Source organism: Coffea arabica, chromosome 5e, assembly GCF_036785885.1.
Source record: "Coffea arabica cultivar ET-39 chromosome 5e, Coffea Arabica ET-39 HiFi, whole genome shotgun sequence".
NCBI classification, from domain to species: domain Eukaryota; kingdom Viridiplantae; phylum Streptophyta; class Magnoliopsida; order Gentianales; family Rubiaceae; genus Coffea; species Coffea arabica.
Window position 1 is genome coordinate 2,920,955 of NC_092318.1, and position 132,057 is coordinate 3,053,011.

General features: G+C 33.4%; 6 protein-coding genes and 1 long non-coding RNA gene across 9 annotated transcripts; 3 read left to right on the forward strand and 4 right to left on the reverse strand.

The window, feature by feature from the left end:
- Positions 1-4,432: 4,432 nt before the first annotated feature.
- On the reverse strand, positions 4,433-5,566 carry LOC113690103 (hevamine-A-like). Its single transcript, XM_027207922.2, has one exon. It carries the CDS (start codon positions 5,513-5,515, stop codon positions 4,553-4,555), a length of 963 nt encoding a protein of 320 aa, XP_027063723.1. The 5' UTR covers positions 5,516-5,566; the 3' UTR covers positions 4,433-4,552.
- A 12,517-nt stretch (positions 5,567-18,083) lies between these two features.
- LOC140006822 (uncharacterized) lies at positions 18,084-18,671 on the reverse strand. Its single transcript, XM_072049477.1, has one exon. It carries the CDS (start codon positions 18,669-18,671, stop codon positions 18,084-18,086), a length of 588 nt encoding a protein of 195 aa, XP_071905578.1.
- An 11,764-nt stretch (positions 18,672-30,435) lies between these two features.
- Positions 30,436-34,548, forward strand: LOC113720663 (NADPH-dependent aldo-keto reductase, chloroplastic-like). The gene is made up of 7 exons (XM_027245374.2): positions 30,436-30,666; positions 31,163-31,213; positions 31,415-31,491; positions 32,010-32,097; positions 32,566-32,841; positions 33,736-33,984; positions 34,084-34,548. Exons 1-7 carry the CDS (start codon positions 30,547-30,549, stop codon positions 34,168-34,170), a joined length of 948 nt encoding a protein of 315 aa, XP_027101175.1. The 5' UTR covers positions 30,436-30,546; the 3' UTR covers positions 34,171-34,548.
- Positions 34,549-42,567: 8,019 nt separating this feature from the next.
- LOC113689946 (auxin transporter-like protein 2) lies at positions 42,568-48,622 on the reverse strand. Of its 2 annotated transcripts, none has more exons than XM_027207768.2 (9): positions 47,775-48,622; positions 47,349-47,539; positions 47,039-47,224; positions 46,755-46,867; positions 45,829-46,012; positions 45,643-45,740; positions 44,772-44,979; positions 44,433-44,690; positions 42,568-43,057 (listed from the first exon to the last, which is right to left on the reverse strand). In XM_027207768.2, the coding sequence occupies exons 2-9, from the start codon at positions 47,523-47,525 to the stop codon at positions 42,851-42,853; spliced, it is 1,431 nt and encodes a 476-aa protein (XP_027063569.1). In that variant the 5' UTR covers positions 47,526-47,539; positions 47,775-48,622; the 3' UTR covers positions 42,568-42,850. The 2 variants fall into 2 exon arrangements, with proteins under 2 accessions (XP_027063569.1, XP_027063568.1); XM_027207767.2 differs by having other exon boundaries at positions 47,349-47,547.
- A 15,670-nt stretch (positions 48,623-64,292) lies between these two features.
- On the forward strand, positions 64,293-66,593 carry LOC140006430 (oxygen-evolving enhancer protein 2, chloroplastic-like). Its single transcript, XM_072048281.1, has 4 exons — positions 64,293-64,698; positions 65,201-65,433; positions 65,531-65,581; positions 66,157-66,593. The coding sequence occupies exons 1-4, from the start codon at positions 64,452-64,454 to the stop codon at positions 66,415-66,417; spliced, it is 792 nt and encodes a 263-aa protein (XP_071904382.1). The 5' UTR covers positions 64,293-64,451; the 3' UTR covers positions 66,418-66,593.
- Positions 66,594-68,519: 1,926 nt separating this feature from the next.
- On the reverse strand, positions 68,520-81,203 carry LOC113689092 (WD repeat-containing protein 26 homolog). Of its 2 annotated transcripts, none has more exons than XM_027206923.2 (5): positions 80,656-81,203; positions 77,050-77,951; positions 75,683-75,784; positions 70,885-71,514; positions 68,520-68,900 (listed from the first exon to the last, which is right to left on the reverse strand). In XM_027206923.2, exons 2-5 carry the CDS (start codon positions 77,845-77,847, stop codon positions 68,685-68,687), a joined length of 1,746 nt encoding a protein of 581 aa, XP_027062724.2. In that variant the 5' UTR covers positions 77,848-77,951; positions 80,656-81,203; the 3' UTR covers positions 68,520-68,684. The 2 variants fall into 2 exon arrangements, with proteins under 2 accessions (XP_027062724.2, XP_027062725.2); XM_027206924.2 differs by lacking the exon at positions 80,656-81,203 and adding an exon at positions 78,756-79,300.
- Positions 81,204-90,008: 8,805 nt separating this feature from the next.
- Positions 90,009-91,181, forward strand: LOC140006181 (uncharacterized). Its single transcript, XR_011813816.1, has 2 exons — positions 90,009-90,186; positions 90,970-91,181. It is a non-coding gene; the product is annotated as an uncharacterized lncRNA (long non-coding RNA).
- The last annotated feature ends 40,876 nt before the right edge of the window (positions 91,182-132,057 follow it).

Here is a 132,057-nt window from a genome sequence, read left to right on the forward strand (position 1 = left end):
AAATGGGCAAAACTCGATTTTTGGAAAGGATTTCCGTTGCTTCGATTTTGCCTTGCTTAAGAATTGAAGAGTTGCATCTTTCAATCTCTTTTTACGCTACTTAGTTGCTGGTCCCGAGGGTGCAAACATGAACGGACAAAAATGCCCTTTACTTCCGGTTAGATTTGTGGTTAAAGTGATCAGAAGTCCTCAAAGTATGCATTTTTAATTGTTTAAAGATCAATCGGAAACAAATTTTAGATGGGGGGCCAAAAGATGACAACGGCAATAGTTTAAGGGCTCCCCAGGTTTTTTCCTCTAAATATTTTAATCCATACGTACATCAAATACTACAACTCAACAAACAAAAAATTCATAATTCATCACCAAAGAACCAGACGTTTCTGTGCTAAGATACATAACAAAAGACTACTGTCTAGAAAAAGATCTGCTGATTAAGTTTTTAATTCATACTTGAATCCCAATACTTTTCTACACTATCCGACTAGTTGTTGCATGCGACATAAAGCTACCGCAGCTTACTTAGACCACCAATTTTGACCACTTGATTCCAATTCTTAAATTTCTATGAACCAACATCAAGTTCTACTTGTGACTTTTGACCAAAAAGATAGAAACATCAAGCTCTAGTTGCAGGCGGTCGGCCTTTGGTTTAACTATGACCTAAACAAATACGAACAAAGTGCAACATCATTGGATTAATAATTGATACATTGTTTATGTGTTTGTCTATGTCGAGAATCTTTAACACTAGTATTCCTTGAAATATGACACACAATCTTTACTCCAATTCAATTTCCACACATAAAGCATGCAGTAATCAAGCCAAAAAAAAATTGTTTATTCTATTAAAAAAATTAGAAAAATGATATAGTCCTTTTTAGATATCGGTCCCTCATGTAAATTTTAATATAATATTCAATATGGATAAAACCCAAATGACCCATAACCTATTAATTCTCTTCAATTAAGCATGCCACATAGCAGTGAAAAACACTCTAATTAAAATAGTTACTTTCAGATATATATATATATATATATATATATATATATATATATATATATATATATATATACACATAGATTCCCATAAAAAAATCTCAAATTGGGTATGATTTGTTTTAATTTAGTTTTTAAGTAATTTTGGAGAATGGACATATTTTAGACATGAATTCATATTTTTATATATAATTTTTAGGTGTGTATTTGATTGCAACCTAATATTTTTGTGACATTTTGTATGGTTGGCCGAATATAACCAAGAAATAAATTTCAATATTTCTGAAACTTATAAAAATATAAAATAATTATGACATCATGCTAACCTTAGCGAATTTTTGAGAATGGTGTAACTAATCCGACTAGTTGACCCTTGACCCAATAGTTTAGTTGCAATACGTTATAATGGTTAAAGAATTGTTATAATTGGATATGTCATCTGAATGTTTGACAAATCTATGTATATACCTGGAAGGAAAATACTAAAAATGTTACTATGAAAATGATTAAAAAAATGGGACTAATCACATTATTTCTCAATTTGCCAATTCAATCTTTATTAATCAAGGAGTAAAATGGACTAAAGTGATGAAGTTGTAATGAGGTGAATAATTTTAATAGGGACTAATCAAATTATCCAAATTTATTTTCTTTAATTATGGAAGGAAAAATGGGTTAAAGTCTATAAACAAACTATAAACAATTTATTAAACACTTATTTGAAGTGGGAAAGTTTTAAATTTTAAATTTGAATTGACATACGATTAGTTGTAAATCACTATTTAAAACTATTTAATTGAGTGTATGTATTAAAATAAATGAAAAATCTAGGAAAAAAGTATGGGAGATTTGGAAGCCATCCAAAGGGCCTCCACTAAAACTTCCCCTGCAATACATATAGATATAGATAGATTTTATTTAAAAAAAGTAAAGGTTATATTTAAATTGCTATGATTACAATTCTTGATAGAAACATCAAGTTCTAGTTGCAGGCGGCCGGCCTTGGGCTTAACTATGGCCTAAACAAATACGAAAAAGTGCAACATCATTGGATTAATAATTGATACATTGTTTATGTCTATGTCTACGTGGAGAATCTTTTACACTTAGTATTCCTTGAAATATGACACACAATCTTTACTCCAATTCAATTTCCACACATAACGCATGCAGTAATCAGGCCAAAAAAATTGTTTATTCTATTAAAAAATTAGAAAAATGATATAGTCCTTTTTAGATATCAGTCCCTCAGGTAAAATTTATTGCTAAATGGTGAAATAAGTTATTTTAATTTTGGAAGAAGAGATGGGTTGAATGATTCGAGCGGAGGGAATGTAAGTTGTTGGATTTGGATTTTAACCCACCAACCGTTTATTTTGTCGAGATTGGGTATTGGGATAAAACCAAACCCAACATAAGTGAATGTAAGTGTGATGTTTCAAGGTTGAATTTTTTCACTTATATTAAAAGAAAAGTTATTTTAATCTTTAAATTGTAACAATTTCGATCATTTAAAATATAGACAATTATCATCATGATTGAGAACGCATATTGAAGAGATAAGTTGTTAAGACCAGAGAATTTTTGTGAAGATTACTTCCAAATAAAAAAAGTTTAACCAAGAAAAGAACATTTGAAACATAACCCCCCTTTCGGCTGTTTGGTGAAAGTAAAGAAAAAGGGAAAGTCATGCACTTAATTGGTACTAAAATAAATATTTTTTTTTCTGCCGTCCGTTTTAAAATGGTCAACAGGAAACACGTCACTCCAATTTTCACTAAACGATAGATTTAAAATTAAAACAACATTTTGGATTCCAAATTAACTACGCAAGACAAAAACGTCCGATTCCCCTAGGCATTAAAATAAGGAAACAAGATTATTTAAACACTACTGCTGATGGACCACATAACATTTGTGTTGTTTACTCTCAATATAACCAAAATTTTAACAGCAAAAGACAAGGTAGTTGCCTCGGCCCTCTTAAAGCATCATTCCTTATATAAACCCAAGGACCCAATTATGATAAACATAATTTAAAATACCAGTAGTTTATTGGGCATTGGAAGATAAAGTTTGACAGATTTGTGAACGTAATGCACGCTGTTTTGAAATAATTGTACTCGGCTCCCAATGAACGTTGTTATTCTTTAGTATCTTCTTTGTGAGCCCAATTTCACAAATTTTAGAGACAAGGTAAGAGGTCATCATAAGTGTTCTAAGTTAACTAGTTAAGTGAAAGACTTTTGTAGCTAAAATTAAGACACAATTGCTTATAATGAGTTATAAAATCCGAATTATTCAATATACTTATTTGGTGGCTAAATAATAAACAGATTTCATGATGCAAGGCCTATTTTTTTCCCTCAAATTGGAGCATCATCCGTTTCATTCAGCCCAAAAAACAGAGTCTTATTCATCATCTGCCCAAGAATGGCTTTACTAGAACGCAAATTTCAAGAAATGGATCATCTTTGTTAAGGCCAATATTTTAAGAAATGACCCAATTATGATAAACATAATTTTAATCAAGCCAACCCTATTACTTTAACCAGTTTTGGTTAAATAATATAAACCCAAGGACCCCTCTCTTTAAGATACCAAGCTTGTAATAATTTATGGATGGACATGAGTTTCCATTTTAAATGTTCATCAGTTGAGGCCTTTTTTTCCCCCCTTCTCTCTGTTATTTTTTCGTAGAAAGAAATTGTTGCGAACAAGAATGTCATATGCTTCATAACATGCTAAGGAGAAATTAATTTGTACTCCAAAAAAAATTAATAAAAACGAAAGCCCTTCGATTGTTATCCCTTTGTTGTGGGTCATGAGAAGGCAACGTATACCAAATACCCTGAAATCATTAGACCAAATCTAAGAAGAGGGGAGCTAATCGTTGTTTTTCAGATTTGATGGAAGGTTAGTGAAATTGTCACAAGTCTCAAAGTGACTTGCACTGACCGGAAGAGATAGTGAGGCAGACAATTTGTTCACCTTTTAATACCATCCGGGGAAAAAAAAGAAGCAAAAATTCTAGTTGTATGTGATTTTAGAGGTTATGTGTGAGATTGAAATCTTGTTCCATGCTTCAATATTACACAAAGTTTGCTCTTCGCACAAGCTTATGTGACACTTAGACATCCATGTGTAAACTTCTCTGTAGGCTACAAAATTGTGATGAGCATGCAAGTGCAAGATTTTATTTGCATATAATCTGAGGTTGTTAGCCATGTAATGCACTGAAATATGAGGGGAAATACTGAAATATTGTTCCTCAAACTTCAATTGCAAATTTAAATTTTCTTTTTCAATTTCAATGTGGTTTGAATATTTTCAAAAAATTATTATCTAGAAGAAGTTGTAAGAAAAAGAAGGTGCAAATGGTTCTCCAAACTAGATCTTGTACCCCTTCATTCGAGAGAGAGCACAATTAAAATGGGAAGAAATTTACTTAACATTTTATTCGATTTGGGAACTCATAGCCACATTAGTAGATTGATCTCTGGCGTAAGCAGCCAGGACTACATTTCATCTCTCAGTAGATAATGAGAGGAACTCATGCGACAGCATGGGATTTTTTCACGGACTTGGTTGTATAAGTCAGAGGATCGCCGTTAACATAAGGCCTGATTGCTCGACTGTAGTTTTGGTCATAGAATGTGCTCCAAAGCATGACCCCTCCATAGTTGGGATAGCTCTGCACAACGGGAAGAATCTGACTAATTAGCACTTCAGGTGGGATGTAACCGCCACTATATGCTGCTTGAGGGTCTGCAGGTAATCCCAGGAATAATTTATTAACGCCTGGATAGGGAGCCCATTGATCCCAACTGGCAAAGAGTTTACTGGGATCGCCTGATGTATACTGACAAGGAGGATTGTTGTAAAACTGCACCCACACGTAGTCAAAGAGGCCAGTTTTGATAGCAGTGTCAAGATAATGGTCAGGAATGGGACATTGTGGTGCTGCAGATAGGTACACCTTTCTCTCTGGAGTGCTGTATCCCGAGAGTGCCCGGGCGAGATCATCCCAATACAGGTTCGATCCAAGTTCGATATCAAAGTCTATACCATCCAAAATAGCATCACCAAGTGGACGAGAGGATGATTGACCCCCCAAATAATTGTTCCAGAGATAGGCTGCAACATTGCGAGCATCTTCGGGAGAAGCCAGGATTGGTCCTCTTCCTGTCCCAGGAGAACCTCCACCAAGAGAGAGGAGCACTTTGATGCCCAGGCTCTGGCAAACTTCTATCTCAGAACTCAGGAAGGTGCATGGGCTTGGGATACAGTGGCCAGCTAGGTTCAGTTCCGGTGTTTGGCCACTGCCAAAGGATACCAGAAAGGCAATATTTACATAGTCATAGTAGCCACTACGGCAGGCCCCTTCCAGGCTTACTTCATTGCCATTTTGGCCCCAGTAGACTGCGATTCCAGCGCCTTCTGAGGACCTGGTCAATGAAGATATCATCAGCAGGGATATTATTGCTAAGAACAGAGGTCGTAAACAGGCAGCCATTTTTTTTCTTTTTCTCAGCTATTTTTGCAGATTTATTTGGAGGTCAAATTGGTTGCCCAAAGATGGACCCTTTTATAGATGATTCAGACTTACGGCAATAGTTCTAAGAATATTTACCATACCGCGTTTTACCAGAAAACGTGAAATGTGTGCCTTTTGCCAGCGTCGAACCAACCATGGCTCAGGTCTTATTCTATATTTAATCTAGAAAATCAAATGAATCGGTCAAATTCCATTAAAAATTGATAGCATCATTCAAAATCGGTAAAAAAAAAAAAAAAAAAAGGCCTTTGCACTGATTTTTCACCAAAAATTTCTTTCTTGTTTATATATTCATTTTATTCAAATAATTTAATATTAAAATAAATAAAAATATATAAAGTTATTAAACAAAGGTTGAACCGCAAAATTAATTGAATCGTGAATCGAAAATTCATCCAGTTCACTTGTAGGTCCGGATTTCAAAATATTGCCTTTTGCTGTATTTTCATGCTTGGGAGCACTGATTGGATTGGCCTGACCATAATTATTAGAGTCATTTTCTAAAATAGTTGCTTGAATTATCCAGGACGATACACAATGGACAACAGTAGTAAACCTTTTTGATTATTGTATCCGTTTGGCAAGTGAATTTTTTTAGGTATTTATTTAAAATTTTATTGTAACTTACTGTAAAAGTTTTTTAAAAATTTTTTGAAGTGTGTTTTTTTTTTAATATTTTGAAGTGTATAGTTTAAAATTTTTGAAAATTTTTTTTGAGATTACTGTAGTTAAAATTTTTAAAAAATTTATAGCAAATAAACTTGATAAAAAAACTTGAGCGCCAAAGAAAGCGAGGAAATCTACATTCTACAAGTGCCATTATTGATATTGATTTTTTTTCTTTTGCAGAGAAATGGGAAATAGTGAAGGATGACTTCTAGGTTTGCGACACGTTTTATCGAAATCGAGGTGGACCACGTGCTCTTTATTCAATCGTCACATGTCCACCAACACATATTCCAACCCACACGAAAAAATTTATTGTTGCGACTCTTGAATTGATCATAAAGTCTCGATGCAGCGGCCTAGACGATACCGCTAAAGATTGTGTTTTTTTTTTTTTCTTGACGGAGTGGGTGTCCGAATCAATCTTTACGAATCCGACTAATTTCACTACGGTCCGGATGGAGAAGCCCCATCCCCCGAACGCGTTAACAGCGGGACTCGAACCCTGATTGTCAGGAAGGTCGCCATACCCTAAAGAGGGAGCGGACCGCTCGACTTACCCCGTGGAGGCGCTAAAGATTGTGTTGGTCAGTGATTATTATGAATTTTTGTCAGCCAAGTAATTTTGGGTACACCTTAATCTGTAATAATAATCGAGTCCAATTCACCCAAAATTCTGCAAAACCAAAAACTTGTAAAGGCATGCTATGCGTTAATTAGGTTGGGTTGATTGATTGAGTAATTGGCCAAGAAAGCCACCCAACGGCAGAACATGTAAATCAAAATTGATGACTAGGTCTAAACAGACTGTTGATTATTAGAGAATAGAGATGCATCTAGAAAAGAAAGTGAATCCCTTAGAAAGAGTTGCAGTTTACTTCTCCATTTTATGACTTATGTGTATAGGTAGTCCCCAAACTTTTGACTTTGGCAAATATGGTCCTCGATGGTTCGAATTTTGTACAAATTTAGGATAATTGACAGAAAATCAAGATGGCAAAGTTCAAAATCAAATTCTTGTAAGTCAAAAGTTTTGACTTGGCATTGTTGATCATAATGTTGAAGTTTCAATTAAGATGGTTTCTTAAAATTTAAATAGTGGTATTAAATGAGATACAAATTATATCGAAATTACAATATATGTATACTAGAGAATTGAATAATAAATAACTTAGAAAAGCTAATTAAATCTATTTTTAATTTCTATTGCTTGCCCTAACATAATGTTGAAGTTTCAATTAAGATGGTTTCTTAAAATTTAAATAGTGGTATTAAATGAGATACAAATTATATCGAAATTACAATATATGTATACTAGAGAATTGAATAATAAATAACTTAGAAAAGCTAATTAAATCTATTTTTAATTTCTATTGCTTGCCCTAACAAAATTTATTGATTTCTTTTTTCTCAAACTTGGAAAATACGTTGAGGTTATTTCATTGAGTGTTAAATATAATCGTTGATGTTGCACTTAAGACTCTGCTCTACCATCAAAACCCCAGCTTAGATAGCCCCTGAGGTTCTTTCCCGTCAAGAATATGATGCCAATGTAATTTGTCCTATAATTATTAGCTTTAGACTAATTGGATGACTGACGTGTCATCAATTTTTCCTTAAACAGGGACACTTTTGATAAAAGTTGAAATGGTAATTACCCTTTGAATAATTAATTTTTGCACAAATTATAGACTTGTTGAAAATTTATCTGTCCCAACTCTCTTGAAGTAACAACTAGTCTTGGTATAAGTTTGTTCGCAAATGTTTTATCCATATAATGACAATGTTGTTAGACCCAAACCCGGACTAACCGGTCTGAATATGAACTGACCTTCTCCCAAAGATGATTAGTAGCGTAAAATCACTTTGATTAAAAATTAGTCAAAATCGTCAAAAATCAGCCAAACTAGTGACCCGATTCAACTACTTGACTCAATTTTCAAATTTTTTTTCTTGTTTTCTCGAAACATAATTTGAGTTACCTATATTGTAAAACTTTCATTTATTAACAGAAATAAGAAAATGGCGCTCACTTTGTGTAAACATCAAAATCACTAACTTCCCTCAATGATTTCTAAATCAAAGGTTTTCATCCATATCATCTTATTAATTTATCATTAGTGATTCTAGCTTGCATTATAAAGTCATACTAGAAATTTGCCCATGCCTTAGCACGGTCTTTTTTTAAAAAAAAATTATTGTGAATTTATACAAATATGGATAATTTCAGGGAAAAATTGTAGAAACGTCCCCTGAGGTTTCTGACACTAGCACTCACCTCTCCTGCAGTTTAAGAAATAGTATTGATCTCCCTTGAACTTACTGATTTTTTGCATATTCAGTCCAAGCTGGAAAAAATGCCATTAAATATTGTTTTAAGGAGCGAGATGAGAAATTTGTGCCAAATTTGCCTTTGTGCTACATGCCAAGTAGTATTAGCAAAGCAAAGGAATGACAAAACATTATAAAGCAATTAACAATTAATAAACTTCAAGGGGTGTAGTTTATGGACAAATGGGCATTACCTATTCAAAATACTAGCTATCTTTGGGCATTTTACTCTTAAGCATTTAATTTATGATAAATAAATACATCAATGTTTGTAAGTAAAATTCAAAAAGTGTTACAGTAATATTCTTACAAAAAGAAAACTGGTAGGTTATCTATTTAATATAAATTAAATATTTTTAAAAAAAGAAATGGCCCATAAAGTATTTACTCTTTATGGCTTTTCTTCATTACATGAAAAAGGTATTGGCGCTCTTTATGGGCATTTTACTGTAATTTATGTTAAATACATAAATGTTTGTAACTAAAATTGAAAAAGTGTTACATTAATATTTTTATGAAAGGGAAACTGGTAGGTTTTGTATTTAACATAAATTAAATATGTGAAAGTAAAAAAAAAAAAAAAAAATTGCCCATAACATACCAACTCTTTATGGATTTCGTCCATTACATGAACAAAATACTAGCTATTTATGGGCATTTTACTCTGAATCATTTAATTTATATTAAATATATAAATGTTTGTAAGTAAAATTCAAAAAGTTTTACACTAATATTTCTACAAAAGAGAAACTGGTAGGTTTTGTATTTAACATAAATTGAATATGTGAAAGTTAAAAAAAAAAAAAAGAAATTGCCCATAACATACCATCTCTTTACGGGTTTCCTCCATTACATGAACAAAGAATCATTTAATTTATGTTAAATACATAAATATTTGTAAGTAAAATTTAAAAAGTGTAATACTAATATTTTTACGAAAGGGAAATAGGTAGGTTTTGTATTTAACATAAATTAAATATGTGAAAGTAACACTTACAGGTGGTTTAATTAGTTACTTAATTTGTTGACAGTAAGCAAGGTTTCTTTTGCAAAATTTGTTCATTAGATTTCTCCAAATAATTAGGATATAAAGGTAAATTTCCACAATCTTTTGTTAGCAATAGGCCCCAATTTAAATTTTTATAATGACCACAAACCTAGAACTATATATTCACATTTAATTAAGTAGAAAAGATCTAGCAATTCATTTTTTCATCAATAAATATTTAGTTTCCAACAACATCGATAATTCTGTCAGTATAACAATTAATTCTCTTTTTTACACTAAGTTAATTCAAAATGAAGGGAAGAGATGATGAACAATTTAAATACTAATAAGCAATATGGGGATGAAAGGAAGTAATTTATGGAATATGTAAGATTTTAATAATTGTAATTTGAAAAGGTTTTACTATAATTCTATGTAATAATTTGATAGAAAGCAGATATGATTAACATAAGATTAGTTATTTTTTAAAAGTTATTTTAGGTATCATTAAGATAAGATTAGTTCATTTTTAAATTTATTTTAAAATTAGGGATAATTTTTAAATATATAATATAATATTCAATATAGGTAAAACCCGAATGACCATTACCTATTACTTCTCTTCAATTAAGCATGCCACATAGGAGTGACAAACACTCTAATTAAAATAGCTACTTTCATATATATATATATATATATATAGATTCCCAACAAAAAGATCTCAAATTGGGTATGATTGTTTTAATTTAGTTTTTAAGTACTTTTGGAAAATGGACATATTTTAGACATGAATTCATATTTTTATATATAATTTTTAGGTGTGTATTTGATTGCAACCTAATATTGTTGTAACATTTTGATGGTTGGCCGAATATAACCAAGAAATAAATTTCAATATTTCTGAAACTTATAAAAATATAAAATAATAATGATATCATGCTAACCTTAGAGAATTTTTGAGAATGGTGTAACTGATCCGACTAGTTGACCCTTGACCCAGTAGTTTAGTTGCAGTAGGTTATAATGGTTATAATTGGATATGTCATCTGAATGTTTGACAAATCTATGTATATACCTGGAAGGAAAATACTGAAAATGTCACTATGAAAATGATTAAAAAAATGGTACTAATCACATTATTTCTCAATTTGACAATTCAATCTTTATTAATCAATAAGTAAAATGGGCTAAAGTGATAAAGTTGTAATGAGGTGAATAATTTTAATACAGGACTAATCAAATTATCCAAATTTATTTTCTTTAATTATGGAAGGAAAGAGGGGTTAAAGTCTATAAACAAACTATAAACAATTTATTAAACACTCATTTGAAGTGGAAAGTTTTAAATTTTAAATTTGAATTGACATAGGATTAGTTGTAAATCACTATTTAAAACTTTTTAATTGAGTGTATGTATTAAAATAAATGAAAAATCCAGGAAAAAAGTATGGGAGATTTGGAAGCCATCCAAAGGGCCTCTACTAAAACTTATGGATAGATTTTATTTTAAAAAATAAAGGTTATATTTGGTATAAACAAGTGTGAACTCTATATATATAGATCTATCAATAAAATTTTGTGCCAAACTGAAATTAATAATTGTACGCGATAAAAATTTCAAGTCTGCAAAACGACAAGAAAAAGGAATACACGACAAATATATACTATATAAACTTAGAAAAATATGTAGGTACAATCTCTGGAAGTTTCTCGAACTTATGCAGAGTTTCCTTCGATTCTTCTCCTCGAACACCAATCCAAGGGCTTCGTAGCTTGTTCTTGGATCAACCACCGACTCCTTCAAATCTTGATATGGAAGATTTGAAGGATTTGAAAATACTTAAAGGCTCAAGCCTTGATATGCGGAAGACTTGAGGAGCTTTGAGACCCAGACCTTCGTAGCTTGAAGCTTCAATACTTGAGTATATGAGATGCTTCTTGATATCTCTGTGTATTTTTTTTGTGTGTCCTTGATTTGGTTGAGAGACCTCTATTTATAGCTGTAGCAAGGGGTAGAGGTTGAAGACCTGCATACCACTTACTTGTCTTGCAAGACGTGCAGTCATATTAGGACTGTGCTAGCCAAATATTATCTCTTCATTTTATATTTATTAATAAAGAGATAAGTAATCCCTCGATTGGCCAAACCCGTGGGGACACGTGACGTGGCGCCGTTTGACTGGCCAGGCCATTGCAGTATATAAGAGATATATTTGGATTAAACAACTCTAAATATTATCCCTTTAATAAGAAATAAATATTTAGATATTTATCCGATAAACATGTGATATGATGTGATTTGGTTGGTGGAGATACCCCTGCAATTTGAATTGATTTGGAACACCTCACCTTGACACGTGGCAAAATATAATTGGTCATTTAATAACCAATTTTTCCAAGTGTACATGCCATATGGCAATATCCGATTGGACAAAAATATTTTATAGACCAATGGTAGTTTTTGGAATTTAATTAAAATTCCATTGTCTACAAATGCCCCCTCGAAACTTGAGCGTGAATGCTGGATATCGGAGCAAATTTTGAACGGACAAGTTTTGACACATATTTTTTTGCTTCAATTTGAACACCACTGACATATTAGTTTTCAAGTGAAACCCATAAATGGGCTAAACTTCAAGCTTTGCAAACTTTATATCAATTACTTGGATCACATATGATAGTTACGTGAAATACCAACAATGCATCCCCTATTGAGCTCAATTTCCAAGATTGCTAGCTTTCAATTTCCCGAGGCCGGACCACCTTATATCAATTTCCCAATGCAATCCCGTAGTCCAGTGTCATGCATGGCTAGCTTTCAATTGCTAGCTTTCAATTTCCCAATGCAATCCCGTAGCTTTACTCAAAATTTTGCACTTGGTATATCAATTCGTGAGCTTTGCTCATAAGATGGCCATGTGGGATCCACCAATTCATGCAACATTAGTTATATCAATTTCAGGATCATGCCAAGGCTTTGTCGGACCATCAACTCCAGGAGCAATGCCGTGACCTCTGAATTGGTGATAAAGTAGCCACCAATTTTAATTATAACCATTTGTCCTCAAGAAAGCCCAATGTATTGATTTGTGGGACATTGCATATTACATGCCTGATCATTCATTCACGTGCAAGCCATTTCAAAGATGAAATCCTAGGAATCCAAGTGAACTTCCATGCATCTTGCTTACCAATCTCACACGGAAGTCATGGAAACCCAATTGATCATAGAAGTCATAGGAACCACGGAACTCCACCGCTTCCAAACTTCACGCTTTGCAAATTTTATAGAAGTGTCTTGTATCATATAGGATAGCTACGTGGAGCATCACCAATTCATGCATCCAAGCCGAATCATCATATGGAACAGCTTTATGTCTCCTACTTCAGACTGACTCCGTTCTTTGTAGTATTCAATCCTTTGAAGTCAGGATTTGCACCACTAATAAACTAGATAATTAATTTCTTCGCTGATCACATTCGAAACTCAAGGAGTACTCTAACACAAATGCTGAGAATCCAACTCGCAGAGGAAGCCAATCGTGAGAACAAGAGCTTCGCATTTCATCCTTTCTCTTCGTCCCATTATACAAAGCAGGAAGAACCAGATTCCTTTTGCGAGTAAACTTCCTCGGCTCGATAAATTAGCCTGCTAAACCGGAAGTACTTCGAACAATGAGTCCTTTGGTGTTTTAAATTGAAACACTTCTGACCAGAATCCTTCTTGAATATAGGATGCATACCTGTTATAAATACGCAATGGTTGAGGCATCAATTTACTCACAGTTCGAAGACAAACTCTCTCTCGTTTCCTTTTTTCTTTCTTTCCACTAGCGTTGCTGGATTGCTGCTACGTCTCTGCTTGCAGTTGCCGTCATTCATTGTTTACTAATTTGCTTGGCTCTGCTACCTTTTCAACTGATCAATTTCGGTCGACACTCTTGCTGAGCTACCCCTGAATTGTTTTAAGGTATGCACGATTTCTTCTCTGGTAGAGTTCAAAAATTTTTTTTTTTTTTTTATTATATAACTAACTCCCAGGCCTTCAATTTATCCATGGACACGCTTGCTCTTATATTATCCCAGCCAGAATAGCTTTCATGCATGAGTCTAATATGCCTCTTGAGTTCACGGTACCATTCATACGGATTAACCGATGAATAACTTGAAACCTGCATGTTAAGCTGCCATAACTCAAACTTACGAATCTGAACCATCGACTCATTATAGGATAACATGATTCCCAAATCCCGAAACTCGTGAGTAGTTAGCATATGAATCCTTGCATGGTTTTTTTTTTTTTTTTTTTTTTAAACATAAGTAGCTCTACCAAGTCGCGTTGGAACCTCGACACTTCATGATCATCTAACCAAGCAAAGTGGCCTTTGATCAATAGAGACAATTTGCAGTTGGTTATCACCGTTGCCGAGCCGCAAGCGTTAATCGTCATCCATTGGTTGCACTTGAGCCAATTGCCGTATCAACAAATTGCCGCCGCCGCCAGAGCTAGTCATTATCCGTTGGAAAATCCTTCGCTTGCCAGGTATTTGCAGCTTCATCATTTTTTTTTTTTTTACTTGCAATATTCAATTATTACAAGAAGCTTTAGTCAATTGAGATGCTTAGAGCCCCCACGATTTTGCTAAACAACTTCTCAAAACATTATTTGAGAATGAAGCTCGGGTCAAAATATTTTTTTCTCTTTTTTTTTTTTTTTTCTATGAGGGTAATACCGAATATGATATTTGCACCCCTTTTTTTCTTTCTTTTCATGTATGAGGGTAATACCAAATATGGTATTAGACCCCTTTCTCCCTCTCTTTTTTTTTTTTTTTTTGCTCGTCTATTAGGATATACCAAACATGATATTTGAGCAAAAACTTCCCTTCCTTTTGCTAGAACTCTGACCCTAAATTTTTTTTTTTTTTTGCCCCCAGATATTCCTACTATACATGGTTTTGATCTAAACTTTGTCAACTTGCCTCTTTGTAAACAACTCAAGCTGCGCTTGAAGAGGGGTTTGAAACAATTCCGGGGATTTGCGAAGAGGCAACCAATTAGGTAATTTAATTACCAAACTTCTTGCACGAAGCTCCTGCATCCTCTAATATTTTCTTTTACAAAATTCCAGCAATCATGCAAATAAAGGACTACGCCGTGCCAGTGCCGCATATTTCACTGACGGATGAACGAGGAGGAACTCAATCAAAGAGCTTGTCACTACATGTTTACAAACCAGCAATCGGCCCGCTTGCTGAATCCTTCATACCCCTTGAAGGATGCTTTCATCTCGAAGATTGGACTAGCCAGTGGACCAAGGAAGTGGTGGCACCGTCGACTTTCTCCACTACATCGAGGGAAGAAGAAGTGGTCGTATTAAACTCGTCACTTCACAATGGAGATCCAGAAATAGCCAAATTCACGCTTCCGTTCGTGGGCTTCAATGTTGACAAAGCTACATGGAAAACCCCTTCGTCCTTCTTTGGTGAGGCGTGCTTCACTTCTCATTATTGGGAGTGGGTTGAGAACATGCTTGGAAGGTATAAAGACATACTCACACGCGCTGGTATATTTGAAGCCGTCTATGCGTCGAGATACTCCTACGACCGCTGTGAAAATATCTTGCGAGCCTTCTTCAAATATTGGTGTCCCTCGACGAACACACTTCATACGCCCGTTGGGGAGTTGTCCATCACACTTTGGGACCTTTATCGACTCGGTGGCCTTTCGATCGACGGCACGTTTTTCGATGAAGTTGTTCCTACGGCGCGGGAGCTCCTCACTCGTGACAAAGAAGGGAAACCACTTCTCCCTGAGAGTTGCAGACATCTTTTTTCGGCTTACTACCACCTCTGGACGAATGACCAAGGGGTGTGGATGAAGGACTGGATTCGCTTCTGGTTCAAAGGAGAGGCTAGGTATAGGGCTCCTCCGAGTAGAGCAAATAGAAGAAAGACTACATCTAAACCAAAAATGACTTACAACCCTTCTGGAAGCGTGGAGCCTTACGACCTCGCCGATACGAATGACTTCAATGTCCCTTTTGACACCCTGGGTATCCCAGGGTCTCTAAGAAAGGAAACCTATATTGCGGCATTCATAGCGTGTTGGATTTGCAAGTTCCTTTTGCCAAGCAAAAAGGTCGACCGTATTCGCCCAAGTGTTTTCAAGGTTGCATGCTTAATGGCTACAGGGAAAAGATTTTGTCTTGCAATTCCCGTCCTTGCGAGCATATATCATGGGTTGAGGGAGATCGTCCACCCCCCTAACCTTGGAGAATGTGGGGTAACTTTTCCAATCCATTACGTCTATGCTTGGATTGGCCAATACTTCGATGTATACTACGAAAACCATCAAGTGAGTAGCCACCACGCGCGCATGACAAGATTTAGTGGTGAGAAAATGGCAATATTTTATGGCCAATTGGAAGCTGAGGAAATTTTCAAAGAAACGAATCCTTTTATGCTTCCTAAATCGTGCTGGACTGAGAATGAAGAAAAGGCGTTGATCGATGACGGATCCTTATCATCAAGACTCACGAGCTACTTCATTAGTCAACGCTCTTGCCATTTAACTCTACGTAAGGACAATACTTTCATTACTGAAAAATATAATCCTTGCAGGTTCAGCAGGCAATTCGGTTTTTGTCAGGACATCCCCAACAACTTGAAAGAGATCACTCACACTTATACCTTAGGTGAAGCTATTCAACTATGGGATTCCTCAGTTCGCACTCAGACGCGGTCTCGGATGACTATACCCATGCACAGGAAGCATCCATTGATCACAAAAGACTATGATGCCTGGTGGTCGACTCGGTCAAATAGTGTCTCTTCAACTCCCTTAAAATTCACCGTTAAGATCCCTCAGCAATCAGTGAAGAAGGGTAAGGTTACCTCCGCCAACAAGTCAGAGCATCCTAATGGAGTTATAGAGATTGTAACGGGTCTTACCTCATCCACCTTGCGGAAGAACAAAACCATTAGCAGCCCCTTGGAAAACGTTGTTACAAGAAATAAGTCTTCCAAGGACTCTCGACAGGCCATCAAAGAGGCGCAACCAGTGATTCCAGCGAAGACGATGCCGCCCAAGGTTTCAAAATCTTTATCAGTGACTCACACAGAAAAAGATGTCGAAATTGAAACGATGGACGATCGTGATTCTCTCGAGACTATAGAACAAGAAGGGACTCAAGCTCAGGGTATCGAATCTACCCAAAGAGGAGCCCATTCGTTGGCGAGTGGCAGTAGTAGCCAAGACCGTCATTGGAACCGATCGAAGAAGAGGACATCTTCTGATTTGGAGGAAATTTCCTTTTCACCACCGTCGGTTGGAGTGTCGCCGCTTAAGGTAATCATATCTTCCTCTTTTTTTTTTTTCTTTTTTAAACCTTCATAACACTTTTTTTTTCAGCCCCCACTTCTTGAATTCCACCAAGAAGATGTTGGTACCAACTCACCAATTGAACTTGAGACCGATGCTATAATTCCAAACAAGAAAGGTGACGGAGTCGTTATCAGCATCCCAAAGCAACTTGCCCCCAGTGGAGGCACTTTGTCAAAGAAAGAGCTGACTAAAAGAGTGTGCAGAGGAAATCATTGCGGAAATCTCAAGAACGGATCCTACCAATGGTCTCCCTTTAAAAGATCACTTGATGGAATTGTTTGCCAAGGCGGAGGCATATGATGTTCTGGCATCCTCATCGTGGGAAAGGATGAGCAAAGAAACACATGCAGAACTCCTTTCCAACGCGACCGTCCGACTCGAGAAAGTTAAGGCAAAGGAAGAAGGACTAACTTGTCACTTGCAAAGTCTTGAAGAAAAGTTGCAGTCCATTGAAGACAGGAAGAAGGTTCTGCAACAGGAACTCATCAGTGTGGAGAAACAAGGCCTGGAAATCAGTTCGACTATCGATCAAAAGCATGAGACCTTCAAGGAGATCCAGGCTGAAATAACCCAAGCGCATGATGAGTTATCTTCCATTGAAAATACTAGCATCATGACTGATGACGCAATGAAGGAATTTGAAGACATGAAATCTGCACTTGAATCATATAAAGTAGCTGTAGTGGAATACAAATTTGATATTTAGACTTTCCACCATGTTCTTCTTTTCCTTGAATTATTTTATCACTCATTTCTTCCATGTAATGAGTTTTTCTTTTGAATAATAAAATGCTTTTTATTTCTTATCTCTTGTTTTTTTTTTTTAAGAGAAAAGAACTTTTAAATTTAACATTTTATCTCAAAGAAAAAGAGAGGTTATTTTTTTTTTTTTTGCAAGGAACAAGGATTTGATTTGGAGTGGTGTAACTGAACTTAGAAGTTGCCCTCTAAGCTGCTTACGTATCCCAACAAGGGAATCAAGTCACACGTAGTTCCTGCCGTTCACATTTTAACCTCATGCGGGCCAGGAGTATCTATTTGTTTACCACCTTAGATTTGGTGGAGTGTTTCAGCAGTTTTACCACATACTACACCATTGGTGGTTGCCATCCACAGTTTTAGCTCATGCGGGCCAGGAGCATCGCGCGGTTCCGATTATGAATAGTACCTTTTTAGGTACTTGCCATTGATGGGGCCAACCATTAATCCATCTTCAGCAACCAACTTGTATGAGCCATTTGTATATATTTCTCGAACGACATATGGACCATCCCACTTAGGAGTAAACTTTCTTTGTCCCCCATGAGTGTGAATGATTGGTCTCCGAACGGCGAGCACTAACTCTCCAATTTGAAAAGAGCGGGGTCGAACGTGCTTATTGAATGCCTTTGAAAGGCGAGCCTGATAACACTCAATCCGTTGCTGAGCTTCCAATTTCTTTTCGTCGAGTGCTTCTAATTCCTCAAGGCGAAGGCGAACATTATCTTCTCCACTGAGCCCTTCTTGAATTGCAATTCTTAGCGAAGGTATTTGACACTCAAGTGGAAGAACAGCTTCAACACCGTAAACAAGCGCATATGGGGTCGCTTGTGTGGGAGTTCGAAAAGTGGTTCGGTATGCCCAAAGCGCTTCTCCAATCCGAAGATGCCAATCCCTTTCCGATTTATCCACGATTTTCTTCAACATATTACATAAGGTCTTGTTGAATGCTTCAGCGAGTCCATTTGCGGCAGCGTAATACATGGACGAATTGTATTGTTTGAAATGAAACTTTTCGCAAAGTTTGTTCATTGCTACATTGCAAAAAGGTTTACCATTATCGGTGATGATATAACGCGGGACCCCATATCGATAAATGATGTGCGAGCGGATAAAATCTACTACATTCTCCTTTTTGACCTCTCTTAGAGGAACCGCTTCGGCCTACTTTGAGAAATAATCCGTCGCTGCCAAAATAAAAATGTGTCCTCCGGAAGATTTTGGAAGCAGTCCAACTATATCCAAACCCCAAGCATCGAACGGCCAAGAAGCTACAGTTGGATGCAATGGTTCAGGAGGTTGACGGATGAAATTGCCATGGAATTGACAAGCTTGACATCTTCTAGCAAAATCGATACAGTCCTTCACCATTGTTGGCCAGTAGTATCCCATTCTTTTAATGCGAAAGTGTAATTTCGGGCCAGATTGGTGAGCACCACATATCCCAGAGTGAGCCTCCTCAATTGCTTGCATGGCCTCATCTTCTCCAAGACATCGTAGAAACACCCCATCGAATGACCTTCGGTAAAGCGTCCCTTTGTAGTAAATGAAACGTGGTGCTCGACGACGTATATCAACCCTTTTCTTAGGATCTTCTGGTAACTTCCCATGATTAAGGTAATCAATGATGAGGTGACGCCAATCCTCCTTTTCGATCTCATGGACAAAAATATGATAAGCATTTTCTTCCTCACCATCATCATCTTCATCAAACATCGGAGGTATGACCCAACTTTGACATATTGAAATCTGATTTCGATGAGAAGGCAGAGTGATCATGGACGCCACCCTTGTCAAAGAGTCAGCTTGTTGGTTGAAATTTCTAGGGATATGTTCTATAGTGACATCGCCCAGATATCCCATGAGTTGCCTTGCATACTTATAATATGGGATCAATTCGGGTTTCTTGACATCATAAACACCAAGAAGTTGATTTACCACCAATTTTGAATCACCGTAGACTCTAAGATGCAACTGTTTCATGTCTACAGCCGTTTCAAGACCGAGAATCAACGCCTGATATTCAGCCACATTGTTGGAACAGCGGCGTGTTAAAGTGAAAGAGTATGGCAATATATCTGCTTCAGGAGTATGAAAGATAATTCCTGCACCGGCTCCGTCACGGTGCGCGGCTCCATCGAAATACATCGACCACGGAGATTCGACCATAAACACTTCTTCATCGGGAAGTTCATCAGTCAACTCCCACTTGGCAGGTAGGGGATGATCGGCTAAAAAGTCTGCCAATATTTGTCCTTTGACAGCCTTCGCAGGTACGTAAATAATTTCAAACTGTTGAAACTGGAGGTACCATCTCGCGAGTCGATCAGACAGTACAGGTTTTGCCATGACGTATTTAATGGGATTAGACTTAGATATGAGTCGAATAGTGTGTGCTTGAAAGTAATGTTTCAACTTCTGAATGACAAATATAAGTGCCAAATACAACTTCTCGATGGGCGAGTAGTTCAACTCATTAGATGTCATCATCCGGCTCAAGTAATACAGTGCATTCTCCTTACGTTCATCGTTTTCTTGAGCAAGTAAGGCCCCAACCGACCGTTCTTGAGCGGAAATATAGAGAATCAATGGTTTTCCTGGAATGGGCGCAGCCAGCACTGGGGGATTCATGAGATACGCCTTGATGCTTGTAAAAGCATTCCTACATGATTCATCCCACTCGAAGGGTACCCCTTTCTTCATCAGTCTACTAAAGGGTTGGCATCGCCCGGCCAAATTAGAGATAAATCTCCGGATATATGCCAACTTCCCTTGAAGGCTCTTCAATTCATGAATATTTCGCGGTTCAGGCATGTTCACAATGGCATCAATTTTAGATCGATCGACTTCTATTCCCCGTTGATGAACGATGAAACCAAGAAATTTTCCAGAAGTGACTCCGAATGCGCACTTCAAAGGATTCATCTTTAATTGGTATCTCCGAAGGCGTTGAAAAATTCTTCGAAGGTCTTGAATATGATCCTCTCGCTTCTTTGATTTCACCACAAGGTCATCAACGTAGCACTCCACATTTCTATGGAGCATATCATCAAATATTCTTTGCATTGCCCTTTGATATGTCGCTCCAGCATTTTTCAAACCAAACGGCATTACTTTATAGCAATAAATTCCCTTGGGTGTGCGGAAGGCAGTTAGCTCCTCATCCTCGGGCGCCATTCGTATTTGATTGTAGCCAGAAGATCCATCGAGAAAAGATAGTGCTTCATGCCCGGTTGTAGCATCTACCGTCAATTCTGTGATGGGGAGAGGAAAATCATCTTTGGGGCAAGCCTCGTTTAAGTCTCGAAAGTCAACACAAACTCGAATTTGCCCATTCTTCTTCCTTACAGGGACGATGCTTGAAATCCATGTTGGATATTTTACTTCTCGTATGAATCCGGCTTCAATCAATCGATTTATCTCATTTTCTATCAGAGGAATCAATTCGGGCCGAAAGCGCCTTTGCGTTTGCTTGACAGGTTTTGTTCCTCGCTTGACAGACAAATTATGAACGGCGACCCTTGGATCCAAACCAGGCATTTCTGAGTAATTCCAGGCAAAAACGTCCCTGAACTCGAGCAGCAAATCAACATACTCTTTTTCTTTTTCAGGAGTCATACAAGAGCTTATGTAAATTGGGCGAGGATCGTCGCTTGTGCCAAGGTTAATCTCTTTTAGCTCATCGACTGTATTTTTTACCCCTTGTTCAAGTTCAGGGGGAGCGTCATCTGCATCTTCTTCTTCTTCTTCGGGATCACTGATCGTAATATGGTGACAGGAAGCCATACTTTCTTGACCCTGTTCCTCAAAAATGGTTTCAATTCTTACATTGAATAAGTCTCCATAGTGCATGAAGAAATTGGAGACTCGTTTTCTTGGTCCGTTCTTCTTTATTGGAGTAAGACTTTCTTCCTTGGCAACCTGGTACTCTTGCTTTTTACTGCCTAATCTTTCATAGACAGGCGGCTTCAAATTTTTTGGCTGCGGGCCAAGTCTGTCAAACACAGAAATACGCTTTGACTTATTTCCCAACCTATCGAACACAGATCTCTTTCGGCTTGTGACCTCCATTTCTTCGTTCACATAGTTACAACTCGCTCTCTTGATCATTATACGAACAGGAGAGGGCGGTTGATAACCAAGACCCATTGATGAACTTTCAACATTATAGCCCCTTTCTTTCAACATTTTCTGCGTAGGTGTCAATCCGTGAGTCTTCTCGCCAGTCACTTCAGGAGGGAGTTTGCCCAATGTATTCTTCTCATTTGGGTTATAACCCGCCTTAGCAAGAAGTCTATAGGCGTTTGGATCAAAACCTTCTTGAGTCCGATTAGTTGGTAGCGAGTAATGTTCCACTGCCGGTTCTTCTTTGGGACGGACAAACCCTTGCAAGCTCTCCTTCTCAATTTTAACAGGCTCTATCTGGGTGAGCGGAACATTTAATGTGTCATTTCTGATAAAAGAAGACTGACATACTTCTCTCTTTGATCTTGGAGTATACCGCAAAATGGGTACTTTGGAATCTTGACTTTCTTCCCTTACCAATTCCTTTCGTTTTGCTTCTTTGTGAAGATAAAATTTGGCGTCGGCAAAGTGAGTTTCGGCTTCCGTGAAAGGTTTGTCATCGGCAGTAACTTTCTTAACAATACCGTCTCGACAATATTTGAAACATTGATGCAGAGTAGATGGTATAATTTCATTCTCGTGAATCCAGGGCCTTCCCAAGAGCATGTTATAAGAGGTTTTGGCTTCAATGATATGAAATAACGCGCTTGAAGACAGCTCACCAATGAGCAATTCAAGCCTTATGAGGCCAATTGCTCTTTGCCCCCCTTGGTTAAATCCTTGGATCATGAGGCGGCTCTGGGAGAGTTCATCACTTGAGATTCCTAACTCTTTCATAGCACGTACGGACATGATATTGACAGCAGATCCCCCATCAATGAGTATCCGATTCATCTTTTGCTCTCGAACATATGCACTAACGAACAAAGGTCGATTGTGGGTCTTGAACTCAACAGTTAAATCGTCATCATCAAAAATGATGGTCGTTGCACAATCCACCGGTGGTTTATCATCGATTTTGAGTTTTTTCTCAAATTCAGTGCCAATTTGTGTGACTTGAGGATTTTCAGCTTTGACGACATTACAAGAAGTGGAATTATCAGTATCGTCACTTAAATACCCATTGGGTATAAATTCTCTCAATGTCACGGGCTGTCGAACCTCTTGAAGAAGTTGAAAATCTGACGAAATTGGTGTTGTGACGACTCCCTTCTGTTTCTTTGTCGCATTTCGTCGTTTCATCGTCACTTTCGACTTTGTCGAATGAATGCTTTTCGCAAAGATGTACTTCTTTATCTTTGGCTTGCAAGTCCTCTTTCGAGTGACTAAAGTCCATCCTTCGTTGTCATCTTCAATAGCATTTTCAATTGACGATTTTTCAAACTCCGTTTGTACAGACAGAGCACTGCTTGATGTGGGTAGAACTTCTATCGGGCAACACACAGATCCAAACATTATTGTTGTTTGGTTTGCCGATGCTTTATCTTCCTCGAGAAGGATCTTTCCTTGACGGGCCAATTCCATAATTTTGTCTTTAAAGACAAAGCATTTAGTGAGAGGGTGACCAATCAAGCGGTGATAACAGCAATAATTTGGATCATTGACTTGACCGGCTTCCTCCGGACGCTTCATTTCAGGAAGTTCAAGGAGTTTCTCCTTGAAAAGGTCATCAAACATCCCTTGTAAATCAGATTCAAGAAATGGGTATTCCTTTTCTTGCATCTCTTTTAAAGTAGGTCTTCTTGCCGACCTATTTTGAAAAGAGTCTACTTTTTCGGTGATTTTTCGACTCACCTTGGTAGCAATTTTCATGGGGGCTGTGTTTATTGCCATGGACTCCTTATTACTGAATTTTGAAGAAGGCTTGCCCCCTTTTTTATTTTCTTGCCTTTCATTGCTTTGACGAGGCGGCTGCACTCGCGGAGCTTGAATAGGAAGCCCATCAGTTGCATTGGCCGTGATGCTTAACTCCATATCATGAGCGTGAGTAGCTAATTCTTCAAATGTATTTGGGCGTATACCTTGTAGAATGTAGCTTAGGCTCCAATGCATTCCTCGGATGCACATTTCTATGGCAGAGGGCTCAGACAGTCTATCCTTGCAGTTGAGACTCAAACTTCTCCACCTATCGATGTAGTTGACCACATGTTCATCCTTCCATTGACGAGTGTTAGTCAACTCCAGCGTACTAACAGTTCTTCTAGTGCTGTAGAAGCGATTTAAAAACTCTTGTTCCAGTTGTTCCCAACTGTCGATGGACCCCGGAGTGAGATCAGTGTACCAGTCAAATGCGTTGGCCTTCAAGGATCGGACGAACTGTTTGACTAGCAGGTCACCATAAGTTCCAGCGTTATTGCAAGTTTCGACAAAATGGGCCACATGTTGTTTTGGACTGCCTTTTCCATCGAACTGTTGAAATTTAGGCGGTTGATATCCAACGGGCATTGCTAGGTTGTCAATTCTAGCAGTGTAAGGCTTGCAGTAGGTAAAGCTTGACTTTGAACCACCCTCCTTTTTATCTTTGATCACGCCTTCAACAAGCTCCTTCAGTTGTTCCACGGGAATAGCTCCATCGGCGGTCACATATACTTCCTTCACCTTGTCTTGACCTTTTTCACGCTCTTGGTGCTCCTTACGATTCGCATGGCTTCCTTCAGGAGCATGATCTTTCTGGGTGAGCAGTTGAGCAATGAGAGCATCTTGGTCCTTAACGTGTTTCATCATGGTTTCCATCATCTTGGACATGTTCGAAACCTGCTCTTCGAGACTTAAAGTATTTGTCATCATGGCAGGCATTGCAGCAGAAGAAGCAGCAGAATCTTCAATAGAAAATCTTGAATGAAGAGTTTCATGTGAAGAGGCTGATCCAGTGCTTGATGAATCATCGTCATGCTTATAAAATTTGGGTTCGGACCCAAATTCGAGCATGGCAAGAGCCTTCTCAATCGAGGTGAAAACGTCTTGGACCCCCATCGTGGAGGAATAGCTCATTTGTGATGTTGACCCGAAGACGGGAGTTGGCGCCGAGGGTTCCATGCTACTTTGGGTGGAGGCTCTCGTCATACTCCTTGTCACGGGGCCAATAACGCGGGTATTGGTGGCAACGTGTGCAGCTTCCTGAACAGGCTTAGCATCAGTAGCCTTGGAACGTGCAATCACGATTTTGTTGCTCTTTGGTGCCATTGGTGATAGACGTAGTTGAATATTCGAGGAGAAGAGATGGAAGGCAGAGATGGTCCCACCGGGCGTGCCAAAAATTTGTACGCGATAAAAATTTCAAGTCTGCAAAACGACAAGAAAAAGGAATACACGACAAATATATACTATATAAACTTAGAAAAATATGTATGTACAATCTCTGGAAGTTTCTCGAACTTATGGAGAGTTTCCTTCGATTCTTCTCCTCGAACACCAATCCAAGGGCTTCGTAGCTTGTTCTTGGATCAACCACCGACTCCTTCAAATCTTGATATGGAAGATTTGAAGGATTTGAAAATACTTGAAGGCTCAAGCCTTGATATGCGGAAGACTTGAGGAGCTTTGAGACCCAGACCTTCGTAGCTTGAAGCTTCAATACTTGAGTATATGAGATGCTTCTTGATATCTCTGTGTATTTTTTTTGTGTGTCCTTGATTTGGTTGAGAGACCTCTATTTATAGCTGTAGCAAGGGGTAGAGGTTGAAGACCTGCATACCATTTACTTGTCTTGCAAGACGTGCAGTCATATTAGGACTGTGCTAGCCAAATATTATCTCTTCATTTTATATTTATTAATAAAGAGATAAGTAATCCCTCGATTGGCCAAACCCGTGGGGACACGTGACGTGGCGCCGTTTGACTGGCCAGGCCATTGCAGTATATAAGAGATATATTTGGATTAAACAACTCTAAATATTATCCCTTTAATAAGAAATAAATATTTAGATATTTATCCGATAAACATGTGATATGATGTGATTTGGTTGGTGGAGATACCCCTGCAATTTGAATTGATTTGGAACACCTCACCTTGACACGTGGCAAAATATAATTGGTCATTTAATAACCAATTTTTCCAAGTGTACATGCCATATGGCAATATCCGATTGGACAAAAATATTTTATAGACCAATGGTAGTTTTTGGAATTTAATTAAAATTCCATTGTCTACAATAATAAATGAACTTTAACCCATTCCTGAAACTGAAGCCCATCCATCCTCTAAATCTGGCATTGCACTCAGATACTCGAAGTAACCATACAGACATGATAATATTTTAACCCATACGTACATCAAATACTACTCCCTCCGTCCCATTTTGTTAGTCTTGGTTTTTTTTTCACACAGATTAAGAAAGTGTAATTAATTTGGTTGGAAACATAAATTTAGATTAATAATTTCCTAAAATACCCTTATGCTAATCACGAAGAGTGCCAATTAATATCAGTTACAGCTAATGGGTTAGTATTGGAAAAGCTCAATGTATTCAATGTAGTGGGTTAGTATTTAATAACAATGTATTAATAACAAGATATTTAATAAGGGTATTTTAGACAATTTGAAAGATTACTACATTTCTTAATGGAAAAGTGGACTACAATTTGGGACAAACGAAAAAGAAAAACAAGACTATCAAAGTGGGACGGAGGGAGTACAACTCAACAAACAAAAAATTCATAATTCATCACCAAAGAACCAGACGTTTCTGTACTAAGATACATAACAAAAGACTACTGTCTAGAAAAAGATCTGCTGATCCAGTTTCCAATTCATACTTGAATCCCAATATTTTTCTACACTGTCCGACTAGTTCTTGCATGCGGCGTAAAGCTACCGCAGCTTACTTAGACCACCAATTTTGACCACTTGATTCCAATTCTTAAATCGCTATGATACTTTTATGGTCCCGAGTTTGAGTTTCCGCTCTGCTGGATTCCTCCGCGCACTTATCACGCTTGGGTTGGGTTGGGGCCGAGCCCGGGCCGCAGGGGATTAGTCGAACCCCGTAAGGATTGACCGGACACCCTTGTGTCGACAAAAAAAAAAAAAAAAAAAAATCAAGTTCTACTTGTGACTTTTGACCAAAATGATAGAAACATCAAGCTTTAGTTGCAGGCGGTCGGCCTTTGGTTTAACTATGACCTAAACAAATACGAACAAAGTGCAACATCATTGGATTAATAATTGATACATTGTTTATGTGTTTGTCTATGTCGAGAATCTTTAACAATAGTATTCCTTGAAATATGACACACAATCTTTACTCCAATTCAATTTCCACACATAAAGCATGCAGTAATCAAGCCAAAAAAAATTGTTTATTCTATTAAAAAAATTAGAAAAATGATATAGTCCTTTTTAGATATCGGTCCCTCAGGTAAAATTAATATATTATTCAATATGGGTAAAACTCAAATGACCCTTAACCTATTAATTCTCTTCAATTAAGCATGCCACATAGCAGTGAAAAACACTCTAATTAAAATAGTTACTTTCAGATATATAGATATATATATATATATATATATATATATATACATAGATTCCCATAAAAAAATCTCAAATTGGGTATGATTTGTTTTAATTTAGTTTTTAAGTAATTTTGGAGAATGGACATATTTTAGACATGAATTCATATTTTTATATATAATTTTTAGGTGTGTATTTGATTGCAACCTAATATTTTTGTGACATTTTGTATGGTTGGCCGAATATAACCAAGAAATAAATTTCAATATTTCTGAAACTTATAAAAATATAAAATAATTATGACATCATGCTAACCTTAGTGAATTTTTGAGAATGGTGTAACTAATCCGACTAGTTGACCCTTGACCCAATAGTTTAGTTGCAATACGTTATAATGGTTAAAGAATGGTTATAATTGGATATGTCATCTGAATGTTTGACAAATCTATGTATATACCTGGAAGGAAAATACTAAAAATGTTACTGTGAAAATGATTTAAAAAATGGGACTAATCACATTATTTCTCAATTTGCCAATTCAATCTTTATTAATCAAGGAGTAAAATGGACTAAAGTGATGAAGTTGTAATGAGGTGAATAATTTTAATAGGGACTAATCAAATTATCCAAATTTATTTTCTTTAATTATGGATGGAAAAATGGGTTAAAGTCTATAAACAAACTATAAACAATTTATTAAACACTTATTTGAAGTGGGAAAGTTTTAAATTTTAAATTTGAATTGACATAGGATTAGTTGTAAATCACTATTTAAAACTATTTAATTGAGTGTATGTATTAAAATAAATGAAAAATCTAGGAAAAAAGTATGGGAGATTTGGAAGCCATCCAAAGGGCCTCCACTAAAACTTCCCCTGCAATACATATAGATATAGATAGATTTTATTTTAAAAAAGTAAAGGTTATATTTAAATTGCTATGATTGCAATTCTTGATAGAAACATCAAGTTCTAGTTGCAGGCGGCCGGCCTTGGGCTTAACTATGGCCTAAACAAATACGAAAAAGTGCAACATCATTGGATTAATAATTGATACATTGTTTATGTCTATGTCTACGTGGAGAATCTTTTACACTTAGTATTCCTTGAAATATGACACACAATCTTTACTCCAATTCAATTTCCACACATAACGCATGCAGTAATCAGGCCAAAAAAAATTGTTTATTCTATTAAAAAATTAGAAAAATGATATAGTCCTTTTTAGATATCAGTCCCTCAGGTAAAATTTATTGCTAAATGGTGAAATAAGTTATTTTAATTTTGGAAGAAGAGATGGGTTGAATGATTCGAGCGGAGGGAATGTAAGTTGTTGGATTTGGATTTTAACCCACCAACCGTTTATTTTGTCGAGATTGGGTAACCAAACCCAACATAAGTGAATGTAAGTGAGATGTTTCAATGTTGAATTTTTCCACTTATATTAAAAGAAAAGTTATTTTAATCTTTAAATTGTAACAATTTCGATTATTTAAAATATAGACAATTATCATCATGATTGAGAACGCATATTGAAGAGATAAGTTGTTAAGACCAGAGAATTTTTCTGAAGATTACTTCCAAATAAAAAAAGTTTAACCAAGAAAAGAACATTTGAAACATAACCCCCCTTTCGGCTGTTTGGTGAAAGTAAAGAAAAGGGGACAGTTATGCACTTAATTGGTACTATAATAAATATTTTTTTTTCTGCCGTCCGTTTTAAAATGGTCAACAGGAAACACGTCACTCCAATTTTCACTAAACGATCGGTTTAAAATTAAAACAACATTTTGGATTCCAAATTATATACGCACGACAAAAACGTCGTTAAAATAAGGAAACAAGATTATTTAAACACTAATGCTGATGGAGCACATAATATTTGTGTTGTTTGCTCTCAGTATAACCAAATTTTAATTGTTATTGTCCAATTTAATTTTTAGATTTTCTCTTTATTTTTTTTATCCTGCCTTTCTATCCCTATACCTTCTCTCCCCGATTCCAAGACCCTAGATTCGAATTTTGAACTTGATAACGAGAAGAACCAACTTAGTGATTAAACATTAATTACTTGCATAAAGTATACAGAAAAATCTTTTTATGCACGGTCAGTGTATACATTAACAGGTTTAAAATGCATGCTACATATGTAAAATTTGGTGTTTGAATTATGTCATTAATAGAAAAATAAGTTTACACTTGTTTAACAAAATAACATTATAGAGGTAAGAAATGAATTTTTGCGTTTAATGGTTTCTTTTTTTTTTAATAACATTAATTGTTGAATGGATGCCTTGAAAGTTACCAATTATTCACAAGTATGAAAAGAGATTATATTAGGGGTGCAAATGGCAAAGTTAATATAAAAAAATTTTTAACAGCAAAAGACAAGGTAGTTGCTATAAAATACTATTGCTAGAAACGTGAAAGAATATTGAAGATTCATTTGCGAAATACTAGGGTGGTGAGTAGGGTGATTTATCTAGTATAAGTAGGAGATAAGGAGTACGAAAGAATATTGAGAGATTGCTTTTGATGGTGAAATTTATCAAATATAACTAATAGATAAACAATAACAACTTTCTTCTCTTATCAAAATACTAGAATAAGCATTTCTGTATTTAAATTTTTTTAATGAATTTTCCTAATGAGTAAATTCACATGATCAAAATTATAGCATCCCTACATTCAAAAATTTTCTCAAATTAACTATAATTTTTTTAAAAATAAAAAGAAAAAATAAGCAACAAGAAGACCGCTTGATCCCTGTAAAAGAAAGAAAATATATTCTAAATTTGATTGTAAAAGCGAATTTTGGCAAATAAAAATGTACCCTGTTAGTATTAAATATACAGCATTTAGTATTCCTCAAAAACAATATGAATGGTTAGTTATATACGAATGTGCAATGTGCATGCATCATTAACCAAGAGTCACAATTAATTTGGTGTTTCATAAATGGCAAGATATAACCTAGTGCTGTTATATGAGTCATGATTGCTATTATACAGAGGAAAGGTAGAAACGGTTACAATACAATTGTTTTTGAACTTTAATAACTGTCCATATAAATCTCATATATAATAATTGCGTATATTTTGTCATATTGTATTTGTATGGTGGGGCTGGTCATCGCAGCAGAACCAATCATAACTCGCCACTTAAGCAATTCATTTTGGAAATCCATTTTTTTCCCCCTTATTTTGGAAGCTCATTTCTCATCACTCCTTAAAGACGGTGCCGTCTATAAAAGCTCTTGCTATTGCTCATTTTCTGCTGCTACTTGGTTCGGTGGAGACGTATTTTGTTTCAGGTGCTTGGCCGTGGAAGAAGCTTTGGAGAACTAATGACGAAAGATATTCACTTCTTTGAGCTCAACACCGGAGCCAAAATCCCGGCGATTGGTCTCGGCACCTGGCAGGCAGATCCCGGCGTCGTGGGCCAAGCAGTTGAGATCGCCATTAAGGTTCCCCCACTACCCTTTCTCTCTGAGGTTCTGAACAAATTCTTGTTTGCTATTGTATCTTGTAACGTATATGTTCGCACGAGAAATGAAAACGCTTTCATCAAAAGTGTTCAAACTTATCTTTAATTGGGAGAACCCAAATCGAAATTGATCAAAAAGTAGAGCAAATTGTGTTGTTCTGCAGTTGGGATTGCTTTGGAAGTCAATACATTTTCTTTGCACAGATGACTAGCTATTTAACATGATTCTTGCCTTTTTAATTGGATAACTACCCAAGAATGTTTACCCCATTTGACTTGAATTCGTTTTTATTATCTTTGTTGGAAAAGTTTTCGTCCAAAGAACCGGCTAATTTCTCCCTAGATTTTACCAACACGCTTTTTTATTGTTGGTTAAGATTGAAATTTGAAATGGATTATATTGACATTTATGATGATTATTAGTATACAGTAAGTTTCATACCTTAAATCTTTGCCATGTCTCCGTTTGATTGCAGGTTGGCTACCGTCATATAGATTGTGCTCGAGCTTATGAGAATGAGAAGGAGGTATATTTATTGCAATTTTAGGGCATTGCCTTCTCCAGTTTAGTACACAATGAGAAGTAGGTATATATATTGTAATTTTAGGATATTGGCTATTTAATTTCCTTGGAAAGCATACGTCAACAAAAGGAAAGCTTTTATTCCCATTAAACCATAGGTATCTTTTATATCGTAATGTAGGCTAGTTTTTCTTTTTCTTTGTAGATTGGTTCAGTTTTGAAGAAACTATTAGAGGATGGTGCTGTGAAGAGGGAAGAATTGTTTATTACCTCCAAACTTCGGTAATTTTCCAGATTATATTCCATTCGCCTTGCTGCTAACATCATTTTCTGCACCGCGCTTTCTGTTGTCAATAGGGGATATGCTGACAATTTTTCCAATTTGTGAAAGGACTATTTTAACTTTTCACCTGTGATGATTTAATCAATTCCCAGCTAGCAAATGAAGCTTCTATTTAGAAACTTAACACCCCTATACCTATCCAATTTTTTTTTTTTAATTGTAAGTATCAGGATATTAAGGAATGTCATATGTTGCTTCAAAATTGAAATGAATAGCACATGAGCTTGTGGTAAATTAGGATGACTCTGTATCTTTAAGGTGCAAATTGTCAAAAATAGAAGTTTCAGATGCAATGTGCTACTAGTCGGTAACTTCAGAGTGAAAAGCGAGAATTGCTGAAATGTTAAGGGTACAAAGTGTAATTAGTCAATTTTTAAAAAATAATTGGCAAAAGCTCCTGATTTCATTATGTACTTGTTTACGTTTTAAGAATTTAGATGGTTTCTCACTCATGCAGGTCTTCTGATCACGCTCCAGAAGATGTACCTGCAGCACTAGATCAAACATTGCAAGACTTGCAACTTGACTATGTTGATTTGTACCTCGTATGTTATGATTCTTAACTTCATTTTCTTCCCCTGAAGCAGCATTTTACAAACCATGTCTCAACTTTTGAAAAGCTAGAAATTTGTGGTAAAAAATCAGCCAGGATGGTATATCTGTAATCAAAATGATCTTTTTGCTGTTGTTTTGATGTTTGTCTGTTATGATTCGTGCATTGATTATCTCCCCTGAAGCAACAGTTTAGACACTGTCTGAACTTCTGAAAATCTAGAATTTGCAGGGTAACAATTCATCCAGCACAGTATCTGTAATCAAAATGATCTTTTTACTGTTGATTTGATGTTTGTCTAGCATTGTTTGTTCCTCTTGGACCCAACATTTGATTCATTGTAGACATGAAAATGACTAACTTCTTATTTTGATTCATGGGACATCACCTTGTGGAGATTTTCATGTTGTTTTTTTCTTTTCTTTCACACGTCAATTGTAATTTAATTCTTTTCTTCAAGGTTCATTGGCCTGTACGGAGAAGGAAGGATTCTGTTGGGTTTAAGCCGGAAGATCTTCTTCCGGCAGATATTCCTAGTACTTGGAGAGCCATGGAATCACTGTACAACTCTGGTAAGGCCCGAGCTATTGGGGTCAGCAACTTCTCTGTGAAGAAGCTTGGAGATTTGTTAACTGTAGCCCAGATTCCTCCTGCTGTTAACCAGGTGGAATGTCATCCTTCATGGCAACAGCCAAAATTGCGGGAATTCTGTAAATCCAATGGAGTTCACCTCTCTGTAAGTTTGGAATAGTTTGAAAATTACTCATTATATGTTTAGTTCTGCATCAATTTCTGATTTGTACTTGAGCGTGATTATATGTCTTGTCTTTAGAACTATACAGCTTTTTACGTTAAGGGATTTCCAGCCTGCAAGATAGTACCTTTTTGTCATGGTTTTGACATCCCAATTCACAGCTCAAAAGGTAAAAGAGAAAAGATTAATGAAATGAAGCAAGCAAGCAAGCTTTGACAGAGTCAGATGGAAAACCTGGAAGGCCTGGAACCTCCTCTTTTCTTTCTTTGATCACTAGTGCAGTATGTTGAATTCAACAACAGTAACTGTCCATTCTAAGATTCAGGGACATCAGTATTTGCATTGTCCTTCTTCAACTTGATTAGTCATGATTTTTGTTTTTGTCTATCACAAAACATTTGTCATGACTTTGAAAAATTGAAGCACCTGTAAGAAGCTGTTGATCCATCTTTTTTTAAGGCACCATTTATCCATCTCAACTCTCTAACAATTTATCAAAGCAATGATTCAAATAGCAAACTAAATAGTTAAAAAAAGGGTTGTGGTCAGACTGAAATCTTCTTTAACGGTTAGATCTATATGACCATTTAAACAGGACAATGAGAGTACTTTTTATTTCAAGGCAGTAATACCATACAGCTGAATGATCAATTTTATTTTCATTGTTTGTCTATGATTTGTGCCTCATCTTTTTCAAAATTAAAGATTGAGATATTCATTTGTGCAAGTTTTGACACTACTGGTAATACTAGGAGCACATATCCTGTTAAAATGTTAGGGATTCAACTCTCATCAGTACCAGTTGCAGCAACTGCCTTCCCTTTCCCATGATATAATGTCAAAAGAATCATATTTATCCGTCCGTCTTATTAACAGGGATATTCACCGCTGGGCTCTCCTGGCACGACATGGCTCAAGGGTGATGTTCTTAAACATCCAGTTTTACTTTCAGTTGCAGAGAAATTGGGCAAAACTCCGGCACAAGTAGCTCTTCGTTGGGGTCTCCAGATGGGCAACAGTGTACTTCCCAAGAGCACTCATGAGTCAAGGATCAAAGAGAATTTGAACATTTTTGACTGGTCTATACCTGATGATTTGTTTGTCAAATTCTCTGAAATTGAGCAGGTACGTTTTTGCAGTTCTTAATACAGTTTCTAAGTTAAATCACCATAGAACCATTTTCTAGCTGTGTCCTGAACAACTTGTTTCTTTCAAACTGTGCAGGCAAGACTGTTGAAAGGTACAGGATTTGTCCATGAGACTTTTGGCGAATACAGAACTCTTGAAGATCTCTGGGATGGTGAGATCTGAGGCTGAATCTGATGAAAAATCGATGACTTGGAAAAGTATGGGACCCTGGTGAAGCTCTGGCTAATGGCTATTAAGCTATCTTCTACTGCTTCTACTTTGGCTCTGACTCGAATTTCCTTGCGAAATAAAATAGGACTTTGCTATAATATTGGGGCTAGCAAATTTTTTTTTTGGGGCCAAAGTACCAGGTTCCCGCTTCTTGGAAATTATATGCTAGAGAAAAAGAGAGAGAAGAAAAGGGAAGGAACCCTTTGCTTACTTGATCATTCTTGGTCTAATGCTCATGTCTCTTTACTGCATTTGCTCTATGGATTTCATGGGATCGAGAATTCGATACTTTTTTATTTTGATTTTGATTTGAATTTGTTCGAGGTAGAATTACTTTTCATATATTTGTAGATTATTTGTTCACAACTGGGGCTTTTATCATGTGGTTTTTCAAGTCAAAGGTCATTTGTCAAGACATAGGTGTTTAGCAATCCCTTAATAAGTTGAGCAAGAGCAAATTTTAGGAAAAAAAAATGTTGAGCAAGAGCAACCAACTTTTGATGGACTCAAGGTAAAAAGTAGATGAAAATCTAGGCTGTAATCAAATTTTACTGACTTGATTTTGAGGGATGAAAAGTTATTATTTTAAAAGTGAAAGACGAAAAAATTTATTTGTCGAAATGCGAAGAATGGTTTGAACAGTTTTCTTTTTTATTTCTCTTACTTCCAAGTGCTAAGCTACCATTCTAAGCCAAATATTTGCAGGGTTTCTTCCTTTCTATTTTCAATACTATGTTAGAGCATGTTTTCCAACAATATGTACACTTCACAAATATAACATTATAAAAAGTGTAACATTGCCATTTTTTTAATTATCTTTCCAAATGGACCTTAACTTTTAGATATTTCTGTTTGGTGTAGTCAGAAAAAAAAAAATTAATATTAAGGGGCATTGGATAACCATTTTGTCATTCAAGAGATTCGACTATAATTTAGCCAAACAACGATGTAATTTTGGAATTTGACCAAACCTTAAGGGTGGTTGTAATCAATTGAAAAATAGAGTGCTTTAGTTGTCCGACTATTATATAATAGCCGAGAGCAGATATTAGCTATTACTCAACACAGGCAATGTATTATGCCCATAAGCGCGTAGAACTTGAAGTAGATCTTTGTCTTTTTTTTTAAGGAACACAAATGATACAACTTGAAGTAGTATTTTGAAAATTCAAGAATTTTATATGTTGGTATTGCTTGAATTTTAAGAAGTAGTCAAAGTTAGTTATGCCTATGTAAAATGTTAATATAGTTTTAGAGTCTATCTAACGAGTTCTTAGCGGACAATTGTTAAAATGTAGTTCGCAACTCATAATTAAATACATATTTATATATAATATATATTTTTAATTATGAATTAATACAAATTTAGTATTAAATTATTAATATTTTATGTCATAATATGTATTAGTATTCAACGTACACACTAATTGAAAAAAAAATTTGTGAAATATTTTGAATATATTTATTGAAATCATTTTCAAGAAAATTGGTTTTATATTTTGAAAATGGATATGAAAAAATTCACCAAAATAAAAGTTATAAAAAAATAGTTATTTATTCATTATTCATAGCCATAATTGGTAGTTGTTAACTAAAATTAAGATTTACTAATAAGTTGAAAAATAGAATATGAAAAAAATACATATTACTTGGTAAAAAATTATTGGTAGTGGCTAGTTATCAAAAATGGATAGATTTTTGTTTATACCAAAAGTTCCCTTATCATCAAGAGTAGTTTAGAAAGTATATAAAGTGGCGGATTTTTGTTTACTCCAAACCCTGTTCTCTTCCTTTATATATAGTATAGATAATTATAAATTATAAATATTATTATATACATTTTACATATATAATTATACTCATACATGAGCCGAGCTCTAATTGGGCATGAGTTTGGTATGATCTAAACACGATTCGCATTTAGTTTGGACCTAATATTTAGGCGCAAGCTTCTTCGATCCAATTAAATCTTAGGTTCGGTGAGCTTTTTTTGGGTCTAATGGGCCAATTTCGAGTTAACTCGGCTCCGCTGTCCGGCCTTTTTTGCACGGTGGTTTTTTTAATTTCAAATTTTGATATCACACGATGTGTTATTCTTAGTTTGCTTTCCTAAAGTCAATTTTGGTAATCCACAAGTGAAAATTTATTAAAAGGAGAAGCAAAATGACCAATGAAAGACAAGAACATTTATTAGAACCATGGAAAAAAATATTATCGAGAAAATTTTCAAGTTTGCTATTTTTTTCTAATGGAAAGCGAGTTAAAAAAAAAACATGGACCGACAATCACATGGAAATGGAAAAATTACATTAATCGTCCCTCACTTAATATAGATGTGAAATTTTAATCCTTCATAATTAAATGAATTATTTTAATCCTTAACAAATATAAAATGCCCCCTTTTGGTCCCTGATCAACTTTCTGGTTGAATTATGGCTGGATTCTACCAGTTCCCATCCTCTTGACATTGGGTTTTACAGATTTTCTGGCCTAACTCCTAAGAAAGTTATTTTGACAAATTTTAAAACTTGATTTTGACATCAATCAAGTTCCCAAATCGTTTCAAACATGCTCCAAACTTCAAATCAAACAAAAATCATCACATAAACATAAATCAAATGATCAAACAAGAATCTAAAATTCCAAATTTCCGACTCTATTTTTTCCATAACACTCAAACTTGCAATTAAATTACATCCAATTACAGGAGTGCAAAAAGATTCGGGAATCCGAATATCCACATGATCTGATCCAGATCCGATTTGGTAAATCCGGATATCTAATTCGTCGGATTTTTTCTGGATACAGATCATATGCGGATTTTCCAATTAACCGAATCGAATATGGATCTCAATTTTTTTGAGCTCCCCGGGTATCTGACCCGACCCGGATATAAGGTCACTGTGTAATTTGATATGTTCAACTTTCTTAATTTACCGTCAAACCTGATTAGCATTCACAGTTTGCACGGCATCTCTTTTTAATCAGCACATCTCTACTTTTGGTTTCTTCTTTGTTTCCTTTTTTGTTCGTTTTTCTTTTTTCTCCTTCTACCCCAGCAATGCTCCAGTAGTCCTCCTCCTTGTTTTGTTCTTTGCTTCAATTACTCCAATATTCCACCTTTTCAACTCACTTGTTTTTTCTTTTTTTCTTTTTTCTAAGATATAACCTCTCTAATATGAATGTAATTGGAAAGAGAGTAAAAGACAAAGAAAAAACTTTCTGATCTCCCAACATTCTTGCTTCAGCTTTTATGGCTTTTTCTTGAGTTTTCTATCACTTTGGTTTTTTATTTCTTGTTGAATTTTGTGGTATGGAAAATAGGATGACAAATAAAAAATTTTATTCAAATCTCGGATTCGGATCGGATATCCGAATTTCGAATTCGAAAGTGCGGGTATCCGGAGTGGATACAGATACGGATTGAAAATTTCTTGATCTGCAAAATGCGAACCAAATCAGAAAAACAGCTAGGATCCTAAAGATGAAGAGCCATGAGAAATTTGAACCTAATAATGCATAAACAAGGGACCAAAATTTTAGCCAAAATTTCATTGAAAAGTTGAGAAGGATCAAATTGCAAAAGTGAGCCTTTTTTTATTCGTTAGGGACTGAAATCGCTGATTTTGATTTTGATAGACTAAAATTTTACATCAATAATATTTGAGGGATAATTGGTGTATTTTTCTCCATGAAAATTTACAATTAATTAATCTTTACCAAATTTCAAGGAAGCATTAAACCACCTTAAAGATGGAAATGGGCAAGAACGACCCAAAGAAAACGAATGTCTGTAGCAAACCCATGGAACAAACACCCGCCGTAAAAAGACTAAAACCAAGCAGACAAGATCACAATTATACCAACTCACAAGCAGTGCCGTAGTAGACATGCCCAACATTCCCTTTTCAGCGATTCCATTCCTTCTTCGTCTTTTTGCAAATTATAGGACATTTTTCTATGGGTTAAATGCAAAATGCACTCTTGAACTATGCTTAGTTAGCGACTTGCCCCTAAACTACCAATTTCATTGCAGATTACTTAAAACTAGAGCCAACCAGAGAGGAGAAACAAATCCGGACACCCCTCTCTCTTCCACTGCCACCAGCAACTTTATCCCTGTGCCTTTTCATTTTTTGGGATGAGGATACGTGTCTTTTAGTCTTCACTGAACTTTTTGCCATTTCTATATAATATTAGCGAAATCTGAACTCATCTTTAATCCTGTCTTAAAACAAGTCCGGACATCTGTCTAGACTAGTGCCAGTCAGAGAGGAAAAGTTGTCAGTCATGTGACTGGACGCAGTTGGGAGGGACGTGGCATTAGAAACTTTTCTTACCCTCTTACCAGATTCCGGATGCCACGTCTTTGATTGATTGACCCCTTTTTTGACATCCTACGGAACTTTTCTCCAATTTATTAGGGACTAGCAGAAATATACCGTGCTTGCGCACGGTGAAGAATTGATGTAATGCCCACAATGAGCATTATAGTGTATGAATTTAATAAAGTAGTATTATTGATATTTGCAGTATGATGTGTATAAATTATGTGGTGTAGGTGAGATAATTATAAAGATGAAGAAAAGGATAAACTAACCATTACTTCAAATGACACCGCTATCCGAATCAAGAATCCAAAGGTTAATTAGTAGAAATTATTTTTTTACCATGTACCATGAAATTTGGTAAGCAGCGGATTGCAATTATAAATTAACGATATGGAGAATTTGGCATTAACAAAAATGGAGATAATTAAGGCAGAATATAATAAACTTAATTATTTGTCCCACGCTTAGTGAAACAGATAAAAAAAATTTTGTAGCCAAATAAAGCGAACAGATAACTATTTGTAGGCAAAATAATTTGCTGTGATTAATAGAATTAAAGAACATTAATTACAATTAATATATTTACACAACACGTATAGAAAGATTCTTCCTCCTTTCTCAGGGCATCTCGGCATAACGTTTCCGGCATTTTGCATTTCTATCCATGATATGGTATGACACGAGACTTGCGAAAGAACTACATAAACGGCTCACAAGCATTTCCAACCGCAAAGTAGGGACATTAGACAGGAAGTGAAAGCAGAAGAAGATAACGTGGCATATACATAAAACGGAGAACAAAGTAGCTAATCATTGTTTGATAAAAGGAGAAGAACAGAGTTGGATCAGTAGACATAACGCCTCAATTACAATAAAAAAGTGTTAAGTACCTTTTGCTGAAGCAGGGAAAATAAGTAGCAACTTGTAGCCAGCAGAACCTGGAGGAAATCAAGAGGGCCAGGAAAAATAGCAATAAATGTCAGAAAACTGCAAAGTGTAGAAACAATAAAAGCATGAAAACGAAGATGACAAAGAAAGCATACGAAACATATAGAACTGAGGCAATGTTTCAGCATGAAAGGTGACAAAAAAGGAACAGAGGCAACAAAAAAACTGGGTAGAAGTGAAAGTAAAAATGAAAACTGAAGCAACAAGAGACAACAATGGAATGAAAATGAAAACGATAGAACAAATAGAATCGTAAAACAATTAAAAATGCAGGATTAATAATAATAGCATCGTCAGGTAGAACAAAGCAGTAAGCATGATAAGTAGAAGAATATGGGGGGAAAAGTACAAAGAGTATTACAAGAATAGGGATAGCGAAATTGGAGCAGCACTCACAGTAGATGTAATAACAAACAGCAGGAAAACAACAATAACACTGATTGAAGAAAGACGCACAAGGAAACAGAGGAAAGGAAAAGCTCGAGAAGCGGAGGCAATGCATAAAACGAAGCAAAAGAAGAAGGAAAGCAGGCTGAAATGCAAGGGAAAGAAACTCAAATGATTACCTGGATTCTCTTGCATGCATGAGAACCCGGGAAAGCATGTCTAGAGAGGTGCAAATCTTGCATGGAGACGCCAAAAATTAATGGATTGTAGGCTGCGTATGCTGAGAGGTGACTCCGTCGACCAATAGAAGAAACAGGCAAGGCGTCTACTTATATTGGCTCGATTATTAATGTTTTGTTTTCATTATACTAATCTATCATTAGTATTAGGCTTATGATAATAAGTACTATTATTATTATGATTAATAATATTTTCATCACAATATAGATAATATATTATACTAATCTATCATTAGTATTAGCCTTATAATAATAAGTACTATGATTATTATGATTAATAATACTTTCATTACAATATAGATAAGATATATATCATATAAGAAAATATATAAGAAAAAACTGGAAAACAAAAATAAAGCGAAAAATATTATGCCAAAGGGGAAAAAGATAGTCATGCAGTACCTACAATAGAATAAATAATATTAAATACGGGATAAAGAAAAAATAGTATATTAAAAATATACTAAAGATTGATTTTAAAGGAGGAGAGGGAAAAAAAAGCATGGGTACTATATAAAAAAAAGAAGCAAATACTGAATAGCAAAATAATAGATACAAAAGAATTTATAACTAATATAACAAATATAGACTAAATAGAAGATAGGTATGTAATATATAATATAACAAAATATAAAAACAAAGAAGGAGCGGAAAAAAAAAACAGCATGGGTATATAAAAAAGAAGCAAATAATGGACAGTGACCAATCTGAATTCAAGGGGAAAAAAATAGAAGATAGATGGTGCAGGGAATGTGAAAAATGACAGTGCATGATGACGGAGGAGCAAAAAGGCCGCAACCTACTTAGGACCAGCAACAGGATTTGCACAGCCACGTGATTTGCAGACGAGTAGGAGGACGAAAGACCAGCAACAATTCAACTGGCATTCCCACTTTATATAAAGTTCTTTATATACAATACTTCCAAAGTTAATTAATAAGGTGATGTGACAAATTTACCCTAAATAAATGATCAACTATCCAAATTGCCCACATCTCTCCTCCTTCTTTCTTCTCTAAACTTGCTGGTGATTCTCTTCCTCCACGTTTTCTAAACTACACTACCAAATTATTATCCATCCCATCTCCACTTCAAACTCCCTAATATGGATCTCTCTCTATCTTCTACTCGAATCATCCTCTTCAAACTTTTGAGCTCACAATCTCAATCACCGTCGGCAACATTTGTTATTCAAGAAACTTCTAATGTATGTGACAATTGAAGTTCCTAGTATTATTGATAATATTATGTCTTAATTATTATTATTATTATTGTTGTTGATGACATTAATTATTAGTTACAAATTACAATGTGACATTTCATGCAAAGACTAATAACCATTGGCAATATTATTTGTTAATTAGGAATTCCTAATGTATAATTCAATTCAAAGTCCTATTATTATTGATGACAATAGTTACTAATCACCGGTATTATTGATCATATTAAAATATTATTTTTAGTGGGAGAATGATGGAATTTAAGAAACGGAAAGAGAGATTAGAACCCATGACCTATAAGTCATAAAGTTTTTAATTTTAACCATTAGACCATGACATTTTTGATTATATTATACATGAATTACTAATTCACAATCTGACACTTGTACCGAAGATTTTGAGATTATTGATAGTGTGTTTGGATATGTTTCTATTTGTTAAAAAAAATTTGATTGAATCATAAACACTATTTCCAATCGTCTTTCCATTTTCTTAATTACCATTTTGTCTCCCATACATCACATAACAACAGGTGCTATAATTTTTTTAAAAAAATAATATTCTAAATACTCTCAATCCAAACACTTAGTTTAAACTCACACCTTCCTGATGTGGTTCTCGATTCAAGGTTCAAGATTAAGTATGTTAATGTAATACTATGAATTACTAGTAATTGGATTATGTTTATACTATATTTGGAATTTTATCTTTTTTTTTTATTTTAAACCCATTGTCATAAACTAAAATAATTAATAATTTGTAATAGAACCTCATACAAATAAACATGTGTACGTATTGGGTAACTAAAACGGCATTTGGAAGTCCTAAACTGAGAATAAATTTAAAGATTTTTTTTCTTTTGCATTCGCAACATTTTTTTTCCACATGCCAACATTTACTAAGGTGACTTGGTAATTAACTATCCTAAGGTAAATACCAATTTATTGTGTTATCATTTGTCCATCCTTTTGTTTTTATATAAATATTCAAATTGTTATATTTTTATGAATAGGCTAAACATTCCAACTTCAGCATCATTGGGCCAAAATATCAGTCACAAGCTTAAATACGTTCCACCATTGGTTCGACTACAGATTCATAGACTGTAAATATTGTTTTATGTGTCACAAGTGGGGTCCAATACTTTTGCTTGCCTTTTTTTCGTAAAAAGTTTAGACGAGTTCATCTCCATTCATCACCACGAGTCAATGCATGTTTTCGAAATTATAAATCGCTTATCAATTAATTGTGAATTTCGAACACACCACTTGGTATAGGAAAGTGAACCATGCTTGTCTTCCATCTATTTTTCAATTTTGTAATACCATCATTGATGAAGTTCCTATGTGTTGTCAACCTTTGATTCCCTGTCAACGCTAGTCGACTGATCACTATGTCTGCGTTGTAAAAGTTTGGACAAAATAAAATCTGGGGAGAAACAACAGCACAGTACTGCAGACAAATGCACAATATGAGGTGGTTAGTACGACACTAATCGTGTCACGGCTTAGTGCTGGTGTGTAGGAGGCGGCGGCTTGCACTGATAGCATTTGGCGAACAGACCAAAGGAATCAACTTGTTTGATGATGTTGCTCATGCTTGCCCACCCTCCGAATCCAAATCCAACCACGAAAACCCATCCCACCGCGAATGTGTTCACCACATGCATGGCGGTCCAGCTCGGTAGGAAGAATGGTGGCTTTTCTGCAGCATTCTGCCACATCCAAGATCAGGGGAATTGTAAATTTCACATCCATAAACAATGTGCAAAATCTCTTACGTACTAGTTACTTCGAGGGAAGAGGGTTCACGCCAAAATTTGGCCAAAAAAAATTATACGGTTCAAATCTCATCTTGTACCTCGTTTTTAACAATATGTATGGGACTCACAAAATTTTGTTTTAAAATTACACATTATTGAAAGTAAGTTACACCATGTACAAAATTACCCCGTGTGCAAAATGCATATAACCTTCCGCAACCGTTCCTGCCCCGGTCCTCCGAGATGCCAACCCAAGTAAAGTTTTTTTGTCAATACTAAAATTAGATAGCATATGACAAAATGTGGACAATGATAAGGTCAGCCAGCCGTGTAACTCAATGTAGGATGTGGCTAGCATTAGCAGGATTGACTGCTGCAAATACCCAATGGCAATGAAACTCTACCAAACCTATATTGTAAATTTGCTGATATGGATTTTTTCATTCTGTGACCCCATGAAATCTAAACCAGTAACGAGGTCAAATTTATCACTTAGCCAGTATGACATAATTGTGCTTTCTTATATATTCGGCTCGGATGAAACCTTCTCTTGTATCTTTCACTAGATATATCAATGTTGCTCATACTCTTCAGCTATCTAAAGGCTCAATTTATAGCGTTTTTGGATGTGCCCTTTACTAAGATCACGTGTAGAGTGGAAGCCTATATGTACTCTACTGGTGCGGCAGTCAAGAAAGAAGCTAGAAGAAGCTAGCTGACTATTTAAGATAAATGCTTAACCCTACCATTGATTCCTACAAAAGTTTGAAATGTCTGTATGCCGGATAAGATAATTTCCCAATAATTGATTTTAGAAACTACAATTGTCACGGCGCTCCATTGTAACCAGTCAAATCAATTTCATCACGAGGGATAGCCAAACATATAGTGTACCAAATGCGGCTAGTAATAATAACTAATAGGGACAGTTCTAGCAACTAAAAGAGCATTCGACTAATGACAGCCAAAAGCAAACGGACCAATTACTAGTGTTTTGAAAACTGGATCAAACTGGTCTGTTCGACCTGTCAAACCACGAATTGGCCATATTTTTTGACTGACTTAGTAGTTGATTCAAAAGTTTAATTGAATCGGTCAAACCCAATAAAAAACTGGTTGAACCGGTGAAAGTCGGGAGATTCAACAGCGCTAATAATGTCTTATTTTTTAAAACAAGAATTTCAGCTTTATCCAAAATTTTTAATACCAAAAGAAACAAAAAATGATTAAACATTTTGAACTAGAGTTGAAAGATTGAACTGGTTGACCCGCAAACCAAAAGCTCTTTTAATTCACTCCGTGATTTGAGTTTAAAAACATTGGTTACCTGGCGATCTGAGGCCTTTCGGTAAGTAAGCATATGTGCAAGAGCAGGGATTATGTAGACGGTGAAGCTGACTAAAAATGCTCCAACAGCTGAATTGATCGGCCCAAAGAAGGGAAATATTATGGCCAGGAACCAAATTGGTATCACCACCGGTAACCTGACCAATGCCCTTAAACATATGCTTTTTGTGTCATGCATCCCGACCACTTTTTCCCACACAAAATACAGAGGGGTGCAAGCAAATCCAAATGTTATGAACTGCATCAGAGCCATTTAATCAAGTTAGTCGTCAGTTGTATTAGTCAAATGTGAGCAGTCGAAGAAATAGTGACTAAAGACCTGATGGATTAGCATTAGAATAACAGCTGCATCACGAAAACGTGTGCGAGGAAGCACTGAGAAGGCATTTCCATGGTCAAGGAGCTGGTCACCAAAGGCCCAATAAACAGCAGCAGCTGATGGGATTGTTAGTGTGAAGACGTAGATGGTCGCAAACAGATATATATACTTAAATTTCTGCGGCTTCCACATTGCATGCATGATCTCCCTGAAGACATCATCAAGACTTGCATTAATACATTAACTCCTGGCCAATTTGCATTTTATACTGTCACCTTTCAAGACGAACAGAAAAGCGGGACATCTGACTGGAACTTTAGATGCTTGCAACAATATTCACCATCAGCTTGACAGATATCATAACAAACCTAATGAATTTAAGCCTGTCCTTGTATTTGAACTGATAGCATCAGAGCCCTCTTTCAAACGACAGGCGAATAAAATGCTTTAGAGAGTTATCCTGTAGAATGACGCATGTTCCCAGGATAAATTTAGTCTCTATTTATCCTATAAGAATCATGATCTTCATAAACAAGTGATACATGTAACAATTCAATCTTAATACCAAGGGACATGCATTTTATTGAGAAGTACTCGCGGTAGTGCCTTCTAATATCTTAATCTTATTAGATAACCAATCAGCTTTCTTATAAAATATCTCTAAATTGCTCTTCAAATATTCTTTCTAAAACATGTACAATTAAAAAGCGTAGTTAATGTTAGGGGTCTTTTATCTGATCTGCAAGTGAACTCTTACATGATATGAAGATTTCCCAGCAACAAAGAACTGTGTCATAAGACAAAATTCCATGGCTTTTGCATATGTATCTATAAGAAATTTCCCTGCTAATCAGTTGAGGAAATTACTCACACAGTGACAGCATGACCACCAAAAGTGTAAAGTATGTTGGTGGCACCAGTAAAATACAATACTAGTTTTGTTGGGCCAGAATGTTTTACTCCATCAACCTACAAATTAAAGAGAAATGTAATTGCTGACTTAACAACAATTTCTGTACAAAAATGATAGTCAGGATCAGCATCGTTTCCATCATACCTGGCCATGGATAAAGGCCGCGATGGTTAGGTACCATGCAGTGTAAGTGGTCATCCCCAGACCGAAAAATGACCAAATTCTGTAGTTGTGAAATGAGGGGATGAACACGGTAGTTGCACAACACGCCCCAAATATGTATGTCCATGTTCTCTTGTCCAGTCTGTCATTAATGTAATATATATTGCTGCACTTACAAGAGTAACAAGATTAGTAAGCTATATTGTTTTTAACGAGTCGAATCGAGTTGAATAGTAGGTGTTCAGACTCTGTTCGTATATTATACCAACAGGTTCGAGTTCGGCTTGAATATTAAACAAATTATAAGTACTGTTTGAATTTGATTCATTTATTTGTAGAAATATTTAAGTTCAAGTTTGAACTTGCCTTATTAAACTAAAAGAGTTGAATTTGAGTTCTAGATTGAATTTGAGTTTGTAGATGATTTAATTATATTTTTAATAAATAATACATCATTTAGAATAAGTTTAGTTGTATTTTTGGGTTTTAAAAAAATAATATTAAATTATGTATACTTATTTTTTTAGTAAAATATAATATATATTTTATAATACTAAATGTATTTATGTTTGAATTTATTTATTTTTATAATTATTTGTGTTCATGAATACATTCGTGTTCATTTCAATTATTAAACGAGTCTAATATTGTGTTCGAATTCGATTCGTTTATTAAATGATCAATTTTTTTTTTCAATCAATTTTTTTTTTTCAATTCGAACAAGTTGAACGCGAACATATTCGCGGACTACTTGGTTTGTTAAAAGTTCTGGTAAACTAAGATAAAAACCTTAACCAAACTCTGTAATCAAAATTTACAAGCTCTAAAGAAAATGCTATCAGCCCAGCAAATCAAAAAAGAGAAATTGGCCTTTTGCTAAGTCTTACGATCAAAGAAAGACTATGTACCTTGCACAGGCTATCAGCTGTATAACAGCAGCACATAGGAGCATTGTGCAATTAAACGCTAATCCCACAGCTTTCCATTGTGGACCCAACAAACCATCCAACACCTCGAACCACTGCAAAGACAGATAGGAATTATGAACTTTTTTTTCTTTTGGCAAGGCATATTCTTAAACTAAGGTTGGAGACTAAAATGGTGTTAGTGTTTATTCAGTTAGTGGGGAAAAAGGAATAGAGGGATTTTCGGGTTCCTCCAAAATGTTTGCAGATTTTCTCACAGAGCTAACCTGAATAATATGGTTTTTGAAGCTGACATTCTCCTTCTCCTTTCTGGTCCGGTACTCAACATAGAGGACACTGATGAGATAAGAAGTCCAGCTTCCTAATAAACCATAGAATATCTGTAGAAGTACTCCTGACAGCATCCCCAGTTGGGAGAAAGAGTATGGCAAAGTCAAAAGAACCTGTGCCACCTGTGATCAAAACAGCCAAGATTCATATTTTATTTCTTTTGTGTTTTCTATTTTTCTTTGGGTACAATCGACATAGAATTCTACTCTTTCAACAATTTGTGCAGGGCAATTTCAGAATTATAACCTGATTTGAGGCGCAGCTGAACCATGCATCATAAACAGAGCCTCCATGCCAAAGTAAGCTTTTGAAGCTATGCCTAGGCTCATGATCCACTCTTTCTTCCTCTCCTCCCTGAGTTCCGTCATTCACACTTATGTCCCCAGGGACAATAGCCTCTTCAGCCTGTTTCTGTGGCACCATTGCTTCTTCCCTTCCTGAAACTCTGAAACTCAATCAAGTAAAGACTATCCCACGTTTTTTGACAAAAAAAAAAGAGAAATACTACCAAAAGAACTGTTCCTGGAGGGGTGTATCAATGCTTTAGGCCAAATAAACCCTGTAACTACAGCTAAAAAGGATAGCCAAAGAATGTACACGACTATGAAGCTAACTGATCATCGTAACCATTTTAAGTAGGACAGAGAATCAGAGATTTGACCCCTAGTTTACCTTTTTCTAGGATAGTGGCAGAGGTCAGTGAAGTATTATTTGTACAGGTTTCAGTCGGCGGTTACTACTTCTCAGAAGGTTGTTTTGCAATCTCAGTCAGAGAGCAGCCAGTGAAGTAGTAAATGCCATTCAACAAATTTCACCAACAGAGATCTTTCTTTCACCGCTCTTCCAATAAATGAACCCTTTAATGTTTTTGAAACAATCCAATGGGCTCCACCAGCAAAGGCGAAGACAAAACACAGCAACTTTTTGATTAAATGAACTTGGAGAATGAAATTGCCCACAAACAAAGTAAGTTTGCTTCCTGCGTACACTAAAAAGGCCTAAAGGGTCTCTCTGAGTGAAAGGATTGTAGGATGGGACTCTGGTTTTCAGCAGGAAAAGAAAGGATACTTCGTTACGCTTTTGCTAAGCGATGAAACACAAAATCTAACTGTCAACTGTTTCCTCCTTTCTTAATACTCTCCTACGTCGTCGTCTTGGAGCTCCTGAGAGGCTGACGGATCTTATTAGTGAGGGAACTTCGGTTCACTCATGACTGTATACTCATGATTTTGGAGTTTTGTTCACTCTTTTTGTTTCCGTTTTTTATGGTTGGTGGTGGTGATGGAAGAAATGACAGTGGGTGATGATGGTGGAAGGGATACCGATGGGTGATCGTGGTGGTGGTGGTGGTTGTTCATGGTGGTTTGCAAGTGATGATGGTGATTAATGGGTAGATATTAGTGAAAAGTCCAGAAGCGATAGAGAAAAGACAGACGGAGAAAAACAAATTACGCCATGCAAGGGACTTGGCGTCAGTGGTTTCTTTTTTATTTCCATGAAAACATCCTCCCTGTCTCAGATCCCATTGTCTCTTTTTGACTCTGATCATTCATAGCACTTTCTCGATTTTATTAAAGTGTCATTTTTTTAAGTTAAAAGTTAAAACATCCTAAAATATTTATCTATCTTATCAAAGTTAAAATTACATTTGTTCTCTTTTTTAATATTATCTCTAATTTATCTATATTTTATATTAAAGTCAAATACTTTTTGTTCTCTATTTTTAATATTATCATCACTTTATCTATATTTTGTATTAAATTTAAATTTTAAAATTGAACTTTAGAAGGTAAATTTCAAAACAAATCTACTAATACATAATAACTCTTAAAAAGTTGAAATCTTGAGATAAGACAAACAATTTGGGATTATATGTTAGGTGGGAACCCATCAATTGAACATTTTGTTGCTGCTTATCTTTAATTCTTTTGATAAAAGAGCAGCCATTGAACAAGTTTTGACTTTGGGTTTAGTGGGAGACCTAATGATCAACGATGAGGTTGGTATACGTTGTGATGTAGGGTACGTCCAGGTTCCCATCAGTGCAAAACTTTTTCTCTTTTTGTAATTTAACAAATGTCAAGGAGGGAGGGCGTATCATGGTAGCACTAAAATATTGACAAGAAAAATAAAATAAAATAAAATAAAAGTCATTATGCAAATATAATTCAAACCCCAAAACTATCCTAATTTCAACCCATTAGTCCTTGGAAGGTAATATATGGTCTAATTATTAAGGCATATAAAAGGTCTCTGATTCAGCTTAATTTTAAGGGATAATTTCAGAAACCTCCCTTGAGGTTTCTAACAATTTCACTCTGTTCCCCTCAGGTTTAAGAAATTATACTTAACTCCCTTGACATAGTAAAATACGTATAATGCCCTCCGCTTAGTAGATAATTTTAAATTTAAGGCAATAAATTTACAAAATCTAAAAAAAAACCTATTTTTTCTATCTCTTGTCTATTTTCTAGTTATTAGAACCTCTTTTTATTATCTTCAGTTTTATGGATATTAGCAAATTGATATTACAAAATCTAAAAATGGAGTAGACTAACTAGAAAAAATGAAAAGACTCGCAATGATAGAGAAATAAATAGTGAAATTGATGATTGAAATAAGAAAAAGAACTAAAGACGTGGAATTTGTCATATTTTGTTTGTTATTAAGAAAAACTTTTATCAAAAGTCAATAATTACATAATGATTTCTTTCATTGGATTAGAAATTTTTTATTATGATTTTATTGTGGAGATAGAATTTATTCTCTACTTTTTAGATATTAATATTTTTAAGGCCATAGGAGAGTTGTAAAAGTGGTTCTAGGTCAAATTGGCTAATATTAAAAAGGCATTTGAGCATTGATATTTAATTTGGAGGTATAAAATTGATTGTCAATAGGATTTTGTGGGTGTGTGTGTGTTTTTTTTTTATCGTGGCAAGTATTGATACTATATATGCAATTTGGAATCTTTTGAATGGCTATTTGATTTTATAACTTATGCTTAGGGATGGCAACGGGGGCGGGTGCCCGCGGGGGGCTCTCGGGACGGGGGTTGGGGCGGGGGGGAATTTTTTCCCCCGTTTAGAAATGGGGCGGGGGCGGGTGAGTATACCCCTGCCCCATCTCCCGCCCCGCCACCCGCAAAAAAAATTATATATATAAATATATATAATATGTAATTTAATTAGTTATAAACTTATGATAATAATATTATTAGTTAGATGAATTATATAATGTATATTAATGTATGTAATATAATTGATATTATCAATTATACGAATAATTAGATATGTCTACTAATAGAATTTATTAATTAGTTATACTAAATTTACTAATACATTTATACTAAATTTCTAATTACACTTAATAGAATAACATTTTTTCTCAAAAAAAAGCACAAACACAATAATGAATTAGTGATTGTATTTGTACCAAAAGTGAAAACTTAACTATTTTAATTGTATTTATTTCATCATGTTGGATTGTATTCAAATAACTTTTGTTGATTGTTTTTATGAGTTTCAATTGTAAAATTACAATGAATAATAACTTGATGATGTGTTGATATTTTAGTACTTGATTATTTATTAAAATTTAACTATAATAAAATTTTATTAACCCCGGAGAAAAAATTTTATTAACCCCACGGGTGCCCTCGCGGGAGAAGCGGGGCGGGGTGGGGCGGGGGTAGTGGGAGGCGGGGGACGGGACCCCTCCCTCGCCCCCGCCCCGCTGCCATCCCTACTTATGCTTGGATGATTGTTAGGGATTTGGCCTGTTGATTTATGCAAAATATGAAAGAAAATGATTGAATATACTATATTTTTCTTTCTTAGTTTTGTACAAAAGGACAATTTAGAATTTTTGAAAGAAAATCTAAGTTCTTGGACCTACATTGTTACTAAACAGTAAAAGTAGGGGAGGCATATGTAATTTTTAAAACCTGAGAGGACCTCTTTAATTGTAATTGTCAGAAACCTCAGGGGAGGTTTGTGAAATTATCCCTAATTTTAAACCCTTTTCTAGTTTTCTTTCTCCACTTTCCATGTAAGGTTTAGGTTGTAGAAAGAAGAAACAAGTCACTGAATATTTTGAGTTAAGACTTTGAACATAATTTCATATTTGTAAGCAGTAGAAGTATGAGGCCATGCCTATTATACACAATCAAGACAAAAATGCAGAATTGGATTGTTCACAACACAGAATCTTATAGTATCCTTCCAAAATTCCCAAATTTGAGATGGACAAACCTCCTTAAGAGAGCAAATATATAGCTCATGCAAACACGGCTACTGGTGGTGGGGGAAAGTTGGATTGAGTGGTAAAAAAAAAAAAAAAAAATCATGTATTGGGAATCAAATAGAGGAGCGGATGCTTTAGCCAAGAAGAGAATTTCTTTTGTCTAATTTTTCACTCTTAGATTCATGTCCTCCTCAGTTAGGTTCTGTTTTGATTGATGGTTTAGGGGTGTTAAATTCCCCCGGGACTATTTATTGTATTGAACCAATTTTATTTGCTTTAGTATATTTTCATATTTATTATAAAAAAAGATTAATCTTCTATACACTGATCGTGCATACACTTTCACCATTAGATGCATGACACATAATTTGAATTTGAATTTAAAATCTAAAATTTGCATATATATCATATATCTAATCATAATAATATATACACTGTCAATATATATATAATTTATTAAAAAAAATCGTGAACTCATCACTTCTAAATTCTAATGCCATATTAGAGTCGTGCAATTCCAATAGTGGAAGATATTAAAATTCCATAGTCTTTGAAGTCGTGTTTCACACGGGACAATGATTGTGTATTACATTTTAATTCCTTCAATCATTCCTCCAATTTCAAACTTTTAATGGCCAATTTCAAACTTTTAATGGCAGACAGGGAAAGAGTCTTTTGTAGAACGGAACCTATTTCGAGTCGGACAAGTGTTGTTAGTGAGTCAAACTCATAAAATGGAACATCATAACGATGATTCTGTAGTTCTTTAGTTGCTTTACGTAAAACAATTACTTTTTCACTAATTCTTTCAGCTGAAAAATGTGCAAAGCCTAGAATCTAGAGTGATTACAACTTAAGGATGGGTATGGTCTCACATCAGCTTGACTTTATGTTTGCGTTTGCGTATGGTCCATTCAATAATGTTTGCTTGGCTATCGCCATATTTTTTAAAGATTCTATCTAATATGCACACGTTAAAATGTATTTCAGATGTAAAATTTTTCAAAAGATAATATCAATTAAAGAACGCTTATAAATGTAAAGAAAGGTAATAATTAGTAGTATGTATATAAACATAATAAATTGGATGAAGTTTAAGTGTGTTAACGGCTAATTAAAAAAAAACGCATTTTCAAAAGCCATGTTTATCTTTTTATCCGCAAGTCCTCGTATGTTTAAGGTAAAAAAACTTATTGACTTTCCAATGTCACATTTTCTTTTTCTTGTTTTTTTTCCCCTCAAGGTTGATTGGTGGATCAATGTTAGGACATTTTCTTTCTTTCTTTTTGAGAGAATCTGTTCTAGGTTAACCCCATCCCTCGAGGGTTTATTAGTTTCTTGATGAGAATCCTAGGACTCGCTCTTTTTCCCCCTTAGACCCCACCATTTTTGTTTTATTGCTAATGGTAATGTGAATGATTAGAAGCAGCAATAACCATTCGTAACTAAAAAGAATTTATTATAAATAAAATAATTTAAAATTCTAAAAAAATAAAATAAGGAGTTGAACGCTTAATGGAAGGTCCAGACTGAAAAGTTGTCTTCAAATATATATATAAATAAATAAATAAATAAATATATATATATATATATATGATTCCTAATCACTTATTTTATTTCGCATACATTACGTCACAAAAATATTACAATATCGTTGTATATAATTTTTGGTCGCATATGAATTTTTTTTCTGGGTCTTGCCCTAACCTATTGACCAGATCGCAGTCCCCCATCCTCGTTACTTCTCTTGCGTCTTCTATTAATAGAGGCTGACTTCATCGACCAATTCTTTTCATAGACTCAATTTTGTTAGTCCCAGCACCCACGATTCGTTTCTTTGTGTTTTAGGAGCACTCCAAAGAAGTTATGTAGCCAAAAAGTTGAGAACAACTTGACCTTATTCTTCAACTAATTTTTGACTAATTTTATTGTGAAAAATGTAGTTTAGTTTTAGTTTTCAATGTTTAACCCTTGTACTGTTTTCAGTCCTTAAGGCTCTGACAAAAACAAATTCGGTTCACAATGTTTAGCATATGTGCAGTTTTGATCTCTCAAGTTTTTGGTAAGAACAAATTTGGTTTTCATTATATCTATTTAAAGCAGATTTAGGACATTTGAAAAAAAAAAAAATTTTCCGATTACTGAGAGTATTTAGTCACATGCAATTGTGTGTCTATTAAATTGAATTTAAAGATAAAGAAGCAAAATAGCGACTAACTTTATTTAATAAGAATACTAAAGAACTAATTAATCATGTGCTAATGAATGAACCAGTAAATATTAAAAAAAAATTGTTAAACGACAAAACTGAAACTAGTCGAACTATCTAGTTCATTGATTCAAAACTCATTTTTACTCTCTATCCTTACTTTCTCGAACCAAAAAAACCCTAATGCTCAATTTTTACATATAATTTAACAATTTTTTTTGTTTTGTTGCTTGTTTAATTAGTTACTTACCTGCCATCAAATAAGTTATTTTTTTTGTTCGAAATTAGCTGTTGTTTTGTTTCTTTGAAAAGATTTAGTTAACATGTAGTTACTTTTATGTGACTGTTTTTTAATAATTGAGAAAATCTATTAGTTATCCTAAATCTACTTCAAATTGAGAATATTCAAGACCAGAATTATTTTTCCCCAAACTTTGAAGACTAAAATCACACTAAGTGTCAAACACTAGGAACCAGATTTATTTTTACTTTGAGTAAATCTTATATACATTGACAGTTTATACACTATTATCATTTGATTCATGACATATGTGCAAATGTTGAATTTCAAATTTAAATGTTGCATAGTTGTCATTCATCTAACGCTGACAGTGTTTACATTGTCAGTATAGGAAAGATTGATCATTTTACTTTTTAGCAAAACTTTAGAGACTAAAAGTCACACAAGTACCAAATATTGGGAACCAAAGTTACATTTCTTCCTATTTTACTTTCAAAGGCTGAAATAAATCTCCATAATTCTTTCAAATTCACGTTACTAATTGTTCCCTTAAGGCCATAACTATGATTTGGACTGCATTGCTTCCCAACATCTTTACACTGCCGCTTTATCTCCACTGTCCGGATGGAATTATGAGAAAATTGTTCCTTTGGAAAGCATTAATTGCATCGTGATCTTATCAAGTACATCATAGCATGGATATCTCTTGCAATTACTCTGATTTTGTTTGTTTTTATCTGTATGTTTTAATATCTAGTAATATATTATTTCATAGTTTTAGGTCCAAGTTTTGTAAATAGCTCTTCTACAATAATGAAAAGTGGGAAACATTTTTGTATTATTCTTTTTGTTGACATACTTGGCTTGGTTAATGTATGAGTTGAAGGAGTAGCACTTTTTGTTTGATGAACGTCATTTCCTATAACTAGCTTCTTCCTTTTTCCAAGGGAAACTGTGGAACGAGAACAGTGACGAGTGAACCTGAACACTTATTACAGACTTATTAATTATATCTGTCTTAACATAACCACACTACTTTATTTATGCAGGAAAATGACAACCACTTTCACTATATTAAGTTTTTTTTTTAATATGTGGAAAGTATTGAACCTAAAATCTTCCACTTTCATTACAGTTTCCTTATATTATATAAGAACGAGTTTAGGACAAAGATAGTTTTTGAATTTCAACCGCAAGGGTGGGGCTATTTTGGGAATGTGAGAGTGTTTGAAGTATAATTGGAGCATTAAGTACAAGTTATTCCAGCTTTAATTTTGCTATAATTACTTATATAACCTTTCAGACATTTAAGGCTAGGGGCAGGTTTGGTAAGTGACAATGTTTGGTGCCAAATTGAGTATCAGGTACAACTGAATTAAGCTTGTGTTTTGATAGAATTACATAAAAGGCCTTTTAATCATTTATTATACTAACATCCAAACCTTCCAATTTTCTGAAGCCTTTCTCATTTGTTAAGGAATTAATTGGATGTTTACATAATTGGATTTTAATTACAATTAATTGACCTAATTATTACCTGAGCAACCATTATCATATTTATGCCCCATGTTCAGCCGATTGCCCTAAACAACCATCACCATAGTTATGCCTCCATGTTCAGCCGATAGCCTTTCTTCTTTTTCCGTTTCACCTCTTTGGTTTTATTATGGCTATTAAATATTTGGTGAAAGGTGCAACTTTTTTTTAAATTGAGGTGATTTTTTTTTATAATTGGTTTATTCAAGAATTCCATATAGTTTGCTTTTTGATACTTCTAATTCCAAAAACTAACTAATTGTACTATTTTCTGGTTCTTGTATTTGTGGACTAGGTTGAAGTTGGTATCAAAACCTGGCTTTGTTGCATATATCTTGAATAAGATTAGCAATTTTATCACCTTGCTTATAATTCATTGAATGAAGTTGTGTAGAACTAATTTTTAAAGTAGAGGAACTTATTTGTTCTTATAAATTTATTACTTGTAAGTTATAGATATTAAGTCAAAGTTTAATTAGAACAGGGTATAACATGAGGGCATTGCAAAAGCAAGTTGGAGGACGACCCTGAGGAAGTCCCTTCAGTCTTGAAGAAAATTGATTTGCCTTTTGGAAGCATTGAAGCTCGCGTCACACTGGATCCAACACATGCTTAGTTTCATATCCCATCTTCACCTCCTCGGCCAAGTGGCTAACATCAAATATTGCATTCATTAGACTTTCTGGTATGTCGTGATTTACCACCTACATGCGCCATCACATACTATATATCACTCAAACTAAACTATGCAAAAGCATGATATTTTTTGACAGTTCTAGAAAGAAGGGAGTCTGAATTTCTAGAATTTCTGGTGTCTTGCTGCTACTAAGTAGCTAGGAATCCAAATTCCCAAGCGAAAAAGAAAAAAAAGAAAAGGAAATGATCCGGTAGTTACCATGAAGAAACCTCAGTCTTGACATCTTCTTCCAAAGTCTCAGATAGCTTGAAAATGCTAATCAGTATTGTTGAAAGTAAGGTATGAAAAAATAATAATAGGGATTGAAATTTGAGGCTCTGAGGCAACAGGCTTATGGGTGTAGGTGTTGCAGTAAGCATAGCAAGAAAGGATGGAATCAAGACCTGGTGATTCTGCCAGTAGTTTAATGCTTGACAAAATTTTTGATGGTTGAACAGAACTATTATGGCATTTTATATTATGGATAATGTATGGTTCAAGTAGTTATTTTTATTTAGTTTTTCATGTAATATGATTTGGAATTCAGCTTGTGTTTATTTTAATTGAAAATTTTATGACTGTAAAATTTATTAACTTAGAATTTTGTCCTTCATTGAAACTAAAAAAGAAAATTAATCATGCTACATAGTACTAAGATGTAATTTGCACTCTATTTGCTTTCCATGTTATGATCTCGTTCTTGTATTCTACTGTTTATATAATTCCAAATACAAAAAATTTTCTTTTTTACTTTGACAACTCATTTTGCGATATTATTTAACATGCTATCTAAAAAAATTTATAGTGGAACTTGATGAGTTTAAATGCTTCAGCTACAACACCATTTTGATTGCATTCGATTAATTCATTTACTCGTAATTGTATACATAAACATTGATAAATAATGTTTCTTGATTTAATTGAGACAACTATTATTCATAGTTCAAACGAGTCAATTAAGTAGAGTTGCTATATTGGATACTTATACAAGTAAACATTGAAAAATATTAAGCAGTTTCTACCATAGCTTGCAATTCGAATTCATATGAGCAATTTCTTCTGATTTTAGTTACCATTTCCTACAATTTCAAATTTAGAAAATATTATTTGCACCAATTTTTTATAATCAAGGTAATTTCAAATCAGATCTTTAACAATTATGCAGATTTGAACTTATTTATGAGATTAAGAAGAAATGTCCCTAGCTAAAAACACCAAATCTGAATCGTTTCTACAAAACTTTGAAGAGACCACTTAAGTTTCTTATCTATCTATCATTTTTGGGCATTATTATCTCTATAAGAAACATGTAATTAAGTTGAATTATGCCTACCAAATTATATAAATAGTTATTCTAAAATAAAATTATTTTAGATTAGATTGGACGCAAAGTGATTGATGGATAAACTTGACTTCATAATTCAACTTGAGCTTAAGTCGAGGGAGAAATCAGAAGCATTGCTTGAGGGATCTTTCACGAATATATATAGATTCAGGAGATAAGGGGTCCAATTGATACTTTTAAATGTTTTTATCATCTTGAATAAGTTTTAGAAAAAACTTTTGGATACTTTTCAATTGCACTTCAAATATTCTTACATTTCCAAACTACCCTTATCTTTGCGGTTGAAATTCTAACATAACTTTTGATCACAACTGATTCTTATATAGTATAAGAATAAGGATATTTCATTGCACATTATTATGTTGACTCACTATGTAACTTATGATTTTTCTATTAAAATAACATGATAAAATCATCATACTTCAGTTCTTATACAACAAAATATTAAACAATAATTATTAATTATCTTCAATCACAAGTACCAAATTCCAGCGCGTCGCGCGGGCTCTCCTTCCCTAGTTTTTTCCATAATATTAAGTTAGTTATCATTTCGGGTAATTATTTAGCTCAAAATTCAACTATAGCTTTCACCCAAGTAATCATAGTTAATTAGTTATTCTAATTAGTTAGGGAGATAAAAGTACTTTTAATGTGTTTGATTAGCATCATTTTTTAAGTTCACAAGTAGAGATTTTGGTCACTGAAACATCTTTTAGCACAAACTTAAAATTGGCACTTTTAGAATAAATTTTATGTCTTAAAAAATTTAACTTTTTTACCGTTTTATCATTAAACCTAAACTGAATGAATAGATAAATATACATTATTAAGTAGAAAAGGATTTTATGCAAGTATGCATCCAAACATTATGGTTTTTGATAAGCCACCATAATCTCAAACGGTCACTAAAGTCTTCCTACTTTGCATCGGCAGTCTATGTAAAGAGAGTAACTTGTTCTCTAATTCTCTAATCAGATCATCAAAGTAATTTAAGTAACTAAATTAATTGTAAAAACCATGCTCTCTCCTATCAAATCAAAATCTATAATAATTCCTCTGTTTCAATGACCTATATCTTCCAACACAAATTGTATGTCATTCTATCTACTAGCGTTCTCACCCGTGCTATGCAGGGTTCATACATGCATCAAATAATAATATTATCTGGTAAAAACATTAAAAGACAAAATAGTGTTAATTTTTATCAATATGTGTCAAAGAAAAGCTTCTGACCATGAAAGGTAGGCAGTGGCCTAATTATCAACCTAACAAGACTATAAATTTGCTTAGAAAATTATGTTCAGTTGTTGTATATTGTTGCAACTATATAATGTTTGTCTCATTCTGAAAAAATTTGCCTCTTTCATGTTGTACCCTAAACTAAACTACATATGAACAAATAAATAATTAATTGTACGGCATTGTTAGGAGACATTTTTTTATAACTATTTTGTCGGGAAAAAAAATTCTAAAGTATCTAAAGTAAACCTAAAATGCCCTAAAAAATACAACCAAAAATATAAAGATATATTAAAAAAAAATACGTCAAACATGCACACTACCTTTCCCCTCATTCCTTTCTTTGCTACTTCACCTACCCTGTGACTGCACACTTTTGACTGCTCTATTCACTATAATTCCCTCTCCCTCCAACTCCACCTCTCTCCCGCTACTCTCCTCCCACCTGAACTATTGTAGTTGGGGCACTTTTAAGTTCATTATTTTAAGTCTTATATGCTCAAAATGAGACCTTGACATGCTATTTTGTACTCTATGGACACGTAAAATTTGTATATTCTATTAATGGTAGACTACATGATTCCAATTAAACAATTTAAAAGATTGGGTAAAAAATAAAAAAAAACCCTTATGGTAAACCTAATATACAGAAAAGCTCTTCGTAGTTTCAAAATGTATAATATGATACCTCATGTTTTGAATTAAATTGTAAATGTAACAAAATCCATTAAACTTAACGGAAATGATTTATTGGAATCTAAAAAAAAAATTATATGTAATTTTTAATAAATATACATGTTCTACCTCTTAATTCTCAATTCTCTCTATCTAGAGAATAAAACAAATGATTTTTTGACCTGTCTTTTAGTTAATTATATCAGGACGTTTTGGTTATTTCGTTCATTTCCGTTAAGTTTAACGGATTCCATCACCTTTACTATTTAATTTAAAGTATAAGATGTCGTGTTGTACATTTTGAAACCACGAAGGGCTTTTCTGTGTATTAGATTTACCACAGGGGTTTTTTTATTTTTTACCCTAAAAGATTTACAAATTTTACCAAATCTTAGTCAATCAATCAATGTCTTAAAAGGTAAGAGAAAAATAATCGCAAAACAAAGTTATTAAACATGTATATGGGAAGTTTAAATTTTCGAAGACCATGACCTTATTGATGAACTGTTCAACTTTAACTTTGAGATAATATAGAAACCACTCAATCGGTTAAATAAAAGAAAAATGTAGAATGAGCTCAACCTCCAGAGTTCGGCATCAGTAAGTTAGTTTTTCAACTCAACAAAAAAGCTAAAATTTATTTTTCTTTCTAGTTTTCTAATAAAAAAAAAGAGTAAAACAGAAACATAAAGTGGGACCAAGAATGGTACGTTGCAGAAATGCAATATTTTTGGTCCATTAAAAGTCTAGGGAAAGAGTTTTGTCAAATTGAGGAATCATAAACTTGATATTGAGTTTTAAGTGTATACTAAGCCAAAAAATATATATTTTTTTTAATAAAGTAAAAACCTTTTGCCTAAACAATTCCCGATCTTTCAAATGCCAGATAAAATGAGTTCGAGAGCTTAGTTGTAAGACAGGAAAGTCAAGGTGTCCGCCTTGAGCACCTACCTACACCTAGGCAGCACCTGGTTGCCAGTTTAATTTCATTTTTTGTTTTAAGGCCAATGTGCTCCAACAAGCGACTCTATTTCCCAAAAATAAGAATAAATAAATAAGAAAAATTTACAAAAGATCCTATATGTGTCTCGTTTTTTGGCTTACTTGAGTAGTAAGAGACAAAACAAATGACTGATTGAAAGTAATTGACACTTGATAAGAGATTAATTAGGCTAGAATCCAGTAAGTTTATCTTAAGGACCAAACTGAAAACATTGTGGGCACAAACTAATAATCACAGAAAGTTGGTTGTACAGTTTAGAAAGAAACGAAACTAGAGAAACTAAGTTGCAATTACAGAAAATTCAACATCTTCTTCCTACATCCAAAACGCCATGGCTGCTACTCTTGACTTTCCGGCAACTCTCACGGGTTCCAGCCACCATTGGAATGGCCGGAGTAGTCTAAGTCAAATGCCCAGAAGTTCATCAATTTGTCCTTTATCTCTGGGTTTCAATTGGGCATCTTATTGAACAACAGGGAAATAATACACACTAATTCTTTATGTCAATATTGAAGGTAATCAGACCATGGTTTTTAGCAAATTCCTATGGAAACACAAATTACAAAAACAAGATATATAGAAGATTTTTCAGAAATTCTAGCCTCAGGAACACAACAAATCACAAGGGAAGAAATTCATGGATAAAAAATGCTGTTTTCACATTGAAATCAAGGAGAGAGAGGTAACCCAATGAAGATTTTGACACTAGTGATTTCCTAATTTTCAACACTTGTAATTAATATTCATTAACTATATACACAAAGCATAATTACCAAGGGCCATGAATATGATTCGAGGAGTTCCCAATACCAAATGCAATATGCATGAGCATGAATATTATGGTCAATTTCATTTTGCACCCCTCGTTATATCTTAATTCTCAATTTAGTTCTTAAATTATAACGTTGGATACTTTTAACTATAAAAGATATCCCTCTTAAGGATAATTGTTAATAGAGATAATTTTAGAAGCCTCTCCTATGATTTTTAACAATTTCATTGAGCTTTTTCAAAGTTTTAAAAATTACACCTATCTCTCTTAGTCACATAAAACGATAATATTAGCCTTATCATTTTAATAAACTCTCTTGTTAGGTATGCATATACAAAGAATGAGATTTATAATTATTTTTTCTTTTCTATTTCTCTTATTATTCTTTTTTTTTTATATTTAACAAGTAAAAACACAGAATTATAAACTGTAAATATTGACCTTAGTTGCTAGCATTACTGAATATTGAACTGGTAACCTTTTTTCTTTTTATTTTCAGTTGACAACTTTGAATGTGATCCAATTTTTTAGTTTATCTTTTTTTTTTTTGGGGTGTAGGGTTAGTCAGCTAGTTGAATTCAGATTTTCTTTCCCAAAAAAAAAACAAATCAGCTTTTACATTCCTATCTTATTATCCACTTCTAAATTGCACCCCGAAACTCCAATATTTGGACATTTAGAACCCCAGAATTTGGCTAATGACTGAAAAATTAATTATAAAACACAAAGTAAAGTGCAAATGCCTAAATAAGTATGATTTTAATTTAGGTATATCATAAGAAGTAGAGGGCAACAAATTTATTTGTGGAGGATTTATCTACCAATTAATAAGCCTAACTTGTTGTTTACAGTATGATAAAGTATATCATATCAGAAATGCTTCAACCAATTTCAAGAATTACAAAAAATCGTCATTCGAATGTTAGTTACAAACACAATGATTAGAATGTTTAGGTTCTATTCCTAGTAATATATAGGTTGTTGGTTATATTGTTCAAGTCTTTCGGTATATCCATACACACACATTTATTGCATTTTTAAAGATTCAGATAACATATTCCACGAATATGATGTTACGAGGTAAGCCAAATATGAAATAAACCATTCCCATTTTACTCTCAAAAATTATTGTGAAATAGATCAACACAAGATAAAATGTGCAATGTGAAGTTTGGGGGTGCAAAGTAGAAAGGAGAAACATGTCAAGAGTGTAAATTGAATTTTGAAGATAAATAACAACTTCCACTACGGAAATTCATTTCAACTTTTATGACAAGATAAACAACTGGATCAAAATTTGACAAATCTAAAAGTTTAGATGCAATATCTTCAAAGCTTGTAAGGAATTCGATTCACTTCTGTAAGGGAGTAGTATTCATTTTTCATTATTTTTCTTATGTAAAGGAGGTTAGGTATATATCCCCTTTTGTCCATTTATTAAAATTTTTTAATAAAATAATGGGTTGACATCCCTCCCTGTGTACAGGATTTGTCAAAAAAAAATCTTCAGAATTGAAATTTAAGTTACAAAGTGAAAACTGGCAATGAGGTACGAGGTGTAAGTGAAAATAAGTCCATACTGACTATTTTCTGGTGTGTAACATTCTCAATTAGTCTGTTATCAGCTAGTAAGTCGCTTTCTTGTGATGGGATGGATGAATTTTTCCTGTTCACTTGCTTCTAAATACATTTTGCCAAAACCAAATCGAGAGGTAATTATGTAGACCATTAAACGTCTGAAATCCCAATCACTTTGAATCAAGGACGAAGACAGGAGGATGGGGAGTCGCCATCATCCCACAAGTCCAAAAAATATTATATATTTTTCCTTGTAAAAAATGAAAGTTTTCAAAAATGTATTTTATAAATTTGAACTTTAGCCCTGCAAACATTTCAAATAGTAGGTTTCATTTGGATTGAGAAATTTAACAAATGATTTGAAATCCATCTAAATCGCGTTAGTAGTTTGGATTGCTTAAGAGGTATCTAAGTTTGTAAATTACCAATTATCAGAATAGGCGTTAGAATAATTGGTGATTTACAAATTCAAATAGCCTCTAAGTAATCTAAACAACTAGAAAGATTTGGAAGGATTTCAAATCTTTTATCAAATCCCTCAATTAAAATGCGGCATCGACTCCATAATCAATGTTTATACAATTCGCCCACTCGGCGAAAATTCTTCGCCGGAATCCTATTTTGTCTGCACTACTTGAGCTTCTAACCGCTCATCCTATCTAAATATTTCTCTGCAAATCAACATAAGGTTTTCAATCCAGACATGTTAGGGTGTTGAAGCCGTTTAACCTATTAACATAATGGACTTCATGAAATCTGGGTACTCTACATGCAAATTGAGGTGAAAATTGACCGTGAATGTCAAGAAAGTACAATAAAATTAGTAGTTGAATGTTTTCCTACTTTAATTGGTGTTAAAAATCAGGTATCGTCGTACTATTCATAACCTTTAATTTGTGTAATCTCACCACTAATCTAATTTCCTTCGAGCATGGATACCATCTTGCAATTCTTGTCTTTTTTTTTTTTTAATTTTCGTCTTGAGTAAGCTACATTAAATTTACGAAAGTGTGGTATGCAACTTTTATTTTGTTTTTGAATTTACGTGTTCCTTTTTTTTTTTTGCCCTTTTAGTTGGTTTCATATTTTAACAGGGGATGCAGCAAATGCTATAACCATCCAATTAGATCCTGTTTTATTTTACTTTAGTTTTTTGGACAAAATTTTGCTTTAGTGACTTAAGTCCCTTCCTTTTGAGGATTTGGTACTAAAAATTACCCTGCTGAGGTACAAATATGCCTTGATATTCAAAATGAGTGCTGACTTAATTTCAACTCCAAACTAACTCTTTGCAGTTAGTTCTTGCAAGTTGACAACTGCTCAATTACTTGCATACTAAATGGATATAATGCTTGATTTTTTTTACTTTATTTATCTTTTGCTATCTAAATTCCCTCTCCGATTGATTTTACCAAAGAGCTGCTTTATTATATTCTGAGAATTTACTGATGTTGTTTTGTCAATCCGACCTCAAAACCAACCATGCAAAGCTTAATTAGGTAAAAAATGGATCATTCTTCCATCTGGGATAGGGGACCCCAGCTCAAATGACCTGGAGATTGCATTAGAATTCAGAACAAAGTGGAAAAGAAAGCAGTGCCATTTGGCACCAATGAGAGCCTCTACAACCTTATCCTACATCATAAATCTAATCTACCCAAATCCAAAACCAGACATTTCCCTTCACATATCACCAAAAAAGAAAGAAAAAAACACAACCTTAGCTAATTGAGTCCCTATTCCCCTCTCTCCATATCACACCAGAAGGTCCAAAACAACACCAGAAGATTAAAGAATCTGTGGGAAACTTAGGGTAAAGAGCGAGGAGAAATGGCCTCAACTGCATGCTTCTTGCACCATCATGCCATCACTACCCCAGCAAGAACATCATCACAACGTTATGTTCTACCTCTTAAGCCCAACCAACTAGTCTGCCGTGCCCAAAAGCAGACTGTTCAAGAAGAAGATGATAGCAATGTTGCTGCTGTTTCTCGTAGATTGGCTCTGACTCTGCTCATTGGTGCAGCTGCTGTTGGCTCAAAAGTCTCACCTGCTGATGCCGCCTATGGAGAAGCCGGTAATACTACACACACACACATAATATAGTCCTACTATGTGATTTTTTATCAAAGTTTCTTGGCAAAACCAACTTTTTTACTTGGACTCGAATTTTGTCACACATTCTTATCGTAGGATTAATGTATTTTCAGGCCAGAAAGATTAACTATTGATAGATTGTTTGTGTTTGCCAATCTTTCTTTGTGATCAGGCTTTAGAAATAGTTATATTTGCTGCGTATGATTCTTGAGGAAAGATTCTTAGGAAAATCAACTTCTTATTCAGACAAGATTTTTGTCACAGATTATTCTTGTAGTAGGCTTAATCAACTTCTTATGATGGCTAAGCTTTTCTTTGATCAGGCTTTAGAATAGTTGTATTGCATAGAAAGAGTCATTGATTATTGGATCAAAATCACAAGTTCCTTGACATCCGTTCATAGTACAGTTGTTTTTGGGTTCCATTTTCTTAGGACTAAATTTATCAATCAAGGAGCTAATCCATATTGATGTTGATGGCAGCTAATGTTTTCGGCAAACCAAAGACAAACACGGATTACATTCCTTACAATGGAGCTGGTTTTAAGCTGTCGATTCCCTCAAAATGGAACCCAAGCAAAGAAGTTGAGTTCCCTGGCCAAGTTCTTAGATATGAAGACAACTTCGATAGCAACAGCAGTGTCTCTGTTATAATCATCCCATGTGACAAGAAATCCATCACTGACTATGGTCCCCCTGAGGAATTCCTCTCAAAGGTAATCAAATTTTTGTCTTTGGAATTCAACGCAGAACTCCCATATTTTGGATTGAAGTTTTAATTGGGAAGGAAACTAAGTATTGAATGTCTTTCAGGTGGACTACTTGCTGGGAAAACAAGTCTACGCTGGCAAAACTGAAGCAGAGGTAATTCACCTGCACAGCTAAAACCTCTTATACTTCTTTTTCAGTGTTAAATGATATGAACCTGATTGCCTTTTGGAATTTGCATTAGGCTTTGAGCATGTGGTTAGATGCTACAAGATGTTTTGTTTTTCTTAATTTCATTTTAAGCTGACAAAAGAGTTGAACATGTGAGGTTCCTTTTGAAACAACTTGTGCTTTTAAATAACTTTCACACTTTCAAGAGAAAAAGTATCCATGTAATTCCTCAAAATGGCTTCTCATGAACTTTGGATTAGCTATTTTTGGAAATGTTTTTGAAAAATTTTACTGTAACAGTACATATAAAATTTTTTTGATAATTTTGATATATTGTGTGGATGAAATTCTTTTTAAGTTATTATGTATTACTGTAGTTTTATATTTGAAAAACTTGTTTTTGAAAAAACGGCCAATCCACACGGAGCCATAGATATCAGACATTCCATGAACTTTCTCCATTATTAGTTAGGAAATTAAACATCCTTTGCTTTGTTTATGATGGCATTCATTTATTAACCTCATCTTTGATCACCATAATTCGGTTTTAAAAATCTTAGGGTGGATTCGAACCAAACACCGTGGCAACCGCTAACATATTAGAGCAAGAAACTCCAATAGTTAATGGAAAGCAATACTATGTGATAGCTGTGTTAACAAGAACTGCTGATGGAGATGAGGGAGGAAAACACCAACTTATTAGAGCCACTGTATCAGATGGAAAACTCTGGATTTGCAAGGCACAAGCAGGAGACAAGAGATGGTTCAAAGGTGCCAGGAAATATATCGAGAGCACAGCAGGTTCTTTCAGTGTTGCTTGAGATGGACTTCTGGATTTGCTTTGTTTGTAACTCATCCTTAAAAAAGTGTTGGATGTATGGTTGAGTCCTTCAAACTTTTCTACCAGGAGCTTTAGAGCTATTCAACGCTAATGTGGATAATTCAAGTATAACTTTGCATATAAGAACCCTCTACAATGAACCAAAACTTTTGCCTCCTTTCATCTCTTCTAGTGGTGCAAGCCATGTGGTAATTGGCCATAATTAGCACTTTCATTTCTTTGGGCCATACGAAGATCCAAAATAGCTTTATCATTCCTTCTTCTTGTTCTCCATGTAAAGATCAAAATCTATGATGGTCTCAGCTATTGTACATACCAGTAGGATCAAACTCAGAAACTGCCCTATAGCTTTAAACCATGGAGCCTGGGATTTTTCTACTGCTCTCTTGACTTTTTTGTGGAACCAATAATTGTGCAATAGGATCAACATACTTTTTTGTGCAATAGGATCAACATACTATAAAAGTGTCTAGATAACAAACTTGAGATATTTCATGTGGGAAAAAAGAGGAAAAAGAGAGAATGTAAAGGTTTTTTGTTGGGGAGTATCAAGTAGAAACTTGAGAGAAATGGGAAAAGCTTCTCCATCCCATCCAACAGTGGAGAGAAATTGAATGACATCCCTTTCATGTACCCTCCAATATTTTTGGCCCTTCCCATTCCCAAAACCAATTTTTTTTTCCCATTCACTTCTTGGCCTCTCCGAGAATGCAAGGCAGTGTGTCAAATATCCTAACAAAGAAAGAGTATCTAGCTTATGAGATAGGGGTTTACCTCTCACAAGAAAGGCACACCTATGAAATAACAAAACCATGTAGTCTGATGGATTAAACTAGACAATCCCTCACAAAAGTTCAGATTCCAGCACCAACATTAATGGTATGGTCTATGGAACTCTTACACCGTAAACAGAGTTCATTCTTAGCATGGGGCTCGTAGTGGTGTAAAGTGGTGTAAAGAGGAGAAAGGGAGATCCCAAATCAGTCAATATTCCCTTCTCAATTTGTTCCCCTTCTCAGTTTTGTGGTTCAGCTGGTGCATGCAGCTAAAGTCAGGTTTTAACACTAACTACACTTTTGATACTTTGGACTTGTCTTCTGGAGAAGATGTGGCAATTACGTTTACATAAGGCTTTAGCTTTCACTTCTCTGCTTTTCTTCCCCAGACTCCAAACTTGGCCTTAGTACTTCTACCCCAATCGATCATCACTTCAATTCTTCTAGTTCTAGAGAATTTGCACCTAAGTAATTCAACCAGTAAAGCAGGAGTGAGCTTTTCACCCTGTGAACTTGTCAGTCCCACAAGTACAAGTTGAATGTATAAAACATCATTGTAATGTTCCCTAGTTCAAATTGAACTTTAACGAATGTAACCATAAAATGACTTGTCAAGATCCCATTCACTTCTGGGAAAAATTCAAGACCATGTCATCATAAAGCAAGCAGTACTTTAAATATTTCAAGCTTGACAGACATGAAGAGACTATAATGTCAAGCTTTCTCTTAAAGAATGAACAAAGTCAGAATCTAATCCAAACTTGACAAAATTTTCTCCAAGGACGGTTGCAAATTGTAAAAGTTGCCTTTCAAGATTCAGTTTAATGAAGTTGCTATTAAAGAATCTTCATTGCCCAAACACACACACCTGAGACCAAAACCAGTTCTTTGGCCCTAGAAACATAGAGTTCAAATTCATATCAACTGTTTGACCTGAACTGCTACCTGGGTACAATACATTCTACCCAAAAAAAAAAAAAAAGTGTGAAAAGCAAACCAAAACCAAACCAATAAAATATCTGAAAAGCAAACTGGTGAAATTGCACTATCAGACATAAGTAAACTTACTAAAATGTGTCCTAAGGAATTTTTTTTACCAATATTTAGCTTTCATTGACAATGTGTCCTCCTTTACAAAAATGTTCGAAAAATATTTGTCATTAGGGCAATAAAAGGTAAAACCCCTAAACAGATTTTAAGGAATTACTCTATTGACAATCAGACTACCAAATCATTCGCAATCCACCCGCATCATTGAGATTGACCAAAATATGAAAATGAGGAATAAGAAATGGCTAACAAAATATTCAAATAAAAGAAGTACATAGTTTATTGGAAGCGTGAATGCACATTTTACATTCTTGTTGTTATAAATGTCAGCTGAACATGAAAGTAAAAGGATTTACACAAAAGCATGGCTAAAGTGAGAGATAGTAAGAATGCAAGACATTGTGCTTTTCAGATGCAGACCTCAACTTCCACCATTACTGTAGTGAACACCATTAGTATGGGCTCCATTCTGCTTCATTTTTACCTCTTTTAAACCCCATATGCGTATTGTGCGATCATCACTAGCTGATGCCAGCATATGAGGATTCGAGGGGTTCCAGCTAACACAGTTCACCGTGCCAGAATGTCCAGGCAATGTCATAACTAGCTCTCCAGAGCTTCTATGCCATATATACACCTATCAATCAGGAGAAGATATTTTTAGCTCATCATACAGACACTGTAGCTATTTTATTCTGTATAAAAACATGATACCAAAAAAAATATTTATACAGAAGCATTAAACTCAAAACAAATTCCAACCCCAAACCTCACACAAAACCCTGCGTTGGGGAAGGTTCCCCCTCAGGCTTTAATATACGCAACAATAATTTGATGGCCGAAAACATCGGCTTAACATCGGCCACAGTTTGGTTCCTATTCTCCTCTACTGCTGTAACTCACTAACAGATGCAACATATCATGAAATTAAGCTTGCACATTCATGCTGAAAGCAAAAAAAAAAAAAATTGAAATGTGGAGCAACTGATCAATATACCAGGCAACACAGGCGTCAAAGCAGATACTACTTGGACATGACATACATGTTGACCTGTAATTTAGTAGATCAATACAGATCTTAGCTACCACACAAATACGTATATTAGCCCGGAAACTCTGCATCAGACATGCTTGTGGCCACCATTTCTTCTGAATGCCACAGCGCAGAGAGCAAACTCAGAAACCAAATAGTTTCATCACCCCGCCAACATGAAAGGAAAAAATTTTATTTGTGTGGATGTGCAAGAAGAGCACATCATTCACCAGACCAAAAAACACTACTCCACAGATTACTATTAAAAATCTGCACTACATGAGTGCACATATATTACCTAGACAACTATTAACAATCTACATCTCTAGGCTATATGCTCATGTCCACATAATGACATCAATTAGAAAATGCTGCGTCTCGTACTGAAGCACAACACATCTCAACAAAAGGCCAAAAAAATACAAGTCCTTTCTAACATTATCAGACAGAAGACTCTACCTCCTCAATGATATATTCTGGCATAGACATAACAGCAAACATATTACTACATGAAGATTTTTTGAATGAAATACCACCCTCTCCTGTAATACATCCACAGTGATCCGATACCATGCCCCTTTTTGTTCATAATTCAACCGAATTTATATTATACGACATGTCCAAAAAGGCCAAGGATCCTAAGTCTGAAGATACTAGATTAATTGTTTCATTTTTTTAATTATTCCAAATGGAATAATATTACTAATTATGAAATACAATGTGTATGTGTGTCCACTGGGATCAGGATTCTAATCATTTTGGGATAAACGGAAGATCCTCTACACACCGTCAAATGTAAACTTTAAAAAGTCTTCTAAAGATCAAAATCATTAATGATCACTTTAAGTTGACGCATTCGTGCATAAATTATAATTCTCAAGCCATTTAAATCTTACCAGTTGATTAAGTCATTATTTTGTCAACCTTTTCAGAATTTCTGCAATATCCAAGAATTACATATTAATCAGATGCTAAAGTATTCTCTTGAAAAATTGATTTCTACATACTATTATCTGATAATATGCCAGCTTGAGTATTTAACTGCTAGAAATAGATGGTAAACTTTAAAACCACAAGGCAACTCTCAATAATGTCCTAAAGCCAAGAGGAAATTTTCGGTAATCTCTTCAGGAAAATTTGATTCAGGTTTGTGAAACAAGTATCATCCAACATAAAGCCAACTGAATTTTTTAAGCAGCAACATAGACCATTATAAGAGGAATTAAGAGTAGGCAAGCTTCAAGGTACCATAGAAGTGGGCAAGTGAAATTTGAATTTTGAAAATATTACATCCTCCACCCAAATGATTCAAAAAAAAAATCAATTTTTAGCCATATTGCACCCCTCCAACCAAAAAATAAAAGTTGTAAGATTTGAATTATGATCAACACTGAATTCTCATGAACATAAGAATTCAAACTTCTTTAGTGATAAAAACCATCAATTAAAACAAATCAAGGTATGAAAATAACTAGCCTTGTTTCGATTCAAAAGCTTTGACCTTTTGAGCTGTGACTACACATCAAGTTCACAGAATTCCAAGATTCCACATAATAAACAGTATGATAAATGATTTGACGTAAAATACCTGGGAATCCTCGCTCCCACTGGCAACAAATGCTTGCTCTAGGCCTCCAAAACAGGATCTTATGACAAATCGAGAACGCTTGTGACCTTTGTATTTGGCTAAGAGCCTCACATGTCCCTCTATATTCCACAGATGGATTTCTTCATTCAGAAGACTAACTAGTAGGGATTTACCATCCCTGGATAGTGCAAATGAAATAATAATTTGATCCTCTTCAATTATTTTTTCAGCCTTGGATTCCCATCCAAATAATAAAATCGAAGTATCTTTACAAACAGAGACAATCTGTTTCCCATCACTTGTTATCCCCAAGTCTGACATCTTACTAGTCCGCTGCCCCTTCCAACACTCTAGCTCCTTCCCATCTATATCCCACATAATAAGACTCTTGTCAGCCAGTCCAGTGAAGACCGTTCTGCCATCTGGAGCCCATGAACAAGACACCACACCCAGACCTCCTTTTTCATAGGTATGGAGGCATTCACCGGTCGAAGCATCCCATCGTCTAACCACCTCTTCTACTCCACAAGTTAGGAGTTGATGGTCATCAGGGCTCCATGATATAAAGGACACAGGTTTCTGGTGACCAGCTAGCTTACGCTTCAACGAGACTCGACCATCCACTTTTACCTACAAGGTAAGTTGCTAAAAATTTAACAGCCCTGGAAGATAAAAAATGATAGAAGCAAAACATAGAACACACTGAGCATTGGTATCAACAAAGCAAAGCCTTCATGGACCAAAAGATTTATGAATCAAAAAATTTCATTATCAACTTTTGTATACCCTATTATAAGATGCAACTCAAATCTTTATACCCTATTATACAGAATCCTAAACAAAAAATATCCAAGTTAAATCCTCAACATATGTTGCAAATATTCCTTCCAAAATTCAGGTAGAACTAATAAAAATTCATTATTCAGGATGCTCATTTGTACCATCACAGAGCATCAACAGGTACAAAAATCCATCATTATTCTTTTTGACAATGTAAGCCTTTGCATGGATTACTACCACAGCTTTAGAAAAAAAATGGTAGCAGTACATGAAGATGAGACAAAGCTCACTTTCATGAAATTGTGACTTGGAACATTTTTTGTATTTTTTAAGCAGCTGAAAACAACAGGTTTCAAAATTAACATGAAAGTCAAAAACACTCAGCATAACCTGACTCCTATAAGTTCAGTGCAGAATCTCAACCATCCTTGTAATTCCATTACGGATCATACTGATGGATATAATACCATGTCCAGGTCATGGAATTACAAGGATGGTTGACTGCAGTCTGCAACATGCATAAAGAATATTTGTATTCATTGCCTCTGCAACATGCAGCCTTTAGGCAAACAACCCATACTTGCTCTGATCCTATTTTGTTAGTCAAGTTCATACTCCTAATCTAGATGCAAAATACTAACTAATATCCAAAGGTGTCTGGCAATACAAACCCATAAGCTTGATAAGATCGTAACAAATACATGCAATTTCATTCCAATTCAAATGCATAGAAACCATAAAACAATTGGAAACCTTAGCATCGTAATTATACTCATGGTCTCTCTCATGATTGGCTTAGTCCCAAGTTAGAGAAAAAAACCACGGACATTCAGAGTCAAAAGTAAGGCACTTAATTGACTCCTTGTTCTCTATTTTCACAACCAAAATATATAATATAAATAGAAAACTACTTAACAGCAGCAACCAATACATTGCAAATACAGACATGAATAACAACCTTATGAATACCAAGTCATACTCAAGAAACCAGCTCTAACAAGACAGGCCAGACTTGGGGTACTCATAGCACAACTTTAATTGGGCACCCAGCCACCAAGAATTTTTACAATTTTGGGCCCAGGCCCATAGTTGGATACTCATTCAATTTTGCTACGTCAAGCTTTGTTTTTGGGTATTCTTGTTTCCCATAAGCCCATGTGTTTCATAGGTTGTTTGTTCTGTTCCCAATTTCTCAATATGATTGAAAAATTTCAACGCAACATCCTAAATTATTAAATGGGCGTTAACTGCAGTCAAATTTTGAGTAAGAGATGTATAGATTTTTCTTCATGTAATTATAGGGTAGGAGCTCCTATAAACCTAGACAAATAGATTGGGCATTTGTCTAAAATTTGGAAATGTGCAAAAATTACTTCAGCTGCTTGCCCAAAGGAAAGAAAATGACAGTCCTCAGATAACACAAACCAAATAAAAAGAAGGTTTAAGTGATCAAACAAGGAAAGAGCTGCAGGAGAAGGTATTCTATTGCATGGGTGATTGTCGAGTAGCTGCTGATGAGTATTTGACACGTCTAAAAATGATAAATGGAGAAGTTCAAGTTGAAGAATCAGACTCCCAACAGATTTCACAATGCTGAGTTTGGAACAACTATATCTTCTTTTAAGCCATACAAATTAAATAACTAAAAGTCACTTGTTGCTGCTGAAACTTAGAATTATGTGATCGATAATGATGATATGAATGACAAATCTTTTTAAAAAAAAAATGCTCCAACCTATTCGGCAGGACAAAGACTCATGCTTGCAGCAAAAGAAAGGGATCAAACGCATATCTAGAAAGAGTCAATGTTCTTTAACCTGCTAAGCCTCTCGCTAACTGTAAGTAATTGAATGCAAGCCAAAGAGAGTCCAAACACAACAAATTGTTGTATGATGTAGTGCGAGTTCCATTCTATTGGAGGCATAACCAGATCTTAACGAATTCTGCTTTATTTAGATCATCAAGCACTCGCTCTAAGATATCTTACCTATCAAAAGAAGCTGAGTTTTTGGCATAGGAAATGGGAAGGTTCTTGCAAGATTATAATTTTGTTTTCATAACGTGCTCAGTACTGAAACAAAGTTGCATATGCCTTAGGCAGACTTGTTCACAAACTTCACTCCATGTCCACGAAAGCAATTAAATTTGATCTGCTAAAGCAAGACTATGCTTCATGCGAATATTCCAGAATCTACACTACTGTAACTAAACACCAGATGACTCAAATCTTTCAAAAGACGGGCATTTTGTCAATTACATTTGACAACGGCTTCCAAACATGTCATTACATGGTAATATGATATGAATTGCATAAAGAAGCAGCTGCAACTTCAGGTGCAACAAAACAAGTCTAAACGGTAGAATATCAATTCCATTGGCCTAGTTTGAGGTCATATGTTCAACGCATCTTATAGTTGTCACATGTCACACTTGTCAAGCCGTGAGACAACTTGAGCACAATAAAGGTTTCTACATAGCCCCTCCTGTGGTACATGAACCACAGCAAGATATTTTCATGGATTGTGTACATGGAAGGACAAATCCTGGGAGTGATTCTATGCAAATGGGAGTTGATCCTTACTCAAAAGTTGGTCACAATCAATTCCTTGTAACCTGCGATGCAGTAAATGTGGGCATTTTCTTCTTCAGCGAGATTCTATGGCTACACACAACAACATTGAAGTTGTACAAGATGTGCAAGATGGCAAAATTGTATCCACAAATCAGGCTAATATCAATAGTTTCTTGCCAAATAATGAAAGCGGAATCCACTTTTTGATGGTGCATGTGTCATTACAATAGAGCTCCAAAAGCTGAATCCAGACTGGCACCAGAAAGACAATGCTTTATCCTACTCATGCTGAGTTCTGTCAAATCAAGAAGATTTGATAAAAAATGTTTTAACCTGATGTCCCAAACAGAAGCAAGCCATATCAAACATGGCAAGAGACTGGAGTAGACCAAACTCGGGAACTTTGTGAGCCCAACTTCAATAGGACAACCCTAGAGTTTTGACCTTTCTTTGCCCACACCATAATTCAGTTACTCATATCTTAGTCCTTCAAACCTCTTTTTCTCAAATTACTTCTTGTAAGGCTAAAAAAAATTATTAGGAATGAAGCTCTTTCAATTAAGCGGCCAAGCTGATGTAACCTCGAATTACTTCATAATGAAGAAAAACCAACAAATAGCCATGTATAGAGTACACCACCCCTATAAAACGAGATGCAAGAGACTGGAGTGGACCAAACTCGGGAACTTTGTGAGCCCAACTTCAATAGGACAACCCTAGAGTTTTGACCTTTCTGTGTCTACACCATAATTCAGTTACTCATATCTTAGTCCTTCAAACTTCTTTTTCTCAAATTACTTCCTGTAAGGCTAAAAAAATTATTAGGAATGAAGCTCTTTCAATTAAACGGCCAAGCTGATGTAAACTCGAATTACTTCATAATGAAGAAAAACCAACAAGTAGTCATGTATAGAGTACACCTCCCCTATAAAATGAGATGCAACTCAAATCTAGAAAAGGCTTCTCACTGAAAATTCAGTTTCCAGATTTATTCCGATGCCTGTCTTCTAAGAAGTGAAAAGCTTGTCTTACTAATGTGAATCCCAGTAGACCAAAGGTCCAATTGCTAGCTTCCTTCATTCTGTTCCTAGACAATTGCACTGAACACAGATTTCATCCTAACATCTTGAAAATTTAAGTTGAAGAAATGCTGCTTCACCAGCAATCCAATCTGAGTTTTTTTACCATATTTTTTTAAATAACCTAATGATATCTAATTAACACTAATGAAATTAAATATCCTTTACCAAAGAAAAGTTTATGCAGTTTGACAGATGAAGACCATAAGCCACAAACATATGCAACGGTGAAGAAGCACTAAACATATTTAATGTATGCAAGCATGGTATGCAGGTGAATCCTACAATCACTAAAACTTGAATGGAAATGTGAAAACAGATCGATATCAATAGTAGCTTTATATCATCAGTAAGCAGACCAAGTTACCTCCCATATGATAACTGTGCGATCATTAGACGATGAGGCTAAATATTGCCCATTGTGGGAAAACTGCAAAAACCACACTTCATCACTGTGTTCATTTAGTATCTGGGCCATCAAGAGAACATAGAAAGAATCAGCAATTTTAGACAAGACGCGCATAGAAATATAAGACCTTAGACCCTTATCAAAAAAATGATATATCTCTGTTCGTATTAAACACATCATAGTAATAGCAGGAGGATATTGAAAATAACATGAGTAGTATGCCCCAAATTTTCCCTTATCCCTTAACATATTTTAAGAGCACCAAGTTAACATAAATCTTGCCACCAGCACAAAACTAAAAGTAGCAATAATTCAATTCCAACCACAACTCTGCAGCTCCATTAGGTAAGAGGGGCTACGTGCCCCTAAAAGTCATGTTGTTATGAAAAAGATAAGGATTCATCAGAAAAACTATGCAAAATGGTTAACAGGAGAATTAAAAAGTAGTAGATACAGTATCAATCAACATAACATAGGCATCAGTCAGCAACACAAATAAGCAATAGTAGCAAAAAAAGAATTAAAAACAAAAAAGCAAGCAGAAGGCTACCCTTTAGACATTTCTTACTTTTGCTTTTTGAGCTATTTAAACTAAAAATATCTACGAACAAAATACATTGCAAAATATTTTCCTGTTGGGCTGCTTTGATTTTATGAGGGAAAAAAAATTAACATAACTTGTGTGGCTCCACCACCCTACCTTTCCCCGCTCTCCCAAAAAAAAAAAAAAAAAAAAAAAAAACAAGGCTCCTTATTTGGTTTGCCAAGAAAAAGAACCATATGCTTCACATTAATTCAAAATCAAGATCGAAAAACTAAAGAACCATTGGTTATCATGCAAGCCATACTCATGATACTACTCCTTAGCTTTAAAAAACAAGTTGAGAATTAAATGGGTTCCATACTACAAATAGAGAACTAAGCTAATTATCCACCAATATCAACATGCAAGAGCAGTAGCCTGTTTCTCCTTGAATGATTCTGGCTGAATGTGGAAGCTTCTTTAGAAATGGATTTCTTTAAGTGGAAACCTTAAACAGAAGATTTCTCATGAAATCTAGTATGAAGCATGAATAATAGGTGCTTTAGTTCTCGTGTGAAGGAGGAATCCTACTACACTATCACTAAAAGGGGAGACCTTAAATGTTTTTCTCAGACAAATGGTAGGTAACTTGGGATAAATTACTTTACAACTTCCAGTGCAGGAACCGCAACAATATATGAAAGAGTAAATGGCCAATATTGGTGCCATTAATGTGCACAGAAAGCTTAGTGTCCAGGCAGCTATTATTCATTCTTTCAACAATAATAAAATTAGAACATGCCTGTAAAGTTTGAGAAGGAATATGGTCTCTTCCACACTGGTGGTCAGTAAGAAGTGACATTTCCTCGACGAACGAGTTGTGGAACTTGCAAGCATCCCGCTGTAGGTCAAGAGCCTGTTCAACAAGATGCACCAATCTTTTCTCAGGAATCATTACTGTTGGTGGAAGCAATCTTTGCAATTCCTCCAACAACTTTGACCTAGGCTTCACCGTTATAGTATCTTTACCAGAAAATCGAAAAAGGTCACAGTGTGATGGAGAAACAATGCACGAAGAAAGCTCACGAACTCTATCACTGTTTACACAAAGAGGTGCAATCTCAGTTCTCAATGTCTTCAAAGCATCCATGAAATTTTCTCCATCTAGAAGTTCAAAAAATTTCTGCTCCAAGATTACAAAAGATGCCAACTTAATAATAGATTCATCCACTAGACCAATTCTATGTAATGTAACTACACTTTCATCCCATTTGCCTTCAAGAACCTGTTGCATGAATGAGTTAACAGCAGATGAATGCAATGGTATCCCAGACTCTTCCTCAAGATGTGCCCCAGTCTTCTTGTATCCAAGTGAATATAATGCCTCAGCAATGATTCGAACAAATTCAACTTTCCTAACAACTCCTTTTGGACCAACGACTTCATCGTCCCCTTCAGATGCTAGGGGCCGAGCCATTAAATCACACGATGCACCACTAGCAGGCTCTCTAAGAGATGTACCGTTCGAAAGACCTTCCAATTTACAAGAGGATATTCTCACACGTTTTGAAGGTGGTTCATCATCCTCTACACCTCCCATGAAATGTACACCTCAGCCCATATATACTTAGATTGGACGAACACGTTGAAGAAGTCGAGCTTCAGATTGTCAGAAATCTATTGCTTAATCACGAAAATAGTCTCCTGCATGAATAAGAAAAGAAAATGATTGCAAAGTTTGAAAACAAAAAGACATTACATGAATAAGAGGAGAAGATATGAACAAATATACCAGATCTATAATAAATAAAGGAAATATCAGGTACCACATCGAAAAGCGATGGATATCGAATGGCATAACATTACAGATTCCAAGAACACATAATAGCAATAAGAAGAATATCAAACAGTCACCCATGTTGACCATACTACTACCTAGAAACGAAAAGTTACAATTATGTAAGAGATCAGTCCACCTAATAGATTAATGAATCTCTCCACCTCCTGATTACAGGATAAACATAGTTTTTCCCTGCAGTCCCTCTCTAGAAACAATTATGCATAGTCTACAGTAAGTAATATGGTACAAGAAAGTACAAATTCATCCCAAACCCTAATGAGGCAGTGACAATACAAGCAAAGGCCAAACTTGCAATTTTTAGGCACCAAGAGCACATTAGCCAGCAAAACCAGTTTAACAGCTTCGGTGCAGGATAAACCAATTGAGCATGTCTATCACATTTTAGTCCTGATGCTGGGTTACTCCCAGAATGATGAAACTTCGAGATGCAAGTACGGGAAATTTCACATTCCTGACATTTAACAATGGATGCAACTGAACTTTAAAGAAAACAAATCTGTTAACCCAATTAGAAATTCTTCTAATTAGATTCCTACTAGGAGGAATTTAGCACAAAACTCTGTTAAAAATCTCAATAGTTATTTCCCCAATATAACAATAGCTTTTGATAGAGGCAAAGGTTCTATAATATATAAATGTTGACATACCCAGTCCACATATCTGGTGTAACATCATCACCTGATTTGTTTTTGGCCCATTCATCAAAGGGAAGAAATCCATGTCCACAAAAATGAAAGAGCACAGTGGCATCAAAACCTAGGATGCCCAGACCAAAGCATGATCTTTTGAATAACTCACTTTATCACTTGGGCATTAGTACTTCGAAATGCACATCACCTAACAAATAAAAGTCTCTCAAGCTTGCAAATCATGACTGAAGGTTGTCCATCCAAATTGTTTAACAAGAGACCTGGATCTTACTTCTTTGAAATATGACCACATAGAATCTATACCACCAAATTCAAACTACTCCACAATAAAGAAATGATAATATGCTTCTGAGTGGTTCAAAATGGTGCACCAGAAAAGCTCCAACTAGCTCTGCCCAAACTTGTACAGACTGTAAGAAATTTCAAACATTTTGAAACAATGACCGTCTAGGAAGTGAGATTGTTGGCTCGAAATGGTAAAACTCAGAAAACAAGGTCCAGACCATTATGCTGTCCACAACCTAAAAATCCTTCATCCGTCACTGCACTAAGTTCCTCTTAGTAATACAACACATTATCAATAAACAAAATGGTGGTTTCAATCACAAAAGGTGAGATGCCTTCTTCTTAAAGTAATCTCATAAAGTTATATCCCAGTACATTGACACTGAATAACTGCATAACAACTGTAAGCAAGCCTCAGCATGTTCCATTAATAATTAAGGAAAGAAAACATAAAAACCCCTAACTCACTTATACTTTCACACCAAAAGTATATCATCAAATTAGCTGTACCAAAACGTGCAGTCATCTAACACACAAAATATCAGAGAGAATAATTCGCCTTTGATGTAAGCAGATGATCAACTTAAGCAACAAGCCAAGTAGAATACCACAAAATGTACAGTCATTTAAGACACAAAATTGAAGAAAGAATAATTCGTCTTTGATGTAAGCAGATGATCAACATAAGCAACAAGCCAAGCAGAATACCTCAGCACAACCATTACTAATACCAACTCCCTTTGAATCAGAAAATAATCACAACTGAAACCTTTATCCTAGGAATTTACATCAATACACAACTTGCAGCAACACCAACACCACTATTGCCAACATTATGCAGTCGGGTCTGCAACATTGATTCTAACAACTATGTCTTCATTTGACAACTATGGTTCCAGACAGAAAAAACAGAGCACTCTCCAAGGGTCAGTTTCCACCAAGAGAAAACTGCTTAGTGTCTTTAAATAGTCACAATCAGCATCTTGTTCATCTGATCATACTACAAGCAACAACCACTGATTACAACAAAAACAAGAATGTAAGCGTAATGAAACAGTCCAAGCTCCCATGTCCATTGTGCAGCTTCACGGAAATCATTAAAGGGCATTGCTCTAAACAAACTAGTATACAACACCAGAACACCACCAAATGCCAACAATTGAAATCCACAAGAAGCTAAGGAGGACAAAATGATAATCCATCAACAACAGCAACAAATATATTCAATTACAACTTCCTCGACAGTCCATATCCCAAAGAACAAACTCTGCTCCAAATGAACAAACTGAATGCCTAAGTCAAGCAACTCTCCACCCCAAATCTTTAAAGATAGTCAGAATTGCAAGTTCAAGTTCCCAATAGATAAAAGCCACTGAAATTAATAATCAGATTCCAAGAATCATAAAACCCCCAAAAATCAGCAGGCAAATTAATTCATTAGCATCAATCAAATCAAATCTAACCCTAATCAGGTAAGAACAAACTAAAACAAAAGCAACCTACAAAATTCATTCCAATCCAACTTCAAGAATCTGCACCAGTAGAATCAGTGCAGAATAAACTGAAGAAATGGATAAAAATACAAAAATGAAATAAAAATTAGAAAAATTACCAAGAAAATGAAGAGATTCAGGGAGAATCTGCAAGACCCAGAAAGGGATTTGATGTTTCCAGATCAAAACTGATGGAGAAGAAGTGGGATTTTCCGGATAGAAAAGCAAAGTACAGTGAAGAATTATGATGGGGGTAAAGGTGTATAAAGGATAGGAGATAAATAGACCCCAAAAAGGCCCCCAAAAATAAAAGAAATGAAAAACTAAACCAATTTTTAAAAAAAATAATATTCCAATTTGTTTTTTATATTTGTTGTCGGTATGCCAATGCTACTGGCAGAAGATTAGGTGCATAAGCAAGCAATTTATCCTAAATCAAATTTTCTTTAAACAAAAAACAAGATTAAAAAAACTTGAAAATGAAGAAGAAAAAAGATTAATTAGGAATTGGGTTTTTCTTTAATTTGGGGAAGATATAGTTTTTGGATTGGATAGTGGGGTTGTGGGTGGTTTTTTGGTTTGTGTTGTTTTCATAAGAGTAATTGAAAATTCCTTGCCAAGAACTGAGGTATGCAAATGCGTGGGGGAAACCAATTGGGATGGGTTAAAGGAATGTGTACAGGCAAAGGAATATGGACAGCCTCTAGATTTAGGAAATGGGTGGGTCGGGGGGCGGATCGGTTACGTGATACAGGTCGATTTGATTCAAATACGAACAAAATTATGAAATTTTTATTGTAGTAGTAATTTGATTGGGATGGGTATGAATCCTTTGATTCAATTAATTGAGTATGTTAAGAACATTTTTGTTGGTTGAATGTCAAATGGATGATTAGGTTGGTCCAATTATACGAATGTTTTTTGGTAAGCCTTAATACGAGTTAACTTTCAAAATAAGTAATACGATTACAAAATATGTTAAAATATTTATTCAATATAAATATGCATACTACTCCATGTAAAATATGCGTCTTGATTAAAGTTTTTTCATAGAAAGTATGATCAATAGTTGACTAATTTTAGCATCTTTTTGAACCTGCTACGGCTTATTAAGAAGTACGTGTTTAATAACTCCATTAAATATTTAAAATAAATGAGTTATGAATTCTTTTTTTAGATAAGCTTGTTTGAAAATAAAATTCATCACTGACTACTTTAATAACATTTAATTAATATACAAAATTTTTAAGTAAAAACTATATCACTTTGCTTGTTGAACTTTTTAAAGTAGTATAATATGCTCACTTGATATTATTATTTCACGTACGCTTTACAAATATGTTTATACTACTCTATCTCTCTCTCTTATATTACACACATCTTCAAGCAGAATTTATCTACTACACCCACAAAAACATACTTTTTCTTTTTCCAAACACACTTTTTTTCCTCTATTTGTCACTTATACACGTGTAAACAAACCTTTCATATTAGAATATAGTATGTCAATATTAAAAAGTAATACTTACATACATTTTTCTTTGGTCAAATTCACCAAATTATCAAATAGACTTGACTTTATCAAAATTAATAGATTTAGATTGCGGTACTTAAATTTTACTCTTCCGATTTTAGTTTAATCAAATGTCTCAAAAATCATTATATTGCATATTTACATAAGTCCTTATTGTATTGCACAATACGTAATTTTGAATTTTTAAAATATATTTATCTCCTTGTTGAGTTTAGAATTTATGATAAAATGGTCTAAGTGTTGTTTTTACTTTTTGAAACTTAAAAGTTATAAGCAAATCACTATTTTTTACCTTGCACTACAAAATGTTTTTCATGGTAAATACTCAATTCAAAAGTTTATGTGTATATGCTTACCAAACACCTCAAAACACTTATATCACCCAAAAGTTCTTTTTCAACAAAAATACTACATCCCAAACAACCTTTTAATTAAGTTGGCTTTTATTAAATTACAGAAAGACTTAATTTAAAAAGGATGAAAAACTTAAAGAGATGTTCTAATCTCTAGTAAATATCACAAATCATCACTAAGTTATTCAAAATTCTCTAGTTTAGATTTTATTTAGCCAAAATGATCATTTTCACTAATTAGAACATACAAATTGTGACCCAAACAACCTCTTATATGTTTTCATTAGTTGAGTGGCTAAAAGTGAAAGTGTTCATAGTTGAGTGACAAAGAAATGCACTTTTCATTATTTAACTAACTATTTTGATTAAACAAAAGGTTTATTGACCAACATACGGAATTTTAAATAGTTTAGTGACTATTTTTGCCCTTTATTCTTTCCTTTTTATGGATAATATGAGTACATTCAAATAAAACTGCTATTATATAAAAGCAACAAATACAGTAGAGGGAAAAAAATTCCTTCTAATTTCAAAAATAACACATTAAGACTTTGAAATAGCTTCCAATTGATAAATCTTTGTACTTTCAATCATAATCTACACGGACACCACCGGCTAAAGAGAAATATATCCAATGATCAATGACGAATCTCAAGATAATATATCCCAATCTATATCATGAATCTTTTAACAATAGTAGGTCATTTGTAGATAATAAATCATAAAAATTAGCTTTAGCTATGTATTTTATAAGAGGCCAATTGCATGCTAATGAGTGCCATTTCATTTGTTAATAATGTACCAAGTACTCCTATTGCATATGCAGCATCAAAATCGTGCATATCAAACTATGTATAATCAGTTACATAATACAAGCTTCTAATCATACAAGCTCCAAATCATGTTAATTTTCTAAGTTAAGATGAAGGTATATTTTGCATGACCAAAATACCCCTAGTTAATTCCTGAACACATATTATAATTATAACCTAATGAATCTTTTCAACAATTGTTATATCTATTTGAACAAAACTACACCATGTGTTCCATATTTTAGCAATAAAAAAACAAAAATTTTGCAAAAAAAAAAGTCTAAAATAATTTGACGGTATTGCATATATTAAATGAAATAAAATTAATGAACCCATTTGGAAATAAGATTATTTGGAAATTTTTTTATGTAACGCTTTTGTATGTGACTTATGTGAGATAAAAGTGATTGAAAAACTAAAAGTGTAGTGGAAAATGTGTTTATAGAATCTCAAATTTTTTTCATCAAATAATTTAGAACCCAAAGAAAATATAAAGTAAGGTGCAAATTTGGCACAAAAACATCAATTTGCACCTTATTAACTCATGAGAATCTTGTGAAACTATAAAATAAGTGAAAATGATCAAAGTCTATTCATTTATAATTTAAACAAAGAAAGAAAAGAAATCATAAACTAGTGTACAATTGTTGGGGATTCTTTTGAAATTTCTTAACTTCACAACAAAATTTTCAACTCTTTGGTATTTTACCATTTTTTTAATATCATGCAAGTAAGTGTTTTGTTTTCCCTAATAAGGTGCTCCATATTCCAACTTAAAAGTAAAGCATTAATCCAACAACTACTATGTCTAAGTGTTGTGTCATTTTATCAAATTTTTTGATGAAAACTTTATTATCAATGTGACAGCCCTACCTTCCCCTAAGGCGAACCAAAGAGTTCGGCGGGCCGTTTGCCCAACTCTCGTCGGGACTCACTCATACACCTCAAGTAAAAATGAAAAATAAGACCACCAGAACAGGTGGAACAATAATTCCAAACTTAAAACAAAAGGGATACAACTCAAAGATACAAAGGTTCTCAATTCTTCATACATCCAACCCTTACCAAGCGCTAGGGCGAGAACCATTACAGAAATTCAAAATAACTAAACTAGACTAGTCTGTACAGATCTCTCGTCCTTGCTCGCATCCCCTGTTAAGGAAAACAAAACTAACGGAATGAGCTAAAAGCTCAGTGGGGTTCCAGATACATAATCAACTTAAACAAGGACATTAATCATGTAATAACAAGTAATCCAGGAACATTACAATATGAAGTAATGATAACACATTTATTAAAAGGATACATGCTCACGTGGAGCCTTTCGTTCTTTCTTTCTTCTTTCATTTCCTTATTCCTCCAATATTTAAAATTTCATTTGTAATTGAAAACCTCCTTCCGTTCATTCATTTCATTTCTTTCCCTTCTGGACATTGACCAGACTCCACCCGACAACGTGGTAATACTCGAGTATACCAAACTTTCACCCAGGATCACCAAATCGCCCGACCGAGTCCGCTTCTGGCTCGAGTCGACCGGCAACGAAAGGTAAGGGCCCAATTCAGCCAAAACGCTTACATTCATACACAACTACCATTTAATCACTTAAACATTGAAAATTTCACCTTTCATTTAGGTCGAGTGCGATAAAGTACACACTCGCCTAGCAAAATTCATTTTTAACAAATATTTATCATTTAATCAAATATCCACAACAAATCATATAGTTAATGGAAACATAACAAACAAAGAACACTCACCTATTTAAGCAAAATAATGTCCAAAATATCCTTCGGGATAGCACTCTCAATCACCAAGGAACCCTAAGAGTAAGCAAGAAAACACATTACAGTTCTACCATCAAAGATTTAGGTGAATCGAAGAAAATCCGAATAATTACTAGGACAATGTATAAATATAGTTTTGGAAGTGAAAAGAGTACATTTAAACCAAAGGACATGAGTAAAATATTTGTAAAACTTATGCTCGCTCGTAAAACTTTAAAATCTCCATTTGAGTTGAAGAAACGAAGAAAACGTATTTCTATTAGTCGTAAATTTCATTTTTCCAAGGGTACAAGTTTCGGCCAGATTCTAACTTATATACCTCTAAGAAAGAAGACTTGAATACCTTTGATGATTCAAGTTAGTTTCATCATCAACCCTTACTCAAGTCGCGAGTACATCCATCTAGCCCTCGAGTGCAAATTTGGGCAGCACACCCTTTGTATTTACCTATTTTTCAACCATTTATGGCTTCATTATTTTCCTTCAACCCCCAAAATCACACACAAATAATCTCATTGCAATAGCCGTTCAACAGGCCAAAAGTCATTCCATCACAAAACCAAGCTAGAAAAGTAACCAGAAATAAGGTTTAAGGCATAGAATAAAAAGACAGGTTTGACGTCTTTTAGCGTATTGGCCACAACTGAAGCTACGCTTATCGGATTGGGGTACAATTTATACCATTTCGAAGCTAAGACAAAGGGTTACAACTTTGATGAACACAACTCAACTCAGTTCATAATTTATCTAGGTCAAATTTACCGATTACAGAACCAGAATTCCACCATCAGCCTGGTTAACAGCACTGGATTCAAATGACAAGAACTCAGGCTACAAAAGTCCGATTGAGGCGTTTTCAGATGCGTTGGAAAGTTAAAACATAAGACTACAACTTTTTTGTTTTGTCCAACTTCTTATTTAATATGGATCAAGGTGAAAAATGAAGCCAGAATGATGAAATGTCAAAACTGTCCGCAAAACTCTACCTATGGCAGTTAAGGGTATTTTTGTCATTTCATATGTTACAGTACTCCGATTGAGTTGAAATTTTACAGGCAGCTATAAAACATCATTTCCTATAACTTTCATGTTTTGAACTAAGCCCAATTCGGCCTCCATCATGGCCGAATGAAACTGGTCAGAACAGGGCTTCTTAAAGATTTAAAGCTGGATTCAAAGTATTCAAGTGATAATCTTCTTATTCATGTAAAACAACCACTACTACCACTCCCTATCTAAGTTTATTCACACCATAATCTATCTAAACAAGAAGAAATACAGCTGAACACTTCAAAACCCTAACTCACAAATCCAACATAATCATCAAAACTACTTACATAGCTATCAATAACCAAGAATATGAGTTGCTACACAACTTAAGCAAGACTAAGGGAAAGAACCATGATGGACAGCCATAATACCTGACTAAGATGCTTGCAAGAGATATACATCACCTCTCCTTGTAATCTTTTAGCACACCAAGCTTTCCAAGTGCTCAAAGGAAGGATTAATCGGTTTAGATTCTTGATTTTTCACTCAAATAAGCTCAAACTTAAGATGGAATTGAAGCTCTTTTCTCCCTTTTTTTTTTCTCTCAATTTTTGGCCACCATAGCTGCAAAATGAAGATAAAATGAAGTCTAAGAAAGATAAGAAGCTTGGACTTGAATTTGGTCAAAGAGGGTTAGATGTTCTCCAAGTGTCACTCCAAGATCTTCCTCAATTTTTTTTTCCTTTTCCTTGGCTTTCTTAGTCAAGAATTTCGGCCATCACATGCTGATTATGGGCTGATATTTTGGCTCTAATAACAATGAGATTAAGTTAATGAAGTGGTGGTCAAGTGGTGTATTCAATCGGTAGTGAACGATACCCGTCGGTTCAAGCCGATTTTCCTTAAATCGCGTATACTATGGTTTTAACTTATAATTCACTAACTTATTTTTATCACTTCCAATCACACACTTAATATCATCTAAAACTCACTCTAAATTACTAAATTTGATACACACTCCGTACCGAATAATTATACTACAAAAAGGCGTAAAAACCCTAATTTACGATAACTTGAAAACGAAAGGAAAAACTCTTGATTCTATGTTTATTTGCACTTATTATGGGGTAAATGAGTAGTAAGGCTATTCTAAAGTAATAAATTCCAAATAAAAGGAAATTTGAAGAAAAATATAAGGAAACTTTCCAGTCGTCACAATCAATATTTGACTAGTCAATGTAAGCGACCAAGGCAAAGTGTACATCTTTGAAATTGAAGGGGCAAAAGTCAAGTTGAGGGGGCAAATTATGATTAACTCTATAAACATTTATTACATCTGTGAGGACCCGAAATTTTTTTATTTTTTTTTATCGAATATTAGTAGTTTGTTTAAATATTTATTTACTCATTTTTCTCCAAATTATTTATTTCGATCATTTAAAATTCATTTATATGGAACGACGCCTCTTTTATATTTTTAAAAGCATTTTGTCGGAAAAATTCACTTTTCGAAAACTCGTTTAGTTCGGAACAATGAGTGCACGTTGTTCGAGACTATATTTGAATCGAGAGTGTATTAATATTGGAGAATTAAGAACGATCAATAATAGATTAAGAAAGGTTAATTGAGGAATTAATACTCAATTCACGTGAGGACTAGTAAAATTATTATTTTTAAACCCCTAATTTTGGCTCAATTAATTATCTATTTGGATTTTTGCCCCGAATATTATTTTCTATCCTTATTAGACCTAAATATATGGTTTTATAGCTTCGTTATATTTTTAAAGTGTCTCGTTTCAAAAATTATTTTCTTAGAAGCTTGTTTAGTGAAAAAGTGAAACGTGTCTGAAAACTTTAGCCAATTAGGAGTACAATAAGCTCAAAAATTTAAGACATGTACAATGGTCCTAAAATAGGCAATTTTAGGTTTAAATATTGAAGTGATAGTTAGTGGTAAGATCGTTATAAGAATTTCTCAAAGGTTTCAATTTTTATTGCGCCTAAATTAGAAATACGTGTTTCACGTGCGCGCTTAATTGAGGGACTTTGGACAATTATTTTGGGACAATTAAGAATGAATAATATTTATATAAATGTAAGTGTCCTAGAGGTTTAGTGCACTAGTGCAACAAACGTGAGAGAAATCGAACACAAAACGCGCGCGTAGGGCACTAGTTGCAATTAAAATTTTACGTACTTAAAATATTAGACGTCAAGCGTCTTTTGTACGCAAAGGCATCCGAATCACATTTCATTTCTGCTACTGCAATGGACGGATAGCACAGCCGCAGCTCTTCACCATTTCCTTCTACAAATCTCACAAAAATCACAACCAAACCTCCATAGATTCAACCAAAACTTCACATACTCTTAGCTCTACACTTGGACAACACATTAAGCTGAAAAGGGGAGGAGCTTTCACGGTTTCTTCAGGCTTCAAAAGGACCGAATCTCTGTCTTAAACATCAACTAAGAGTAAGTCTTAATCTAGCCTTCTAACTTTGATTTTTGGAAGTCTAGTATATCTTTTAGCTCTTGATCTCTTATGGATTGTTGTGGATGTTGGAAAATTGTTAAATGTGGGCTCTATGAACTCCCACTTTGGGTTGATGGCTGTGATGATGTTTGATAATGGTTTTATTGCTGAATTAGAGCTTAAGGAAGTAGATTAAAGGTGCATTGTTGCCAGAAACGTTATTGAACTCTTGAAGCAAAAAGTTTCCATTTTACCACTGCTCTGTTCGGTCACTTTAATGCAGAAATTTGAGGATTTAATGGCTTGATTGTGTTGTTTATATGTTGTAGTAGTTGTGTAAAAATTTTCATTGAAAAATACTGAGTTTTGGTGGGTCAGACGAATTTATTTCAAAAACTAGTAATCTGGAAAACGGTTTCGTCGTAACCCAGACCAGTGTTTGTATTTCGTCCATAACTCCGTACTCCGACGTCGAAATCAAGTGCCGTTTGCGGCATTTGAAACTAGACGTTCCCATGTTTCCAACGGTGTATAATGCACATTCTGGTTTCATGTGTGTGAGCCACACCATTCATCTGAAGTCGGCTGTCCTGTTTCTCCGTTCTGCCGAAATGATTTGATGATGCTGCAACTTTAGGCTTAATTTCGAGCTAGTTTCATGCTGAAACTTGAAACTATTTCTTCTGTGAAATTTTAGCCCTATGAATATATTTTCTAACACTATCAACCATTCCTAATTCTGAATTAAATTGAGGGAGTTATGATCAAAATACGGCGACTGCCTCGTTTTTGAAACCTTAGATTTGGACAGATTGCCTTAAGGATTTTTCCAAACTTTGGTTGATTGGTTAACCACCTTTCCGAAGGTATTTTTTCACGAAATTTGATAGAGAGATACCCTTCATATAGGAGTATTATACTGCAAAATTTGGTATCAATCCAAGTCCGTTTCGACACTTAACTAAAGGTCCAAAGTCGGAACCAAATCTGGAAATTTGTTAACAGTCTTGAAATTTACCCAAATTTGAGCTACCATATCTTGGTGCTCGAAACTCCGATTCTCGATCCGCTTGATCTTCCCTAAACCTTACTTGTACCTCTAATTGAGCTACAAATTTCAAGGGTTGGTTTGCAACGAGTGAATTCTGCTGAATTTTCAAAGTTAGCAAAAAACCAACCCCGGCTCAATCCTGGGTGATTTGGAACAGCAACTTTAAGCTCATTTTTGAACACCTTCCACTTAGATTCATGGAAAAGTATCTTCTAAGAACTTTTAGTACTTTGGAAGAGGTTTCCAACGGTACCAAGTTTTCCAATTTTCGACATGTGGAATCTGAGATACGATTTTTTCAAAATATCGTATCAAAACTGAAATTTTCTGAATTTCAAGGAAATGGAGTTTTTCAAGTATTCCTTATTCCTTCGATAATACTTGAACGTTTATGCTTGATTTCCAAGATAACAAAACTCGATTGCTCTTGTATATTAAGAAACTCCACTTGAATCTCGATTTACTAGTAATTGAGGTTCATTTTCATGAAATTTCCCCAGATTGTACTAGTGCACAATCTTCCTTGATAATTGGGATGTGTGAATGATAATTCACTATTAAATGCTCAGGCGCTCAAGAGGACCTTCCAAAGGATCTCACGGGAGACGCCTAAACCATCATTTGAACTCGCTACTTGAATCACTGTGAGTGTCAAGTGCATGAACTTGTTGTTAAGTGGTTATCTGTTTCTTATCCATTATGTAAATTTGAAATTTTGAGACGAGGGTGTACTTTATCGCACTCGTTCACTTTCAAATGAAATTATATTCGAATTTTGCTATGTGAATTCGTATCCGACGTGTACATGGTAATGTGGATGTGATTTGTACTTGTGATTCGTATATGTGATCCGTATTTGTGATTCCTATTTGGAATTGTCGATTTGAGCGTTGCTCATCGACTTATATTCGTATTCGTATTCATATTCGGGGGACGCCCAAAACTCGTTGGCTAACTTTGCGAATCGAGCCAGCATGGGCTTGGTCGATAAGCTTAGCAAACCATGAGATATTCGTAGAATATGATCTATTGGAGAGATCTTGCTCGGCATTACTCGTGCAGTATTGCCATGATATACTCGAGTATTATCAAAAACTTTGATGAGCGGGCCCGGTAAGGGGGTGTAACGGTGACGGGATTCGAAGAAAAGTGGTGTATCTACGGATTTGATACTTATGTGGTTGACGGAGTGTCAACGTGAGATGTGATCAAGACTTCGACTCGACTACATGGAATTTAGCTCCTGAGAGCTACAGTATCCTTGAATTATTTCTGTTTATTTTTCCTATTCGAAATGTGAATTATTCGAATTTGATAGCCTTACCTACAATGTAATTGTTGTTGCTACTTGGATTATGTGTTTGCATGTGTGTTTTCTTGGCCTCACTGAGTATTGGCTCATCCTATTAGTTTGTTTTCCTTAACAGGTTGGATTGGAAGATTTTGGTAAAGCCGACTAGATTATACTTTTGATTGGAATCGGGGCTGTAAATGTGTAGTCGACTTTTAATGGTTGCATTTTGGAATTGATGTATCTTTTGTGAACATGATGTAAGATTTAAATATTTAGTTAAGGAAGCGACTTTTCTTTATTTTGACTCATAGTATTTGGTATGTATCGTTAAGTTCGATTTGATTTGTCTTGAGTCCTGGCGAGAGTTGGGCAGGCGTCCCGCGGATACCCTTGGGTTCGCCCTTGGGAGAAATGGGGGCGTCACAACATCCACCATATTTGAAACCAATTTAAAGCAAACAAGTATCTCATTTTTCATATAATTGCTTAAGAACTTGTTTTAGCCATAGAAAGATTTACTAAAATTATATATTTCATTTTTTGAATATAACAAATCCTTTCAGTTCGTCCATGTATATCTCTTCCTCTATATCGCCATTCAAAAAAGTTAATTTCACATCCATTTGGGGAATAACTAAATTATGGATAGTAGCAATTGCAATAAAAAATGTAATTGATAGTATCATAGAAAAATGAGAAAAATTGTGAAAAAATTAAATATCCTCTTTCATTCAAAACCTTTAATAGCTAATTTTGTTTTATATTTTTCTATTATTCCATCTAATCTCTACTACTTTCAAAAAACACATTTAGGACCAATAGTTTTATAACTAGATTGTAAATCTACCGATTTTCATGTCTAATTCAAAATTAAAAATCCATTTCATCCTAATAGCTTCTTACGAAAAACTAAACTAGGTGACAATGATGCCTTTTCAAAGGATTCAAGTATTTCTTTTACATTGTGCATATAATTATCTAGATCATAATCTTTTTTCTATTCTAATTCTTTTACTTCTTCTGGACTTAGTATCATTTATATTTTGATCTTTCATAGAAGATAAAATTATTATTATTATTATTTTGATCCCCATTATTTCTATGCATATAAGGAAATTTACAAAAATAGCATCTAAAGATTCAATCATCACATTATTTTCTAAATTCAATGATCTATAAGGTTTACACGATAAAGAATAGCTAATAAAAACACATGTAGAAGCTTTTATGCCTGATTTTGGTTTTTTAGTATCAATAATCTCACATAAGCCAAACAAACCCAATCTCTTAGATAATTTAAATTAGGCTTATAGTGCTTGCACAATTGAAAAATAATTACTTTAGTATGTTTATGAGACATTCCATTTAAAATATAACAAGCAATCAATTAAAATAACTTCACTCTAAAGATCAGATGGTGCGCTAGAATTGATAAGTATCATTTTAGTCAAATCAATTAAAATTCTAGGTCATTCTATATATTTTACACCATGGATTAGATCAATTAGTATTAGGATTGGAACTACTTGTAAAACTATTATTATTTTCACCTTATTGAAGAATAGGGCAATTTATTGGTTTTCCATCTATCCATCTGCAAAAGATACATTATTTTTCCATGTATATCTTGCTGACGGATTTTGTTACAATGTTCACATATTTTAGCCATATTAAGAAGATTTGGGAAGAAACGTGTTTCTTAAAATAACACCGTGACGAACCACTTGAGATGAATCCATTGGTCGAGATTGTGGCCTTCTGTTGGGGAGGTTCCGTATGATAGGGTGGTTGCCTTTAAATTGTAAGTTGCCTATTTCTCCTTCGCCTACTCTTTATCTTCCCAAAATATGTCTTGCTGATGTCCAAACTAACTTCATATATTTATCACAATTGGCATAAAAAATTTCACCTATCTAAGAAAAGACTCAGTTATTTAACTGTTCCTTGAAGGGCACAATTTTTATAGTTTCATCAGTCATATTAATAAAACATCCCAAGAATAGAAAAATAGAACAATTTCAATTCACAAACATGTTGGAACATAGACAGAGCCATAAATTTTGCTTAGGGAGCAAATAATCAATGTATATAGCAATATAAACAATAAAACAAAGAAAACATGACAAATTTAAATTCTAAATTCTAAATATTAGAACTAGAATTATCTCTTGCTGTTTAGAAAAGTATAAGTGATTTCGCTTTTCTCAAAAAAAATTATTTTATAATTCAAGCAAATTAAGTTTGATTTGATATTATTGTAAGATAATATATAAAAAAATCATATCGTCAAAATTAGGTGTTAAGAAGAATCACCAATTAGAGTAAGATAAATTATATAAGTAATGAATAATTAAAGATTGACAAAAATAAAAAGATTTAAAAAATAATAATAGAACTTCTCTTGGAGTATTGGAGTTGGAATCTAGAGATCGATAGATGAATACAAGAGACTTGAACTTTTATTTGTTATAATGGCATTTCTAATTGTATTTGCTACGACACTGATATTTTGACTTTTTGTGTTAATTGTATTTTTCTTTTGTATTGTACTTCTATTTTAGTTGATTTTTTTTAGCCAAGAAATTAGATATTGATATTTTAATTGATGTTTTACCTTAGTTATGAGACAAGATTTTTGTGTATAATGAGAAAAATGTGTAGATAAAGAATGTAAAAAGAACTTATCAAACACAGCTCATTGAATGCTAATTAGGTTTAGGAAGCAAGATAAGTGTGATTTTGTTAAATTGTTATAAATAGTCAATATCAACCATAGGTTTTCAAAAAAATTTTAGGAAGGCAACTACCCTTTTCGGCACCCTCGCTATGTTCTTGTGTTAGAATTAATATTGTCGAATTCTTAAATATGTTAGATTCGAATCATATAGAAAATTGTATTTAAGAAACACACTTTGAAACTTAACTCATGTCAAGATATGGTCGAAGGAAGCCATGACCATAGCTACACCATCTGACCATTTCTACCTGACCAATTAAGAAAAAAGCCACGATTTGGGGTAGAACATCATTCGACACTTGCGTAGTATGGAATTTCTTCCCAATTTATGATAACCATCTTTTCTGCCACGTCAGAATTTGAGATTCAATCAAAAGTAGGCTAATTGAACTTGTTAAACTTCTTGAAATAGTATTTGACACTTCTCTTATCTTGTTCTCTATCTTCTTCCTGCTTCACTGCTTGATATTGTTATCACACTTACATAAATTAATACACTAAATCTAATGAGAAAAAAAACACTTGGTTCACGTTGTTGATTTTTTGAGTAGTGTTTCATGAGAAGTACTCTCATCCCCTGAGAAGGACATTGTTCTCCTAATCTTTCTTGTCACCATCTGATTCAACTTCTTCTTCCTCCATAGTTTGCCAATCATTTTCTTGAACAGAGATAATATCCTTATGCTTTCTCTTTTGTGCCATCCTGCAAACACAAATTTAATTTAGAGGCTAAATTGATCTATGACAAACTACCTAATCTTCAATCAAAACAATAAGCCTTCGAGTATAGAAATCAAAGATAAAATCAATTCACACTAATGTTGGCCAAGTGTCAATCAACTAGTTTCAAATATCCTATCCAACATAAGCACTAGTTTCACAAAGTCACACTGCAATTATTCATTCTTAAAGCACTAAAAATAAAATTCATACTGAAACTTTGATACCAACCAAAATGTCACAATTCATACCCAAAACAGGATACCGCTATATTTGAAAAAAAAAAATTAAAGACACAAGTCAGCAATATCAAATTAAACTACAAGCATCAATAAAAATTTCGAACTTCTATAGTACAATGTCAACCAGAAGATTTTAAATTTTCAAAAGAAATCCAAAATGGAACCTAGTACATACCCAATTGTATACGAAATCCAAATCTAATCATGGTTTATATTATGAAAAACATACTTCATTCATTAGCTAAAAACATCTTCTTTCTTTCCATCTACCATTCCTAAGAGCTATCAAAATCTACCACAAAGAACTAATCTCTGCTACATGATAATATCAACTGACTGAATGAAAATTCATTCAACAAATAGCATATATACTTCTTTATTGGGCTAAATATGTTAATATACATAATATGATTTAACTTTCATTAATACATATCCATAAATAGACCAAAATGTAGTCTTAAAAAGTAAAACACAATCATATTTCACAAATTATAACATTCACATTCATACATGAGTTCAAGACATAAAGTTACCACATAGACATTGGATAATAAATTGTTGATTTAAGTAGGTTTATACGGTTTCTAATATCTATCAACTACTTTTGCTTGGTGCAATTTTCCAAATCACTAAGTACTCTTCATTAGTGCTTTTCCCTAGCAATTGTTAACTATTCTCGATTAGCACAATCAAAATTAGCTCTGTCAATGTTCATTAAATGCAAGAACTCTAGCAATTAAGTTATTCATCAAGCCCAATTGACCACAACTATAGATTTATAACAAAGAAATAAAATAGACACATTCATGTGATTTGATAGATAAACTAACTTTCAAGATTTATAAGAGTTCAATAATTTCATTTTCAAAATATAAAGAGTATATGCACTATTTATCTTGTGTAGAGGTCCAATCTGATTGCAAATGTGTGGTGAGCCTAATCAACTCAAGCAATGCACAGGATTGTAAGCTACAAACGATCCTGGATGATATTGAAGACTTGAAGAAGAACTTTGACTGTTGTGTGTTTTTGTTTATTCCCAGGACTACTAATAGTTGTAGCCATGCTTTGGCTCAATTTGCAGTTAAGTCAGTTAGGATAATTGAATGGGAGGGATCATTCCCATCTTGGTTATTAGAACTAGCTAGGAAAGATATGGGGGTAGTTACCCCGTTTTGTAATTAACTCTTGTAATTTCAAGTGTTAATATATATAAAATTGGTATCGTTTGTCAAAAAAAAAAATATATACACTATTTATCGTGTCCAATAAAGAACTTGTGTACTAACTCAACGAATCCCAATGCTTCTCACCTATATAACAAGTCACAATTTCTAACCCTAGAAAGTAAAATGGCAAAATCATAAATACTCGTTGAAACACTAACCTAAATTAACCAAAAATTGACTTAAAGAAGGAAAAGTGGCATTAGAAAGTTTTTCCAAGTGAAAAGGAAGTTAATCAAACTCAAAATATTAGCTAGACTAAGAACTTAAATGAGATCAAAAGAAACTATAAGTGAAGAGCTAACCAATTGCCCACACTTGTAAGCAATTGATTTGACTCATTAAAAAGAACTGGTTACTGAGTTGGGAAACTAATTAGTGACCAACTTCTTGAATTGGTTTGCATGCATTAAATCCATTCGACGCCAACTTAGCCAAGATTTCAATTAAAATGAATCAATTTTTCTTTTTATTTTGTCAAACCAACTCATACTCATTTCTCTATGAAAGTAATGACTAGCCCAAAACAATAACAAGTAATCACAGTAGCTCAATTTCTAACTTCAATCCCTACAAATACTTAACTACTCAACAAGAATAAAAAATCAACTCAACGAATAATGCCCAAAGATTGAAACCAAGACTTAATTGTACATAAAACCCAATTCATTAACTTAAGACTAAAAACCCCAGACAAACTCAAGGCAACTAAATTTACCTTAATTGATAGGCAAGATAGAAGTTCTTAACTTCTTCTTGCTTGATATGTTCTAATTCTTCAAAGATTCCCTTTGATTGAAAGAAAAAGAAAAGAATTGAGAAAGGTTTAGAAGGACGAAGAAATTAGAATATATTTGAGGAAATTTAAATACTATTTTCCTACTAACTATTTTATATTTCACAAGATACAACTATTCTCTTTTGCACAAAAAAGTCTTCAATTTTCAAGCATTTTCAATTTCACCCCAAAATTTTATACTTTATTTTAAAACCCTAAAGATTAGACTTGGGTATTACAACTACACTATTACAAGATAGTAAGGAAGAGTAGTCTCGTGAATTATTTTCAAAGTTTGAATATATGAATTAAAACAAAATAACCCATATTCTTTATCTCTATCACTTTTAAATCACTCAATCTTTCAATCAAATTATTTTTCTACTTCTATCATATAGATTTAGAAAATATCAAAAATATCACTTTAGCTTTTTGATAAGAGAACACCAGTATGTTTTGAAAAATCATCCATAAATGTTACAAACTACCCTTTACTACTATGAATTAAAATTCTTTTAAATTCACAAAAATCTGTGTAGGTTAACTCTAGAAGTTGAATTTTTTTTTAAAGCTTTAGAAGATTTCCTTGTTATTTTTTTATTCTAAAATATTCATATTTGTCAAATTCATCTTTTATTTATTCTGTCAAAGCAAAATTGTTTAAATTTACCACATACTAACTATTTATATGAATTGATCATGCATGTCAAAGATTCATGGAAGAATGCATATAAACAAAAGGGTAATGTTATTTGCACTCCCTTTATATTATTTGCACTCCCACTATCCTATTTTCATCTTAATGAGACCATATTACTCCTGCTCTAATTCCTTTTCCTACTCTATCTTGTGTTCACATGCAAGAAAGTTGGGCACAATTGTCGTACGTGTCCAAAAGGTAAAAAAATTTAACTTTTGCTTCTCTTTTTCTAAATATACATAACTATTTTTTAATTTATTTTTCATATTCTTATTTCAATTTCAATTTTGTAGATTTTTTTTATGAGCACAATTGAGGTTCCATTGCATTATCTGGATACTAGATTTTTTTTTTGAAATATACTACAAAGATTTACTTCCTCTGCGATGGTTATATGAGCTATTCTTAGTAGACTTTTTGAAATAGACTTTTTGAAGTATTACTAGATGATCTCTTTTGCTTCAAGTTAGATTGTCAAACCCAATAGCTCTACACTCCCCAAAACTTTGGGGCTCTGTGTTCCAAACATGAAATGACTCGTGTCCTGATGGATGGAAGACTATTGAAGACTGGTTCCATACCTTCAGATTGCCATTGGCTAGAAACAATTCGCGTGCTTGAAGATCTCTCAGGAGCATCAATTTGCTTTATTCAGTGGATTTGACTGGTGGCTGCAATTTACTTTAAAAAAAAAGTATTAGTGTCTTATTTATGAGACATTGGTTATACCATAGTTATTAAAACCAACCCGGACATCAACCCGGCAAGAGGACCGGGTTGACGGGTCAGTGGTTCAACCGGTGAGTTACTGGTTGAACCGTTGGGTCACAATATATAATAAAAAATATATATAATATAATTAAATAAACATGTAAATTATAATATAAGTACAAAAATTCTTAAATCTTAACAAGTTATAACTTGTTCCTAGTTCATACTTCATAATTCATTTCACACACATAATCCATAACCATATGTGATCCACAATTCATGAATTCAAACGAAAATCAGTAAATTACACACAAATATAAATGATAAATCTAAGTATCAAGACATGAAACATAAGTCATAAACATTTTCAAACTATAATTCATGCTTCTATTATAAGTTTCTACTCAAATATATCCCAGTCTGAAAATCTTCAAACTGAGCATCTCTCCATTGGACGTTTTCTAAGATTCATAACAAAATTTAACTGTGAAAATCTAAGTTAATTGAACCATAACTGTAGAAGTCAAGCAAGCACAAAGGATGGCTCTATATTTCTACCTCCCTTAGCTATCATGAGCTTGAGCTCCAGAACCGGACCAACAAAACAAGCAACTCAACAAATTCTAGAGTGCATCTCCTCTTAAAAAGCTAAAAGTGCCAAGATTCAATTAGTGCATGCACGAGTATCACACAAGGTGCCATCATATGTACAAAAGTTCCAATATTTGATGCACTTGCAATAGCTTGTCAACTTTTACAAGTTACTGGGAAATCAAAGTTTGATGTTTATGGTTTATTTAATATTTTTATATATTTTTTCCATAGATAAACAATCGGTTTCTTCAACATCAGCTCTAAAGCTGGAATTCAAGAGACTGACCTTTAACGAGCAGCGTTATATATACATATATATAAAACTAGATGCACATAACTCCTAACTTGGAGAGAAACACATTAGCACTTGGTGCTGTGGTGTGTGCAGATTCGTGAGCAGAAAGCCGGACTGCTGGAGCCGGGATATTACTTACCTTCAAGGCTTCAGCCTTCAAGGCTTCACTGGCTTACAAAGCTTCAAGCATTCAATGGCAGCTTCGGTGGCAGCGGCAACTTCCAGGAAGAATTCTGGCAGCGGCTGCGGCAACTTCGAACTTCGAGCTTCCAAGGTGCCGTGGTGTGTGCCCAGCTGCAACGCTTCACTGGCTTACCGGCAAGGCGGCAACAAAGCTTCAAGCCTTCAATGGCAGCGGCAGCTTCCTGGAAGAATTCTGGCAGCGGCTGCGGCAACTTCGAACTTCGAGCTTCCAAGGTGCCGTGGTGTGTGCCCAGCTGCAATGCTTCACTGGCTTACTGGCAAGGCGGCAACAAAGCTTCAAGCCTTCAATGGCAGCGGCTTCCTAGAAGAATTCTAGCAGCGGCTGCGGCAACTTCGAATTTCCAATTGCTTGCCTCAGACTCTCAGAGCAACTAGCAAAGCAAAGGAAAGAAAAATTGAAAGTCGAATCCCTGAAAAATTGAAAGCCGAAAAATTGAAAATTTGCTTGCCGAATCCCTGCTTGCCTCAAGAAGTTCTCAATTCGTTCTCACTTCTCAGAGGAACAAAGAAGAAAAGAATCCCTAAATGCCTAAATCCCCAAATGGCCGAATCCCTCTTCAATTTTTCTGATTTTCTCTTCTAATTGGCTAAAAATGTAGCGAAAAGACGATAATGCCCATGTAGTGTGAATGGTCAAAATAAAAGAATTGGGTAAAACGGTAACTTCAAAAAAATTGCCAAAACCCACTGGGTTTATCAATAACCGCCGGTTCTAGCGGTTCCCTGATTAAACCGTCCGGGTCAAGCAGGTCGAAGCGGGTTCTTTGCAACTCCGATCTAACTAGTAACCCGGCCCGATTTCATGGCCCGACCACCGGTTCGACCGTCGGACCGGGGCCGGGTTTAATAACTATGGGTTATACTCAATTTTGGGTCATCTTTGGCACATGGGATTTTTTATTTTTTTATTTTTTTGGGTTTGAATTTTGGAATCTGTTCATATTACATTGCTAGATTGATCTTTGGAATCATATAATTTTGTGAAGTTTTGTAGAAAAATACATAATACATATGGATTAATATTTCCTACATTGACACTGTCAGTGTTTGATGAATGACAACTATGCAAAATTTGAATTTAAAATTCAACTTTTGCACACATGTCATGAATCTAATGATGATAGTGTATACACTGTCAGTATATATAAGATTACTCAATACATATTAGTGACAATTTTAAATTAGTCATTTTAGTGTGTAATGGAATAATTACTTGGTTTTAGAGTGTAAGAGAAAATCTAGTAAAGTTAATTCATGGGCAAGGAGATGAAATTAGGAAAGGGGTAATATGGTCTCATCAAAATAAAAATGGGATAATAGGAGTGCAAATAACATTATCCTAAACAAATTGTGAAAATTTTATTAATATTCTCAATTTTTAGTTTAAACATGCCATCACATCTATATCCTTTACCAATAAAAGTATGGAAAAATGGCCAAATTAGTCCTTCAACTTTTTTTCTTAAATCAATTTCATCCTCAATCTTTTATTTGGATGGTTTTAGTCCCTTAATTTTAGTTGCCAATTTCATCTTTTTGTGGCAGCGCCACTAATTAATGTATTTCTTGCACAAGAATCACAACAAATTCAATGCGATATAGGAACTACAAGGTAGGATCATTACTAAAAAGAAAAAGAGAGTTTTTCCATGAAATAGGGGACTAATATTGCAATTTTAAAAATTTTATCATCTTCCTTAACGAGATTTCTGTTACTTCTTTTAGACTCGGTTACTCACATTCGACATCACTAACACAAAAATCAGTACCAATGGAATTTCCTTTTCAATCAGTGTCTCAAATTTCAATCATACTCTTTCTTCTTGAATTATAATAATTTGCCTAATTTTCATAGTTAATCAATAAATTTCTATTGCTAGTTCAACAAAATTACCTAGCCATGAGCCTCTCTTCCCCAGCACACTCAGTCTCCTCTTTCACCTCTTCCACCCTCTAGTCTTGACAGCTATTCTACTTGCCCACTTTTTCTATTTGTGCCGCTCTGCCTTCTTTCGTCAATCTTTGGCTATCAATTTCCTCCAAGAGAGCCGTAGAGGTTAGGCCAAAGGAAGGATACAAACTAGTAATTCTCTCTTACGTTTGAGATTCTATGGCATGTCTCTACCACGAGTTCCACCATCTCTACCAATTCCCACGAGAGAGAAGGAAGAAATTGATTGATAAAAACTGCCACCTTTATTATCAAATTGGTTTGAAAACATTTTACTTGGATAAATCAAACTTGAAATTTGGATCTTTTGCTGTGATTTTAATTAAATTCATACTATAAATTGGTTAAGTCTAATGTGATTAAGGTGAAATCATTCTAATTAAAGATATTTTGGGTTTGATTTCATTATATTTTGATAGATAAAATCTTATCTTTCTTTTGTGGCATCTTATGTTTGATTAAATTCCTTAACTACAATAATTTGGAGACTAATCAGTGAGCTTGTGTTTGCAACTAGGATGCCAGCCTCCATGGCTAGCTCTATTGCGAACAAGAGCAAATAGAAAGGGTTTAGCATTGTATTTCTTTCTCTATTTTCCCTTTTTCTTTTTCTTTTGTTGTTCTTTTAATGGGAACCATATGTATGTGTGTGTCAGTGATTGTTCAACTAGCCTAACTCGGTTGGAGATGAGACTAAGAGAAGAAGAATCATGAACGCAGTAGTAGTGTTATGTTTCAATAAAAAAGAAGATAAACTTTAGTCCTTTATTTATTGGAAGATTTTCTTGTTTCTTTTAATAATTACTAAAACTAAAGTTCCTATATTACCATTGACTTGATAGGAAATCATATGCCAGAATCATACTTATTGGTGGAGCCACCGCAAACGGATGAAATTGACGACTAAATTTAAATTAAGAGATTGAAAACATCCAAATAAAAAATTGAGGATAAAATTGGCTTAAAGAAAAATGTTGAAGGACAAATTTGGCCATTTTCCCATAAAAGCACCTTTCTTTATAAATACATGACTATCAAACTCAAAATTTTATTGAAATCAATCCCATTGAGAAAATATCCAAATACTATAAGTTTTTCCTTATTTCAAGAGTATGAAGCACATCTTTACAAAGAAAATGTTCATCTAGAAATGAAGTTTAGTTAAACCTCACTACCACCCAAAAAATGAAAATATTGATAATATAAGAGTCACTAAGTATAACTTCCTTACCTTTCTTGCGTGTAGTTTTTGAAATAATTGCGATCAAAATACAAATATTTAGAAGCAACCATATCCATTCACCAACCATTAGAAACCCTGAGTTTGTCGCTTCTATAATGATATCCACAACCAACTTCTCGATAACTATTACAATCATCAACCTTTCGCCTCTTATTTATCTAAAATTTTGAATTAGCTCTTTAATAATAAAACTTGTCAAAATACTTCAATCTATCTTCATTGCCAATTTCATCAAATTTTACCTTTAAATCTATCATTTTTAATAGTAAAATAGACTAAAGAATCAAAATTTTACTCTTTATTTTTTCTATAAAAAAATTTCATTGCTAAAATTGTTGGAAATCATCCAACAACAAATAACTAACAAAAGGAAGGAAATTTTTCAAAAAACAAAATTCAATAAAGTCAGAAGATTTGGCATAAAGAGCGAATTCATGAGCAACAAATGCTCGGCATTAGGAAGGACATCCTCATTGGAGTGAACTAGTTGAATTAGATAAGAGATCAAAAGTTGATGATTGAAATTAGTTAGGTTCATTGAATAGAGACACAAATTTTATAATTGGAAAGTTTAGTAACATGATTAAAATTTCTTTTTTCTTTTTTTTTTAAAAGATACTCAAAATCATATTCACATGTTTTTATATGAAGGATACAATTTGTTGTAAAATTTTTCTCATCAATAGAATTATCAACTGGTTTTTTTTGTTATTGAGTTACAAAGGTCTTGACTCCAATATTGCAATGTTGAGACTTCCTTGTTTTTCATGATTTTCTTATCTTTATAAACAATAGTATTAAACAATGTGAGTGAAAATTTCTAGAGTTTTCTACAATAAAAAGGTGGTAGAAATATAAGGTTGTGATCGATTTCTTGTCTAATCTTTTTTCGTTTTAGTCACATGTGTATTTTTTTGTTAATTATTTTCTATTATGAAAACTAGTAGGACATTTCAAATTATATTATTGAATTAGTTTACATTTGATCTTTTATTTTTTAATTTTTCTTATTTAAATACAAAGTACATCATAACTAGTGGAGGCATGTGTCTCTGCTGGCCTGTCAGAAATGTTTATCTTTCAAGAAATATTTGTCAAAGTTTTACTTATACCCCTCACTAATTTGCATTAAGAATTTTTTTCACTTGGCTATTGAAGCCATTTGATGAAAATTATTAATAAAGCAAACAAAACATTGATTGTTGGCTATAACAAATGTGCATGAATTACCCAAAAAAAATTACAAGTATTATTAGCTTGTATTATACTTGTATTGATATTATTTTTGATGTGCATATATCGTTATCACTATTTTACAAGAACTAAAAAAACTTGTCATTGTTTGAAAAAATTTAATATTGGAACTCTTATATTTGTTAATGTAAGGTGCTATTAATTTTTTTAGTAGCACTAAACTCATTAGAGTTTTTGGATGAGCTGCACATTACTCGTTAATAATTTAAATAGGCACTTTACCTCTAATTTAATGTTTCCTGACTACAATATCCTCAAAATTTAGACTTTTATGGTTTATTTTTCTAAATCTCTTCTTACCTTCTTCTATTTTTTACTTTTTAATTTCTTTCTTATTTGCTATTTGTTTCCTTTCTATTCTATTTATTTTTTTCACCACTCGCTTAAAAATAATATTAAAAATTATTAGATTTGGGTTCTTATTTCTTTCTTTTATTTCATTTCCTCTTATAAAATTAATAACGCCAAAGTATAAAATCCAAGACATAGCAAAATATACATGATGTAACTCTTTGAATGATAACATATATAAATATATCTATGATGTTCACCCTATGCACCTTAACATAAATTGGATTGTCAAATTATCAAATTACATATTTTTTTTGTGCACATAGGAGGTACAATAATAAAAATACATGGAAGAAAAGGTTATACTAAGGTTTGAAATAAAAGTAAAGAAAAAACTGACCAAATCTATAAATCTAATATAATGCATATTGAAACATAGGACTTTGGATAAAGAATGGATGGTAGGAACAAAAAAAATAAAAGAAAATAACAAAAAAGAGCAAAAAGAGAAGGAACACAAGAATATTAGATATAAAATAGGAAGTAAAATGCCTATTCAAAAAATTGAGGGTGCAAAGTATAACTCATCCCAAACTTCATATACCAAAGAATAACTTTCGGTAATTTTGAATATTTTCTATAATCATTTTCCATACTTAGATTTTCCAAAATCTAAACAAATGAGAACATTATGGTAGTGGCAATTCGGGAGAAAATAGAATGTTCATAATAGCAATGAAAATGATAGATATTAATTAATCATTTTAGATAATTTAGACAAATGTCATTCATTTTATGTGCCATTTCAATTACTTTATTTAAGTGGTGCCGCACTAGAATCAAGCTTTGGCGTCGCTATTGGCTAATTGTTTTCGATGACTTTATATCAAGCAATATCAAAACAAATCAACAGATAGGATATTATTAACAAGATGAAAATTATAGCTTCTAGTTTTTCAAGTGCAAACTAATGTTGCAAGAAGAAAAAGCAATTAGTATTGCTGCATCTATTAGTATGGAAAACAACATCTCAAATTAATCAAATAATTTAGCTAATACTCAACATTACTAAAGATGTTGTTTATTGATTTTGCTGGAATATGGATTCAAAAGTAGGAAGTTCTAGACCCAAGACTCCTTAAGATTATGAGATGAGTCTTACTCCTGTAACTCAAAATAGATTCCAATTACTATCAGACTTTCCAGCACTGACCTATAGTCAAGCTGCTTGTACTCCAATTTCCTCTCAAATTAGACCAATCCAACAAATACCAAAATCCCCAGAAAAATCCACAGAAAATACCTATTTTACAAAACCATTTACCCAACATATTACTTTAACAAGATTCCAAGAAATACCAATATATTCTACACTCAATCAGCTTACTCAAAGAATCTTTCCTCAGAAATGTTATTGGCAACCCGATGATCCTTCAAAAAATTTGGATTATTACGAACTAATTCTTACAGATACTCAATCTGTAGAAATATTCCCCATTCCAGACAAAAAGAATCCAAATATAATTAGCCATTCTAAGTGTATAATAAAGAAAGTTTGTTCACCAAATGAATGGACTTCTCTTTATTCCAAAAAATCATTCTCAGTCAGATTCATTCCAGATGGATTCACATATCAAGATTACAAAATGGCATGGTATCGTGCTTTTTTATACAGACCATTCAATCATTCATGGTTCTTCACATTCAAAGAAAGTTGTGCCAGAGAATTTCCAATTTGGTTCAATCATTGGTGGCAATGGTTCGGCCCTCAAAAGGAAATACTACCTCCAAATGTGTTAATGGAATTTCAGACTTATCTCAAAAGAGCAAAGGGGGAAGAGTATATAAGACCTATATTATTCCATATGGAGTTCAAAGTACCATGGATATTTTGCTGGAGTTTCAAAATTCATCAAGAATTAGAAAAACCCCTTCCCATGTCACTAGTCAGAGAATTCAAAATCAAATGGTGGACTGGATTCAATCAAGAATTTGGAGATCAAACCAATGTGATAAGATTCCTGACTACTGGAGACAAACTAAAATGGACAAATCAGCCAACCACTACTCCAAAAGGGACAATACAGCCAACTACTATTCCAACAACTACACCTACTCCAACCACTCCAAAGAAAGATAAAGAAAAGATGACAGATATGGCATCCGAAGAAATTGCAAGCAACTTTCTGATAAAGCAAATGATGCAGAATCCCGAGATGCTCAAAGAATATTTGAATTATTTGCAAAAGTAAGATAAGAAAGAAGAAACTGACAAAATTGAGGAGTCAGTTGGATCATCCGAATCCACTTTTGATCCCTTTGGTGGACCATGCGGACAAGACCCAAATGACTTTTGAAAAAAGATGTCGGCCACAATTCAAGAAAAGAAAATGAAATTCAAATGCAGATGCAATGCAAAGGCAGACGTCCCTATAAATAGATTCAAAATCAGAGGAAGAAGCATCGGTGAACTATCAGTGAATAACCAAGCAATCCTCTTGTGTTAAACCATTAGCAAACATCCCAATCTCTCTCATTCAATACCTTTGTATTCAACCACTCTTGTATCTTTTCAATATTTTAATAAGAAGAGCAAAGTTTGGAAGAATTCCACAATCATCAGATTCAAGCTTCCGTTAGCAACTCAAAAATTTTGTAAGTTCTATTGTTTAAATAACAGTCTATGATCATTTCAAGTAACCTGGGTAGAAGTGGTATCAGAGCCACACACACATATCATGCATATTTAAGACTTTGAATTATTATTACCTTATTTGAATTACTCTCTATTTTGATTTGGCTAATTCATGCATTTATGTTTATATATTTTATTAAACTTTTACTGAACTCATTGGTAAGACTTGAAGCCTTGTGAGACCGTTGGTAAGTCCAGGGTAGGATGTTCCCGGCATAGTGCTCAGTTGTTCCCGATTAGGTAAAACTTTAAATAAATATTAAACATGGCTGCATTTCTTAGACAATTAAAATAGGATCTAATTCAAAGCAAGAAAATTTAGTACAAAGTCATGAATATCATATGCCTATAAATAATTCAGACTGGACAATCCCAGAAGAAAGAATAGAACATATTTATAGAATAGGCCCGTTAGATTTCAAAACAGCATTATCAGTTAAAACACATGAAGAAACAATATCTTTTTTTTAACTATTTTCGTTTTAGTCACATGTGTATTTTTTTTGTTAATTATTTTCTATTATGAAAACTAGTAGGACATTTCAAATTATATTATTGAATTAGTTTACATTTGATCTTTTATTTTTTAATTTTTCTTATTTAAATACAAAGTACATCATAACTAGTGGAATCATGTGTCTCTGCTGGCCTGTCAGAAATGTTTATCTTTCAAGAAATATTTGTCAAAGTTTTACTTACACCCCTCACTAATTTGCATTAAGAATTTTTTTCACTTGGCTATTGAAGCCATTTGATGAAAATTATTAATAAAGCAAACAAAACATTGATTGTTGGCTATAACAAATGTGCATGAATTACCCAAAAAAAATTACAAGTATTATTAGCTTGTATTATACTTGTATTGATATTATTTTTGATGTGCATATATCGTTATCACTATTTTACAAGAACTAAAAAAACTTGTCATTGTTTGAAAAAATTTAATATTGGAACTCTTATATTTGTTAATGTAAGGTGCTATTAATTTTTTTAGTAGCACTAAACTCATTAGAGTTTTTGGATGAGCTGCACATTACTCGTTAATAATTTAAATAGGCACTTTACCTCTAATTTAATGTTTCCTGACTACAATATCCTCAAAATTTAGACTTTTATGGTTTATTTTTCTAAATCTCTTCTTACCTTCTTCTATTTTTTACTTTTTAATTTCTTTCTTATTTGCTATTTGTTTCCTTTCTATTCTATTTATTTTTTTCACCACTCGCTTAAAAATAATATTAAAAATTATTAGATTTGGGTTCTTATTTCTTTCTTTTATTTCATTTCCTCTTATAAAATTAATAACGCCAAAGTATAAAATCCAAGACATAGCAAAATATACATGATGTAACTCTTTGAATGATAACATATATAAATATATCTATGATGTTCACCCTATGCACCTTAACATAAATTGGATTGTCAAATTATCAAATTACATATTTTTTTTGTGCACATAGGAGGTACAATAATAAAAATACATGGAAGAAAAGGTTATACTAAGGTTTGAAATAAAAGTAAAGAAAAAACTGACCAAATCTATAAATCTAATATAATGCATATTGAAACATAGGACTTTGGATAAAGAATGGATGGTAGGAACAAAAAAAATAAAAGAAAATAACAAAAAAGAGCAAAAAGAGAAGGAACACAAGAATATTAGATATAAAATAGGAAGTAAAATGCCTATTCAAAAAATTGAGGGTGCAAAGTATAACTCATCCCAAACTTCATATACCAAAGAATAACTTTCGGTAATTTTGAATATTTTCTATAATCATTTTCCATACTTAGATTTTCCAAAATCTAAACAAATGAGAACATTATGGTAGTGGCAATTCGGGAGAAAATAGAATGTTCATAATAGCAATGAAAATGATAGATATTAATTAATCATTTTAGATAATTTAGACAAATGTCATTCATTTTATGTGCCATTTCAATTACTTTATTTAAGTGGTGCCGCACTAGAATCAAGCTTTGGCGTCGCTATTGGCTAATTGTTTTCGATGACTTTATATCAAGCAATATCAAAACAAATCAACAGATAGGATATTATTAACAAGATGAAAATTATAGCTTCTAGTTTTTCAAGTGCAAACTAATGTTGCAAGAAGAAAAAGCAATTAGTATTGCTGCATCTATTAGTATGGAAAACAACATCTCAAATTAATCAAATAATTTAGCTAATACTCAACATTACTAAAGATGTTGTTTATTGATTTTGCTGGAATATGGATTCAAAAGTAGGAAGTTCTAGACCCAAGACTCCTTAAGATTATGAGATGAGTCTTACTCCTGTAACTCAAAATAGATTCCAATTACTATCAGACTTTCCAGCACTGACCTATAGTCAAGCTGCTTGTACTCCAATTTCCTCTCAAATTAGACCAATCCAACAAATACCAAAATCCCCAGAAAAATCCACAGAAAATACCTATTTTACAAAACCATTTACCCAACATATTACTTTAACAAGATTCCAAGAAATACCAATATATTCTACACTCAATCAGCTTACTCAAAGAATCTTTCCTCAGAAATGTTATTGGCAACCCGATGATCCTTCAAAAAATTTGGATTATTACGAACTAATTCTTACAGATACTCAATCTGTAGAAATATTCCCCATTCCAGACAAAAAGAATCCAAATATAATTAGCCATTCTAAGTGTATAATAAAGAAAGTTTGTTCACCAAATGAATGGACTTCTCTTTATTCCAAAAAATCATTCTCAGTCAGATTCATTCCAGATGGATTCACATATCAAGATTACAAAATGGCATGGTATCGTGCTTTTTTATACAGACCATTCAATCATTCATGGTTCTTCACATTCAAAGAAAGTTGTGCCAGAGAATTTCCAATTTGGTTCAATCATTGGTGGCAATGGTTCGGCCCTCAAAAGGAAATACTACCTCCAAATGTGTTAATGGAATTTCAGACTTATCTCAAAAGAGCAAAGGGGGAAGAGTATATAAGACCTATATTATTCCATATGGAGTTCAAAGTACCATGGATATTTTGCTGGAGTTTCAAAATTCATCAAGAATTAGAAAAACCCCTTCCCATGTCACTAGTCAGAGAATTCAAAATCAAATGGTGGACTGGATTCAATCAAGAATTTGGAGATCAAACCAATGTGATAAGATTCCTGACTACTGGAGACAAACTAAAATGGACAAATCAGCCAACCACTACTCCAAAAGGGACAATACAGCCAACTACTATTCCAACAACTACACCTACTCCAACCACTCCAAAGAAAGATAAAGAAAAGATGACAGATATGGCATCCGAAGAAATTGCAAGCAACTTTCTGATAAAGCAAATGATGCAGAATCCCGAGATGCTCAAAGAATATTTGAATTATTTGCAAAAGTAAGATAAGAAAGAAGAAACTGACAAAATTGAGGAGTCAGTTGGATCATCCGAATCCACTTTTGATCCCTTTGGTGGACCATGCGGACAAGACCCAAATGACTTTTGAAAAAAGATGTCGGCCACAATTCAAGAAAAGAAAATGAAATTCAAATGCAGATGCAATGCAAAGGCAGACGTCCCTATAAATAGATTCAAAATCAGAGGAAGAAGCATCGGTGAACTATCAGTGAATAACCAAGCAATCCTCTTGTGTTAAACCATTAGCAAACATCCCAATCTCTCTCATTCAATACCTTTGTATTCAACCACTCTTGTATCTTTTCAATATTTTAATAAGAAGAGCAAAGTTTGGAAGAATTCCACAATCATCAGATTCAAGCTTCCGTTAGCAACTCAAAAATTTTGTAAGTTCTATTGTTTAAATAACAGTCTATGATCATTTCAAGTAACCTGGGTAGAAGTGGTATCAGAGCCACACACACATATCATGCATATTTAAGACTTTGAATTATTATTACCTTATTTGAATTACTCTCTATTTTGATTTGGCTAATTCATGCATTTATGTTTATATATTTTATTAAACTTTTACTGAACTCATTGGTAAGACTTGAAGCCTTGTGAGACCGTTGGTAAGTCCAGGGTAGGATGTTCCCGGCATAGTGCTCAGTTGTTCCCGATTAGGTAAAACTTTAAATAAATATTAAACATGGCTGCATTTCTTAGACAATTAAAATAGGATCTAATTCAAAGCAAGAAAATTTAGTACAAAGTCATGAATATCATATGCCTATAAATAATTCAGACTGGACAATCCCAGAAGAAAGAATAGAACATATTTATAGAATAGGCCCGTTAGATTTCAAAACAGCATTATCAGTTAAAACACATGAAGAAACAATATCTTTTTTTTAACTATTTTCGTTTTAGTCACATGTGTATTTTTTTTGTTAATTATTTTCTATTATGAAAACTAGTAGGACATTTCAAATTATATTATTGAATTAGTTTACATTTGATCTTTTATTTTTTAATTTTTCTTATTTAAATACAAAGTACATCATAACTAGTGGAATCATGTGTCTCTGCTGGCCTGTCAGAAATGTTTATCTTTCAAGAAATATTTGTCAAAGTTTTACTTACACCCCTCACTAATTTGCATTAAGAATTTTTTTCACTTGGCTATTGAAGCCATTTGATGAAAATTATTAATAAAGCAAACAAAACATTGATTGTTGGCTATAACAAATGTGCATGAATTACCCAAAAAAAATTACAAGTATTATTAGCTTGTATTATACTTGTATTGATATTATTTTTGATGTGCATATATCGTTATCACTATTTTACAAGAACTAAAAAAACTTGTCATTGTTTGAAAAAATTTAATATTGGAACTCTTATATTTGTTAATGTAAGGTGCTATTAATTTTTTTAGTAGCACTAAACTCATTAGAGTTTTTGGATGAGCTGCACATTACTCGTTAATAATTTAAATAGGCACTTTACCTCTAATTTAATGTTTCCTGACTACAATATCCTCAAAATTTAGACTTTTATGGTTTATTTTTCTAAATCTCTTCTTACCTTCTTCTATTTTTTACTTTTTAATTTCTTTCTTATTTGCTATTTGTTTCCTTTCTATTCTATTTATTTTTTTCACCACTCGCTTAAAAATAATATTAAAAATTATTAGATTTGGGTTCTTATTTCTTTCTTTTATTTCATTTCCTCTTATAAAATTAATAACGCCAAAGTATAAAATCCAAGACATAGCAAAATATACATGATGTAACTCTTTGAATGATAACATATATAAATATATCTATGATGTTCACCCTATGCACCTTAACATAAATTGGATTGTCAAATTATCAAATTACATATTTTTTTTGTGCACATAGGAGGTACAATAATAAAAATACATGGAAGAAAAGGTTATACTAAGGTTTGAAATAAAAGTAAAGAAAAAACTGACCAAATCTATAAATCTAATATAATGCATATTGAAACATAGGACTTTGGATAAAGAATGGATGGTAGGAACAAAAAAAATAAAAGAAAATAACAAAAAAGAGCAAAAAGAGAAGGAACACAAGAATATTAGATATAAAATAGGAAGTAAAATGCCTATTCAAAAAATTGAGGGTGCAAAGTATAACTCATCCCAAACTTCATATACCAAAGAATAACTTTCGGTAATTTTGAATATTTTCTATAATCATTTTCCATACTTAGATTTTCCAAAATCTAAACAAATGAGAACATTATGGTAGTGGCAATTCGGGAGAAAATAGAATGTTCATAATAGCAATGAAAATGATAGATATTAATTAATCATTTTAGATAATTTAGACAAATGTCATTCATTTTATGTGCCATTTCAATTACTTTATTTAAGTGGTGCCGCACTAGAATCAAGCTTTGGCGTCGCTATTGGCTAATTGTTTTCGATGACTTTATATCAAGCAATATCAAAACAAATCAACAGATAGGATATTATTAACAAGATGAAAATTATAGCTTCTAGTTTTTCAAGTGCAAACTAATGTTGCAAGAAGAAAAAGCAATTAGTATTGCTGCATCTATTAGTATGGAAAACAACATCTCAAATTAATCAAATAATTTAGCTAATACTCAACATTACTAAAGATGTTGTTTATTGATTTTGCTGGAATATGGATTCAAAAGTAGGAAGTTCTAGACCCAAGACTCCTTAAGATTATGAGATGAGTCTTACTCCTGTAACTCAAAATAGATTCCAATTACTATCAGACTTTCCAGCACTGACCTATAGTCAAGCTGCTTGTACTCCAATTTCCTCTCAAATTAGACCAATCCAACAAATACCAAAATCCCCAGAAAAATCCACAGAAAATACCTATTTTACAAAACCATTTACCCAACATATTACTTTAACAAGATTCCAAGAAATACCAATATATTCTACACTCAATCAGCTTACTCAAAGAATCTTTCCTCAGAAATGTTATTGGCAACCCGATGATCCTTCAAAAAATTTGGATTATTACGAACTAATTCTTACAGATACTCAATCTGTAGAAATATTCCCCATTCCAGACAAAAAGAATCCAAATATAATTAGCCATTCTAAGTGTATAATAAAGAAAGTTTGTTCACCAAATGAATGGACTTCTCTTTATTCCAAAAAATCATTCTCAGTCAGATTCATTCCAGATGGATTCACATATCAAGATTACAAAATGGCATGGTATCGTGCTTTTTTATACAGACCATTCAATCATTCATGGTTCTTCACATTCAAAGAAAGTTGTGCCAGAGAATTTCCAATTTGGTTCAATCATTGGTGGCAATGGTTCGGCCCTCAAAAGGAAATACTACCTCCAAATGTGTTAATGGAATTTCAGACTTATCTCAAAAGAGCAAAGGGGGAAGAGTATATAAGACCTATATTATTCCATATGGAGTTCAAAGTACCATGGATATTTTGCTGGAGTTTCAAAATTCATCAAGAATTAGAAAAACCCCTTCCCATGTCACTAGTCAGAGAATTCAAAATCAAATGGTGGACTGGATTCAATCAAGAATTTGGAGATCAAACCAATGTGATAAGATTCCTGACTACTGGAGACAAACTAAAATGGACAAATCAGCCAACCACTACTCCAAAAGGGACAATACAGCCAACTACTATTCCAACAACTACACCTACTCCAACCACTCCAAAGAAAGATAAAGAAAAGATGACAGATATGGCATCCGAAGAAATTGCAAGCAACTTTCTGATAAAGCAAATGATGCAGAATCCCGAGATGCTCAAAGAATATTTGAATTATTTGCAAAAGTAAGATAAGAAAGAAGAAACTGACAAAATTGAGGAGTCAGTTGGATCATCCGAATCCACTTTTGATCCCTTTGGTGGACCATGCGGACAAGACCCAAATGACTTTTGAAAAAAGATGTCGGCCACAATTCAAGAAAAGAAAATGAAATTCAAATGCAGATGCAATGCAAAGGCAGACGTCCCTATAAATAGATTCAAAATCAGAGGAAGAAGCATCGGTGAACTATCAGTGAATAACCAAGCAATCCTCTTGTGTTAAACCATTAGCAAACATCCCAATCTCTCTCATTCAATACCTTTGTATTCAACCACTCTTGTATCTTTTCAATATTTTAATAAGAAGAGCAAAGTTTGGAAGAATTCCACAATCATCAGATTCAAGCTTCCGTTAGCAACTCAAAAATTTTGTAAGTTCTATTGTTTAAATAACAGTCTATGATCATTTCAAGTAACCTGGGTAGAAGTGGTATCAGAGCCACACACACATATCATGCATATTTAAGACTTTGAATTATTATTACCTTATTTGAATTACTCTCTATTTTGATTTGGCTAATTCATGCATTTATGTTTATATATTTTATTAAACTTTTACTGAACTCATTGGTAAGACTTGAAGCCTTGTGAGACCGTTGGTAAGTCCAGGGTAGGATGTTCCCGGCATAGTGCTCAGTTGTTCCCGATTAGGTAAAACTTTAAATAAATATTAAACATGGCTGCATTTCTTAGACAATTAAAATAGGATCTAATTCAAAGCAAGAAAATTTAGTACAAAGTCATGAATATCATATGCCTATAAATAATTCAGACTGGACAATCCCAGAAGAAAGAATAGAACATATTTATAGAATAGGCCCGTTAGATTTCAAAACAGCATTATCAGTTAAAACACATGAAGAAACAATATCTTTTTTTTAACTATTTTCGTTTTAGTCACATGTGTATTTTTTTTGTTAATTATTTTCTATTATGAAAACTAGTAGGACATTTCAAATTATATTATTGAATTAGTTTACATTTGATCTTTTATTTTTTAATTTTTCTTATTTAAATACAAAGTACATCATAACTAGTGGAATCATGTGTCTCTGCTGGCCTGTCAGAAATGTTTATCTTTCAAGAAATATTTGTCAAAGTTTTACTTACACCCCTCACTAATTTGCATTAAGAATTTTTTTCACTTGGCTATTGAAGCCATTTGATGAAAATTATTAATAAAGCAAACAAAACATTGATTGTTGGCTATAACAAATGTGCATGAATTACCCAAAAAAAATTACAAGTATTATTAGCTTGTATTATACTTGTATTGATATTATTTTTGATGTGCATATATCGTTATCACTATTTTACAAGAACTAAAAAAACTTGTCATTGTTTGAAAAAATTTAATATTGGAACTCTTATATTTGTTAATGTAAGGTGCTATTAATTTTTTTAGTAGCACTAAACTCATTAGAGTTTTTGGATGAGCTGCACATTACTCGTTAATAATTTAAATAGGCACTTTACCTCTAATTTAATGTTTCCTGACTACAATATCCTCAAAATTTAGACTTTTATGGTTTATTTTTCTAAATCTCTTCTTACCTTCTTCTATTTTTTACTTTTTAATTTCTTTCTTATTTGCTATTTGTTTCCTTTCTATTCTATTTATTTTTTTCACCACTCGCTTAAAAATAATATTAAAAATTATTAGATTTGGGTTCTTATTTCTTTCTTTTATTTCATTTCCTCTTATAAAATTAATAACGCCAAAGTATAAAATCCAAGACATAGCAAAATATACATGATGTAACTCTTTGAATGATAACATATATAAATATATCTATGATGTTCACCCTATGCACCTTAACATAAATTGGATTGTCAAATTATCAAATTACATATTTTTTTTGTGCACATAGGAGGTACAATAATAAAAATACATGGAAGAAAAGGTTATACTAAGGTTTGAAATAAAAGTAAAGAAAAAACTGACCAAATCTATAAATCTAATATAATGCATATTGAAACATAGGACTTTGGATAAAGAATGGATGGTAGGAACAAAAAAAATAAAAGAAAATAACAAAAAAGAGCAAAAAGAGAAGGAACACAAGAATATTAGATATAAAATAGGAAGTAAAATGCCTATTCAAAAAATTGAGGGTGCAAAGTATAACTCATCCCAAACTTCATATACCAAAGAATAACTTTCGGTAATTTTGAATATTTTCTATAATCATTTTCCATACTTAGATTTTCCAAAATCTAAACAAATGAGAACATTATGGTAGTGGCAATTCGGGAGAAAATAGAATGTTCATAATAGCAATGAAAATGATAGATATTAATTAATCATTTTAGATAATTTAGACAAATGTCATTCATTTTATGTGCCATTTCAATTACTTTATTTAAGTGGTGCCGCACTAGAATCAAGCTTTGGCGTCGCTATTGGCTAATTGTTTTCGATGACTTTATATCAAGCAATATCAAAACAAATCAACAGATAGGATATTATTAACAAGATGAAAATTATAGCTTCTAGTTTTTCAAGTGCAAACTAATGTTGCAAGAAGAAAAAGCAATTAGTATTGCTGCATCTATTAGTATGGAAAACAACATCTCAAATTAATCAAATAATTTAGCTAATACTCAACATTACTAAAGATGTTGTTTATTGATTTTGCTGGAATATGGATTCAAAAGTAGGAAGTTCTAGACCCAAGACTCCTTAAGATTATGAGATGAGTCTTACTCCTGTAACTCAAAATAGATTCCAATTACTATCAGACTTTCCAGCACTGACCTATAGTCAAGCTGCTTGTACTCCAATTTCCTCTCAAATTAGACCAATCCAACAAATACCAAAATCCCCAGAAAAATCCACAGAAAATACCTATTTTACAAAACCATTTACCCAACATATTACTTTAACAAGATTCCAAGAAATACCAATATATTCTACACTCAATCAGCTTACTCAAAGAATCTTTCCTCAGAAATGTTATTGGCAACCCGATGATCCTTCAAAAAATTTGGATTATTACGAACTAATTCTTACAGATACTCAATCTGTAGAAATATTCCCCATTCCAGACAAAAAGAATCCAAATATAATTAGCCATTCTAAGTGTATAATAAAGAAAGTTTGTTCACCAAATGAATGGACTTCTCTTTATTCCAAAAAATCATTCTCAGTCAGATTCATTCCAGATGGATTCACATATCAAGATTACAAAATGGCATGGTATCGTGCTTTTTTATACAGACCATTCAATCATTCATGGTTCTTCACATTCAAAGAAAGTTGTGCCAGAGAATTTCCAATTTGGTTCAATCATTGGTGGCAATGGTTCGGCCCTCAAAAGGAAATACTACCTCCAAATGTGTTAATGGAATTTCAGACTTATCTCAAAAGAGCAAAGGGGGAAGAGTATATAAGACCTATATTATTCCATATGGAGTTCAAAGTACCATGGATATTTTGCTGGAGTTTCAAAATTCATCAAGAATTAGAAAAACCCCTTCCCATGTCACTAGTCAGAGAATTCAAAATCAAATGGTGGACTGGATTCAATCAAGAATTTGGAGATCAAACCAATGTGATAAGATTCCTGACTACTGGAGACAAACTAAAATGGACAAATCAGCCAACCACTACTCCAAAAGGGACAATACAGCCAACTACTATTCCAACAACTACACCTACTCCAACCACTCCAAAGAAAGATAAAGAAAAGATGACAGATATGGCATCCGAAGAAATTGCAAGCAACTTTCTGATAAAGCAAATGATGCAGAATCCCGAGATGCTCAAAGAATATTTGAATTATTTGCAAAAGTAAGATAAGAAAGAAGAAACTGACAAAATTGAGGAGTCAGTTGGATCATCCGAATCCACTTTTGATCCCTTTGGTGGACCATGCGGACAAGACCCAAATGACTTTTGAAAAAAGATGTCGGCCACAATTCAAGAAAAGAAAATGAAATTCAAATGCAGATGCAATGCAAAGGCAGACGTCCCTATAAATAGATTCAAAATCAGAGGAAGAAGCATCGGTGAACTATCAGTGAATAACCAAGCAATCCTCTTGTGTTAAACCATTAGCAAACATCCCAATCTCTCTCATTCAATACCTTTGTATTCAACCACTCTTGTATCTTTTCAATATTTTAATAAGAAGAGCAAAGTTTGGAAGAATTCCACAATCATCAGATTCAAGCTTCCGTTAGCAACTCAAAAATTTTGTAAGTTCTATTGTTTAAATAACAGTCTATGATCATTTCAAGTAACCTGGGTAGAAGTGGTATCAGAGCCACACACACATATCATGCATATTTAAGACTTTGAATTATTATTACCTTATTTGAATTACTCTCTATTTTGATTTGGCTAATTCATGCATTTATGTTTATATATTTTATTAAACTTTTACTGAACTCATTGGTAAGACTTGAAGCCTTGTGAGACCGTTGGTAAGTCCAGGGTAGGATGTTCCCGGCATAGTGCTCAGTTGTTCCCGATTAGGTAAAACTTTAAATAAATATTAAACATGGCTGCATTTCTTAGACAATTAAAATAGGATCTAATTCAAAGCAAGAAAATTTAGTACAAAGTCATGAATATCATATGCCTATAAATAATTCAGACTGGACAATCCCAGAAGAAAGAATAGAACATATTTATAGAATAGGCCCGTTAGATTTCAAAACAGCATTATCAGTTAAAACACATGAAGAAACAATATCTTTTTTTTAACTATTTTCGTTTTAGTCACATGTGTATTTTTTTTGTTAATTATTTTCTATTATGAAAACTAGTAGGACATTTCAAATTATATTATTGAATTAGTTTACATTTGATCTTTTATTTTTTAATTTTTCTTATTTAAATACAAAGTACATCATAACTAGTGGAATCATGTGTCTCTGCTGGCCTGTCAGAAATGTTTATCTTTCAAGAAATATTTGTCAAAGTTTTACTTACACCCCTCACTAATTTGCATTAAGAATTTTTTTCACTTGGCTATTGAAGCCATTTGATGAAAATTATTAATAAAGCAAACAAAACATTGATTGTTGGCTATAACAAATGTGCATGAATTACCCAAAAAAAATTACAAGTATTATTAGCTTGTATTATACTTGTATTGATATTATTTTTGATGTGCATATATCGTTATCACTATTTTACAAGAACTAAAAAAACTTGTCATTGTTTGAAAAAATTTAATATTGGAACTCTTATATTTGTTAATGTAAGGTGCTATTAATTTTTTTAGTAGCACTAAACTCATTAGAGTTTTTGGATGAGCTGCACATTACTCGTTAATAATTTAAATAGGCACTTTACCTCTAATTTAATGTTTCCTGACTACAATATCCTCAAAATTTAGACTTTTATGGTTTATTTTTCTAAATCTCTTCTTACCTTCTTCTATTTTTTACTTTTTAATTTCTTTCTTATTTGCTATTTGTTTCCTTTCTATTCTATTTATTTTTTTCACCACTCGCTTAAAAATAATATTAAAAATTATTAGATTTGGGTTCTTATTTCTTTCTTTTATTTCATTTCCTCTTATAAAATTAATAACGCCAAAGTATAAAATCCAAGACATAGCAAAATATACATGATGTAACTCTTTGAATGATAACATATATAAATATATCTATGATGTTCACCCTATGCACCTTAACATAAATTGGATTGTCAAATTATCAAATTACATATTTTTTTTGTGCACATAGGAGGTACAATAATAAAAATACATGGAAGAAAAGGTTATACTAAGGTTTGAAATAAAAGTAAAGAAAAAACTGACCAAATCTATAAATCTAATATAATGCATATTGAAACATAGGACTTTGGATAAAGAATGGATGGTAGGAACAAAAAAAATAAAAGAAAATAACAAAAAAGAGCAAAAAGAGAAGGAACACAAGAATATTAGATATAAAATAGGAAGTAAAATGCCTATTCAAAAAATTGAGGGTGCAAAGTATAACTCATCCCAAACTTCATATACCAAAGAATAACTTTCGGTAATTTTGAATATTTTCTATAATCATTTTCCATACTTAGATTTTCCAAAATCTAAACAAATGAGAACATTATGGTAGTGGCAATTCGGGAGAAAATAGAATGTTCATAATAGCAATGAAAATGATAGATATTAATTAATCATTTTAGATAATTTAGACAAATGTCATTCATTTTATGTGCCATTTCAATTACTTTATTTAAGTGGTGCCGCACTAGAATCAAGCTTTGGCGTCGCTATTGGCTAATTGTTTTCGATGACTTTATATCAAGCAATATCAAAACAAATCAACAGATAGGATATTATTAACAAGATGAAAATTATAGCTTCTAGTTTTTCAAGTGCAAACTAATGTTGCAAGAAGAAAAAGCAATTAGTATTGCTGCATCTATTAGTATGGAAAACAACATCTCAAATTAATCAAATAATTTAGCTAATACTCAACATTACTAAAGATGTTGTTTATTGATTTTGCTGGAATATGGATTCAAAAGTAGGAAGTTCTAGACCCAAGACTCCTTAAGATTATGAGATGAGTCTTACTCCTGTAACTCAAAATAGATTCCAATTACTATCAGACTTTCCAGCACTGACCTATAGTCAAGCTGCTTGTACTCCAATTTCCTCTCAAATTAGACCAATCCAACAAATACCAAAATCCCCAGAAAAATCCACAGAAAATACCTATTTTACAAAACCATTTACCCAACATATTACTTTAACAAGATTCCAAGAAATACCAATATATTCTACACTCAATCAGCTTACTCAAAGAATCTTTCCTCAGAAATGTTATTGGCAACCCGATGATCCTTCAAAAAATTTGGATTATTACGAACTAATTCTTACAGATACTCAATCTGTAGAAATATTCCCCATTCCAGACAAAAAGAATCCAAATATAATTAGCCATTCTAAGTGTATAATAAAGAAAGTTTGTTCACCAAATGAATGGACTTCTCTTTATTCCAAAAAATCATTCTCAGTCAGATTCATTCCAGATGGATTCACATATCAAGATTACAAAATGGCATGGTATCGTGCTTTTTTATACAGACCATTCAATCATTCATGGTTCTTCACATTCAAAGAAAGTTGTGCCAGAGAATTTCCAATTTGGTTCAATCATTGGTGGCAATGGTTCGGCCCTCAAAAGGAAATACTACCTCCAAATGTGTTAATGGAATTTCAGACTTATCTCAAAAGAGCAAAGGGGGAAGAGTATATAAGACCTATATTATTCCATATGGAGTTCAAAGTACCATGGATATTTTGCTGGAGTTTCAAAATTCATCAAGAATTAGAAAAACCCCTTCCCATGTCACTAGTCAGAGAATTCAAAATCAAATGGTGGACTGGATTCAATCAAGAATTTGGAGATCAAACCAATGTGATAAGATTCCTGACTACTGGAGACAAACTAAAATGGACAAATCAGCCAACCACTACTCCAAAAGGGACAATACAGCCAACTACTATTCCAACAACTACACCTACTCCAACCACTCCAAAGAAAGATAAAGAAAAGATGACAGATATGGCATCCGAAGAAATTGCAAGCAACTTTCTGATAAAGCAAATGATGCAGAATCCCGAGATGCTCAAAGAATATTTGAATTATTTGCAAAAGTAAGATAAGAAAGAAGAAACTGACAAAATTGAGGAGTCAGTTGGATCATCCGAATCCACTTTTGATCCCTTTGGTGGACCATGCGGACAAGACCCAAATGACTTTTGAAAAAAGATGTCGGCCACAATTCAAGAAAAGAAAATGAAATTCAAATGCAGATGCAATGCAAAGGCAGACGTCCCTATAAATAGATTCAAAATCAGAGGAAGAAGCATCGGTGAACTATCAGTGAATAACCAAGCAATCCTCTTGTGTTAAACCATTAGCAAACATCCCAATCTCTCTCATTCAATACCTTTGTATTCAACCACTCTTGTATCTTTTCAATATTTTAATAAGAAGAGCAAAGTTTGGAAGAATTCCACAATCATCAGATTCAAGCTTCCGTTAGCAACTCAAAAATTTTGTAAGTTCTATTGTTTAAATAACAGTCTATGATCATTTCAAGTAACCTGGGTAGAAGTGGTATCAGAGCCACACACACATATCATGCATATTTAAGACTTTGAATTATTATTACCTTATTTGAATTACTCTCTATTTTGATTTGGCTAATTCATGCATTTATGTTTATATATTTTATTAAACTTTTACTGAACTCATTGGTAAGACTTGAAGCCTTGTGAGACCGTTGGTAAGTCCAGGGTAGGATGTTCCCGGCATAGTGCTCAGTTGTTCCCGATTAGGTAAAACTTTAAATAAATATTAAACATGGCTGCATTTCTTAGACAATTAAAATAGGATCTAATTCAAAGCAAGAAAATTTAGTACAAAGTCATGAATATCATATGCCTATAAATAATTCAGACTGGACAATCCCAGAAGAAAGAATAGAACATATTTATAGAATAGGCCCGTTAGATTTCAAAACAGCATTATCAGTTAAAACACATGAAGAAACAATATCTTTTTTTTAACTATTTTCGTTTTAGTCACATGTGTATTTTTTTTGTTAATTATTTTCTATTATGAAAACTAGTAGGACATTTCAAATTATATTATTGAATTAGTTTACATTTGATCTTTTATTTTTTAATTTTTCTTATTTAAATACAAAGTACATCATAACTAGTGGAATCATGTGTCTCTGCTGGCCTGTCAGAAATGTTTATCTTTCAAGAAATATTTGTCAAAGTTTTACTTACACCCCTCACTAATTTGCATTAAGAATTTTTTTCACTTGGCTATTGAAGCCATTTGATGAAAATTATTAATAAAGCAAACAAAACATTGATTGTTGGCTATAACAAATGTGCATGAATTACCCAAAAAAAATTACAAGTATTATTAGCTTGTATTATACTTGTATTGATATTATTTTTGATGTGCATATATCGTTATCACTATTTTACAAGAACTAAAAAAACTTGTCATTGTTTGAAAAAATTTAATATTGGAACTCTTATATTTGTTAATGTAAGGTGCTATTAATTTTTTTAGTAGCACTAAACTCATTAGAGTTTTTGGATGAGCTGCACATTACTCGTTAATAATTTAAATAGGCACTTTACCTCTAATTTAATGTTTCCTGACTACAATATCCTCAAAATTTAGACTTTTATGGTTTATTTTTCTAAATCTCTTCTTACCTTCTTCTATTTTTTACTTTTTAATTTCTTTCTTATTTGCTATTTGTTTCCTTTCTATTCTATTTATTTTTTTCACCACTCGCTTAAAAATAATATTAAAAATTATTAGATTTGGGTTCTTATTTCTTTCTTTTATTTCATTTCCTCTTATAAAATTAATAACGCCAAAGTATAAAATCCAAGACATAGCAAAATATACATGATGTAACTCTTTGAATGATAACATATATAAATATATCTATGATGTTCACCCTATGCACCTTAACATAAATTGGATTGTCAAATTATCAAATTACATATTTTTTTTGTGCACATAGGAGGTACAATAATAAAAATACATGGAAGAAAAGGTTATACTAAGGTTTGAAATAAAAGTAAAGAAAAAACTGACCAAATCTATAAATCTAATATAATGCATATTGAAACATAGGACTTTGGATAAAGAATGGATGGTAGGAACAAAAAAAATAAAAGAAAATAACAAAAAAGAGCAAAAAGAGAAGGAACACAAGAATATTAGATATAAAATAGGAAGTAAAATGCCTATTCAAAAAATTGAGGGTGCAAAGTATAACTCATCCCAAACTTCATATACCAAAGAATAACTTTCGGTAATTTTGAATATTTTCTATAATCATTTTCCATACTTAGATTTTCCAAAATCTAAACAAATGAGAACATTATGGTAGTGGCAATTCGGGAGAAAATAGAATGTTCATAATAGCAATGAAAATGATAGATATTAATTAATCATTTTAGATAATTTAGACAAATGTCATTCATTTTATGTGCCATTTCAATTACTTTATTTAAGTGGTGCCGCACTAGAATCAAGCTTTGGCGTCGCTATTGGCTAATTGTTTTCGATGACTTTATATCAAGCAATATCAAAACAAATCAACAGATAGGATATTATTAACAAGATGAAAATTATAGCTTCTAGTTTTTCAAGTGCAAACTAATGTTGCAAGAAGAAAAAGCAATTAGTATTGCTGCATCTATTAGTATGGAAAACAACATCTCAAATTAATCAAATAATTTAGCTAATACTCAACATTACTAAAGATGTTGTTTATTGATTTTGCTGGAATATGGATTCAAAAGTAGGAAGTTCTAGACCCAAGACTCCTTAAGATTATGAGATGAGTCTTACTCCTGTAACTCAAAATAGATTCCAATTACTATCAGACTTTCCAGCACTGACCTATAGTCAAGCTGCTTGTACTCCAATTTCCTCTCAAATTAGACCAATCCAACAAATACCAAAATCCCCAGAAAAATCCACAGAAAATACCTATTTTACAAAACCATTTACCCAACATATTACTTTAACAAGATTCCAAGAAATACCAATATATTCTACACTCAATCAGCTTACTCAAAGAATCTTTCCTCAGAAATGTTATTGGCAACCCGATGATCCTTCAAAAAATTTGGATTATTACGAACTAATTCTTACAGATACTCAATCTGTAGAAATATTCCCCATTCCAGACAAAAAGAATCCAAATATAATTAGCCATTCTAAGTGTATAATAAAGAAAGTTTGTTCACCAAATGAATGGACTTCTCTTTATTCCAAAAAATCATTCTCAGTCAGATTCATTCCAGATGGATTCACATATCAAGATTACAAAATGGCATGGTATCGTGCTTTTTTATACAGACCATTCAATCATTCATGGTTCTTCACATTCAAAGAAAGTTGTGCCAGAGAATTTCCAATTTGGTTCAATCATTGGTGGCAATGGTTCGGCCCTCAAAAGGAAATACTACCTCCAAATGTGTTAATGGAATTTCAGACTTATCTCAAAAGAGCAAAGGGGGAAGAGTATATAAGACCTATATTATTCCATATGGAGTTCAAAGTACCATGGATATTTTGCTGGAGTTTCAAAATTCATCAAGAATTAGAAAAACCCCTTCCCATGTCACTAGTCAGAGAATTCAAAATCAAATGGTGGACTGGATTCAATCAAGAATTTGGAGATCAAACCAATGTGATAAGATTCCTGACTACTGGAGACAAACTAAAATGGACAAATCAGCCAACCACTACTTCAACCACTACTCCAAAAGGGACAATACAGCCAACTACTATTCCAACAACTACACCTACTCCAACCACTCCAAAGAAAGATAAAGAAAAGATGACAGATATGGCATCCGAAGAAATTGCAAGCAACTTTCTGATAAAGCAAATGATGCAGAATCCCGAGATGCTCAAAGAATATTTGAATTATTTGCAAAAGTAAGATAAGAAAGAAGAAACTGACAAAATTGAGGAGTCAGTTGGATCATCCGAATCCACTTTTGATCCCTTTGGTGGACCATGCGGACAAGACCCAAATGACTTTTGAAAAAAGATGTCGGCCACAATTCAAGAAAAGAAAATGAAATTCAAATGCAGATGCAATGCAAAGGCAGACGTCCCTATAAATAGATTCAAAATCAGAGGAAGAAGCATCGGTGAACTATCAGTGAATAACCAAGCAATCCTCTTGTGTTAAACCATTAGCAAACATCCCAATCTCTCTCATTCAATACCTTTGTATTCAACCACTCTTGTATCTTTTCAATATTTTAATAAGAAGAGCAAAGTTTGGAAGAATTCCACAATCATCAGATTCAAGCTTCCGTTAGCAACTCAAAAATTTTGTAAGTTCTATTGTTTAAATAACAGTCTATGATCATTTCAAGTAACCTGGGTAGAAGTGGTATCAGAGCCACACACACATATCATGCATATTTAAGACTTTGAATTATTATTACCTTATTTGAATTACTCTCTATTTTGATTTGGCTAATTCATGCATTTATGTTTATATATTTTATTAAACTTTTACTGAACTCATTGGTAAGACTTGAAGCCTTGTGAGACCGTTGGTAAGTCCAGGGTAGGATGTTCCCGGCATAGTGCTCAGTTGTTCCCGATTAGGTAAAACTTTAAATAAATATTAAACATGGCTGCATTTCTTAGACAATTAAAATAGGATCTAATTCAAAGCAAGAAAATTTAGTACAAAGTCATGAATATCATATGCCTATAAATAATTCAGACTGGACAATCCCAGAAGAAAGAATAGAACATATTTATAGAATAGGCCCGTTAGATTTCAAAACAGCATTATCAGTTAAAACACATGAAGAAACAATATCTTTTTTTTAACTATTTTCGTTTTAGTCACATGTGTATTTTTTTTGTTAATTATTTTCTATTATGAAAACTAGTAGGACATTTCAAATTATATTATTGAATTAGTTTACATTTGATCTTTTATTTTTTAATTTTTCTTATTTAAATACAAAGTACATCATAACTAGTGGAATCATGTGTCTCTGCTGGCCTGTCAGAAATGTTTATCTTTCAAGAAATATTTGTCAAAGTTTTACTTACACCCCTCACTAATTTGCATTAAGAATTTTTTTCACTTGGCTATTGAAGCCATTTGATGAAAATTATTAATAAAGCAAACAAAACATTGATTGTTGGCTATAACAAATGTGCATGAATTACCCAAAAAAAATTACAAGTATTATTAGCTTGTATTATACTTGTATTGATATTATTTTTGATGTGCATATATCGTTATCACTATTTTACAAGAACTAAAAAAACTTGTCATTGTTTGAAAAAATTTAATATTGGAACTCTTATATTTGTTAATGTAAGGTGCTATTAATTTTTTTAGTAGCACTAAACTCATTAGAGTTTTTGGATGAGCTGCACATTACTCGTTAATAATTTAAATAGGCACTTTACCTCTAATTTAATGTTTCCTGACTACAATATCCTCAAAATTTAGACTTTTATGGTTTATTTTTCTAAATCTCTTCTTACCTTCTTCTATTTTTTACTTTTTAATTTCTTTCTTATTTGCTATTTGTTTCCTTTCTATTCTATTTATTTTTTTCACCACTCGCTTAAAAATAATATTAAAAATTATTAGATTTGGGTTCTTATTTCTTTCTTTTATTTCATTTCCTCTTATAAAATTAATAACGCCAAAGTATAAAATCCAAGACATAGCAAAATATACATGATGTAACTCTTTGAATGATAACATATATAAATATATCTATGATGTTCACCCTATGCACCTTAACATAAATTGGATTGTCAAATTATCAAATTACATATTTTTTTTGTGCACATAGGAGGTACAATAATAAAAATACATGGAAGAAAAGGTTATACTAAGGTTTGAAATAAAAGTAAAGAAAAAACTGACCAAATCTATAAATCTAATATAATGCATATTGAAACATAGGACTTTGGATAAAGAATGGATGGTAGGAACAAAAAAAATAAAAGAAAATAACAAAAAAGAGCAAAAAGAGAAGGAACACAAGAATATTAGATATAAAATAGGAAGTAAAATGCCTATTCAAAAAATTGAGGGTGCAAAGTATAACTCATCCCAAACTTCATATACCAAAGAATAACTTTCGGTAATTTTGAATATTTTCTATAATCATTTTCCATACTTAGATTTTCCAAAATCTAAACAAATGAGAACATTATGGTAGTGACAATTCGGGAGAAAATAGAATGTTCATAATAGCAATGAAAATGATAGTTATTAATTAATCATTTTAGATAATTCAGACAAATGTCATTCATTTTATGTGCCATTTCAATTACTTTATTTAAGTGGTGCTGCACTAGAATCAAGTTTTGGCATCACTATTGGCTAATTGTTTTCGATGACTTTATATCAAGCAATATCAAAACAAATCAACAGATAGGATATTATTAACAAGATGAAAATTGTAGCTTCTAGTTTTTCAAGTGCAAACTAATGTTGCAAGAAGAAAAAGAAATTAGTATTGCTGCATCTATTAGTATGGAAAACAACATCTCAAATTAATCAATCGCATGTAGCAATTTAGTTATGAATTGCACAATAACCAATCATGCCACTAACATGGAGTCAACTAATTATTCCACCAACATGAAGATTATACTAGTCGAAGAATTATCTAATTATGGTATTAATATGTAGAACACTTCAAATATAAAAGAAAACTACATACAAATAGTAAAGTATTATCATTTGTTTCAGTACTTCTAACACATGTTTAGAGGAATGAGGATTCACGAACATTTTAAATTTGATTCTTCTAGTGGAGATGTATCGAATTTATTGCCCAAAGGCATAAAAAATGAAGGTGTTGGTGTTGTAGTAGTACTCAATGTGTTAATTACTAATGAAGAATCTAAAGGTTGACAAAACTTGACTCTTTTTGAAAAGACATACATGTATTTTATGTGTTTGATACTCACTCAATACACATGAAAATACTAGCAAGATTCTAATAGGTCTTACCCTTTTAAAAGTGTGATAAGCACTTTCGAAGTAATTTCAATTTTTAAGTGGTGCCTTACAGAAAATATTTGAACTATATACTTTGCACATTATTTGGCACAAATACAAAGAAATATTATTATTTTTTGCAAATAAAGCCTAAATTTTAAACAAATGTGATAATTTTAGAAAATTCTCACATCAAAACATCATATTTGTATTTCATTGCCACTGAAATTCTTCAGTAAGTTCTATATGATTTTTTTTTCCAATATCACTTGGAACATATAGTTGATATTTATTTTGTACCTTACCTCACTTATGAGTTGAAATATGGACACTAATAAAAATAAAAGGTTAATCTCAACAAAAACAAAAGGTTTTAAACAAACTTTAGCATTCACAAATTATTACAATGAGTTGTTTCCTAGATTTAAACATTATGAGGTCTAGTAATTACTTTATATATGAGATATCATTATGAAAAACCTTCCAAATGGATTCTAACGATAAAGTAGGCACAAACTCAAGAGCATAGTATAAAAAGTACTAGCATCTGCAAAATTATATAACAATATCAATGATTATATGTCAAGTGTTGCTTAATACATGTAAAAGTCAAATATCTACCTAGTAGCACACAAAACCAACGTTAAAACTAGAAGTAGATTGACATCACACCTTTTCCAAAAAATGAAAAAGAAAAGAAGATGAAGGAATACAAAAAAAAGGAGAAAATTACCTGAACAGTGAGTTGATGATCTCTGGATCTGAATTCGTGTGGAATTTGGTGATTTGTGAACTTGTGGTATTTGTTGAAGGTAGAGAAACAAAAATATGAAGTTGTTGATGGTGTTGAATAGAGAAATTGCAGATTTTTAGAGAGGGTTTTAGAATTGGGAAATTAGGTTTCTTCGTTTAAGAGGAAGAAGCTAGAGCTATTCATTTCTTTTTTATGATATTTAATAATTGTATACAATTTGTTAAATCATTTTTTAAGACAATTTATGAGGCATATGCTTTTAACAACCCACTTTAGAGGTGCGCCCAAATGTTTGGGCGTATGCCCTTAGTTCTTGGGCGTACACCCCATAACACCTTTGCCTTATGCGATCATATAGGGGTAGTCTTGAAACATGCCACCCCGTGAACGCCTTTCAAAACATTGAGTAGTCATAACTCCACAATTATTCAATCCTCTAGCAAAATTTTGGATCAATTCCTTCTACCTAATTGTCAAAAACCTCAATTAGATTTTGCACATAATCCCTAAGTGGCATTGTAAATTCATGGTGGTTACAACAATATTAGCAAGACCAATGGTAGAGAGATCTTAATTGAATTTTACTCATGTCATGGATATGCATCTAATTCATTGTCCAAAGGCATGGATGCTGAAGGTGCTAGTGTTGAGGATATGGACCAACACACTAATTTTTTGTGAAAAGTTCTAATTAGTAAATTAACTTGAGTTGATTCTTCTTCTGGATCTTGATAAACTCATAATACTACTATACATCCATATATATGACTTGATTCTCTTTCTTGGACCTATTTATGGATGCAAACGATTCTCGGTGTGTTTATATTACAGTGAGAAATTGACATGATCTTATCTAACATTTGAGAATTGGAATGCATGATTTTGTTGGGAAGAAATATGATATTATCATTTGTATAACTTGTTTATGGGTATTATAGAATTGCAATTATATATCTTATAACACTAGGCAAATGTTTTTAGAAATATTTATCTTAATAGTACACTACATTGTTAATGAACTCTTGAATCTTTTCTTTAGTTGTGTATTTTATCAAATAGGGAGAACAAACTCTTGCCATGTGTAGGTAAGATACATCGATCCAGCAATAGATTTAGTTGAAACAATCTTATCACCATGGCTCCACTGCTCTCTTTTTAGTTCAAACGATCATCAAAGTACAGGTATGTAGTGTGTTAGTGCGAGTATCTCGAGATTGTCCTTAGTATAGATTCATTAATACTATAGTATAAGCATTTGGATAACCTTTGAGCATGTCACAAACCAAAAAGAAAGCACGTATAGTGATGCTTACTTTTATTTTCATATTCATCTTGGTTAATTGGTTTTATTTTTAAATATATAATTTTTGGTTGAAGTATACATGTTAGCCTCTCTCTTTTTTTTATTGAAACCCTAGATTCATTTTTTATTTTGGGACTATTTTTCAAATAATCAATTGTTACTGTTCTAATTACAGGACAAAGTCCCAAGGAATGCCTCGACAAACATTGAAGAGTAAAGTCCACTTGCTAAAGTTGATAGTTGGTTCGCCAATTCCAAAAATTGCTATTTTTATGCGCCTAATTTATGAGATTGTCCACTTATTTGCAGTGTGCCAGATGCGGCCTGGATGTATGTCGATCCAGAAACTGGGGAACTTCGAGGCCACAATGATCGTTAACTCTGCAGGTTTTTGCTTCTTACCATCATCAAGTTTTTTTCCACAACCTGCAGAAATCCCGTATTTCCCATCTTTCTTTTTGTTCTGCTTCTTCTCGTTGGTCATACATGTTAGCCTCTCATTCTTTGTCACTGAACATTTTAAGTTATAATGCAAGTATGTAATCCAAATTATTCTTTCCTCTAGAGTTTAGCATTCCCATGAAGTAGATCTTTTTAGAATGTTCTTTATTTAGTTTTTCTTCAAATTTTCTTCCTTACATTGTTATAATCATATCACATGCTTAAAACGATACCTTTTGGGACATCAAATATTTTTATTAATATGTGCAATGCATGCTCTTATAAAGATAGTGAGTTTTAAAGTGAAATAATTTTGAGTGTATCAACTTAAAAAGAACTAGGGTGCCTTTGAAGGGTTTTTTCTAAATCATTTTTAAAAAGTTCCTATACATACTTTTCAAAAAGTATTTTTTGATAGTTCTTTCTATATATGTAAGGGATAATTTCAAAAACCTCCCTTGGGGTTTCTGCTAGTCTCACTGGCCTCTCCTCTGGTTTTCAAAATATCAGGCACCTCCCCTAAAACTAAGTAGATGATAACAAATCCTACCCAATTCAAAAACACAAATAATATAAAATTGGTTTCAAAAGAGAGAAACAATTTGATTCCACAACAGCCCTCAAGATTTGCATTAGTGTGTTAATTTGATATGAACAGTGCATAACTAATGCGACAAGAATGAAATTTCAGAAGGTGTAAATAGAACTGATAGAAAGGCAAAATTTTTGTTGCACTTTGAAAATTGGAAACCAACATCTCTTTTTGCAACCCTTTCTAATAACATCTATTTGCAGCAGCCAATGCGTAAGTCTCTATATAACAACAGTATGAAGTGGCAACAGAGGATAAGCTAAAGCAATAGTTAAATGAAGTGAGCAGCTGTAACAGCTAGAAACAAACACATGGCTTGTTCAAGCAATACACGTGAATCATGGTAATAGAAACTATCCTATGCTAGTTTTCTTGATTAACTAACCAGAAATTAGAAGAAAAAAAAAGGTCATCAATTAGCACTTTCTCTTCTTAGAAGTCATCCACAACTAATATCTCGCATCTCAATCCCATACAAAACAACACCTATGTTCCATAATAATGAAACAAACAATCAAGAAACTCAAGAAAAAACACTATAATCCATTGCCGAAAAATCTCAAAAAAAAAGAAGAAGCAAATCACACAGAACATAATACAAAGTACATAATGCCATATTTTCCATTTTACGCACAATCGAAGATAAGATTTAATCACTTTTCAAGTCATTATTAAACATGATCACCAACAACAAACTTTAAAATCTGCAACCA

Excerpts from the sequence above, each read along its gene's own strand:
- LOC113690103 (XM_027207922.2), bottom strand. The coding sequence starts at position 5,515 with ATGGCTGCCTGTTTACGACCTCTGTTCTTAGCAATAATATCCCTGCTG.
- LOC140006822 (XM_072049477.1), bottom strand. The coding sequence starts at position 18,671 with ATGTATTACGCTGCCGCAAATGGACTCGCTGAAGCATTCAACAAGACC.
- LOC113720663 (XM_027245374.2), top strand. The coding sequence starts at position 30,547 with ATGACGAAAGATATTCACTTCTTTGAGCTCAACACCGGAGCCAAAATC. Across the intron at positions 30,667-31,162 it reads CAGTTGAGATCGCCATTAAG|GTTGGCTACCGTCATATAGA; the intron begins GTTCCCCCACTA and ends GTTTGATTGCAG. Across the intron at positions 32,842-33,735 it reads CCAATGGAGTTCACCTCTCT|GGATATTCACCGCTGGGCTC; the intron begins GTAAGTTTGGAA and ends TCTTATTAACAG.
- LOC113689946 (XM_027207768.2), bottom strand. The coding sequence starts at position 47,525 with ATGGTGCCACAGAAACAGGCTGAAGAGGCTATTGTCCCTGGGGACATA. Across the intron at positions 46,868-47,038 it reads TCAAAAACCATATTATTCAG|TGGTTCGAGGTGTTGGATGG; the intron begins GTTAGCTCTGTG and ends CTGTCTTTGCAG. Across the intron at positions 44,691-44,771 it reads TTCTAATGCTAATCCATCAG|TTCATAACATTTGGATTTGC; the intron begins GTCTTTAGTCAC and ends GCTCTGATGCAG.
- LOC140006430 (XM_072048281.1), top strand. The coding sequence starts at position 64,452 with ATGGCCTCAACTGCATGCTTCTTGCACCATCATGCCATCACTACCCCA. Across the intron at positions 64,699-65,200 it reads TGCCGCCTATGGAGAAGCCG|CTAATGTTTTCGGCAAACCA; the intron begins GTAATACTACAC and ends TGTTGATGGCAG. Across the intron at positions 65,434-65,530 it reads CTGAGGAATTCCTCTCAAAG|GTGGACTACTTGCTGGGAAA; the intron begins GTAATCAAATTT and ends AATGTCTTTCAG.
- LOC113689092 (XM_027206923.2), bottom strand. The coding sequence starts at position 77,847 with ATGGGAGGTGTAGAGGATGATGAACCACCTTCAAAACGTGTGAGAATA. Across the intron at positions 75,785-77,049 it reads TTCCTTCTCAAACTTTACAG|ATACTAAATGAACACAGTGA; the intron begins GCATGTTCTAAT and ends TTGATGGCCCAG. Across the intron at positions 68,901-70,884 it reads GTGGGAGCGAGGATTCCCAG|GTGTATATATGGCATAGAAG; the intron begins GTATTTTACGTC and ends CCTGATTGATAG.